This window comes from Manis pentadactyla, chromosome 7 (genome assembly GCF_030020395.1).
Source record: "Manis pentadactyla isolate mManPen7 chromosome 7, mManPen7.hap1, whole genome shotgun sequence".
Classification (NCBI taxonomy): Eukaryota; Metazoa; Chordata; class Mammalia; order Pholidota; family Manidae; genus Manis; species Manis pentadactyla.
In genome coordinates, this window is record NC_080025.1 from 103,966,139 (window position 1) to 104,108,585 (window position 142,447).

Below are 142,447 nucleotides of genomic sequence, written 5' to 3' on the forward strand. Positions count from 1 at the left end.
TGTGAGGAAGAAGGCTGCCTTCAGAGGCAGAGCCAGGTTTTGGAAAACAGCAAGGAACCAAAAACGGCAGATGCTTGGGACTTCTTTCTCTTTTTGAGCTTCTGTTCCATCTCTCCTCTGTGTGAATCTCTGCGTGGCTGTCTCTCTTCTGGTGCTGTCCTTCTCTGTGTTTCTCAGTCTCTATCGCTTTTTACTTCTGTCTCTGTTTCTGTCTCTCTCTCTCTGTCTCCTGTCTCTTTATGGGGCCCCAGCTTCCAGCTGTGGGAAGTGACAGAACAGCCCCTGGGGCTGCTGGCCTGTCTCGGTGATCTTAGACATCTGGGTCCTAGGGCTGGCGAGAGGTGGCTGGAGCTTTTCACTGCATCCAGATGGCCAGCTTCCCCATCTGTCAGAATTCTCCTCTAGTTCCCTCTGCCCATCCCCCACAGCCATGTGTGTCTCTCTCTTTTTCCTCCCTGTCTTCCCCCCAGACCATTCTAACCCATGCTTCTCTTCCAGAGACAGGGTGCTGTGTGTGTGTGTGTGTGTGTGTGCATGGGGGTGGGGGTGGGGAACAACAGGTGGGATGACATAACCCAAGGTCACAGAACCTGCGGCATCCCCAGCATCGGATCAGATGGATGGGTGGTGGGGATGGAGTTGATGGGAAGGCCATTTCCCTGCCTCAGCAGCATCACAGAAGCAGCTGCAGCCTTGGGCACATTCCCATGGTTACGGGGCTGGGAAAGGCTGGCAGTGGTGCCATCACCATGGCACCGGAGTGGCCAGAGCCCAGCTGGGCGTGGTGCTGGCACAGAGCAGCTCCGAGCTCTCACTGGACAGATCTCCTACAGGCAGGGCCCTTCCTGGCAAACACCCCCGGGCCAGCCTCTGAGGAAGACTGAAGGGCCCCCTCAGCCTCTCATCCCATTGGCCCTGAGCTCCATAGGGTGTGAGGCGGCCATGGGAGCATTTGCCTTGCACACCAGCTGGCTCAGCGCAGGCAGACCTCCAAGTCTTGGTTTTGACCCCAGGCTAAGTCCTGACCCCCATTCTGCAGACCCTTCCTCAGTCCAAACTTGGGCCCAGCTGGAGGCCTAACTGCACAGAGCTTCAGCCCTCAATCTGGGCCATGCAGAAATCTTGACCTTGAACCTGGCCTCAGCCTTAGGCTTCTGAGCTCTTGGTAGCGCTGTGCCTGCAGGTCTCTGAGAGTAGAGATCAGGAGACTGAAGCCCTGCTTTTGGGAGTGGTACACAGGCTGAGAGAGCAGGGCTGCGGGGGTTCAAATGTCAGAGGTCAGCCAAGGGTCAGAGCAGCCAGAAGGGTCCTACTGGCAGAGCCAAGGGTGTGTTGGGTCTGAAAGGAAGATGAATAGGATTTGAAGAAGGGAAAGGTCCTGGGAAGAGGAGCAGCTGACATGGAAGGTGGGGAGCCTCAGAGCACATGACCTGTTTGATTGAATTAGAACTTTCAGGAAGAGAATATCCGTGTGTGTAGAGGTTTCTCAGTTTAGCTCTGCGTTGCTCAACCACGGGAAGCGTCCCGGAGGACGGGATGGGGGAAGGTTGGCAGGGCCCAGTGAATCCCTGCCTGGGGATTCCAGGAGCCTCGAGGCCTTGCCCCAGCTTCGGCAGGAAGGTCTGCACGCCGGGCACCTGCGAGACTCACACCCCCGTGCTCCCCCCTACCCCAGCCCCACACCTGCCTCCCCCACAGCTCTCAGGGCTGTCCAGGGGCATGCCCCACTTCGTGGGGCCTCAGGGCAGCCCCTCCTGCTGGTCCCCTGTGCTGTGAGTGTCAGCAGCCCCCACCCAGATCCCAGGGGGTTTCTGGAATCTCTATTAGGAGTTCTGAAGACTCAGCATCACTTCCCTTGTGTGGCCCCCGGGGCCCCTGGGACAGACCCCTGGCTGCTGTCCTGTGGGCCCTTACAGGCTGTGGCCCCACCAGAGCACTGCCCCTTCCCAGTGAGCAGGGAGAAGGCTGCTTTCTGGTGCCTGCGAGGTCCAGTGGGGCCCCGACCAGCCCGCCTCCCCAGCCTCCCCGGTCCCCCAGGCTCTGTGCAGGACACACCTGCCTCGCAGGGACCCCAGACCCCTGAGCTTGTGCTCATTGCAGCACAACTTCTGCCTGGGACACTCTTTCCCCAGTATCCCCATGACCGCTGGCTGCCACTGGGTCCCCATTCAGCACCAGGGATGCCACCTGAGAGGCCCATCCTGACCACCTAGTAACATCACTCACCATCGTATGCCTTTCCCTCCTTTTCTTTTCTTCATGGCAAGTGTAATTAGAGTTGATTCTCACTGCATGTGGTTACATTCTACAAAGTTGCCATAAGCACTGAGTGAGCAAATGCAGAGCTGTAGGTCCTGTGAGAAGCATGGGGTGGGTTCGTGTAAGCCACGAGTTAAGTTTTTGTCAACTGATTGACAAAGAACCTTGCTTTATGTGGATTCCTGTTTACAGACACCCTGCTTAACACATATTGTTGATTCAGTAACATTGAATGCATGATCATCAGCACAGAACTCACAACTGAAAGCTTATCTAGCCTGTGTGCTTCCTCCACGAGGCACGTCACAGCCTTCCCGCACTCAGGGACACTGGCAGTGTGTGGGGGCCATTCTAAACAGCAAATTCACCAAAGAAGCACAAAAATGTGAAAAACATGGCATTAAACAGACTGTGAGAAGGACACTTGTTTACAGCACGAGAGCTGAACCCAGCAGGCAGGTGTCACCTTGTTCAGCCCATGCTGGGGACAAGTGCATCCGGCCACTCCGGCCCCGTGCATGTCCGACACTGATGGCAGCCCTGGGTGTGACAGCGCTGGGTGCACATAATGCTAGCTAGCAGGCAAATGCACAATTGTAGGGTCTGCACGTAATGAGGGCAGCTCTATGTTGTTCATGTGCTTTCATGTTTATGGTCTTGTTCGCCGCTGTATCTGCAGCACCAAACAGGACCAAGATTCACAGTAGTCATCTAATAACTTTATTGACCTACTGACCTGCTTCACACTCACACCCCCACGCTACACCTACACACTCACATGCACTCACACAGAGGCCTTGGGGGTCTCAAAGCAGCAAATATGGGGCAACCTTTTTCTGGTGCTCCTCCTCGGGCACCACAGGCAAGGGGGAGAAGGAACAGGGGATAGGTGAGTCCTTGTGTAAAGCCTTCCCTCTCCCCACCGTCCTTCCCTCTCCCCGTCCTCCTGTCTTGCCTGTCCCACCATCCCTTGCAGGGAAGGCTGTGTGTGTGCAAGTACAGTGTAGACCCCCTCCTATAGGAGTCGACGTGGGCACATGCAGGACCCGGTGCCTGGCTGAGGTCCCCTGGTTTTCTGGGCCTGGAAGAACAGTGCTTGTGCACACGTGTGAGTGGGCACGTGTGTGAGCATGTGCTCCAGCCCTGCCCTGACGAGGCCTGCTGGCTTCCCTGCAGCTGCTGCTCTTGCTACACTGACAGGCCTGTAATCACAGGAAATTACCCAGCTCAGAACTAAAATTAAGGCCGTTACTGCTGACATAAGACCTGCTTGCAAAGCCAAGCACCCAGAAGAGCCTCGGAGGAGGCCGTGCTGGGAGTTGGGATTCTGGGGAGGGCAGGGGTGGGGTCTGGGCAGAGGGGCCACAGAGAGAGGAGGAAAGCCTCTTGTACTGGTCACACACCAAGAAGAGTCAAGCCCTGTGAGAGCTAATTCCGTGCTTCGCTTTATCTAATCCTCACAGAGGCCCTGCAAGGTAGGTATGGTCCTGACGGCACTGGTGCCGGACCGGGCCTCCCAGAGGCTGAAGAATGAGCTTCAGGTCACAAAGCTTATAACCAGCAGAGCTGGGGTTAGAACGCAGGGCAGTTTGACGCCAGGGTCAGGACCTTGGGCCGGGCAAGAGGAGACCTGTGTGCTAAGTGGGAATAGGTCCCACAAGAGGTTTGAGTCTCTGGTTTTTAGTATTTGGTTGAGAAACACAGGGAAGAAGCCCCTGCATCTATAAATAGTGCCTCTCACCTGTCATGTGGTCTGTAGCATTCCCATGAACACTTTAGGGTGAAGGTGGCTCTGTGGGACCCACATATCCCTCCAGGGAGAACACAGTGAATTGAGCACACTAATAGCAAGCCTTTGGGAGCCTGTTCCGGGGCAGGGTGGCCCATCCCCCCTGCACAGCCCCTGACATCAGGGGTGCCAGTCTACCCCCTGTTCTTGTGGGGGGCTGGAGCAAGGGCAGTGCAAAACTGCAGGCTCAGACTTGGATTCCCACTGAGGACCTTCTCTTGCACCCTGTGGCCCCACGCAGGCCCCTGGTCCCAGACGTATCCATCTGCCATCCTGAGAACTTGCCTCCACCTCCCCAGACCAGTGAGCAGATTACTGGTGAAGAATGGGTGGTGTCTATGGTGTCTATGGAGGGGCCCGGGAGGGGCCTGGCTGAGTTTGCATAGCAGGGGTCTCCTTCCGAGAGGGCAGGGGCAGGGTGCACAACAGTGCCTGCTGCCTGGGCTGGGCAGCACCCCCACCCCCACTGTCTCGAGGAGAACCCAGCTCACTGTGTGGGGTCCATGCAGGAGAAGCTTGAACCAGAGGCTGCATGTGGTATGTGTTGGCACACAGCTGGGCTGACCTCCAGCCACTGAACAATAAAAATAATAATAATGCCAAGGACTGTTCTAGGTCACTTACACATATACTTGTGTGCACACACACACCCACACCCACACCCACACCCACACACACTCCATGAAGAACCCTTTGAGGAACTGTCATCCCCATTTTATAGATGACAACATTGAGGTACAGAGAAGTTAAGTGTTTGGCCCACAGCTGTGTAATTTGGAGGACATGGAGACAGGATTGGACCCAGGCAGCCAGGTAGCAAACACAAAGACTTTGTGCTAACCATCATGCTCTACTGCCTATGCTGGGACCCAAGTCCTGGTCCTTCCCAGGCCAGAGACCCACTGTGCAGGCTGTCTGGTGTGCAGTGCTCCTGTCTGTGCCCCAACAGGCCCCTGAGGACAGCTCACCTGGCAGAAGGACCTCCTGGGGGGTCGGAGCAGCCTCTCAGAGCACCTGTCTCCTGCGTGTGCTCGCCCGGCCTCCCAGCGGCCCTTTGGGGACCTGAAGAGGACAGTCACATGGCTATGGACATGCTCCCCACAGGCTGATAGTGAGTCTGACTAAGTGCCAGACCCTGGACTGACATTTTGCACTAGCTCCTTAATCATTTTTGTGTTGGGGCTGTGATGAGCCCTCTGTTTTTAATGAAATGGAAGAGAATAGAAAATAGAGTACATCATGTCTAGTGAGGGTAAGTACTGTTTCATGAAACTTTCATTTCCACTTTTCATACATATTAATGTTTATGCTGAATCACAACAAAAATGTGCTTCTCACTGTGGATGAGGTCAAAGAAATTTGAGGAACAACCCTACAGGTGGCCTCACTTTTTGTGTCCCGTGTAGATTCCTGCATCAACCGCAGCCAGTCCAGGATCTCCTGCCAGGCTGAACCCGGAAGTCCCCTGCCCCCTCCCTGATGAGCCAAGCCCAGCTCGGAGGCACAGGCAGAGAGAGAAGTCACCTTACTGGCTGAGCCATGACGAAAGGGACCACTGTGTAATGTATGCTCGTCGTGTGCCAGGCTCTGTGTGAAGCACCTGCATCATTTTTTAAGCCTCATGAAGTAAGTAGCATATTCTCTCCATTCCACAGATGAGGAAACCGAGGCTCAGGGAGCTTCATCTGCTGGCTCAAAGTAGTGCAGCTCATACCCCTCATAAGTGGGTTCAAATCCAGGCCTGCATGACCCTCTCCACACCTGCTTGCAGCACTGCCTCTGCGCCCTGGGGACCCAGGCAGGCAGCCATCAGAATGTGCCCTGAGCTCCATCCCCACTTCTGTGGTCCCCTCCTCCTCCCTGTATACCCCAAGTGGTGGCTGCTGCCAAGATACTCTGAGACTCCCCCTCTCCCGAGGGCCTGTGTGATTCTGTGGACCTAATTGGAAGCAGCTTTGTACTCCTGTGACCCCGCGGCAGGGTGACTTGGGGAGGCTTGCTGGGGGTGTGGGGCGGGGACCAGACCAGGGAGCGCCTGGACCTGACTCTGCTGACCCTGTTGAGCAATCGTGGGCCTGCACAACTGCCCCTCCCAGGCTTTCATTTCCTTTCTCCTTTTCCCCACATAATCCACAGCTGGCGCTCTGGGGGCAGACTCTGCATTCCCTGTGCTGCGGAGTGCAAGTCACATGGAGGCCCGGCCCTTCACGGAGCTGCTTACAGCTCCCGGCCCAGGGCTCTGCCCTCGAAGCTGACAGCTTCCACGTGCTGCTTCTCCTTCTCAGAGGTGTGGGGAGAGAGAGGGCACCGAGTGTGGACTTAGCTGGACTTGGGTCCCTGCCAGGGTTGGAGTCAGAGGATAGGGTGCTCTTCTCCCCCATCTTCCCATCCCTTCAGAGCTCTGTGATTTAGAAAAAAACCCTCTCACTCGCCAAACCCTCAAACCCTCGGAGCTCCCTGTTTCCTCAGGTAAAATGCTGAGAGCCTCACAGTGGCCTACACAGAGCTACAAAGGCCTAGATATTCTGCTTCTTTGAACTACTTCCTTTTTTCTTTCCTTTGCGCATGTGGCTGCAGCCTTACCAGCCTCCTGGTGGGTTCCTGCCCCAGGGCCTTTGCGCTTGTTATTCCCGCCACCTGAAGCAGTTTCCCCTCACAGCTGTGAGGCTCACCTCTTTCTCTCAGTGGGCCCCAGACTACAGGGCACTCTTCAACCCCAGCTGCAGCCACAGCACATCTACCGCCTCCTCACTTCACAGTCTTCTCTGTGGCACCCACTACTATACACGGTGACCTGTTTCTCCATGCCGTTAATCACTCTCTCCCCGTCGGAATGTAAGCGCCACGAAGGTGGGTTCTTTGTTTAATTTGCTTAGCAGTGTCTACCCCAGAAGAGGTAGGCATCAGAAAAATGTTGATGGAAAAGAATTGAAATAGAATTAAAATATGTGTAAAGAGGTCCAGAATTCTGCTTTCTCCCATGACTTCTTTGAAGCGTCCATATCAGATTCTTGAACCCAAAGTCATTAAAGAGATCATTCTTTGATGTTCCTGCTTGGCTCTAGGCTTTTCTCTGGGCAGGATCTAGCTTTGGTTCAGGGCCTGGCTCCGCCATGGCCCTGCTGCGTTCCAGCGCTGTGCTGGGCACTGTAAATACCAGGGTGAACCAGCCTGCCCTTCCGCTGCTCAGAGCTGGGTGGGGGGCTGATAAGGTCAGCCTTGATGCGAGTATGACAGGGAGGTGCCAGGGGCTGCAGGTACCCACAGGAAGGGAGAGTGCTCCAGACAGACAGAATGGCCTGAGGAGGAGACTGCCCAGGTCCCAGGAGTGTCACTTAACTCCTTAGAGCCTGTTTTCTCATGATGACATTGAATTTGCAGGTCAACTTGCAGAACAAATGAAATGATGAACTGGGGTTGCCCAGTACTGAAAAGTGACACACAGATATAGGGTTTTATTTTTTGCTGTTCACAAATAGGCAAGAAGGGGTCAGTGGGGTGGGGGGGGGCACAGAGACTAATAAACCCATTTTACAGATTCTCCATGTTTACCTTTCCTGTGTATCATGTTCTTCCCCTTCCCTCAGTGTCACATTGAGAGCTCCTGAAGGGTGGGGTCCTGCCTGCTCAGTCTTGTTTCCTTCTGCCCCATCTTGGCAGAGCCCTGATGTGTATAGTATATTAGGTATATATAGGTATATTAAGACATGGGGACTCAGAGAGGGAGAGTGACTTGCCCACAGTTACACAGAGAGTCAGAGTTTGGGTAGGGATAGAACCCAGGCCTCCGCACCCCAGCTCCAGGCCCGCCCACTGCCAGATGTGTGTTGTTTGGAGCCCCTCCTCTGGCTGGTTCCCCTGGAGGGTGCTATGGCCCCTGACCCTGCTAAGCCTTCATCCATTCCTCCAGCACCCTTGGGGCCTCTGGCTGGAGGCGTGGGAGTCCGGGCAAAGTCAGTTCTCACTGAGGCCTTTGCACGCCTCCGCCAGGGCTCCCCCTGGCCTCTCTTCCCCTCCTCCCTCTGCACAGCAGCTCTGAGGGGTCCACAGCCCACACTCTCTCCCAATGCTCAAGAATACTGATCTGCAGGCCATAGGAACTGTCATGAAATTCAAGGTCATACCTCTTCCTGCCATACTGTAGAGAGGACACTGAGGCCCAGGGAAGGTGAGAGGCTGCCTAAGCCCCAGGGTGCCAAGGAGTCAGAGTTCTCTGTCACTACTGAGTGTGAGAATATCTGCTCTCTCAGAGCCTCTGGTATGTTCCCTCTGGGCAGCAACCTGGACTCTGTGTCCAGCTAACCTTGCATGCCTCCAATGTCAGGGGACTCACTAGCAATCTGTGCTTTTTCTTCATCTCTTTCCATTTCTATTCTCTTGACCTCTGGGCCCAGGCATCAGAGGCTGGGTCCCTGCTTTTGAGCCTTCTTGCCTTTCCAGCTACCGCTCCTAAGGACCCTCATGTGCTTCCTGTCTATCCCTGTTCACACAGGGGGCTTCTGTCCTCCTGGTATACTCCTGCTCTGCAGCATACCAGGGCCTGAGGCAAGGTTTGTTCACCCTTGTCATTCATTTATTCAAAAATTTTTATTGAACGTATGTACCAGGCACTGTCCTAGGTACTGTGGATACACTAACAAAAACCAGCAAAAATATCAGACCACAAAGGGTCTTGACCAGTCTCTGACTTAGGCCCTCCTTCTCCACTGCAGAGTCTCATGCAGATGTCAGCCCCACAGCCAGAACGGCAGACTATTGGCAGTAAAGACACAGACACATAGGGAAAGTATTCAGAATGCAAGTGTGATGAGGAATATGGAAAGTTTAGAAACCACTGACCCCATGGTTAGCTCTGGTTCCTCCGCCAGGAAATTACAAGGCTGCCCTTTGACCCTCTTCTGGACTTGGAGGCCCAGGAGTGCTTGGGAACATCTGGAGCATCTGTTTGTTGTCCTCTTCCACCAAGGGAGACTAGGCCAGGGGTGAGGCCAGGGAGGACAAGTAGGTCCAGCAGGAGGCCTCACAGGCCTCTCTCTGCTCCCGAACCCAAACTTCCAGAGCTGGGGTGGCCTCACCACAACACCCTCTCCTCCTGCAGCCACCTCTGGCCTCTCAGAGTGGGCCAAGTCTAGCCAGTGTACTCCCTCGGCAGGCCCACGGGGATGGCTGCACCCCTGAGGGAAGCGCAGGCTGACAGACAGGGACGGGGGATTGGCTGAGCCATGGCAGCCCAGTATCTGGGGACAGTCAGGGAACAAGAGTGTGGAAGACAGAGACAGGAAGGTAGACATGGGCTGGAGCAGGGAAAGAGGCCTCCTCTGCAGGACAGGTCATGTCTGAGAGGAGCTAGAAGAGTAAGGGCAAGGGAGGGGATGTTTGAGGTGGTGAGAAGAGTGGGCAGCTCGCACCACAGACCGAGTGAATTGACACTTGCCCCTCACCTCTGCTGTTGGGTTGAAACTTGGGGACAGGAAGTGTTATGGGCTGAATCATGTTCCCATAAATTCACACATTGAAGTCCTAGCCCCCAGTAACTCAGGATGTGACTGTACTTGGAGATACAGTCACTGGAGAGAGAATTAGGTTAAAATGAGGCCATTAGGGTGACCCTAACCTGTGGGATACAGTAAACCTCACATATGACCCTAAGGTGTGTATTTGTCTCTTTCCTGGTAGAGCATTTGGACACAGGATCTCCATGGGAATGGAAACTGCCGGTGCTAAAGGCAAAATGGTGCCATACTCAAATAGCTTTCCATCTGTATCAGTCTTCTGGGGCTGATGTAACAAGTATCACAGACTGGGCAATAAATAGCTGAAATTTATTTCTCCACAAGTCTGGAGACCTCCAACTGGGGCAGCTGGAAAGGTGGAGACATCGTAGAGACAAGACGGGAAGTCAGCTCATGGTGGTGAGTTGCATTTGCATTTGAAAATGTAGGAGAAAACCAGGCACTGTTCTACACACCCCCAAGCCAGTTCAGCCCTGGATTGGCATGTAGTGGGCCAACAGGCAGTAAGTGTGTATATGTGCCACTCACTGACCTGGATCAGGAGTCTCAGGACCATCTCATTATACCTAATTGTCTGGTGGCCATTTTACTTCCTGGGGCCCTGGTTTTAACCCCCACAATGGGGATAACAACCCAGGACCCCCAGTTCACACTCAGGGCTGTTAGATTTGGGAGTTTGCAGGGAATAACTTGCGTTCTCTGGTTAATCAGCAGCTGATTTCTGTCTCCCCTTGAAATAATGCCAGCAAACGCTGACTCCTTCCAGAGAAACGTAGGAAAAGGGAAGCAAGAAACTGTCTGTTAGGGAGAAAGGAGGGATGCAGCCAGAAGAGACCCATTTGGCTGCAGAGTCTTTCCTTCTGGTGATCGGCACAGATAGGATGGAGGCTTGCATGTTTTCCCAACGTAGGCTGGACCACGTGTCTCCTGAGGCACTGTTTGGAATGGAAGGCATGACGCCCACCTCCAGGGAGCTGACGGGAAGGACGTGCCTTGTTTCCCGCCAAGGACTGGGATTTGCTTTGTCAGGGCAGCAGTGCTGGCCAAGTGAAGGTAGACAGTGGCCAGAAACAACGGATACACACGTGCTCTTGTTCCCTAGGCTGCTCTGGAATCTGCACCCAAATAAACACCTAGCAAAGCTAGGGTGCATTCATGCATTTCATATTTAATACATTTAAATGAAGTAATGTGCAAAACTGAAAAAAAAAGGTGTGGGGAGTGACAATTATTTGACTAGGGTCTGTGTTGTGCCCTTAACAATTATCACTTGGGGACACATGTGCCCCTGCATTCCTGTGTTGCCCTTCAGGGAAGGAGGCTGGCTTAGGGAAGGCTGATTTGTGTGTATTTACTGGCTGGTCTGGAAGGGGAGAGCAGAGGCAGTGAGGCAGCTGCAGAAGCTTTAGGGAAAGGAGATGAGGGCCTGGACTAGGCAAGGGGGGGCTGATGGCAGGAGGGGGGAGGGGATTAATGAGGGGACATGGTGAAGCCTAGTTCTTGGGGGGTGTGGTGGCTGACTGGCTGTGAGGAGCCTTGTTTCCCCCTCATCTACCACACCTGGCCAAGGGCTTCCTCTTCTTGGAGGATTCTGGGAAATGTTGCCCCTCCTGGTCTCTGGTCCTCAGGGCTTGGGGTCAGGCCAGTCTCAGGAGCCCAGTTTTCCCACCCCGCACCAAGGCAGGGCCTGTCTCCAGGAAAACGATGGCCCTCCTGTGTCCGAGTCCTCATTTCACTTGCAGCTGGGCGTTAATCCAATTGCTGGCTCTAACCTAATTCTCCATTGATGGTTGAGTCCTTTGCCTGCCGATATTAAAACTCTTTTCATTTAATTGTGCAGAAGATAGATCCTCCTCAGCCATCAGGTGGTAAATGTAGAATAGCTGATGTGCAGCTCTAATTTCTTCCCTGGCAGGCCTCCCGCAGCTCTGAGTAATTGGGGACCAAAATGTTCTGGAAGGAGGGTAACAGGAAGGAGGGAAAAGGGAAGCAGGCAGGGGGCTGGGATGATGCCACGGTCAAGAGATTATAGATCAAAAGGAGTTGGGCCTGTGTTCCTGATTTGGTCAGTAGGTCTGTCTCTATATGGCTACTTCTCTCCTGAACTTCTCACACTACCTAGTGACTGGCGGCCTGAGGTGATGTGTGAGAATCAAGTGTTTCTGAACCAAGGGTGACCAAGGAGGGGGGCGCTGCCCTGATGTAAAGAGTATGAGGGGTCATGGGACACCCCCTGGAATTGGAAGCAGGGAGGGGTGGTTCCTATAAGGCCCCCTGACATTGTTCACTAGAGAGGGGCTGCTCCAGCCTTTACTCACAGTCACCAAGGAGCCCCACAGAGTCATGGCTTTGATGCACCAGGACGCTTTGAGACAGTTGTCTGCAGCCCCCTTTTTTGCTGACACACCTGGTCTCCCAGCAAGGCAATGAAGAGTTGATGTCAGAGGGCAGGCCTGTTGATTTCCAGGTCAGTAAGGATTATAGTGGTCAATGTGCGTTCCCATGGAAGGGAGGGCTGCATGTGTTCCAACCTCTGTTAGAACAGGGCTAGGACCTCTTCTAGACACCCAGCACGGGCCACCTGAAGTCAATTCTGCCCATCCACGCTGCTTCCTCCAGCCCTTCAGGGAAATGCAAGACAGACGTAGAGACCACATGGTGCAAGCAGAGGGACCAGGGCAGGGCCACTGCCTGTCACTGACCTTGCACCTGGCCCCAAAGAAGCAGGAAGCATTCTAGCAAGAACCACTAGTACCCAGGTACTGACCTCTCTGGCAGCCCCTCCCCAACTGTGGCCCCCCAGGAGTTCACAGCTTCTGGGGCTCCCTCAGGCTCTGGAGGACATGGCACCCACTCCATCTCCTAGGGAGGATGGCTGCTTCCTCTTGGCCACCTGCTGGGCTCAGCACCCTGGGCTTTTCTCATACTTGATCATTGGTGAGCCTGAGATATCCAGACAGCCCTGCTTGTCCTGTAAGAAGCTTCCCTGCACCTTAGCTCCTTGAATCCCTCCCTTCAACCACCCCTTGCCATAGTTGAGGGGAACTTCACATGGCCCTTGCCTCTCTTCATTTCTTTCCTGCCTCAGAGCAGGATTTCCTGAGGGCTCCTCTCTGCTGAACACCCAGGGGATTCTTGGAGCTCTGTCCCCTGCTGGGCCAGCCACCCCAGACACCTCTGGCTAAGCCTGTGCTCTGACTGCATCCCAGATCCCCACTCCAAGACCTGCTCCTCCCCTCCCTGCTCTGCCCCTGACCCCCTACCCTCTGCCCCCTACCCTTTCTTCACCAGCTGAGCCAAAAGGCCCTTGGCCAAGGGGAGGGCACCTTGCCCTCCTGAAGAAGGTGACCAGGGTGGTTTCCAAGACCCCAGCCCCAAACACCATCGCTGTCCTTTTCTTTGGGGCCAAACCTGCTGACTGGCTGACCTATAGTTCAGTCTCCTCCATGGCATTTACAGAGCAACACCAGTAGGCCATGTGACCACTGGGAACACAGGCCCAGATGGTCCAGTCACAGGGTCCATGCACTCCAGGGCTAGAACAGCCAGCACAGTGGCCCAGCTCCTGTGTTCAGATGTGTTTGCCCAGGTTCATGCAATGATGCCATCCTGAGATCCTGGCTTCCTGACTCCAGTCTGGACTCTAGACATTTTTGCTGGTGGAGTCAGAAGGATGGGGCGCTTCTAAGCAGGGGGGTCAGGATGACAGAGTTCCAGCTCCACCCTCTTCCAGCTGTGTGAGCTCCAGCAAGTCACCCAACCTCTCTGGACATCAGTTTCCTCATCTCTAAAATGTGGGTGACATTGGCACCTACCTCATGGGGTGGCATGAGAATGCACTGAGACTGTCTGCCCAAGGCCCCAGCATGAGTAAGTGATGATCAGCTATCACACAACACGCAGCTCCACTGGATCACAAACGTCCTTAAAACCGGCGTGAACCATAATGAGCATGAACTATTCATGCAACAAGCAGGCATTTAACTTAACTCCCTCAGAAAATGGAAGGGTTTTGTATCAGAGGACTGTTTGGATAGCTTTTCCAGAAAGAGCAGTTTGCACAGATGTCTTTTTCCTTCCATAGAAGTTTTCCAGCACAGAGCAGGGGCAATAGTCATTCCACTCATCTTGAGGCCACCCCCAGGAAGCATAGGGGAGCACCAAAGTCAGGGTGTTGGGGACGCTCTCCAGAAAGCCAGGGCTGCCCTGACCTATAGCCCACCTCTCCTGAGCAGTACCTGGTGCTGTGCATCAGAGGAGGCTGCAGAGCAATGATTTTGCCCCACGGTTCAGGCCCTGGCAGGGCCAGAACTAAGGAGAAGACAGTGCAGCACTCACCCACAATGCAAATTTAAGAGTCACCCCAAACTTGATAATAAATATCAAAATATTTTCATGTAATGTTTTAAAACATTACAATTAATCTTAACTCAGCTTATTGTAGTCATTTTACCATATACACATGTATCAAATCAATATGTTGTGTACTTAAAATTAATACAATGTTATAGTCAAATCCATTTCCCAATAAAAAAATTCTTAAAAATTAATTTAAAAACCCATGATAAATAAAATAGCACACATTGAAATAAAGACAGGATCTGGGCCTAGCCCTGCAGAGTGTCTTATTTGCCTCACCCTAGTGCCAACCTTGAAGCTCAGGTCCCTTCCCAGACCAGTGGAGTCAGACCGTCTGGGAGGCGGGGGTCAGGTGGGGCCCAGTGGGGAGGGACCCCAGACAGAGATACTCTACTGTTCCAGGGAAGTTCTGCAGGTAATCCTGCTGTGCAGAGGGCTGAGTATCCACGCTCTCAAAGAAGTAACAAATGCAGGTCTGAGGGTTGCAGAAGGGACTGAAGGGACGGAATGGACCGGAGGAGATGCTATGTGATCCCTTAATAAGGGACTGAGCTGTCCACGTGCAAATAGATCCTCAGAGCCCCATCTGCCAGTGGCTCTGAAACTCTGCTTTTCTAACTATGTCCCTTTGGGGCATTCTCTGTGGGCTCTCCTTTAGAATTCAACAACTCTTAGAATGATTAAGCAATACAATAAATCAACTTGTTCAGTCTTTGAGGACCCTCTGCTGCACTGTCTCCGCTCCAGATAACCGGGTCCTTCCTTTTGCTCATTCGAAGCCCCTGCGGCCCTCAGCCCTGGTTCTTCTCCCTCTGCCAGGACACACGCTTGACCCCTTCAGTTCTAGCATCTCTCCTTCTATTTGGTCCCCAGGCGTACATTTGAGAACCATTTGCTAGGTGCCAGGCTGGATCATGGAGATACAAGGGTTGAATAAAAAACATTGTACTTGGGGACTCAAAATAATACCAGCACAGAATGAAGGTTAAATTGTACTGGAAGGTGCAGAATGCAAAGCAGCAATCTCTGGTCTGCCTTTCTCCAAGTTCAGTATCACTGCTAGGCTCTAATCACCCCTCATTCTGTTGGGTGTTTCATCTAATATTTGGCCTCATTTTTCTAAATATATGCATACTCACTGTTCTTTGATTTCTCAGTTTTGCACATTAGCTCCTGGCTTCCTGCTATGGTAAATAAAGACTTGAATCTGCCATCTCCCTCCTGCTTCCTTTCCTCTAGGGTACTCTTTATCTTGAAGCTGAGATATACCTTTGCTGCACTTCAGTATTTTCAGGTACCTACTACGAATTCTTTCCAAACTCTCCAACAAGCCCTAAAATCGCTCTCAATGCTGTCATTCTACGTCTTCAGGTAATCTATAAATACCAAGTGTTTCTTCTTTTCTTGAGCCGTGCCATTTTGGAGTCTCCTGTTTCCACCTAGAGGGGCTGCTTGTCACGCATCTCCCCATGCTGTCATTCCAGAGCGGTCCTTCCCTGCCTTTCTGAGGCTTTCCCTCTCTCTCCGTGCTGACACCGTGCACCCTCTCGCGTGGTGGCTAACTTCCTTGTTTGGGTGTAGTGCATTCTCTCATAATTTCTTGGGAAATGCACACAGGAGGTAAATGTGGTGCATCCTTGCATGTCTGAACATGTATTTATTTATTTTACCTTTTATTTACTCTTTAAATGACCTATTGATGGGTAGTTTGCCTTGGTATGGAATTCTACTTTGCAAATTAATTTCTCTCAAAGATGTTGACATCTCAAAAGACTTGATTTCTCAGTCGTTTTCTATTTTCCAGTTTTGTTGTCTGATGCCATCCTAAGTCTTTATCCTTTATATGTGCCCTGTCCTTGCCTTTTGCCTAAAATTTTCAGGTTTTTTCTTTGTCTCTGAATCTGATGATAATGTGTCTTACTGTGGACTGACTATGATTCATCGCCACTGGGTGCTCATGAATGCTTTCAAAGTAGAGACTCATGTCCTTCCGTTCTGGAAAAACCCTTTTGTTTCATCTCTGAAAAATTTCTCCCCTCTATTCTCTCTGCTTGCATTTTCTGGAACTCCTATTAGCAAAGATGTTAGACCTTATGATTTGAATCTCCAATTTTTATTTTTTCTCTTTTATTTTTAACTTGTCCTTTTGTTCTATTTTCTAAAAGATGTTTTCAAGTTACCTTTCAGCCCTTCGACTGAATTTTTAAATTTCAGCTATAATTTTTTCTTTATTTTCCAAGTTCTTTGCTTATCCTTTGAATGTTCCTTTAAAAAATAACATTCTGTTAATTTCCCCCCAGGTATGCAGCATATTTTATTAATTTTCTGAGGATATTAGCTATGCTTTTAGTTTGTCTCTCCTTATTTGTCTGTGTCCTAAGTTCCTTGCTCTGGTTCTGAAGCCCTTTCCTGCTTCCCCCTCCCTCTTGCATCTTTCATGTTGGAGATGTTTCTAAAATGTCTGGGGACTCTTGGCAAGAGTTCTTATTTAAGACAGAGGCACCAACGATATGATAGGAAGCTTTGTGTGCACAGACAGGACTTGTCCTCAGATAGGCTTCCCTGGAGGTGAGCAGGTGGGAGCCCCAATGCCACTCTCTCTAGGTGTCCCCTCTTGAGCCGGGTTCTTTTTCCAGAGAGGAGACTGCTCATTTCCTTCCAGGGGTCTTTAGCCTTCTCAAGTGGAGTAGGAGATGGGGACGGGAGAGCCACCATTCCGCACACAATCCCCCATTTTGGTGTGGTGCCTCATCCCCACCGTCCTTCACAGTCCCAGCCTCACCAAGCTTTGACCTCCGAGAGTACACGTTCCATCCCCAGCTAGGTGGGAAGGGAGGCTGTGGAAGACAGGCAGAGGTGCAGGCCTGCTTTCCGAGGGATCCAGCAGCCCTTGCTGCCTGCTCCTTGCTGCCTGCCCTGCCACACTCAGGTTTCTGCTTTCTCAACGCTACCTACACAGTTACTACTCCACTCGATTTCCCTTTTCCAAAATGCTGTTGTATCATCTTGTCCCCTCTTTGGCTGTCTTTCTTTTTTTCTGTCATTTTAATGGGGCTTTGCTGTAGTGGGGGAAAGGGGATGTAAGTGGGTGGGGTCGATCCACAGGGCTCACTTTTGAAGGCCTCATGACAGGGCTGGATTGACCTCCTACATGTCTCCCAGGTGATCCCTGATTGGGCTCTCTCCCCTGAGCCCACCCAAGCCCATAATCCAGCCGTGTCCTGGACACCCCCTTATGTGGCCCACAGGACCCTCAGACTTAGCATACCTCAACCCAAACTCTTCATTGCTCCCACCAAACCCGCTCCTCCTCCTGTCTTTGCAACAGTGAGGACCCCACCATTCACCTGGTGGCCCAGGGAACAGGTTCTTGTGCTTCCCGCTGTGACAGGGACCCTCCCCATCTGAGGTGCACACCTAAGGCTAAGCCATGCTGAATGGCTTGCTCCCTGGGAAGACTTCCACTTCCAGCCTTATCCATCACATTTACTTCAGTGTCAGTGGCATCCTGACTCCTTCCGAAGTTGGCTTTTAATAACCGGAGTTGGGGATGTAGGAGATGGAGCCTGGGGATTCAAGCACCAGAGAGGGGTGCCTTTGTCTGATGTCACACAGTGTGGGCCAGGCAGAGGTAGGGAGCCTGGGCTCCATCTGAACCTACAACCCAGGGCCGCAGCTGGTCCTCTGGGCCCCTGCGCCTCTGCCCCTGTCCTCTGCCTGCCGCACAGGAATGGAGGCAGACTAGATGGACACTGCTAGACTGGAAGCAACTACTAGCTCATCACATGACTGGTCCTCTTACTTGACTTCCCAGAACACAAATCCAGAGAAGCTGCTGGGACAGATGCAAGCTGTGAGTATTTAGAAAACAGGAAAATGAAAAATCCCTTCAGGCCATTGCCACCCCACCCCTCTCTGCCTCGGGCTGCTTGCAAGAGTCCCAGTTCCCAGCTCTGCACTTCTTCCGCGGGCCATGGGAGAAGGCTAGACCCCCCCAACCACATGCCCTCCTCACGGCTGCCCTGATGCCTGGCCATTGCCCGGCTTGCTCTTGATGAGGGGGGAGCTTTTGTTGTTGTTTCTGCAGTGTTTTTGGCATAGAGGGTGAACTCTAGTTGTCATGGCAACTCCAGCTGAGGAAAGGAGGGAGAGGACCTGAGGGGGCTGAATTTATTCCACTGTCAGCTGGTTCTCCAAGTGAGGATCCGCAGAGGATGAAGACAAAGGGTCCAGAAAGGGGCCCGGCCCAGGAAGGCCCTGTGGACCCCACATCTCTCTACCCAGCCTGGCTCCCAGCTGGCTTCTGCGCCATGCGAGCCTTCTTCCTTTCGGGGGAGACATGGGCTTCCCCTGCTGCTACATGAGGTTCTGGGTCTGGAGAAGGATGTCTTAGTGTGGGTGAAGAAAGGGGAAGGAAAGCCCCCAGAGAAACATCCAGGGCTGGGGACTTGTGCTGACCCTTCAGTCCTGATGGGGCAGTGGCCAGAGACTGGGTCAGGGCCAGGGAGCATTCTGGGTGGCCTGAGAACACAAACCCAACTGCTAGAAGCCTCACACTGGGAAGTCAAATAAGAGGACCAGGCATTTGATGGTTAAACATCTTTCCAAGGAAATCATCTCCCTTTATAATTTTCTTAAAAAACATGTCTCTCCAGTTCAATTTTCCATTTTTAACTCTGACACAGTGACAAAGACATAGTTTTCTACTAAAACAACAGCACATGCTCAGTAGTAAATAGCACCTGGCATTAGGAATGGGAGGCAATAGGGAGTGGTGGGTACTGTGGCCAAATGGAGAGCTTCATTTCTGGATGATGGGCACTACTCCAACCCACTCCAGTTGATTTTTGCATGTGGACATGCTATCTCAGCTGCTCAGGAGAAGCCAAAAATGCACATTATGTGAAATTTCCTGAATTTTACCTTTTTCCTCACTATAGTACTGTACCCACCTAGAACTAGGACTTCTCAAGGTCATGGACAAGGGTACCCCTGCTCTCACCAAAACAGTTGAGATGGGCCATGCCTTTAGAAATGATCTTATTTGACTTGTCCTGCTATAGGTAGGGAGACTGGGGCCCAGATAGGGCAGAGACCAAACTGGCCAAAGGCACTGAATTGGGTCAGTGGCAGGGCTGCAGTTGGAGATACTCAGGGCAGGTAAACAGAAAGCCCAAGAATGCATGTGCTGCTGGGACCCCATGACGGTCACCTTGCCCCAGCAAGATCAGGTGGGACTGAGAGGGCCTGGAGATGACAATCATTTTAGCTCGCATTATTGGGACAGGCACCAGTCCTGGTGCTTTACATATATATGTCTAATAAGCAGGGCCTGTGTGTATTGAAAACACAATTTTATTTTTGTATCCCAGAGCCCCTTGAAAATGCCTTATTGGGGAAACTCTTCTCCTGCTTTATTAGATGAAAACTCAGGCTGGTCCCATGTCTTTTCTGCTCACTCTTAGGCCACAGAGAAGATGTTAATCCAAACTCTGAAAATGATTTAACAGCACTTTCCCCCTTACTTAGCTCAGGTCTGTGGTGGGAGTGGGGCATGGCTGGCTTCTTTGCTCTAGTGCTTCTCCCTTCCTTCCTTCCGGTGCTTGCTAGCCGGTTTCTGACCCCTCCTGCGTGTGGGTGGGTAGGAGGGAGGGTTGGCCAGGGAGCAGGAGTCTTGCTGGAGCTGACTCCATCAGGAGCTGCCTTCCTGCTCTGGGCTGGGCAGGGGGTAAAGCCGCTCTTCCTCTGCAATGCCAGGGTGGAGGCCATCCCTGTTCCCATGGTCTGGGGAGGAGATGGTCCTGGAATCTCCCCTTGACACCTCTGTGCTGACTCCCAGAGAACAACTCCATTGCCTGGCCTCCCGTGGCCTCCGTGCTAATGCCTCTGGTACAGACCTTCACGCCCTGAGGCAATGGTCACTGTGCCCACCCCTTCCTTTGAGGCCCAGGGTGCTTTTCACTTCTGGATCCCAGTGCCGGCCTACTGAAGTGAGTTTCCTTAGTCTATGGGCTCCCAGGGGGCCCCCAATCCAATGAACACCTGGGGCATGCTGCCCAGAGCCATCAGGCTCATGCCCTCAGTCCATAGGACCAGGGGGTTGGTGGTGAAGGAGTAGAGCGGGGTGTGTATGAGGGATCACACTGCCTGGGTACAAATGCCTGCCAGCTGCTCACTAAACGTCTCTGCGGGCCAGTTGCTTAAATGCTCCCTATAGGAGTGTGCACACCTGTGAACTGGGATAATGACAGGACCATTTCAAGGTGGTGTTATGAGGTTTGAATGAGGTTTGAATGAGCCCTGAGCCTGGGACACCATAAGGTCTCCTTGAATATGCGCTGTTGCTCCTTGGGGCTCTCTGTAGGGATGCGCGGACAACAGGCAGTTAACTTCGGCACACCTGCGTTCTTACTCTCTGCAAGGGAGAGAATGACCCCGGCTCAGCCTGCCTGCCAAGGGGTAAGAGAAGCCGAGCTGATGCAGAAGAGGAACAGCAATAGTTCACAATTCCTGGCCTCCTCCCTGGCAGTTAAAAAATATGTCTAATCTTCATGTGATCCTTTGTGGAAGATATTAATGCTTATTGTACAGGTGAGGAGAGCAAGGCTTGGGGAGGCTTGCTCAGGGTCACATGCCCAGCTGGGACTCCCTGCCCAGGAAGGGCTCCCCCCGATTCAGGTTCTGGGGACGGGTCAGGGGATGCCCAGGGGTGGGGAGGAGGAGGGAGGGCTCCTGCTCAGTCCATCCTGCAGCCCTCAGGATTTGCCCCACATACTGCTCCTTGCTGATTCTGAGCAGATACCAGATCCTAATGCCACAATCACCCATCTGTTTGAGGAGAAAATTGGACTAAAATGGCCTGGAGCTTTCAGCCTACAGTTCAGGAGAAGGGAGGGCAATGAGCAGTGAAATGGGCTGGAGGAAGGAGAGCTCTTCTGAATCTGAGGGTGTTCACGCCGTTAAGGCCTAGAAAGCAGGCTTCCCAGGCCCAAGTCAATGTCTGGGAAGGTGGTAAATGCCAGACACCAGGGTCCTGACCCATGTCTCCCCCATGGGAGATGCAGGCTCCTTGTGGATAAAATGAGGGTTCCTGTGGCCAGGATTCTCACCTGGCCCTGGTTGACTAGCTCACTGCACACCTGTGGGCAATACATGGCTGTTGACTCTATAAAAAGAGCTCTGCCCAGTGCTCTGGGCATGACACCATGGCAGGGCTGCAAGGCTGCAGGAGAGGAGAGCAGAGGCTGGAGTGGTGGCAGCACCGAGGACAGAGACCCAGAGGACTGCTATGTGGGACGGCTGTGCAGGCAGAGAGACCCAGAGGACGACTGTGTGGACAGAGGGGTCCAGAGGACGGCTGTGCTGGCAGAGGGGCCCAGAGGCAGAGACCAGCTTGCTGCATGAAGACTCGCTCTGGCTGAACAGGATTCTAGTGACTGAGCCACCTGGAAATAAAGTTGGATATAAACCTTTCACCCCAAGAATGTTTTGCTGTCAATTTCTTTGGTCACATTGAATCCATAGTGAACTTACCCGGGGCTGAAACCCATTGGCAAGACACTCCTAAACCCCTCCCTCCAAGAAGACATGACACAAAACCCACCCTGGTCAACTGGGCTCTGAGAGTTTTTCCTCTGAGAAAAATAAAAGTAGTTGCTCAGTCCAGGTAAGAGTGATGGCCTGAGGGTTCCCTCCAGATATTGGAGGAGGCTCTGCTCTGTGCACCCTCCCCATGTTTCAGTCTGCACTTGCTTGGCCTACTGGAAAGACTGGGATGGAAGACCTGCCCATGGGATGCCCCTGGCTGTGGGGAGGAGACCAGTCTCACCTGCAGGTAAGGAGATGAGCAGAGAAAAACCCAGCTGAGGGGAGAGCAGGGCTCGAGGGTGGGGCTCAGCTGACTGGGCCAGTGGGGCTCACTCAGAGGTGGGTGGGGGCTGAGGCAGTTGGGGAGGCTCCTGTAGGAGGGTGGAGGGAGCTGGTCCTTCAGGACCGAGACATGGTGATTGAGGAAGAGGAGCCCTCAGGTGGAGGTATTATCTTGCCCAGATAGGGCAGAGTTAGAAATTAAGACAAGATGGTGGTGAGGGAAAACTCCTCCTGGTTAGATCAGGGGAGGGTGAAGAAGTGGAGAGCAAGTTGGGAAAGAAAAAACATAGACCTAGAAGTCAATTGCAGAAAGAATTAGGCTGAGGGTATTAGACATGATGCAATGGGAAATAGGGAGCCATTGAAGATTTTAGAGCAAGGGAATGGCTTGGTCAGATTAGCAGATGGCAAAACTCACTCTACTTCTGGCTGGAGAGTGAGTAAGGGTAGAGGCTTGCTGACCAGTTGGGAGGTTATTGCTGGTATCTGGTGGCTTGGGTCTAAATACCCTTCAAATGTAGATGAGGAATAGGCTGGGGCAGACTAGATGGGGATGGGAGTGATCTATGCAGCAGAGCCAATTCCCAGCTAGGTTTCTGATTTACGCTGTCAGCAAGAAGGTGGTACCATTTACAAAGACCATGATTGCAATGATGACCCTGATTCAGGACTGGCTGAACCAAAGGTTCAATGTGGAGAAGCCCAGGAGACAGTTGGATAGATAGGAATGGGACTCAAATGAAGGATTCAGGCCTACTGCTAAATAGATGGTAGATAGAGAATGGTGCTCAACTGAATGGCCGTGAGGGGGTGGTGGTGGTGGTACAGAACCTGTGGGGACCTCTCTACCCTTTCCCACAGACATTGCCATCTTGGAGTTTCTGCTAAGAATGAGCAAAGGGCCAGGATCCAAGCCCTGGAGAACACATCATTTCAGTGGCAGCATAGGAGAAGTGGAAATGGTTGGGGTCAAGGAAGCTGAGCGGCATGTCCATCGGTGTTAGGTGTTGCAGAGGGAAAATGTGGTGAGGCATGAGGCTGGCAGGAGGTCATAGGGTGGCCTGTGAAGCTGTCAGCTGATAGAAAAGCCCAGAGCCCAGAAGTTAAGTCAGGTCTGCTGTTGCTGGTACTCACGGTGTAGGCAGGGGTCTGTAGGCTGCCCTGAAAGAAACACGGGGTACACTCCTTGGGGCTCCTGAAGCCTCAGGGAGACCATCCATGTTGTGCTCATGGGATGGGCACCCTCTCCAGCCTATCTGCCCTGGGTTGTGGCCATGTGTTCTCTTGGCCCTCCTACCTGTTTCCTCTCTTCCTCCCACCTTCCGAGCCGCAGGACCAGACCACCACAGGCCTCAGTGTGTTACTAGTCCCTGCACCCCACTCCCATGACCCAAGACTCTCCCTTTCCAGGGCGCAGGAGTTCCCTACACACTGAAGCTAAATTTTATGCTGCAGTGTCAATCTCCTATCACATAGCTGGGCTTGGGAGTTAGACTTTTGGGGGAGGCTCAGGCTGGGACCAGACTTTGAGGTGACAAAGTACACCAGCACATTGACCACACGACACTGCCTGGGAGAGGGAATGGCTCTGGGCCACCCATCCTGCCACAGTGATCAAAGATGAGCGCCCCCACAGCCATGCTGATGACCAAGAGAGGCAGTCAGCACCTGGGTGTTGGGGAACTGATGGTACAGCTTCGGAGGTCCACATCGGGCCACCAGGTGGTCTGGGAGGCCGCTGAATCATCCCCAAAGCCACGGTGGCTGGAACAGCCAGTCCCTGCTGGTGGACAGGAGCTTATCTGGGCCATGGCCTTCCCGCCTGTGTCTGATGTGATGTTCTCGAGGAGACAGTGTCCTCAGGACTTGCTTGCAGCACAGAGGCCCTGTGGAGCTGGGCTCAGGAAAGTAAGGGGCCCCTGAAATCCAAGGCTCCTGGACAGGCACAGGGTGAGCTGCTGTCTAAAAAAGAGAAGGGACCCCAGTTTCTGTTTTAGCAACCCCCGTGGGTGTGAGCACCTGAACAGCAGCTGCCACCCTAGGGGCACCCGTATCTCACCCCCTGGGATCAAATGTCCTGTGAGATCAGGAATGCCTGGCTATGCCCAGAACAGAGGCTTTTGATGAGGGCAGCTGGGCCAGCAACATGCAGAGGAAGAGAGCTTTACACCTGGGAAGACCTAGAGAATGTCTTCTCTGGTGGTGTTCTTTCAGACGTTTTTAGCAGACGCTCAGTAACTAAAATACGTGAACGTAGTCATTCTGATTGCAGTGGGGGGGGGGGGGAGTGGGCTCAGGCTCACCTTTTGACCCCTAGCCTCCATGTCCACCCACAGCAGCCTCTGGGGTGTCCCTAAGTAACCCCCTGGGCTCTGGGTGGCACAGTGTGAAAACTGTCAACCGTCTTCAATCTGTGCATGATATTGTACCTGTTTTCAGCCTACATGTTTTAGAGATAGGTACACTGAGGCCTAAGAAGGAGGAGCAGTTGACAGAAGGTTGTTTGTGGCACAGTCAGGAATGTGAGCCCAGGTTCCTGCATCCCAGCCAGGGGCCTCCCAACTGTCTGGTAGAGGTCCATCTTCTTCACTGCTGATTGGATTCCAACAGCTCTGTTTTAAAGAATAATTGTGTTGTCCTAATTATGCATCTCAATATTCTAAACCACCTTACATCTGCTTTGGAAGCTGGCAGAGAAGAGTTGTAAATGCATATGTAAAATCATGATGCTCCCTTTTTGTTCAGCTCTGGTCTGCTCCCCTGGGGGAGGAAGTAAAGGAGGAGGAATCTGGCCCCTGGCCTTGGTGAGCTCACCATCAGGGTGGGGCGTGGGAGAGGGGGTGGTGGACTCTGCCATGCTCAGGAGCTGCAGGCAGGCTGGGGGGGAGAGCTGGCAGCCTCGTGGTATGCCACGCAGTGGGTGGGGAGGGGGCAGACACAGCATGGAAGATGCCCCCAGGGCACCATTCTGGCTAGCTGCAGGGCAGAGGCACGTGATTTCCTTGTCTCGGCCTGAAAGTTATTAAGAATATGGACTCTGTCACTTAATAGCTGTGACCTTAGGTGAATTGTTAACCTCTCTGTGCCTCAGTTTCCTCCCTTGCAATGTGGAGATTATAAGTTACAGACCTTAAAGAGTCATTGTGAAATTTATCAACATCAATATGCAGAACACTTAGCACTGCACCTGGTATATGGTAAATGCCCCTTAGCAGTCAGCCAGTGGTAATGCGGCTCTGACTGGACTGAAATGGGCCCAGGCGGGCTGTTCACTCTAGGAGGGGAGGCTGTGATGTGAGCTCTCCCAGGGGCAGTGCTTCTTGTTGGGGTTGGCCACTGGAACCAGGTTGAATGGAGTAACCTACTGCAGGAGAAAGAGCCCCGGGCCCAGAACAAGAGGCTTGGAACTCAGAAGGTTGCTTTGCCACCAAGGACCTGGGACAGGGCTGTATGTCTCTGAGCTTCAGTTTTTGCATCTGTAAACACACCGTGCTGCTGTGTTAGATCAGATCAATGTCTAAATTGCTTATCACTTTACCTGGTGGGCTGGAGGCAGTCAGAGAATGTTAGTTCCCCTCCCAGAGAGGAGGGCAGGAGAGCCCTGGGTAAAGTATCACACAAGGGTCCACCTTAGAGTGTGGAGAGCAGATGGAAGTTGGAGCGCCAGCAGCTAACATAGATGGAAGCAGGTAGAGAAGCCAGGCTAGGAGAGAGGAAACTTCCATTTTCATTTGCTCATCATGTTTCTCAGGCATTGACCATGTCTGGTCCCTGGGCTGGGTCCTGAGCAGGCAGACATGGCAGACATAATCCCCACCCACAAGAGCACCTAGGCTGGGGGAGCGGGGTGAAGATGTACACCCTGATGAACCATGCCAGGTGGAAGGACAAGGCTGGCCTGGGGGCTGAGGGCCCTTCAAGCCAGGGAGGGTTGGGGTTGGTTCGGTTTGGTTTGGCTGGTGTTTGGCTATAATAGAAGAAATTTAGGTGTGCCAGATAAGTTGGACGGCATCCCAGGGGTAGGGAACCTATGGGCAAGCAGGGGGGCAGGGCAAGAGAGGTGTTTGGTAGACTGAGGGAAGACCTAAGTTGTGATTTCTTTTCTTCCTGAATGGAAGCAAGCTACATCTGACACTTGGCTGCACCCCTTCCTCTGATCTAGGTCACCCCATTCAAGCAGGAACAGTATTCTTTCTGGAGGAGTTAGCAAGTCTTCTTTCTCATTTCCAACTCTTGCCCTTTTCAGAATCCCTCCAAAACAACACACAGTACACCCATCATCTGCTTTTGAAGCACAGACCAAAGATCTATGGCTATCCAGGGAAATATTAACTGAAAACTCACTTCAGGCCTGGGAGGCCTGGGCCTTCAGTAAGCCTGGGCATGGTGACCTAGGCCAGGAAGGCTTCTTGGTGGAGGTGATGTTAGCAGAGGCCTGCCCAGGTGCTTGGAGAAAGCCAGGCTAAGAAAGCTGCACACGTTCATTCACTTCCTATTGCAGATCAAGGCTGGGAGTTTTCCTCGGATTACTTCTCACTAATAAGACAGGCCTCTTCTCAGGCAGGGCTGCTGACATGTTTTGTTTTCCCCAGATGGGGATAATCAGCCTGTTTGGGAGTTGGGCTGACAGCTCAGGCAGCAGGCGGGGGCTGGGGGTGGGAGGCCCCGGGGCTGCAGGCAGCTCGCAGGGAGCAGACGCTGCCTGGGCGACAACCTCGAGCAGGTGGGGATTTCCGTTTGTGCCACAGAGGAGAGGGCTGTGAGGCAATTTAGCTCAGTTATGTGAATCCTGAGAGCCTGCCTGGCTGTATTCCCACTTAATTCATGCCTGAATGCCAGTGCTGAAAGCGTCCAGCCATCCCCCTGCTCCACGAGAAGAGACCCATCAAGATCCAAGTGTGCTTGGAACTGCGCTGTGTATTTCCAGACCTCCCACAGGAGGGGGCCTAGCTGTCCCCTCTGCCTCCTCTTCTTTCAAGCCGTCCCCATCCCTTCCTGATGGCCCCATCACCACCAGCCCCACAACACTGACAGGCCCAGCCGCAGACTCCAGCCTGGGCTAGGTATTGCTCTTCACCAGCCCATGAACAGGGAGGTGGAGGGAGGCACCCACCGGCCTTGGGGGCTCGCTAGGCAGGCCATGGGTGTGCTCCCCTTATGCTCAAGGGTTAGCATCCAGGCTCTTGTCCTGCTCAGCATTTCTAAGCACTTGGCTGGAAGGCTTGTATACTGCACACAGCAGGGTCAAGGAATGGCTCTTTCAGAATCACCTTTGGCAAAACAGCCATGTCCCCCTTGAGAATAACACCCCAATCCCTCAGAGTCTCTGGAGGTCTGAGGGAGGCCTTTCACCTGCTTCACCCAGCTTCAGGGAGCGGAAACAGGCCAGACAGCCTTCTGAGCCACCTGCACTCTCCCTGCACCCACACACACTGATTTCCTCCTGGAAGGAGGTGGTGGGCCTTCCCAGCTGCCCCCTTCTTGGGACCCCTTTTCTGGCTCCCCAGGTGGGGCCAGTGGAAAGCTCAGTTTCCATCTCTCAGTGTTTGCTTATTCACTGCCAGTGCACCAAACCTGTGAGTTTTCCTCAGATTCTGTGGCTATACATTCCAGGTGCTACAAAGAGCAAGGATTAGTAGTGGCCTTTAACAGAGCCCAGGGTCTTTCCAGAGGGTCATGGCAGAAGCCCTGGCCACAGAGACCAATACAAGCCCTGGCCACAGAGACCAATACACTCCTTGGCTGTGTGTTCCTGGGATGCAGTTCCAGGCTCCGGGCTCTGCCCTTGGTTCTCACTGCCGACCCTCATGTGTCAGTGAGCAGGCCCTCTACTCCTCAGCACTTCAAGGGCTCTTATTGGCCTCATGGGTGTCTAGGAGACCCCAGCAAGGTGTATATGAGCCTGTGGCCTGGGGAGAGGTCCCTCTGGGACCACCAGCCATCTGGCCTTTGGCAGCCGTGTGGAGTAGCTTTCCTCCTCTGTGGTCTCCCAGGCAACGCCACATTGCCTGCCAAGTGTGCTGCGGAGACCTGGCTCCTGCACACATCTTTAGTGCCACGCAGGGATGGCTGATGGCAGGAGCCAGGGCGAGGCCCAGCCTCCTCAGCTGTCACAGGGAGCGAATCAGACAAGGGCTGAGTAGGGTCAGAAGGGGGGAGCGCTGAGGTCATGGGGGCCTGGGAAAGTAGCTCAGAGGCCCTGGCTGCCCCACCCCGGCCTCATCCTCCTCACGCTGCCCCCTCACTGACCCCTGATTTCCAGAACACTCCATTTGGAATCTTACATCTCTGGGCCTCAGTTTCCCTATATGTCAAAGGGCTGAACTCCAGCTCTCCAGAATTGCCTGAGACAGGAACCCAGCCAATATGTCAGAGGCCTATGGAATGGCCTTGAACAGTCTTTGAAAAGCTGCCCCAACTGCCTGATAGGACACTGAATGTTAGGTGCCTCTCTCAAAGGCATTCATTGGGCAAGGTCTCCAGGACTATTTTCTCCAAGATCCTGAAATTGTTCCTCACTCTGTGCTCCTGGTAAGGATCCTTCTCTGGGCTGCACTGTTCTGTCGGCCTCTGCCTGTGCCGCTTCCAGGATTTGCAGGCTCTGGTGGCTGGGTAGTTCTTTCTCAGATCATAGCTACCCATGGATTAAGGGCACAATTTTACCCCTGTCCTGAGAGGCGCAGAAGCTGGAGCTGGCCCCGGGAGATAGTGCAGAAGTGGGTGTGCAGAGAGGAGAGAGGCCAGGGACTGCTGTTTCTGCACATAAATAGCTGGGGAGGTAGGGAGATCTCACAGGATAAGGACAGGGGAGGGAGGTCCCACCTCCAGCAGATTCCCAGGTCCAGAGCACAAATCCTGGCATTCACCGTCCAGCTGGGGTCCCACGGGTGCCCAGGCAGGCCTGGGGCATCAGAAGGGAATACTGCTGAGATGGGGAGTTCCACTGGGAGTGAACAGCTGGCAGCATCAGGCAACCCTATGGCCCTTTTGTGTGAACTGGAAAAAGATGCCCTCTCTTGGCAGACATGGCCCTGCAGTGCATGGATTTCCTTCCCTCATCACGTCTGAGATTGCTGTTGTAACATAGCAGAACTTGAATTGCTGTCTGCAGCAGCCTGCCAAACAGAAACTGGAGAGGCAGCAACTCTTTGATCAACCTACTGGAGAGAATCAAAGGGAACTCCTGGCCTGGCTGCATGGGATACGGTGGGGTCGGTGGGGGTGCTGACTCTGAGCTGAGCAGAAAGCACTGGTCCTTCAACAAATACTAATTGAGAGCACCTATTCTTTGCCAGGCACTGCTCTGGATGCTGGCAGGATAGTGATGAACAGGTTAGATAAGGTCTCTGTGGTCCCAGCGTTTCTGTTTCAGAGGGAAGAAACAGACACTCATAATCTAGAAAAATATCAGGGGGCACACAGAGCCTTACACCACAGGGATGGAGAGTGAGCAAAGGGTGATGATGGACTGGGGGCTGGTGGAGATGTCTGGTAGGCTCCACTGAACCTTAAGCTGAGACCCGAATGACAAGAAGGTATCTGCAGAGTGAACGTCAAGGGGAAAGGCATAACCAGCAGAGGGAGCAGCTGGGTGGAGCCCCCATGGAAGGCATGAACGGCCTGTTCAGGAAGTGCAAGGAGACTGGGAGGACTGGCATGGGGACACTGAGGAGAGAGGAGGAGATGCACTCAGCAGGCAGGGCCAGACCTCAGGACTTGACCAACTACAGTGGCAAGCTGGGACTTTATCCCCAGTGCAGTGAGGAGCCATTAGAGGAACTTAAACAGAAGAGATTCAAGAGCAATGATTCTCTACCAGGGGGGCCTCAGGATATTTGGCTATGTCTGGAGGGTAGGGTAGGGGTGCTGCACGCATAAGTGGGTAGAGGCCAGGGGTGCTGATAACCATCCTGCGATACATAGAATGCCCCCACAACCCAGAATTATCCAGACTAAAGTGTCAACTGTTCTGAGCTTGTGAGACACTGATCTAAATGTAGGTGTGCCCCAGGGGTGCCTTTCTTTTTTAATAACTCAGGGTTACTGTACACACACCTAGCTCTCCCTATATATACTCTAGGTTAAATTTTGGGTCTGCCACTTGCCCAAAATGTTGAGACTCTCTGTTGCAGAAGAAAGGAAGCATCAAGACTGCTTTGACCTGCACCAGCCATGCAGCAGTCATTGGCCACATGGGCTTTTGAGCACTGAAATGGGACTAGTTCTAATTGAGATGTGTTGTGAGTATAAAAAACACACCAGATTTCAGACTCAGTACAATATGAATAATGTTAAGTATTCATAGTTTTATAATCATTATTTATTTTTATTTATTTATATCAATATTTATGTTATTTTAGAGATATTGCATTACATAAAATGTACCATTAAAATCAGTTCCACTTGCTTTTTTTAAAAAAATGTATCTATTAAAAGTTTTACATTGTTTATGTTTCTATGGATGGTGCTGAGTTAGACAGCAAGAATATTGATTAAACTGCCTCCTATGTGCCAAGCACTGTTCTTTGTCCTATACGACTTGATTTAATTTTGACAACCACTTCATAAAGAAGATATTATTATCCTCATATTACATATGAGGAAGCTTGGCCCAGAGAGATTAAGTAACTTGTCCAAGGCCACAGGGAATAAGTGTGGAGCTGGCTTCAGATTCTGGGTGCTTAACCACATCCCATGAGAATAATGGCTGGGTCATGGTGGTAAAGATGCAGTGGGGCAGAAGGGGGATGAGTCAGGACCCACAGGGGCTCCACAGGACTCACAGATGAGGTGGGCACAGGAAAGTGGTAGGAGAAGGGAAGGAATCAAGGATGATCAGCCGGGTTTGCTTTGAACATCAGGTGGAGGGCGATGAGGAAGCCAGAGGAAACAGGCTCAGAAGAGAAGTTCAAGCCTTTATGGCAGTCCTGCTAAGTTTGAGGTGACTGTAGACATACAACTAGGGACATCAAGAAGGCAGCTGGCTTTGCAGGGAGGTGTTGGGTGGAGGTAGACACTGTGGGGTCAGCGGCAGATAGAATTTAAAGTCACGGGCTTTGGGCGGGGGCTATGCCATCACCTAGAGAGAGTGAAGATGTTGGTTGGAGAGAAGGTTGCTCCGGACAGAGCCCTGGAGCACACCAACATTTAGAGGGTGAACCATGCAGAAGGAACCCAAACAGGAGGCTGAGAGAGGGAAGCCAGTGAAGCAAGAGAAAAATGAGGCAGGAGAGGGTATCCTAAAAATAAGGGCATGGTCAGTTTTTAGGCTCATCCGAGAGCCTGGGAGTTGGCTGGAACAAGACTGAATTCACTGGCCCAAGGTAGGACCCCTGGGTTCACATCTAGACTGGGACCCTGCAGGCTGCCCAGATTCATGCTGAGTCCTCAGAACTAGCTCCCTGATTCCCGAAAAGGGCAGAGAGAGGCCACGTTCAGTGGCCCAGCTAAAGGGAAAGAAAGGCCCTGGGGTGTGGGAAGGGTGAAGTGGGAAGCTCATTTCACTTGGTAGTCAGGAAGTCCTTCCTTATGTTTGACTATAATCCTAACTGCTTCAGAGTTCCTCTCTGTAGCTAAGCAGAACAGACCCCTCATACACATCCTCCTTACAGTTGAGGAAATGCTCTCCCAACAACCCACCAGCCACATTTTCCCCAGACTGCTCCTGCTTCCTTTGGTTAAGGGAGAAGTTTCTTCTCTGTGCAATAGCTCGCAGATTCGGTTGATGGTTTTGACAGCTTGGAATTCAGGACACACGGTGATGGATTGGTAGAGACCCTGAGTTTCTTGTGTCCTGCCTCTGGCTCTAGAAGCTTCCAGATGACCCCCCATTCCTAACTCCCACTGTCTCTCAGCTGATTGGGAAGGTTTCTGTCTCCAGGAATCTGTTCTCAACAGCACTTTGGCAGCTTGCTCCCTGCCCCCGGCTCCTGATTGCAGCCCAGCCTGGCTTCTGTTCTCAGCCTGCCCACTCTTGGCCACTCTGGGTGCCCTGCCCCCTGCCCAGGCCTGGTTTTGGCTCTCCTGCCACTTCATCAGAGTTGCCATCCCAGCACACCAGGCCCCGTGTGTTCCCGATCACTAATCTCTCCATCAGAAGCTTCTCTTCAACCGCACTGCCCACAGAACCAAGTGCTTTGTCAATGAAAAAGCCCTTTGGGGGCAAACACAGGAAATTAAAGACTCAGTGCAGTAAGAAAATCCATTCTTTTTCATGGATTTCTGCAATCCAATTGCTTCTGCTTCTGCTGACTGGCTGGGATCTTCTGATCATTGCTCACGCCCATGGGGGCTGACCAGGGGGTGATGTTAACAAGGAGGGCCTCTGTCTGAGATTCTGTTATCCACAGTTCATGCCTTTGGGGCTGCGAGACTGACCACTCGATCACCCGGGTGTCCTTGGCAGGAGGGAGTCTTTCGGGCATTGTCAGAAGATAACACCTAGGGTGGATTTGTTGATGGCCAGCTGAGAAAGAGGATGCCCTGCCAGAGGAGAGGCCAGCCTTTGGCAGGGATGAGTGGAGATGTGCCCACAGTCAGATGCTCTAGTCCCAGCAGCTTTTAGCGACTCTACTTCTCAGTCTGAAAAATGAGGGGAATTGGATTGATGGTATTTAAGGTCCCTTCTGGGTATAATTATGCAATAAACATTAGTAGAGCCAGAGCTCCATCCATGTGCTAGAACTTTCAGGAACCTCAGGACCCCGAATCAACCAGGCAGCAGCTACTTCCCCTTACCTCCCAAGGTCAGCCACTGCTGAGGCCAGGCTCACCTGCAGCCCAGTGAACAAGCTCACTGTCCTGGATCTTTGGAGACCCCTACTCCACCAGGGTACCTCAGGAACACTGAGCCCAGGTGGGCATCTTCTCTGAGAACCCCAAGACTCCACCAAGGGCACCTGAGCACCGTGGCCAGGCTCCTCACACAGAGGTGGAACCTGGGCCTCTGAGCAGGCAGGCCAGGCGCTGGGGGGAGGATGGCAGGCAATGCCCTCGCGGGAGGCAGCGGAGTGCAAGGAGCCAAGACCAGGCCCGGGCGGGAGGGTACAGCAGCCCCCCAGCTGCCTTTGGCCCGGTCTTCAGTGAAGGCCAGAGCATCTTCCTGGCTGGTGGGCAGGCAGCCCCAGCAGAGTGGCAGGGAGGGAGGTGCACCAGTTTTGCCACTCCAAGCCTGTCATATCTGAGATGACACATTCTATCAGGACAGTGATGGGGATGGCTGGGTACTTGTTAGGTGTCATTTGCTTGTTCTCCTCACCCAGCGCAACCAGGAGGTGTGAGAGCAGCAGTCAATGGGATGACCATTGGTTCTTCTCTCACTCTGCCCACCTTCCTAAGGCTCTCTCCCCTGCTCCCACAGTTTCAGTTACCATCCATATTGGTGCTTCTCACCCAGGCTGCATGTTAGAATCACCTGGGGAGCTTTTAAAAAATGCCAATGTCAGGCCCATTCCAGACCTAATAAACCAGAAGTTCCTAAATGCTCTTGTGCAGTCAGGGTTGAGAACCGCAGAGAGTCATCCTCTGCTCACACCTTCTTCCAGCTCCCATATGACTGCTAAGCTCCCCACCTGCTGTCCTTGTTTCTTCTTTGGGTGCCTCAAACTCAACTTACTCATGTTAAATTCACAATCTGTAAAAGCCCCAGCTCGCTCCACTCTGAAGTCAGGGTTCCCTGTCTTAGGGTACCTGACCACCACCATCCAGTAGTGTAAGCTAGACGCCTGGACAGCCCTGCCTCTCACGTTCATATTCTTCTTATCTAATCTATCCCTCCATGAAGATGTGGTTCAACAGCTGTACAGAGAAACCTAAAATAGCAGTGCCCATACAAAATAATTTACCTCTTTGTCACATCAAGTTTTGGGTAGGCAATTCAGGGCTGATAGGGCACCTTTATAATAACCTGGGCGGGGCTCAGCTGCGTGCCTTTGCTCTCCTTCACAAGCAGCTTACTTCTCTTTGTCCAAGGTGGCTGCTCTATTCCATGTCCCCATTCCAGCCTGTAGCAAGAGACAAGAGGAAAGGGAGGTCATGCCTTCAGGGGCATAAGCTGGTTGCGGTTCTCATCACTCCTGCTCATTTCCATTGACCTGAATTTAGTCAGGCTCACACCTGGCTGCAAGGGGATCTGGGAAATGTAGTCTTAGTGATGTCATTTCTCAGATGGTCTCCAGTTCCCTCCTTCTCTCCACCTCCTCCTCGCTTCCCTTTGACCAAACCCTATTCTCCTACCTCTTCTACTTCAATAGCCTCTTGTCTGGTCTCTCCGCATACTCCAGCCTGTGTTTTCCTTTGCATCCTGGGTGATACATGTAAATGCAAATGAGACCTGATCAACTTCTCTGCATCTTCCCACTGCTCTTAGGATAAAGCCCCAGGTCCTTGATGGTCCAAGCCTCTCATGATCTGACCCAGCCCCTGGCCTCAGATCAAACCTTTCCTTTTTGTCTGTCCTCCAGCCACACTGGTGGGAGTCCAGCAGGTTGGGTGCTGCTGGCTCCACCTATACTCGCAGCCTCTGCTCTTGTTGCTTTCTCTGCTGTGGTACCCTCTCTGAGCCTTCACCCCTACCCCATCCCACTCCTGGGCCCCTTCACTTGCCTTTCATACCTAAGATAAACTGACAGCTTTTCTAGGAAACCACCTGACCCCTTGGGTGAGATCAGGCTGCCCATTAGGTAGGCTATGGCACCTTATCCTTTTACTTAAATTTCACAGGTTGTATGATATGTTATCTGTATGATCATTGCTTAGGTTCTGTGCACCCCACCTGACTGTCAGCTCTAAGAGGGTGGGGACCATTGCAACCTCAGTGCCTGGCCCACAGGAGGTCCTTCACTAAATGCTGGTTGCCTGGGTGACCATGAGGGATAGAGAAGCATGAAGAATGACTCCCAGCTTCTGGCTCACTGAGGAGGTGAATGTGGTACCATTCGTGGAGACCAGGCACGGGGAAGAGGGTGCAGACTAGGGCAGGATCCTGCATTCAGTGTTGGAAATGCTGGGCTGGGGATGTCAAGCAGGCTGCTGGACGTACAGATCTGGGCCTCTGGGAGATGTTCTACTTGACTAAACTGGCATTAGGTTTTTGATCTGACCCAAGATTATCATGAATCAAGGCCACCAGAATGGCAGCCATTTGGGATGGGGGGGAAAAAGAGAATGCTGGCAATGTGTCTAACTATAGAGGGAGGAGTGGGGAGTGAAGTACCAGAGGAGCTCCCGACTCCATTCTCCTTACTGAGTTCGATTCTTGAAAGGTGCTGTGCAGAGCCGTTCAGACTGTCAGGGAGGCTGACGTTCTGAGTACTGAGCACAGTGGGCACGGGCGGCTGTAGTCTGTGCTCGCCCACCTGCACGGCAGCGAGCACTTCGCACCATGCTCAGCACCCGAGAGCGCTCTAGTTCAGCAAACACATATGAATGTCTGCTGATGCCAGGCCCTGTGGGGACCAATGAGGATGGCAGTGATAGCAGCAGAGAAGCAATGTAGTAACAGCTACTGCTTATAGAGCATCACTCAGACCACCCCCCCATCCTAGGCAACATGTATTTGGACACATTTAATCTTCGCAACAATCCTTTGGTGTAATAATATGCCATTATTCTTCACATTTTACAGCTGGGGAAATAAAAATTAAAAGCAAGATCACAGCTACTGGATGGCCAAAGAAGAAAGATTATAGCCCTTTTGCTTAAATGAGCTTAGAGGTGTGGGATTACCTCTTTGTAATAGTAAGGATAGCTGCTGTCATTCCCATTGGCTAGATGGGGAAGCTTAAATCCATAGGTTTTGATGAATATAACGTTTCTTAGCAGCACTAATTGCCCCCCCCCTCAATGTATCCTCAAATAGTTTTCATTTAAACTCCTTGCTTTCACTCCTATAGCCTGGGGATGGTGGTGGGATGATGTTGGTGAAACAGTTTAGAGGCCATTCCCTTAGCAAGTCCTGCATAGACAATCTCTCCAAATAGTTTTCTGGGGGTAGAGAGTGGGCAGTGTTGGAAATGCAGGGGAGTGTATTTACTGTCACAGTGACTGGGTGATGACAGTCCAGCATATAGAACTGGAGTAAGGATGCTGACTAGATGGTTTGCATTGCAAAGGACAGCCTGGCAATAAAGAGGGATCCACTGCCCTTCTTGAGATGAGTGTGGCTTGTGTGGCAGTGGCATTGGTTAGATGCAGATCTGTTAGGGACCCAGAGTAGAATGCAGCCCTTCTTACCCCCCGACAAGAGCTCTCTGCATGACATATTCCTGCTCCTCCCCAAAGTAACGTGAGTCCTAGTGGAGAGATCTTTGTGAAGCACTGGGCAGCAAAGGTTGCTGAGGGGGTCGAGGGTCCTTCCCTGTGGCCCTCACATCCTATGGTCATATGGACCAACTGAGGCTGGCCGCATGGCCGCTTGGTAGTGCAGCTGGCACAGCACCCAGAATATGGCTACGGCTCTCACTTCTCTGTCCAGGTGACTGCAGCTCTGAGAGGTCTGTGAGTCCATCTATCTTTTCTGGATAAGACTCCCTTGACTTACTGGGAGAGTGTGTGTGTGTGTGTGTGTGTGTGTGTGTGTGTGTGTGTGTGTGTGTGTGTGTGTGTGTGGTGTGTGTGTGTGTGTGTGTGGTGTGTGTGTGTGTGTGTGTGTATGTGTGTGTGTGTTTGTGTGTGGTGTGTGTGTGTGGTGTGTGTGTGTGTGTGTGTGTGTGTGTGTGTGTGGTGTGTGATGTGTCATGTGTTAAGTGCCTAAGGGGGAAGCCTCCGGTTCTGCTGTGCAGCCATGCTAATGGAAGAAGGCAGCCGTCCCTCCACCTTGGAGATGCCAAAAGGAGAAGCAGGCAATGCACAGACTCAGATTTATTTGCTATCGGGATGGGTACAGAGTTCCTCCTTGAAAAGCTCCAGCCTCATCATGGAAAAACAATGACCTATTCCAAGACACTAAAACCAGGCAGCTGGAGCCAAGACAGTGGGTGGCAGAAAGGAGAAAGCTGAGTGCAGAGAAGGAGAACCGGGAGACCCTCATGGGGTGTGTGGCTGCTGCCAGGCTTACGGATACTCATCTGCACCTCCATCTCCGCCTGTCAGAAGCGTCAAGCTCAGCTTCTCCACGGCCATCTCCACCTCCCCCCCAAGGCTACCTCCGCGATCACTCACTAACTGCCTCACCACACTCAGCTTCTCCACCTCCAACAGCGTCTTGACTGTGGGTCAGGTTAGCTCCTGGCATTCCAGCCTCCTTCCGGGTTCTCTTTCTCTTACTGGAAAGGGCTCGGGGTGGAGCAGAGCTACTTCAGGGAGGAAGAGCCTTCCAGACCAGTGAGGGGGGAGTCAGCTTGCTCTGGGCCCTGAGAGGGAGCCCAGGTCTTTGTAGCTGTGAGTTTCCAGAAGTCAGCATGTCTAAGAGGGTCGTATTTTACCATTTAAAGGAATCCTACTGGGCTTTTGGATTCTTTGAGGTAAATCTTATTTCCACACATCTGTGGGCTCATTAAGCACCATTTGGAGGATCAGGGCTTGGTTTGTGGTTAGGGTGAGGGGTTAAAGTCAGTCTGCAGCTGAGGCAGAGATTAGGATTAGAGGCTGATATGAGACAGGTCAGGTTCAGTGTCCAGCCTGGGTCCAAGATGGGACTGAGTCAGTTCTCAGGGTAGAAGTAGTGCCTGGTATCCACTCACTGAACTTCTATCTTATGTCAGAAATTTCTCACAAGGTACCATCACTTCACCCTGGGTCGATCCATTTTATTCTGGGGTTCCTACTCTCTTGCCCCCTTGCCACCATCCTCCTTTCGCCCTCACTCCCCTGGGGCTCAAGACAGCCACACTCATGCTTTGGGGAGCAGAACAAGATGGAGAACCTTCGGAATCCAAAGGCCCCTGTAGCCTGAGCCTGAAATTGGGGGAGGACATGGCCAGGCCCGCTGCGCAGCCTGCCTGGTGCTGGATGCCCGCTGTAATGGGGTCAGCGCTGGCCATGCCCGCCCCTCTGCATGCTGCCCCGAACTCCTCCCTCCCTTTCTCCACTTGCCTCCTGATCAGGATGCAGCCCTGGGCTCTGCTTACAGGGCCAGCCTCTTTGTCTTGGCCAGTGTCAGCGCCTAGCAACGCTCACAGGGGAGCCCTTTCCCACTACCGTCCTGGCCCCTTTCCCTGCCCCTCTGCTCTGAGCACTGGCACCACTGGAGTTTCTATCGCTGCAAAGAAGCCAGTGAAGCAGAGCCAGCTGGGCTCACCAGATTCTCCCAATGACCCAATCCCAAGAGTTTCTTCTGAAAGTCTAGGCTTCCTTTCCAAGAGTCCTAGATTTTATCAGCAATTCTCAGATTATATTCTGAGATTCCAGAGTTCTATTCTGAAATCCCTGAAGTCCTGGAGTCTATTCTAGGAATCCATGAATTCTAGAATTCCAGGATTTTAGTACAGGGGTCTCAGACTATATAATGGTATTTTGGAATTTGGTTTTTGTGTTATGAGGGGGTCTGTGGTTCCAGAAATGGAGTCTGTGGTCATGATTCAGGGTGGCAGAGCTTAGAAGATGATGAGGGCACAGAAGCTGCATTTTTCTTCCCCTGAAGTTAGAACTTCTGCAGAGTGCAGAGAGCAGTGAGACCACTGCCCAGGAAGAGGGAAATGAGACTCACTCATTGTTCAACAAACAGCGTCCAACCCCTTTATGCAGCTTCCATTCTCTTAGGGGAGATAAATATTGAATGGCAAAATGCAACATGTCAGATAGTGATAAGTGCTATAAAGAAAAAAATATCAAACAAAGGAACAATCGATACTTTACTGTACTTTGTACTCGACACTGTTCTAATGCTTTACATATATTAACTTATTTAAATTTTATAATAATGTTAAAAAGTAAGTGCTATTGTTTAGTCCCACTATACAGAGGAGGGACTGAAGCACAGCAGGTTAAACAACTTGTCCAAGTGGCGGAGGCAGGATTTGAACCCAGTAGTCTGGCTCCAAAATCTACATTTAACCACTGTGTTATAATGCAGGGTCAGGAGGTAGAGAGGGATGGGATGAGGGTGCTCTCACACAGGGACTGCAGGAACATTTGACCAGAGGCTTACAGAAGATGAGAGGGTAATGCATGTGAGTATCTGGGGAAAGAGCTCCCAGGTCCCATCTCCCAATGTGGAGGATCTGTGTTCTCTGGGCTCCAGGGCTGGAAAATGCTTTCCCATGGGGATGTGGTGGGAGCAGGCAGGCTCAGAGATGCTCATAGAGGACCTCTTTGCCTACACTGGTCAGGTGTCCTATGTCCTCTCCTCCCCAGTCATGCAGATGGGTCCCCTCCTTTCCAGAGATGTGTCCTTAGAATGCAAAGGAAGGAGCTCCGAGAGACAATCCCCTTGTGACAGGACTAATCAGGCTGGCTAATTATGGTAATTAGGAACCCACTCCCCCACTGCCTGGTCAGGCCCTGGGTAGCCCAGTGTGAAATAGATTGATGACTTACTCCTCCTGGGAAGGAAGGCGGAGTGGTGGGCAGAGGCATGGGGGAAGGTGGCCAAGCTTCCTTCACCACCCCTGCACACCTGGTCCCCTGATGTGGCTCTCAGTCTGTCTTGCCTGCAGACAAGCAATGAGTTATAGACAAGGGGGTGCTGGGGACACCGGGATCAAGCAGAATGAGCTTGAGTCCTGGCTTTGTGACTGTGCCAGCAGCATCTTTGGACAAGCTATTTCTCCTCCCTGAGACTTGCTCCCTTCAACTGTGAATCTGGGGTAATCATAATCCATATAGCTTCATGGCAATTCACGGAGCTACTGAAATAACTGAGCGTGTGCCTGACATACAGCAAGTGCTCCATGAATGGCAGTACATATTTATTGTTGCTTCACCTTCGTCATCTATAGCTTTGGATGACTGGAAACAACTCTTTCTTTCTCTGGGCCCTGGTTTCCCATTATATGATGGTATACAAGGAGTTGGTGACTTGCTTCTTCAATCAGTAAATTTTTCATAAGTACTGACTTCATGCCAAGCACAAGATGGAACCAGACTGCCCCAGGCTCTGACCCTAGGCAGCTTTGGTAAATGGGTTGCTCCCACTTCATCCTTCACATTCCAGTCACTATGTGATAGGGGCTGGAGTAGACAGAATTGTAAGGTCCCTGAGAGTCCTGGCCTCCTGGAGTACAAGCCCACACAAGCCCTTCCTCTTGAATGTGGGCAGAACCTGTAAATATAATGGGACTTTACTTTCCCATTTTGCAGATGTTGTTCAAGTCTCTGAGTTGACTTCAGATTTATCAGAATGGAGGTTATCCTGTGAGGGCTCAAGCTAATCAAATGAGTTCGTTTGAAGAGGGTCAAGAAGTCAGGGGTGGATAGGCAGCAGTCTCTCTCCTGCTGGCCTTGAGGAACAGAACTGCCATGTTGTGGCAGGGATGGTGGGAGCCCTCTAGAAGTGCGGGCGCCACCCCACAGCCATGAGGAATAGACTCTGCCAACAACTTCAGATGAGACCCTAGGCCTGGCTACACTTTGATGGCCATCTTGTGACACCCCGAGCAGGGGACCCCTCCTGCACTCCTGCCCCAGGGACACTGAGTGCTGTTTTAATCAACGGGTGTTCTTTTAAACTGCTAAGTATGTGGTAGCTTGTTGCACAGCAATAGAAACCTGGTACATAATCCCTGCCCCTGAATCCTATGAAGGCCGTGGGTCATCCACATCCTGCCAGTTCCAACTATCCTCCTAGTTCCTGCCCCTGTGTCCTGGTTGATTCCTTACAGACAACGCTCCCATCAGCAGCCACAAAGGATTGTTTCATCAGCTGCCAACCTGCCCCCAAAGTTGGTTGTCAAAGAACATTTTATTTCCCTACTTTTAATGTAATTTTCAGCATCATTTGCATGATACCAAGTCAGGGCTCAACCTGTCACAGTCCCCCTGTTATCCTGAGTTGCTTTTCTGGGAAAGGCTGTATCCATGCTTCATGCTTGCTGCCTCCTCCCACACGAATTATCTGTAATTTCCGCACCTCCGTGCTTGCTGAGGCCGTGTGTTAAAGCCGGGACTTAGATTGGGCCAGGTGCACTGTAATTTTCAAGGCAGCCAAGTCAGGCTCTGAGGAAACCAGAACAACAGCAAGTGGGACCTGACTCGACTGTGGGACCTGCAAGGGGAGGGGAGGGCAGGCAGAGCCGGTGGTGGCTGCCACCCCAACAGGAGCTGGAGTTAGACTGAGGGCAGTGTACAAGCCCCTAGGAGTCACAGGGTAGGGCATGTGCAAGATGGCCCATTGTAAGATGCCCAAAGGGGGGCCTTTCTGCAGAAGAAGAATACTACACACCAACTCCAGAGTGTGCCAAAGATGGAAGAGGGCATGGAGGTGGAGATAGAAAAGAAAGCCCTGTGGGTAGAGAAGAGCTGGAGTTGTGGATGGCAACAGTTCATTCTCCTTCAGTCAGGGTCCCTGGCAGAGTATTCAGCTCCCATGGTTAAAGAGCTGAGTCCCTGGGGAGGGCACTATGGAAGGTGAATGGGAAATGTCACTGTCTGATGAAACCTACCTAACAGTGATGAAGCTATGCTTTTGCAGAGAGGCCCGCTGCCTGCCTGCCTGCAATTCTGCAGGGGAGAAAGCATCTCTGTCTTGGTAGGGAATATGTTTTCATACTGCAGATCTGAGGAAGGTGCCCGTGTGTGTGTGTGTGCACATGCGTGGACCCTATGTGAGTGTACCTCTGGGGGTAGGTATTGGGTGGAAATGCACATGCATGTGCCTGCAGAGTGTGCTCATGTGCAACAGTAAGTGTGTGTACTTGGGCATGTCCCTATCTGGGCATGAGGCTGCATTTGAGAATTTATGTACATGGGGAAAGGAGACTAAGGGCATTTGGCTCTTCACATGTATCTCTCACTTTTACTCTGGGCTTCAAGGGATTTCCTCTATTGCCACCCTGCTTCCAATACACCCACACTTTTCAACTCCCTAGAAGTATCTTCCCTTCTAAGAGTTATTATGGTTCATGGGAAATAATAAAGGACTAAAAGTCCAGAGACCTTGCATGTGACCCCAGCTCTGCCACTAGTTAACCTCATAACTTCGAGCCAATCATTTCTATTCTCTGAGCCTCATTTGCTTCATCTGTGAAATGGGATGCTAACCAAGTAAGTATGCACTTAGAATTTAGGGTTCCCGGTCCCTGCCCATGGTCCTGTCTCCCCCGACTCCAGACAGTCCTCCTGTTGCTCATCCTTATTTGTTGCCATTCCCTGTGGGAGGCAGGACAGAGAAGACTCAGGACTCCTCAGCTCTGAGGAGCTCCCAGGCAGACCTCGAGATGAATCTCCCTTCCTCCTGTACTCTGGGCTTTGGGTGAGGCAGCTTCAAGGAGTTCTAGAGCTCCTGGAACACAGTCTGGAAACCATGGATGGAGGCAGCCTAATGTTCACTGCCTTGGTTTCTGAGACAACCCCAGGGCCCTGAGGACCAGTGTCCATGGAGTAACACCAGGCTCTAGGTGGCAGTGGTGTATCTGACGAGGATGCTACTTTCTAGAAGAGAGGCAGGGGTAAGAGTGCACCTACCTGTGCGGGCCTGCTTCTGGAATGGGTGCTTTCCCAGGGGAGCCTAGGCCCTGCCACCTGGATGTCCCTGTGGCCTGTGTATTTGGGGGAGAGGGGACCTTTATGGGGCAATAGGCATCACTTACACACTTTCATGGGACTCCCTGCTGCTTGCCCCATTGGGTTTCCAGGCCCTCCTGTGGGTGTTCCTGAGGCTCCTGGGGGTTCTCAGCATCTCCCTGGCCCTCTGACTCCAGCACAGATGCTGAGGGCCTTCGGAATCAAACTCTCCCCAGGGTTGCACAATCTAGGCTTCTGGTTCTCCCAGGATTGAGTGTGAAGTGAACCAGGATCAGCATTTTGCCCCTCCAAAGAAAACAACACTACTTAATTGCCTGGCATCACAGCTATGACATTCCCCAAATATGAATTAATGGGCTAATGGGTTGATGCATGTAAGGCAGTTAGTTCCCATCCTTTTCACGTCCTGGAGCATGTAGAAAGCAAAACCATATAACTCCTGAGGAAAATGGAACAGGATTCTTATGGCTGCCCAGGGGACTGAGGGGCAGTATCTCAGTACCCCTAACCAGTTCTGGACATACAAGCATGCTGCCTTGGGATGCTCACATGCAGAGCATTCAGCAGAGGGCCTGTGACTGTGGTTCTGAATCTTGCCTGCACATTAGAATCCCCTGGGGAGCTCTAAAAAAAATACTTTTGCCCAGGCCTCACCACAGACCAATTGTCTAATGATCTTGGCTGGTAAGGCCTGGGCATGGGTATATATTTAAAGCTCCCCAGGGATTCTGTAGCACCAGGAATGTTGAGAAGCAGGGGCCAAGACAAGGTGAGCATTCAACAAATGTCAGCTATCTACAATAAAAACGCCTTGGTATCCTTGAAGGTTCTGTCCTTGTCTGAGGGGCTGGAGTGCATTGGGGTGGGAGGCTGGGAGTCAGGGAGGGAACTGCTGCTCAGGAGAGATGAATGCTGGGTAGGGCAGCCTGGCATCCATCTCCCTCAGACACGTCTCAGAAAATTGAATTAAAACCCATGTTTTTCAGCTGCTGCCCGCCTGACTGGCTGGCTTGTGGAAAGGAGCTGAGGCAGTGAGCACCTCAGGGTAGAGAAAAGCCTACCCTGCCTGCCTCCATGGGGGAGAGAAAGCAGCTCCAGGGCTTCTCTGGGAGAAGACCATTCCGAAGGGTGGTCCCTGGCCTCCAGGCTCCCTGAAGCTAGTCAGGTAGCATGAAAATGGGCTGGTTGGCTTGGAAGAAAAAGGAGGCTGTGGCCCTGTCCCTGGAGAGGCCCCGTCTGGGGGAAGAGAATTAGTGTAGCCTTTGCCCAAGGGAAACCAAGATTGTCTGGAGAGACCAGAGCCATATGCTGGGCTGGGCAGAGAATAATTCAGACATGAAAGGCCAGCCAGGGCCTCTGGCATGAGGGGGACAGCCCGCCAGGTAAAGCACTAAGTTGGGGACCAGGACTCACAGTGTAGCCCCCATTCTGATGAAGAAGTTGCCTGTGTGTCCTTGGACTCGTCCTGTGGACCCCCTGGGCTGAGGCACTTCGTTCATTGAGAAGCAGCTAGACAACCCTCCAGATCCCAGCACTGATGTTCATTTCCATGCCTCCCCCAGGTGATGCTAACTAGGTAGGGCTCAGATTAGGATCCATCCACAAGGACTGCTAGCCCATAAAGTACCTTTGAGAGAATCAGACAGGTGCCCCTTCTAGGACCAACTAGAAAAAGTGCCCCTTCCCCATGGCCTCGGCTTGCTCAGCTTGGTGCAAAGTGGGTAGAGCAGGAGCCGGGTTCCGCCTCCACTCACCCTTTGGCTGTGTTCCTTTGTGCAGGGCACACACTGCACAGGGATACCTGGAGCTCTGACAGACCCCTAGCTATGGTCAGCAGAGGGCTTACCCTCTGGCGAGGGGCCTCGTAGCAAAAGGGCACAAGTGGAACAATGGTGTAATCAGAGGATGGCTGGACTCCTCCCCTATTGCCCAGGAGAGAGGAAAAGTTGCCCAAATTGTGCACCATGCTAGCCTGCTCACTGCCACACCATGCTGTATATCTGGGGACACAGACCAAGTTGCCGGGAATCCAGAACCCACAATGGGACCTGGAGAACTGAGAGTCTGGAGCTATATGCAGAACCTCAGAGCCAAGGGTACCCGACATTGACATTTTCAGGGTGAACTGTCTTGCATAGGTGACTCGGATTGCTTCCTCACACTCCTGGGCCACCAGCGTCCTCTCACTCCGGGCTTCCCTCCTGACTCTGAGACTTCTGGCAGCCTTTCCTTCCCTCTCACCATGTGTCACAGTTTACAGAGCACTTTCACACACATCATCCCATTTGATCTTTGCAATAACTGGAGGCAGGTGAAGGAAGCAGACTCCCAGGGCAATAAGCTGGGAAGGGGTGCAGCCAGTCCCAGAGGGAAGTCCTGTCTGTCTGATTGATTCTAGCACAACTCCTAGCCCTTTTCTCTCCAGAGGGGTCACATTCTTTATTGATACAGAGGACTGACATTCTCCTCCAGGAAGCTTTCCTGGACTGAAAGGAATTTGAGTCATGCAGACCAATAGTGTGGTGTACCAGTGGGGGCCAGTGTTTGCTGTGCAGTAAACAGAAACCATCAACTTGCTGTGTGGACCTAGGGACTGTCTCATACCATTGTGGGGCCTCAGATACCTCCTTCAAGCTTTCATATGGACTCCTGCTCCATTCTCTGGTCCTCTTCTCAGCTGGATGAGAATCCCCAAGGGAAGGCTCAGGACTCTTTCTCCCACTTTAGGCTTCTCTTCCTTAACAAGGTGGCCATACCCAAGACCTGGGTCTACAGGGAGGCTGGACAATACCTTAGTTTAATGGGGGAGACAGAGCTTGGTAGCAAAACTGTGGATGGAGGTGTGGAGGGAGCTCTTGGGATGTTGACTCCTGGGGTAGTGACCAGAAACAGAGCAGGGGCAACTGGCAGTAGTGGAATTGCTGGTCGGGGTGGGCAGAGGGTAAGTACTTGACCTGGGGGTGGAGAAAACTGTTCTCAGTTAGGCTTTGGGTCCACCACCGACTGGTTACATGACCTTTACCTGTTTAGTTCCCCCCATTAAGCTTCGATTTACCCATCCATTTAACCTAGGAGGAGGTTGAGCAAGACCACAATAACAGTCACAAGAGTAATGTATTCATCAGTGAATAAATAAAATGAGTGAAAACCTACTATGGGTGCTGTGTCCCATTCTTATTTAATTCTGCTGTCAAGACAGCTGTGGGGAGGGATAGGGTGTAGGTACTGTGATTCCCATGCACAAATGAAGAAGCTGAGGCTCAGAGACATTAAGTCACCTGTCCAAGCTCACAGAGCTGGCCCTGGCACAGCAGACTGGAAACCCAGGTAGTATGAGTCCAGACAGTACTACTTTAAGCTTTTGTGGCTGCCACTTGCCCACTTTTCTAGCCTTGGAGGCGTTCTCCAGAGGGTCACATTTGAGGACATCTAGGCAGGCATCCCAAAGCTAGTTGAACTTCTCAGGCTCGGGATGTGATGGCAAAGAGGAAGCCAAGGAGAGTCTGGGACTTGCCTGCATGGAAGGCTTCCTGGAGGAGGAAGTATGGGCTCTAACAGGAAATCGTGACTACGTGGGAGGGAGAAAGAAAGGGACTTTCTCGCTCTTGGGTATCTTGGGAAGTGTGGAAATGACGACGGTAAACCCAGGGGAAAGCCCGACTCCGAGCCCCGGAAGGCCAGCAAAAGAGTGAGGGTCGTCGCCTCGGCTTCCTCTCCCCGGGGGCCTCTGCTCTGCAGCTCCTGCCGCCGTCCGCGGAGAGGCGGGGTCTCGCCCCCAACCCCTCCCCCGGGCGCCCATTGGCCTGCACCCCATCCCCAGCCAGCGAAGTGCGCTGCGGGGAGGCGGTGGTCCGTAGCCTCCATCCAGCCTCAGCCTGGCTTCGCGGCGGAGGCGGCGCCTCTACCGCAGGGCAGACCCGGCAGCGTTGGCGCGCGGCGCGGGGCGGCAGAGGGCAGGCAGGGGGCGCCGCTCTCGCGGCCCGGGCGGTGACTGACAGCGGCGGCGGCGGCTCTAGGCGAGCGCGGTCCCCGCGTGCGCACACATTCGAGCCGCCACGCAGGGACCCACCGACACCGGCCGCCGCGGACGCGGACACCCGGGCTCGGCGCGCGCTCCTCGGCGCACACGCTCCGCATCCCCGGGTGGCGCGGGCCGCGGACTTGCAGCAGCGCTTCCTCCCCGCGGAGTGTGCCCCGGGCCAACCCGCAGCCCGCAGCCCGGTGGCGAGGCCCCGCTGTGAGCAGGTAAGGGCCGCCCCGCCGCCACTGCCTGTTCACGCCCCGCCCGCCCGCCCCAGACTCCAGAACCTTAGCCCCTGGGGTCCGCAGACCCCCTCCTCCCAGTCGGCGGTCTCCGCAAGCCGCGTCCTCCGCCGACGGAGAGCCAGCCGGCCAGCTCGGGGGCAACCTCCGGAATCCGACATGAAGCCCCTCCGGCTGCTGCCCTTCTCTCGATGGCAGTCTGATCCCCGTGCCCTCCCAATATAAGGGATCGCGCTTGGGGCGACTGGTCGCTGTTGCCCCCAGGGGGTGGGGTCGGCCTAGCTTCCTCGCGCCCCTCCCCGTGCCTGAAGGGAGGACCCGGGGCAGGAAGGCACTGCGACCGGAGGGAGCCAGAGGAACGCGCCTACGCGGATCGGGAAGGCGGCGCTGGAGGGTCCCCGGGGGCTGGGTACTGCAGTCTTCTCGGGGTTTGAGCAGAGAACAAGCGATGCTGGGTAGGGGGTTGGGTAGGGGTCAGCGTAGAATGCCCCGCTCCATAGTGACACATTTGGGATGATTGAAAAGAGCGTCTTCACTCTTGTTTCCCGCTCTACAGCGGGGCTGGGGTCTCGAAGTCTGGGCTTCAGAGGTCCCGCAAGGAAACGCCCTACGGGGGCCTGTGGGAGAAACGCTCCTGCCTCCCTGGGCTGCAGTGGGCCGGTCCGAGACCCCTGCTGCCGCCTTAAAGGCGCAGGCTCATGCTGCGGCTGCGGGAGGTGGGGGCCACATCTGGGGCCAGACCTTGGCGGGTTGCGGGGGTGAGGGGCTGGTGGCGGCGGGATAGTCAGAAGCTGCCAGAGCGCCAGTGAATGGAGGTGGACGCTCTGGAGGGAGCCCAGCCAGAAGCGATTGTATTTCACGTGGAGCCGGGGAGTGGGGCCTTACCCCTGGAAGGAGCTCAGGCCCCCTTTGAAAGCTGCCGGGGGAGGGGGTGGTGGACCCCTGCTGATTCTCCAGACTATTTCTTTGCTTTTAGTGGACGTGCGTCAATCTTCCCACCATTACCTCCCCTAGCCTTAGAGTGCCCCACAAAGCCATCCGTCCTTTCCCAAAGAAAGCACAGTATTTGGCGTTTCTGGTGAGCGGGCCTGTGGGGGCAGCTGAGGGTTGGGTGGAGGCTACAGAGTCTGTGGAGGGCCACTTGTCTTGGGACTGCTTTTGGCCGGAGGCAGAAAACTGTTAAGGTCAGCCGGGAAGCTTTTGAGTGACTGGGGCCCCTGAAAGGGCTGAAGAACTGTGTATGCGCCTGGGGTGGGAGAGCAGGAGGAACACTCAGATTTTCAGGAGGCTCCAATCTGAGTTTTGTTTTGGGTGAAGGTGCTGTTGGCAGAGCCCTCAGTCCTTAGCCGAATCTGGAGCTCTTCCTTCCCACTGACCTTGGGGAGGGTAAGCAGAGGTGCCAGTCCGGACACAGGCTAGAATCTGAACATACAAATTAGAGGCATAACACAGGCAGGCCCTGAGCTTGACCTTCCAACCAATCCATCAACAGGTGTGTGTGGAGTGACGAGGGGGGGCAGACCCAGTCCCTTCCTCCCCCACCATAAGTAACTCATCTGTAGGTCTGTATCTGGGCCAAGGCCGGTGGAGTCTGTTTGCCCTTATATGCAGGGAGGGCAGGTGTCTGTGGAGTCTCTTGAAGAACCCTTTCCTGCATTCTGAGGACTAATCAAGCTAAAGGATGCAGTAAGGTCCTATTTTGGGTAAGCTTCAGGCTGGTAGGGGGTTGATTGGAGAAATGCTTTGGGACCCATCCTCTGCCATGTGGCCATCCCTCTCTGCCATGGGACACTCTCTCACTTTGCGTTGAATAAGCAAGCACACCAAATGGGTGTTTATAGGTCAGTGTGTGTACTAAGAGGCAAGGAGAGACAATTGCTAAAGCCACAAGGTCTTCCTGGGGATATGGCCTTAGGTTGAGTGTCCCAGGTCTCCGGCCTCCCAGGGATGAAGATTTCATTGACCAAAGGCTGGCACCAGTTAAGTGGAGGACACCTTGTGCTGTCTGCCAGAGGGCAGAACCACGGTGTGCCAAGCACAGAGCACAAGCCCAGCTCAGTGCCAGGGAGGCCTGCCTCCTCTGAGAGCACCCAGGATGGAGCTGACACATGGGGTGACATTGGGTTTCTTGTGTAGGAAGTATGTGGGCAGAGGTCTGATGCCCCAGACCAGGGCTGCCTGGTACGTCTAGAGGCCCTGGAAGCCTGGACTACCTCTGAATGGAGGAACCTAACAGTCCGAGGTCTAACATTGCTGGGCCTAGTGGTCCAGCTGCTTGGCAACATGCAGCTGGAAACTCCTCAACTGTAATGTGTTTGTATCGAGCCTTGGATGCCGTCAGAGGCACATAGTGACAGCCACCCCCACAGTGACACACGAGAGCGAGTGACACACTGTTGTGGAGGCACATAAGCTTGCTATGATACCTACCAGATTGCTGGGGGTAAAAAATTCAGTAACAGAAAGGCAAACCGGACATTGGGACACACCCTCTCACTCAAATCTAGACACATCTGGGGATTCAGACTTTTGCCGAAGAAAGATCACAAAAGTCTTCCTTAATGAAGTACAAATTCACATTTAATGGAGTGGAGACTAGAGCATGAGACTAGAGTGAATGTTAGCAAACTTTTTCTGTGAAGGGCTGGACAGTAAATATTTTAGGCTTTGATGACCATACACTCTGTAACAGCCACTTAATTCTTCTATTGTACTGTAAAAGCAACCTCAGGCAATACATAAGCAAATGAGCATGGCTATGTTGTGATGAACTTTCTTAAGGACGCTGTAATTTGAATTTCATGTGTCATGAAATAAGAGTCTTTCAATTATTTCTTGACCATTTAAAAATGTAAAATCCATTCTTGCCTCACTGGCTGTACAAAAATAGGTGACAGGCTGGATGTGCCCTGCCGGAAGGGTGTACCAACCCCTGGGCTGTAATGTTAGAGAAGAGAAGTGTTATAAAATGTTGAGAAAGGGAGGGGCTTAGTCCTGGGAGCCTGAGCTGCTTCTGAGGACCCTTGGATATGACTCTCAATTCTGCCTGGAGATCAGCGTGCCCATCGGTTTAATGGATCAGTGTCAGGAAAGGCTCCCTGCCTGGCCTCAGTGCCCCACCCCAGACAGGCCTCTGCTGGGCCCATGTGATAAATTTCCCACTCTAAGGACACCTGGAGACAGCATTTACACTGAAAATGAAATGACATCGCATCACTTAAGCTCACCCAACAGGTCCTGAGCTCCCTTTCCCATTCAGCCTCTGTGCCCAGGTCCATGCCCACATCCACCAGGAGGGAGGTCTAGGGTTGGTGGTTCTCAAGAGGATGGTCAGGTCAGTGGAGGTGGGTGCAGCCAGGGTGGGATTCCTGGAGGTGGTGGTGGCAGGTCAGGTTGGCCTTGAGGAATACCTAGATGCCCTTATCTTACGTCCATGCATTGCATTAGTGGCCCTCCCCCTTCCTCCTGGCTAATGGGCACTGCAGAAGGTTGGCCGAGAGAAGTAAATACAGAGCTCCTTTGCAGGTACCTCTGAATTTCCCAGCTTCTGATTTAAGGCTATGTCGTGAACCAGGCTCTGTGTTCAGTTTCTTCCTATCTCTTCCTGCCATTTCCCTGGCAGTGGGCCAAATTTTCCTCTCCCATTTGCCCAAGTTCCTGGATTCTGTCCCCTTCTTTCCATTCCAGCTGTCCTTCCCCATCCAGGCCCCTATCACTTCTACCCTGAATCCAGAAAACAGCCTCAGTGTGCATTTTCTGCTTACATTTTTCCCCCTTCCACTCAGCTCATTGGTCTTGTGAGGAATATTCCCTAAATGCAAAGCTTATCCCTTCACCCCCCTGCTTAAAACTCTTCTGAGCTCTCAGCCCTCTCCCTTGGCAAGAGGCTGTGGTGCCCCTGGCAACTGCACTCTGACACCAGCCTGCCACCCTCTTGTCCACCCCCACTTCTTGATATTCTGCTATGGCCCTCAGCATCCCCAAGCCACTTCCCAAACCCATCCACTAGGAACTCTGAGTATTCTGTGCTTGTGCCAGGCACTGGGACACATGGAAATCAGAGCTGGCTCTCCCTGCCAGGGGCTCTTAACCCCTCAGGAGGGACTGCTGATTAATTAGGGTTGGGCAGGTGGAGCAGATAGAGAGGTGCTCTCAGTTTCACCTCTTTAGGGGCCACCCCCTGCCTGGGGGTTGCTCAGTAAACTATCAAGGACCAAGTGCCTGGTCTTGGCTTCCTGTCCGCTGACTTGGCACCTCTCCCCCCACACCTCCCCTGGCCTTCGGCACTTCCCGACCCTCTTACTCTTCCCTCTTTTATCTTCCTCCTTGCCCTTCCTCTCCCCACTTCTCCTGTCTGCCCCAGCGGGGCTTGCCCTGGCAGAGAGCTCTCAGGACCCCTCCAGGGCAGGAGATTGCCTTCACTATCCAGTGTGGAAGGGATTTGCAGCCTGACCTCAGGAAAGTCTTCTGGTTTCTTGGGGCCTCAAACCCTCACAAGGGAAATGAGAGTAACACTACCCATGTGCACTTGTGCCCTCTGGCCCAGCCCTTCCCTGCCCTGAGCCCAGGTTCCCCATGTGTAAGGTACAGGGTTTGGGTGAAGTCACTGGGGTCCCTTCTGGGGACCTGTCTTCTGTCACCTGCTGTGCACAGTATCAGGATCTGCGAGGGAAAGGTTTGAACCCCAGAGAGGAGCCTCAGCATTAAGGGTTAATCTCAGAATTGCCAGGATGCCCCTCACCCAGGCACTGGGCTGTGTCCTTATCAACTCTGACCTTATTGAACAGCAAAGAGGCTCTAGAGGTTCCCCTTTCCTTCCTGGAAGCAAGCGCAGTGCCCTCCCTTTGAGGGGTGAGCTGGGGATGGAGCAGTGTCTCATTTTCAGCCTTCCCTGCCTAGTTCCCTGCACTGGGAGGGAGAGGAGGAATCCGGCGGCGGGTCCTGCTCGGGTTTCATTAGTAAAGGGAGCATGTAGTGAGGGGGGGGTGGGAGACCAGTGATCCATTTCTCCTGGAGCTTCCATGTCCAGGTTACCCACTGCTGGGCAATGGGGGTGCTGAGCAGCCAGAGAAGTCCAAAAGGAGGTGTTCCAGAGAGCACTAAGCCTGTGAGGGAAGAAGAGGGACTCATGGCTCACTCGGCTCAGTGGAGAGGCGCTGAGGGTGCTGCCTTTCCACTATGAGTGCTTCCACAAGGCCAGGGATGGCCCCAGAGGATGTGGTGGTAGAAAGACTAAGAGCGTTTCCCCCTCAGGGCGCCAGAACAACTGCTGGACAGGGGTGAGTGCCCCATCCTAGGAGCTAGGCCATCCTTAGCCTGCTGCTGCAGCAAGGGCCCTGTGGGGATGTGGGGCAGTGGGGACAGAGCTGGAGGGTCTCTGAGTTCCCTCCCACTCCTGCGGAAAGCTGGAGCCCCTGAGTCGCCACTGGCTCTGGGGTGTTGCTGACGATGCTGCCTTCCTGTGTCTGGCTCAGAGGCTCACCAGAAGACACAGCTGCTTTGGTCGGCTTCTGCTCCAGGTTGGTCACTGGGCTGAAGGCGCCTGAGGTGGGCAGGCCCTCTCAAGTCTAAAAAGGAGAGCAGATTCCCTTCCAGTCCAGGTATCTGTCACACATCCGTTTCTGCCAGGCAGGACTCCAGGACTCTCTACTGTGTGACCTTGGGAAGTGTCCTCCATCTCTGGCCTCAGTTTCCCTGCAGGTAACAGTACCACAGAGAGGTAGCCTTTAAAGTCTATTTCAGGCCTGAAATGTTGTGTCTATAATGAACTCTTCCTAAGGAGGTGCTTCAGATATAGCAATCTGGGCAGTGGATAGTTGGAGGCCTGACTAGTCCCTAGGGATGTGAGAAGGATCTGTAATGGGGTACCAGTGGGTTCTGAGCTTGATTTTTCCTTTGGCCAATAACAGAGTGGCAGGAGCATACGGATGGAGTGCACAGCTGTGGAGCCCGGCTGCTTGCTTGGGTTCACTTCTCAGCTCTACCACATACTTGCTGTGTGATCTTGGGGAAGTCACTCAGCCTTTCTGTGCCTCAGTTACCTCAGCTATAGAATGAATGTAATACTAGTAACTACCTCACAGGTTTTCAGCAGGTGACATGAGTTAATGCATATTTATTGCTTGGAAGAGTACCTCGCACATATTGAGCTGGTTTAATAAATGTTAGTCATTAGCAAATGAAGCTGCAGCAGGCCTGCTGTTCCCATTTTGAATGTGACACAGGGCTGTTGAGGTAGAGGTGACAGCAAGAGGCTACAAAAACCTGAACGCAAATGGTAAGGTGATGGTTAACGGTTAAAACACATATAGCTCTTACTGGGAGCCAAGGTACACCATATACTCTGTAGTTTAGTTCTGTACATTTGTGGATGCGTCCCAGTAATGCACATGACATAAAATTAGCAGTGTTCCCATTTTGCAGATAATCATATTGAGGTACAGAAAAACTGAGTGGCTCGTCTGAGGCCCTAAGGCTAAAAACTAGCAAAATGATTCCCAGGTTCACCCTAATAAATGTCAGAAGATAGAGTTTGTCTTCCGAGCAGTTGCAAAAGCCAGTTGCCCCAGCAGAGGCTGGACCCAAGAAAGGGAGCCTAGGAATATTTGTGACCAGGTCATCCTATAGCCACTTATGTAGCTACAGGGGACAGTGCAGTGTCCATCCTTAGGGAAGGGAGAGTTCAACCCCAGGCTGCAGTGGCCAGGTCTGGCCTTGTCCTGGAGAAGGTCACTGGCAGCGTGGGAGAGTCCCCAGGAGGGAGGCAGCCAGGAGAGGAGGAGGAGCAGCTGAGGGCTGTGAGTGGCAGATGCAGGGGACGCATCTTAGAGGGCAGAGGGACCATGCTTGCGGCCCAGAGCAGTACCAGGGCTGGGGCAGAGGGCCTGAGGTGGGACACTTTGAGCGCTGTCCAGCAAGGGTGGTGCAGGGTGCCCTTGGGGGCGGGGGTAAGGTTGGGGGTAGGGCAGCAGTGCCAGGCTGGCTGGAGAGATTATCATATGGAGAGGCTGGAGAAGTCCATCCGGAAGTCGCCATCTGAGTTGGAGGAGAGGGCAGGCCAAGGCCTGGGGACTTCCAGGTTTTCTGTCACTGGTGAGTGTCTGTCTCCACTTGGGCATGGAGGGCACTGTAGTAGGGGGAGAGTGAACAAGGGAGGACAATAGAAGAAACAAAAAGAGTAGGCAAAAAATTCTGTAACTGTGTACGGTGACAATGTTAACTAGACTTACTGTGGTGATCATTTTGCAATATATATAAATACCAAGTCATGTACTTTTGAAACTAATATAATGCTGTATGTCAATTATATCTCAGTAAAAAGAGAGAGGACAACAGTGGGAGTCAGGAACCCTGGACCTAGTTCCAGAGGAGGCCCATGGTGAGTGTACCCCAACCCCAGCACCCTGTGACTCCGGCCTGGGGCCACACCTCTGTCCTGGCTCACACCACTGCCTAAGCAGCCTAGTGACACAGCGGAGAGCTGGGCTGGTTGGGCTGGGGCCTTTGCTCCAGCTTGTGTTTAGTCCAGTGGCCTAGAGCAGGGGTGGCATCCTGCAAGTCTGGCATCCCAATGAGCATGTGTGTGCATACCTGTGCCTGCACCTGAATCCAAACACACCTGACTCTGTAGATCTGAGTGCCTTTGCAGGAGGAGTGTGTGTGCTGTTTCATGTATCAGTAGTCTGGTAAGCGTGTCTGAGTACCTAATTACTGTGTGATTGCATCTGCACCCATCTTTGCTGTGTGTCCTGTGAGCGCACTTCTGCATTTCTGGAAGGAGTTTGTGTGTGTGCATGTGTGGAGTTGTCTGTCAGTTCCTGAGATAATCTGCACCTTTGTGTATTCCACACATGCCTTCAAGTTGGCGCTCTGGGGACAAATGTCTCTCTTTATCTCTGTGGGGTCAACATGTCTTTAAATTCTCTGTGGACCTATTTCTGTGTATTTGTGTGTGTGTGTGTGTGTGTGTGTGAGAGAGAGAGAGAGAGAGAGAGAGAGAGAGAGAGAGAGAGAGAGAGAGAGAAGAAAATTAGAAATCCACCAGTTGGGCAGGGTATTTTTCCAGGGTGCTCAGTGGTTCTGACAGGCAGTCCAGGTTGAGCACCAGACAGGTCAGAGTGCATCTTGGGAGCAGGGCCAGGGCTTGGGAGAGGAGTTGCAAGTGTCCATTTGTGGGGCCCGGTCCTGAAGTAAGGGGGTAGAGTTGTTGCCCTCTCTGGGTGCTGCCGAGAGCTGGAGCTCTGCCTTCGCCTCTGAATGCTCTTCCCTTCTCCCAGGCTGCCTCTCCCAGGGGACTTGCAGGGCAGAGGTGACAGAAACAGGGGCTGGCTGATGTGTTTAGTGGCACCTGTCTGGGAGGAGAAGGAGGATGGCCCCTCAGGAAGAAGCACAGTGTGTGACCTGGTGGCACAGGTGCACACGCATTGCCCTCCTCACTCTCGTCTGCACCCCGCTGACTGTGAGGCAGGCCAAGTAGAGGGCCGAGTTGAGGAGTCACCTTCTTGACTAAGAAAGCTGAGACCCACAGAAAGAGTCTAGATTGTGGTTGGGTGCTGGGGCCAGGTCCCAGGCTACAGGCTGACGCTGCGGACACCCCTGGCAGAGAGGGCTGACAGGTGCTGGAGGTGCCTGCCGTCCTGGTGGGGGCACTCTGCCTTCACTTCTCAGCATCTCCCCAGCCTTTGGCTGACGTTATCATGGGAGTGGGAGAGTCAGCTGCCGATCCCGGAGGCCTCCTGCCTTGTCCTAGCTTCTCTAAGCCCTCTGCTGGCCGAGAGACAGCCTCCAGCATCTGCCGAGGGGCCGTGCGCCAGGCATTCCTCTGTCTAGCCAGGCGGCTCAGGAGTGTCAGCTCTCTGCAAGACAGGGCTTCAGGCCCCCACGGATGTAGCAGAGGTGACTGAGCCTCCTGGGGATCTCCAGGGCCCGGTCATGCCAGAGGCAGCCTATGACCACCAGGGTTGTGTGGGCTCTGGGGGGGGATCTGGGGGTCCATCACAGCTAGTGCCTCGGTGGGGCCTGGGATGCTGTGGTCAGTGCTTCCCCAGCCTACCCAGTCCCTCCTGACCTAGCGGGGAGGCTGGGCCAGCATCCCAACAGCCCCTGGGTTTCTTGGAGCGTCCCCTGGGGATACCCAAGGCCTCTCCAGCACCTCTCAGTGGGCCCTGAGCTGGCAGGGCAGTGGGTGGGTGTGTTGGGGCCCCCTTTTGTTGAGCCTGTGGCTGGTTTTCTTTCTCCTTTTGGGATGCTTGCTTGTCACCATATTGAGCTTGGAGAGGCCAAGGGGAGCTTTGGGAGACCGGAGGAAAGGAGGGAGGCATGGGCAGGCCGAGGGCCAGGTACATGAAGGAGCTGAAGTGAAGGCAGCTGTGCCTACTGGGGGGGGAGTATGCAGCTTCCATGGCCCCCTGAATCAGGAATCTAGGGGTTAGTGGGGCCCTGACACAGGCCTACTTAATCTTTTCAATAATAATTTAATTGTAATGAAAATAATAATTTTTAAATTACTGTGTAGTATTCTGTTGTATGGCTGTGCTGGGGCCTATTAGCCATGCCTGCTTGATAGATGCTTTTTTGCCCCATTTTTTGCTATCGATGCTATTTTAAATGATGCTGCAGCGAATATCCTGGCATATGCTTCTTTTTGTACAAGTGCAAATGTTTCTCTATAGATGCCCAGATGTGGAATTGTTAGTTTCAAGGGAAAATGCATTCAATGATCCATTTTAGAAGCAGACCAGCCTCTTCCCCTAGGAATCGGCTGGGGCTCCCACATCTTCCTCACTCTGCCCTTGAACCCTGTCTGGGCCCCACTAGTGGCCTCCGGCCTCGGACCTCTGCTTGGTGCTCTGCTGCTCTGAGTCCGGAGTGCGCTCTGCAGCAGTCACTTTGTTTTGTGTATCTTGGTGGTAAAGGCTTTATCCTGGATGCCAAGTGGGCTGAGGTGGGGGAAAAGGGGCTATGCTTGTTAGCAGACCCCTCTCAGTAGCTAGCACAGAGTGGCCCTTTGTGAGTGAGCAGGTTAGCTCGAGGTGCAGTTCTTTCTCAAGTAGCAGTGTGGGGCCAGGTAGGCCCTTCAGACAGGTGGGGTGGCTTGTCATCACGAGCTCACTCAGTCATCTGGCTGCTTCTGGAGTGTTGCTCCCCACGCCTCAGGTGCTGTCCTTGCTGCACCATCAGAACTGGGTGGGGCATTTGGGGAGGGAGAAAGAGCATGCAATGCCTCATGTCAAGTGATGCAGAAGCACCATGTGTCCCTGGTGCCCACATTCCATAGGTGGGGACTTCATCACATGCCTGCACCTGAGAGCAAGGGACCAGGAAGTGTCCTGTCCAGGTGGGCGTGCATGTGCCAGCTGAAACTGTCACTGTGGAGGAGACTGGGGGAGAGAGTCTCTGCTGCAGAGGAGAAAGTTTTCCAAACCATTCTCGCCCTCGGACTGGGGCCTGAGCCAGCGTGTTCTCCTCTGTGTCCTGGTGCCCAGCACTGATAAGGGCTCAGCGGATGTTTGTTTGGTAGAAGGGGAGAAGGATGGAGGGGATTACCCTTGGAGGCTGAGAGCCTTGCTGCAGGAAGGCTGGGGGTCAGGAGGAAGGGCCGGTCATCCCAGTCCCTCCTCTACCCCTGGACCAACAGGATTCATGCCTTCTCTTTCCTTCTAGCTGCGAACACCTTGGGGCTGACTAGTGGCTGCTCTGAGTGGGAGGCAGGCAGTGCTGTCCTTCTGGGCTGACTGGAGTCATGGCCAGCATCATGCAGGCCTCCCTGGCTGCTCTCCTTCTGCTGCCTATGGTAAGGGCCCAGGAACTTCCCCTCCATGATCAGTTGGAGTCCCAGGCTCACCTGAGTCCCCACCCCAGATTAACTTTGTCTTTTGTGTGCCCTCAGCCAAGCTCAGTCCACCTGGCTGGTGTCTCTGCCAGTAGCCACACTGAACCATCCAGCGCCTCTCTGTGAATTAGAAAGGGTGTCCCCTCCTCAAGACCCTGTAATGACTTCACTAGATATTGGTACATAATTTGCAAATCTGTTATGGTGACCTTTAGAGTTGTGCAGTACACAACCTGTTCAACTGTATGCAAGGGCCCCAGTGGGAGCCACAGAAGGCTCTTTTGATTTATCCCCAGCCCACAAGTCTTTGCCATGTGAGAGCTCAGAAACCTGCTCTCTGCTCATTTCTCTCCCCAAACAAAGAGGAGTAGTGGGGAGGGTTCACAGGCACTGGTCCTGCCCCTCAACCTTGGAATCCAGACCAACCATGGTGGATCGGCTTCAGAGCCCTGAATACTGTCCTGCCTCTACCCTGCCTTACTTTGTGACCACAGGCAAGCCTCTCCCTCTCCCTGGCAGCTGCCTGCATACCCGTGAACAGTCAGAGCGAGACTGGATCCCTGAACACTGCCCTCGGCAGCTGGGATGCCTTGTGCCCACCTCCGTGCTTGTGACATCCCCTTATGGAACCATTCCTGTGCTGGAGTTCTGAATTAAAGTGACACCATTAGGCGTGAGCTTTGAAGTTACTTGGTCCTGCACTTAAACCCAGTGTCTGCCACTGACCAGCTGTGTGACCCTGGGCAGGAGTTTGTTAACTTCTCTGAGTCTCAGCTTCCCCTTTTGTAAGATGGAGCAATTGAAAATGAGAGCAGCTAGTAGCCTCCACTGAATGCTGCCACTGCTCCTTTACCTGCAGCTCCTGGGGCTGCACCTCTTTCCTCAATCCCTAGGGCAGAGAAAGGATAGCTCTCTCAGCCACTCCTCTCTCTCACCTTCTCATTTCTCCCCTGAAGTGCAGGAGTAGCCTTGTGGTCTCTGGAATCAGACTGCCTGGGTTTGAATCCCTGGTGTACAGTCTACTAAACTGTGTGACTTTGAGCAAGTTACTTAATGTTTCTGTACTTAAGTTTCACATTTGTAAAATGCGAAATGGTAAAACAGTACCTACTTTGTAGTGCTCTGGACACACACACACACACACACACTCACCAGAATAATGCATGTATGTAGTAAAGTGCTATGTATGCATTTGGTAGTAGTATTATAAGACATGCAGCTGAGACCCAGGGACAGGTGGGAGCCACCCAAGGCCACACGGTGAGTTGGTGAAGAAGAGCCCTCACGGTATCTGTGACAAAGTGGGTGTCAGAGCCCCTGTGGGCCCTGAAATCTCCCTGTTGCTCTCCTCTTGTAGATGAACCTTCCTACTCCCTCCCATGTGTTCCCACAGGCCACCACCATGCACTCTGACTGCATGTTCAAGAAGGAGCAAGCCATGTGCCTGGAGAAGATTCAGAGGGCAAATGACCTGATGGGCCTGAACGACTCCTCCCCAGGTGAGTGGGGCGATGCAGAGGAAAGGGCATTCCCAGCACATCCAGGCCAGCCCGTCTTGGAACTGGTGTCCCTGCCTCCACCACCTTGCAGACAGGGCTGGAGGAAATGGGTCCCTGGGTCCCTCAGAAAGCCCTACGGGGCAATAGAGTCTGGATGGTGGCACTGGGGTTGCCCTCCTTGGGGATGGCCTGGCCCGGATGCCTCCTCCTGGGGCTGGGGATGGAGCTGGTGTCTGGGCTGGGCAGTAGCTGTTATGGAACTTGTTAGCAGGCAGCCTGGGCCTGGTGGCAGCAGGAACACAGCTGTTGCCGGTGGCTGAGCTGGAGAGCACCTGTCAACCTGGGGCAGGAGGTGTGGGGTCATTTCCCACCTTCTGCGCCAACCCCGTCAGAAGCCAGGGAGCAGGGCAGCGGCAGGAACCCCAGGCCTGAGCCTGTCAGGCTCAGTGCTTCTCCTGGGGCTGCAGAGAGCGTCGGGAAGGGATGCTGGTCCCTGGTGCTGGATGGGGCCACTTGCTGCAGGACATCAGAGGCCTTAGCTCTCCCTGTTAGATGCTCCTAGCACCCCCTGGTCTCAATGACAACCAGAAGGCCTGAGGGTATGGCGTGGCCCCTGGCTGACACCCAGTGGCCCTGTGTACCCTCTCCTCCTCCCTTCGCCTCTGCACAGATGAGATGCTGCGGCCCACCCTCAGCGTCCCAACTGCCGGAGGGGCCAGGGAGAGGATCTGTGTGAGCAGTGGGGGATTTGGGAGTGGGGGCTTCATGGGGTCCTTGCCAGCCTCACTTGTGCCTCTTGTCATTAGAGGGTGGGGCTCTCTGCCTAGATTAGAGGGATCCACTTTTCCCTCTGGATCCTCCCCGTTTACAGGGAACTCTTCCGAGCACCATCTATTTAAATCCTTGATTAATCGGCAGCCCAGTTAAATGTAACAGTCCCTCTGGGCCAAGCTCCCTGGCCAGTCAGTGAACATTAACCAGTAATGGAGCCGCTCCCGGCCTTGCCTGCCTTTTCCTCCAGCCGAGCTCTTGCTCAGCCCTCACTGAAGCTGAAAGTGGATTCTAGGCTTCAGGGAAACCAGACAGGGGGACCGAGGCAGGGAGCCCAGGTGGGCACACACACTGGCAGGAGAGCAGAAGAACCCCTGGTCTGAGCCTTTTGTCTAGGGGTGGGAAAATGGAGCCCTGAGGGCAGTGACTTTTTAGACCACAGTGGTGGAGGTGGGTGTCAGGCTGAGGTGGGCCTGGGGCCCCGATGTTCTGCCTGCCAGCCCGGGGCCATTGTTGCTGCACCATCGCATTTGGGGTGGAGCAGTAATAAACATGCAAGGGAAGAGTTCAGTGGAGGTGGGTGGGGTGGGGCCTGCAGGTGAGCTGTGAGCTATGCGAAGGTTGATCGCAGAGCCATTTGTGGGACAGGACTAGGGCCCGCCCACAGGGGCATCCTGGCAGAAGCATGTGGGAGACAGATGTAGGATGGACACTCTCCCAGGAGCAGCAGGCCAGTGCTGGGGCCAGGGTGGGGGGTGGGGTGGGGGAATCTAACTCCCAGGCATGCTGGGGAGAGGAAGAAAGGAGTTCTCTATGGGAAAGGTGGGGACAATTCATAGAGCAGGTGGTATTTAAACTAGATCCTTGGTTTTCAAACCTGACTGCACATCAGAGTCACCAGAGCTCTTTGAAAAATGTACCCAAGTCACAGTCCAAACCAATTAAATCAGAACTTTGGTCAGTTATAGTTTATATTTTTGAAGGCATCACAGGTGATTCTGATGAGAAGCTAGGCTGAGAACCCCTGAGCTAGGCCCTAGGGATGAGCAGGCACTTGACTGAAGGAAAGAGCTGACGGATGGATGAATGGGGAGAACATTCTAGGCTGAGGGAACCGCAGCAGCAAGGGGCAGGGGGTGAGGGAGTAACTGCCTGTATCTGGAGCCCTGAACTGGAGTGGGTGGGGTGGGCATGAGAGAGGGCAGGCCAGGGGCCCCAGCAGCAGCCTCTGTGTGTGCCATGCCTCTTCTATTAAGATGATGGGGTAGTACGGATCACGTCAATAGCCAGTCCTCACGTAGACTTGCCATGTGCCAGGCACTGCGCTAGTGCTGTTTCTCCCTTCGCAGCAACCCAGCAGGTCTGTCATTACCCTATTTTATATATGAGGAGACTGAGGCACAGGGAGGTTCTATGCCTTGCTTATAGGCTATGTAGTGAGAGGCAGAGGAGGAACTTGTATTTCAGGCAGCCTGGGCCTAAATCACTGGGATACACTGCCTCAGAGAATGATGTGAAACACTCTGAGCCCCGGCCCCCTGTCACCAGCCTTCTGACCTTGACACCTTCACTCTCTTCTGCAAAACTGAGGGAAAGCAGTATCTACCACACAGGATTATTATGTTAAAGGACAACTGTGGGAAGTGCGAAGGGTGGTGTGTGGCATTTGCTAAGTACTCAGCAAGGGCACTGTAGTATTTAGAGCTACATCTTATAGTGTTGAGTGCCTCTAAGGTTTCATGTCTCCTGCTATATCCAGATTCTTCTGGGGAAGTGTGGAGATCTCTCTAGAAAACTGGTCAGTGCTGTTTGGAACAATCTGAAAGGGCTTTCTGGAAGAGCAGAGGAAGAGCTGGGGAGCGGATCCGGACTTCAGAGGGTAGATGGAGAAGCATGAGAAGGCAGGGTAGAAAGCTCCAGGTGGCATGTGCCCCAAGTAAAGGTGCGCAGCAGACAGTGAGTGTGGTGGGCAGGAACTGCAGAGCTCGCACTTAAATACCAGGAACCCACCTCTAAATCTCTGCACATGCAGTGACGCAGTATAGCTCATTTAAACCTCTCCAACCTATGGGTTTGGTAGAGGTTTCCTTTCACTTCACAGATAAGGCAGGCTCCCGGAGGTTAGGTTGCTAGCCCGTTTCCTAGGAAGTCCCGCAGCCAGGACGCGTGCAGCCTGGATGTGCATCTGATGGTTCCAGAGCTCTTGCCCTTAACCACCCACACTGTGGCTCAGAGGACCCTCCACCTGAACCTGGCCCTGTGTTGTAGTGAAGGTTATAATAGAGCAGAGGAGGTTGCAAGGAGGCTGGAGAGAGGAGTTGGGAGAGAGGGACCCTAAATGTGCACCCAGAGGTCAGCACTTTTCTTGGCTATGAAAAGGCCAAAGGGTGTTTGTGTTTCCGAGGGTCAGGGCACCTTGAGGTCTCAGCCTCTAGAGACCTGCTTGGCCCCGTCCCCCAGGCCCCAGCTCCAGTGTGGTGGAAGGAGAGGGGGCAGGGCGGTGGAAGGCCCAGGAGCGTCCAGCTTGGCTCCCTTTAGGCCTGTGGTCTGCAGAAGCTTTTCTTTGCAAGCTGAAGTTGGAGAAGCCCCTCCTCAAGGGGGTTTCAGGGCCTCCGGACACCTTTCCAGCTGAAGTTCTGGGAGAGTGTTGACCTGTTGTCAGCTGCCAGGAGAGGGTTTGCTAGGGCCTTACTTTTCCCAGTGTGCTTCACACAAGCCTCAGGCTGGGTCCCTGGGGCATCCTTGTCATTGCAGCTGAGCTGGACGTCTTGGCTTCAGATTAAACATGCTTGTGAAATATAGGCAGCAATCCATCTCATTGCTCTGTGCAGAGCATCAGCACTCCAGGGACCATTTAAAGATGTTGATGTCCAGGCCCTCCTCAAATCATCGTGATTAGCTTTTGGGCATGGGGCTAGGGTGCTTGCTGAGGGTGTGTTTAAACCCTCTAAATGATTCTAAAGTCTATCCAAGTTTGAGAACCACTGGTGTGGCCAGAGGGTCACATCACCAGGGTACTCATGCCATCTTGGGCCATAGAGTGGCCTCCTCGGGCACAAGGAAATCATTCCTAGCCACGAGTCAAACTGAGTGTAACAGAGAATTGGCAGTTGTGCATTATGTTATCACTCTGTGCTTGGGTGAGTTAAGAGAGGCCAGCCCTCCCACTATACCCCTTCTGTCCTGAAGCACACACACCGTGCACACCAGGCCAGAGGTCAGCCAGTGCTCCTGAAATGAACTTGAAAATGAAAAAGAAAATCTTGTCAGCTTGTTCTAGTGACTGAGTGTGAACTCACAGCTTATCTATCTATCTATCTATCTATCTATCTATCTATCTATCTATCTATCTATCTATCTATCTATCTATCTATCTATCCATCTATCTATCTATCTATGTATCTATCTATATTTGTGTATTTCAATATATTTTGTTTATCTCCCCATAATCTTAAATCCAATAAAGTGAGTGCATTGGAATGATCTGATAGAGGTGAGGTGTGTCCCTGGCACTGTGTTTGGGGGCTGCAGGGACTCCCAGGAGGGTACCTGTATCCCCTCAAATCCTTGCACTTCACTTGTCTTGGGACCTTCACCTCAAAGAGAACATGGGATGGCAATGCATATAGTGGCCTTCAGAGCAGAAGCCAAGTGACAGAGGCATGCTCAGGGAGGCCCTGCAGCTCAGTAGACAGCTGAAGGGTGCAACAAACACCAGGAAGGCGATGGAGAGTGAAAGCAAGCTTTCTGACTGGGTGGTTTTGTCTGTGACATCCTTGACATGTTTTAAAGATGATTATTGGGACCATTATTGAAGAGATACATTTAACGGTTTTATCCCTTATTCCAAACCCCAAATGCTAAGTGGGACTTGAGACAACACCTAGTTCGGCTCTGTCTTGGGATGCATGGTGAGGCTGAGGCCAGAGGTGGCAGTCACTGGCCGTGTCACACTGAGGGCTGGAGCCAGCTCTGGGACAGAGCCCAGGTCTGTTGTTCCAGCCAGGGGTGCCTTTTGTGCTGTCATGCTCTTGTGCCCAGAGAGAGGAAGGAAGGACTCCTGTGCGTGGGAACTGGCATCTTGGCGCCCTGTGCAGGGTATGGGTACTGCCCCCCCTGGGCTGGCTGTTTTGTTCTCTCTGCACAGCCTAGGCAGCCTGCCTGTGCAGGGGAAGTACAGCCAGCACCTCCTCTTTGCAGGGCTTCAGGCTTCATCGGCCTGGAGGCCTTCACTGCATTGGGGCAGGGCCGGTCTGGTGTGGTCCTCCTTGGGGTTCCCTGTACTCTGGAGAAAGTGAAACAGGGAGGCCAGCAACAGCCTTGGCTAGGGCAGGAGGGGAGGAGGTTTGGAGGGAAGGTGAGAAAGCCTGCTTATTGCTATTCTGACCCAGCCTCTGAGGACTGGACGGGGTGCAAAGTGCCCTGCCCCAGCCCCACCTCCAGACTCCCCAGAGGGGGAGAGGCACTGCGGGCCTGGGCCCAGGCTCGCCCCCCGGGGAGCAGCATCAGCCTCCTGCCTGTTCCCCCCCAGCTGTTTTGAGATGGAGCAGACATCAGCGTGGGCAGGCATGGGGTCTGCAGGGACCCCAACTCTGAGGAACTCACTCCCTGGATCTGATGAAGGGTTTTCCTTCTGTCCAAACCAATTTTCCTTTAGTCGTGTAGTTCTCAGACTCGAGCCTGCATCAGAACCTCCTGGAAGCCCTGTTAAAACACAGTTTCTGACTCAGTGGGTCTGGGTGGGACCTGAGCATCTGCATCTCTGGCAGGTCCCCAGTGGTGCTCCTGGTCTGGTGTCCCTGGTCTGCCAGCCTCTGACTTCCAGAGGGGCCGGTGGCACCTTTCATCTCCCCTGCTCCCAGCACTGAGCTTGCAGCTGGTCCTCATTTTATGGATCAGAATCATTGGCTGTCAATTTCTGTAAATGGAATCATTTTTTCACCCTTGAATTGTATGCTAAAATGAGGGGCTTGTTCTAATAATGTTCCAAGCAGCCGCAGGCGCTTCTCAAAGGCACGACTGTGCCTTTGTCTGAGTTCCTCTGGTGCCCTGGGTCTCGTGGGCTTTGAGCACTGTGTGAAACTGGACAAAATCATCACCATGACAACCTGAGAGGAGCTCCTTGTTTTGTTCCCATCGAGGCATATGGCTCTTGTGTTCTTTCTCCATTCAACCTGCCCAAGTGGACTTTTTCCCTCCCGCTGTGACAAGGCACTGCCGCCCTTGACCACTTCCAGTACAGTGTCTTAGCGGAGCAACCCCAGTGTGTGCACAGCATTCTCCCACCGAGCAGCAAGGCCCCTCCGCACCACCCCCTGCCCCCCAAGCCTCTGACCAAGGTCCTGGAGGCTTTCAGGGGAACACACTGAGCTTAGTGTAGCTCTGGGGTGCATGGGGAGAAGTGAATAAGGGAGGCTTGGGGGTGTCACAGTGGAGAGTTCTGCCAGGGAATAGGACCGGTTCTGTTTTTTGACCTCCTCTGCAGGGGGGAGAAGAGGAGGGGAACTTTCTCAGACTCTCCACAGTGTTTGGTGCTGCACATGACCATCTTCTGGAGGCACACTTTCCTGGCTGTTGTGTCCCTAACCTCTCCTGGTTTTCCTGTGTTCCTGGCCACCCCTCCTCTTGGCCAGCTCCCTGCCTGAATGTGGCCAAGCTTTCTTCTGCTGGGGCCAGGCTTTTGTCTTGTCTCTTTTCTTCAGAAACCTCTGCTTTCTCACTAGACATGGCATCTAAGTCCATGGCCCCACGTAGCATCCATGTGGACCACCCCCCATTCTGACTCCCCCCAGGGACTCCAGACTCCTACCTAACTGTCTTCTTGCAATCCAGCTCCACTTGGCGCTTGCTACCATCTCAAACTGAACCTACTCCAAACTAAACCCTGGAGTTCCAGCTTGCCTGATTCCCTCCATTTGCTTCTCATCCAGTCCTCACACTGTTGCGAATGGCTCATCCACCTCTCCAAGCACGCATGCCAGAAAGCCAGGTGCTGTCCTTGGTAACCCCTCTCCCCTTGGCTGCATTCGTCAGGCAGCCTGCACCATGCTGCAGTGACAAACGAGCCTTACAATCTCAGGGACTTGGCACAGCACCATTTACTGCCTGCATGTGTCGCAGGTCAGTGTGGTCAGCAGAGGCGGAAGGTGGAATTCCACTCTTTACTGTCATTCAGAGACCAGGCTCCTTTCATCCTGGAGCACTGTCACCCACCACATGTGACCCCCAGGGACACTGTAGAGAGGGGAGAGAGAGAAAGGGTGTGGAGCCTATGAGGAATGTTTTTAAGACCAGTTCCTCACTTCCAGCCACTTACCATTGGTGAGAATGCAGTCACGTGAGGTGGATGGGCACCAATAGTCCCTAGCACATGCGCCAGCTGTGCCCAGCCGGTGTGTCACCAAGCCCTGGTGCCTCCAGACTCTCCTACCCAGAACTGCTTTCCACGTTGCCTGCCGTGGCTCCAAATCGAGCCCCTCACCCTGCCATGGACTGCTGCTGTGTCTTAACAGACATGTCCCCCCCACAACTGCTTTTATGCTCTTGAAATGTCTTACCTTCCCACATACCTGAATCAAATCATGTGACTCTTTGTCTCAAAACCCATCTGTGGGAGGCAGAATACTGCCTCCCACCAAAGGTGTCCACATCCTAATCCCTAAAGCCTGTGAATGTGTTACCTTACTTGGCAGGTGTAATTCAGGTAAAGATCTTGAGATGGGGACCTTAGCTGATGTACCTACAATTTAATTCAGTTCTGACGCTCTCTGGAATTAGCACAGCTCCTACAGGTTAAGGGCTCAGTCTCACAAGACTGCCCCCCTCCTTCAGACCCCCATCACATGTTGTGAGTCCCCAGGTTACCCACGCTTCTGTCTGACTTGCTACAAATTGAGGATTCCCATGACCTCCTTCCTCAGGTTCAATGATTTGCTATAGTGGCCCACAGAACCCAGGGAAACACGTTTACCTGTTTACTATAAAGGATATTGTAAAGGATATAAATGAACAGCCAGATGAAGAGGTACATAGGGTGAGGTCTAGAAAGATCCTGAATGCAGGAGCTTCTGTCCTGGTGGAGTTTGGGGTGTGTGCCGCCCTCTGAGCATGTGGATGTGTCCAGTAACCCAGGCATGCTCCCAAACTCTAATCCCATGGTTAGTTCCCCTGGAAATCAGCCCCAACTTGCAAGAGTCACCCCACAAACTCGGCTGTGGTTGAAAGACACTTCTGATCAACAAAAGATGCTCCCCTTGCCCTTGTCACTCAGGAAGCTTCCAGGGTTTAGGAGCTGTGTGCCAGGATCCTGGGATGAAGACCACATAGCTGAGTCTCATCACATCACAGTGTCACGGTCCCTGAAGCCCAGACCTTGTGAGTGGGCCCTGGAGTTAGGGCTGCTAAGTTTAGGCTTCCCACCAGTCCTGATGCTGCAGACCCTTAGTCTCTGGAGGGCACGCAGGCTGGGAACCTACGGAGGGACCAGGAGGGCTTCAAGAATGTGGCAGGCCATGGGGGTGGGGGTGGGGGCCCTGGCAGATGCCTCTTGGGAGATGTTGTCCTGGTAGTGGGGCCCCGGAAGGCAGCCCCAGCATCCTTAGCCATCTTCCTGGGCACCAGCAGGTCTGAGTGAATCTCTGTTCCAGGTTTGCGCTCTGGTCACTCTGAGTTGGGAGCACCCTCAGACACACCCATCTTTGCTGTATATACAGGGAAACTGAGTCCTGGCGGAAAGAGGAGAGGCTTATCAGTGTTTTGCCGCCAGCCTTGGCGGAAGCCCACCAAACTCAAGTCTTGTGGCTGTTGGGCAGGTGCCCCTTGAGGGGACACCCTGCCTGTCCTTCTCCTCTCTCTGCCCTCAAATGCAAACTTCTCAACTTTATTTTCTGCATCCCTAGAGCCCTGGTCCTGAAGGACCCAGGCACATGGTAGGTGTTCAGTAAATAGTTAAGAGGATGAATTCTCTGCCTTGCCTCTGTGCGTCTGGCCCCCATCCTGGGAGACCCCATCTCCCCTTGTGACATTGTACCCGAGCCCTGCATCCCTCCCTGCCGCCCGCCTTTGTGACTATGCCCCCTCCATGTAAAGTGCCTGGGGACCTCAGGAGCGTCTCCTGGCAGCACGCTGTCTGTGCTAGGGCCTAATGTTCCACATTAAGGGAACATCTGTTGGCTGGGGCTCCCAGGGCATGGGCCATACACAGCCAAGCTCCCTGGCTGTGCAGCGGTCAGCACCGGCCATGGCAGCTAAAGATTTCCTGCTGGGTCCCTTTCATGGACATGATGTCATAACAGTCATGTGCTGGCTGGACATCCTGTGGGGCCACAATGGACAGACAGAATCATGGACAACAGATCTGTTGCATGAGACCTGGGACCCAGCTCTCCTGGGACCCACCCCAGTGTCCTCGCTGTCTTGGTTTGTTGTCCTCAGCGCTTTCTGTGGTGTGTCTGGCTCCCAAACTTGGTCATTCCAGGAGCAGGACACTATAGGCTGATGTGATGGGGTGTGAATTCCAAAATAACCTGTACTGAATTCTGAGAGATGGGGTTCTCTGCCCCTGGAAGCTCTGGGTGCCTTCTGGACAGCACTCGGAAGTCAGTCAAGGACCCTGACTGGAGGCTGTGAGCTCATGAGGCCGCCCCAGGCCCTGTCCCCTGTCTGGAGCCTGCCCGGGTTTCCTCTGTGGTCTGTCAGCTTCTCACCTTGCAGGGTTCTGTTTCACCTCCCTGCCTGGGCCTCTCCCTGGGGAATGATTCTTGGGGACACCTAATTGCAATAATGGAAATGGATAGTGATAACAATAGCGAACACCCAGTGAGTGGGCTGGGTGTTCTGAGAGCTGTACATGCATGAATTCTAATCCTCAGCAGCCCTGTGAGGTGGGGCCCTCGCGGTCACCTGCCGGCGGTCCCTCACCTGGCAGAGAAGCCCTCCCCAGCCCTTCCTCATAGACCCCTCAGCAGGATGTGGGGCCCGCTGCTGAAACTCTGTGCTCTGCTGTCGGACCCTCCACGCTGCTGCCTCCTGCTCCGCCTCAGCCCCTCCGTCGCGGTTGCATGGCTGCGTGTGCTTCCTCTGGGCCATGATAAATGCAGGGCTCCCTGGGGTTCCCTCCTCCGTGCACTTCTCACTTCACATCCTTTTCCTGGGCAAACCCATCGGTGGCCTTACCCGTTCCCCAGGTGCTGGAGTGAAAAGTAAGGGCCAGGCCTTCAGGATCAGTTAAGGAATGGAGGTGATAGGTCCCCCGAGGGTGTCCTGGTAGTGATGGACTGTGACCTGGCCAGGGCTTCCTTCAGAAAAGATCATGGTCACAGCTGTGTGGGGCTGAGGCAGAAGGCCACTGGGGGGCTGTGACCATGGTCCCAGTGTAAGGCAGTGGGCCCTTGGTGAGGTGGGGAGGGAGTGGAGAGGAGGGCATGGATTCCACAAACACTTTGCAGTGAAACCAGCAGGACTTGGTGGCCGATGGGGCATGGAGTGTGACGGAAAAGGAGACAGAGCAGGGGACACCATGTGTGTAGTTGGGGCTGAGACAGGAACTTGGGTTTTAGTAGGAGATGCTGAGCTGAGCCTTGGACACACTGCGTTCGGATTGTCTTTGGCTTTTCAAGGCGGGGTTATCCAGTGGGCAGCCAGCCGTGGGAGGCAGTCCTCAGGGAGCGCAGGAGGTGGCACTGGGAGCTGTCTGTGGGTCCTTCTGTCCTTCAGGCCATGAGCCGGTTAATCTTGTCCAAGGGGAGTGGGGCCGGGAGCCATAATGGGGCAGCTGCCAGCACCTGCCTTCAGTCTGGGTAGGCAGGGCATGGTCCAGTTAGTAGGGGGAAGAGAAGAGGTTGTTGGTGGCCCAGGCGAGAGGCATGAAGGGCAGTGGAGGCAGCAACAGGGGTGGGGTGTAGAGAATGCCAGGGAGAGGCTGGCAGGGGCTGGAAGGAGAGAGAGTACATGGGCCCAGGGGTAGCAGGGTCCACTGAGCCCCCAAATCCGAGAAGCTGGCCATCGTGCCTGCCATCTTTCTCTAGCTCAGAGCAGCTCATATCAAATGGGACACCACGTGTCCATGGTTCCTAAGTACTGGTCAGTGTGCCCCTGCTCCCTTCCCAGCCCTCGACATTTGCTTGATCTGAGCCAGCGTCCCTGTGGTGGCCTCTGCAGTGGCAGCTGTCTGCCTCTGTCTCTCCATACTCTGAGTCCTTTCATGATTCTGGGCCTTGGCCATACGGGCCTCTGCCTGGCTGGCTTTCCTTTCTTCCCATATATCCAATTTGTGCCCCTTCCTTAGGTCTCAGCTCCACCCCATCTCTGGCTCCAGGCCTGCCCTGGAAGGCAGCTGGGGCCCTGGAGCAGCACCCTCAGGCCAGCCAGTTCCTGGGGAGGTCGAGCTGAAGCTGGACCCCATAGTGCTGGTGAAGGCTGGGAGGCCATTGAGGAGCCAGTGCGGGGTGGTAGGGGTGCCACAGAGACCCCCGCATGTCTTGTTCTTAGTGATTCTGCCCAGGCCTGGTGTTGGGCCTGCTTTTCCCTTCCCCACAATCCCGCCAGGCCTGCAGGGCTATATAGGTGTGTTCCGGTAAACTCAGATGAGAGCTCCTTCCCTACCTCAGGAGCTCCTGAAACTTCTCAGCTCCTCTTTTTGAGGGATCTCTCGCAGGGACAGGGGTGAGCCTGCCTCAGGCAGTGAGCCTCCCCTTCCCTCCCCTACACTGCTCACTCCCCAGCATGGGCCTGGCTCACCACTGCCTGTGCTCACATACATGTGTGGCACACATGCACACATCTGCATGTGTGTATGGCGTGTATGTGTGAGTGTGGGGGTGCAGGATGCCCCTCACATGGTTCTTTTCCACACAGGCTGCCCAGGGATGTGGGACAACATCACATGTTGGAAGCCTGCCCACGTGGGTGAGATGGTCCTTGTCAGCTGCCCTGAACTCTTCCGAATCTTCAACCCAGACCAGGGTGAGTTGTGCCAGAGGCCTTGTCAGGTCTAGCCTGCTCCCCATCCTCAGGCCCTAGGCCTTCCTGGAAGATAAGCAGCAAGGCCATGGGCTCTGTGCAAGCAGGTGGTCCCTGCCTAAGGTCACATGCTGGTGAGAGGGTGGAACCACAGACCCCTGTGCATGCTGGGATGCAGAAGCACCCCTCAGTCGTGGCTCCCTGGTCCACATGGAGAAGTTCATTGTGTGTGGAGCAAGGCTGTGTGCTCAGACATGGCTTGAACACTTACCCAGCTGGAGACCTTGAGCAAGGCTGTTTGCTCCTGTGTCCACCCCCTGAGCCCAACTGTGTTCCCTAGTCTGTGAAAAGGAATGTGGTGTGGTGACTGGGGAACCAAGTGGAGTGACGTATGTGGAGATCATGTAGCCCAGACTTGGCCCATTTTAATAGTCAGTAGTGTTAGCTGATGTTATTGTCATTATCATTCAGACAGAGATGCTGAGAGGCCCAGAGAGGCACACACAGACATATGCACGTGACAAGGTGCCCTCGGGCAGCTGCGCATAAGACACTTGCCTGCATCTGCACTTACACACTGCTGACTGCTGAGCCCTGGGTTGGGGCCTGGTTTCAAGGAGGATGGGCGGTGGGGGCTCCTGAGGGGATTAGAGGGGTCTGAGTCATGTGTGGCCGTGGACCTGGCCCTCATCTTCCTCCTTCACCTACCCAAGGCTTAGGCTAATGTCCTTCTAGAAGTGGGGAGTTTCTGAGCTCCGCTCCACTGTGGAGTCCTGCCCGCTGTCCTTCCATACTGTCTGTGAAAGGCAAAGGAAAGTTCTCTTTTACACCTGAACTCCACCCGCCTAGAGGGGACGGTGCTTGCGGAGGTGGCAGAGGGAGATGGTGGCAGTATGTTGGGGTACCAGGCCCCTGTCTCTGGTTCCCATCCCAAGAGCAGAGAAGGCAGGGTTTGGCTACAATGCACCCCACTTTACCTGTCCACACTGCCCCTTCTGGGGCCTGTCAGCACACCTCTCATCTCCATACCTCCTGCCAGCCCAGAAGGAAGGTAGCAGTTAAACCCTCCCACCCTGATAGCTTGGGGCCTGGGTGTGATCCAGCACAGGTCCGGAAGTGAACTTTGAAAGAGGAGGCATACGAGGGCGGTGCTGAAGGTACTGTGTGGACAGCGGGATGTCAGGCAGGGGGGCAGCCCCATGAGTCAGCCTCAGCTCTAATTCATTCCTATAGAAACCAATGCAATCACTTCCTCCATTCATGGCCTTCTGTCATTCATTTATTTAGAACATCTACTCTGGATCAAGTACCATGGGAAGACTGCTTCTTTTCACCAACAAAAAAGGCAAAATGAATCAGCAGTAAAATAAGATTTTCTTAAGATAAACTTTCCTTATCCTTCACTCTGGCAACTGCACAATGAATGTGTTATTTACACCTCATTCTTAATGGTTCATTAAGGCAGGGCCTTTTAGCAAATCTATTCACAAAGCTGGATTATTGAGACTTGCCTTAAATACTTAGAAGGTTGAGAATGGCATTTGTCATTTTATTCCTGGGTTCCCAGAGCTGGATCTTGAGGTCATTGTAGTCATGTTTTGTAGGCTATTGGAGATGTGGGGGCACTGAGCGATCTCCTGCTCTCAGATCCCTCTGCTCATTTCTCTTTAACTGTCTTGTTCTGGAGGAAGAGGTAGAAGTCTCCAGTTTGTAGTCCATACCTAGCTTGTGGTCCTTGTGCCCCTGGGCCCCTAGCAGAGCTGCTGTCCAGAATTTGGGAGTGGGGGTGGGGAGAGAGGGAGGAAATCACCAGCAGGTCCTAGTGAGAGCAAACCCTGCCTCCAGCCCCTTTGCTCACCTCTGTGTTCTCTCTTTCTCTGTTTCAGTCTGGGAGACAGAAACCATCGGTAAGAGGAACCTTGGAGGGGACAAACTGCTGATCATCTGTCCATCCGTCCATCCAGAGGGAGCCCAGCTCTGATTGCTGGGAACGGGTGGGGGTGGAATGAGAGGCTTCTCTCTGCACCCTGACCCTCAGCCTTCATGGAGGTGGGGGGACACAGGAAGATGGGAAGTCACAGCCCTTGGCCTCAGGGTGCTCATGGGCTTGTTTGAGAGGATGAGACCCATGGAGGGGTTAGAAAGCAAGCCCAACCGTGTGCAGAGGTGCATGCATGGGCACACATGCAGGCCTGACTGGTGTGAGCCCACACAGGTACTGACATCAGTGGCTGCAAAGTTGGAATGGACAAAAGACACAATGCAGCATGCAGGCAGAATAATGAGATTGGAGAGGCTTCCTGGAAGAGGTGGCATGTCAGCTGGGAAGTGGGAGTTCACTGCTAGCTGGGGATTTGGCATAAGAAAAGGGTGGAGGTGGGAATAAGTCAGGAGAGAAAGAGAAGACAGGTCTGAGGAAGACGTCTTTAGAATACTGGGTTCCCTTCCGTGAAAACTGTTTGGGGGTTGAGATGGAGGGTCAAGTTCCAAAGAAGAAAACCGAGCCCAGGATGCACGTTGCTATTCCTCATCCTTCTCTTAAAAAGGCCCAATCATTCTTTTCCATTCCTCTCCCTCTCTGGAAGCCCTCCATCCTGTTGACAATGTTCCATTTGTACTTCCTGTGGTCCAGGAGGCAGAACTGAGTCACGGGCCATCATTAACATCTAGAAATACAAAGTAAATGACATTGGTGCCAGGAGGTGCAGCATGTTGGAAAGGTGTGTGATGCTGTGTCCCAGGCAGCCTCTTGGCTGACACCCATCCCCTGTCTTCCAGACCAGGGGCAGTCTTGACCTTCCAGGGTGAGAGTAAATGGGGGCTAGCTCTGGCAAGCTGATGGCCCAGTGTTCTGACTCATACCCATGTCTGTGTTTTGCAGGAGAGTTTGAGTTCACCGACAGTAACTCCTTGGATCTCTCAGGTAAGGCGACCAGGTGGGGTAGACCATGGGCTCTCCTGGAGGGAGAGCATCTGCTGACATGTGAGCCTGGGGACCCTTCTTCCAGGCTGAGCTGTGCCTCTCTGTGGCTGTGTGATCTTTGGCCAGTCGCTTTTCTTCTCTGAGAAAGCTGTGGATTTCCTCCCTAGAAACTTGCACTCAAGTGCTCAGACGAAACATTGTATATACAATCTCAGGGGAGCGCACATCTCTTGACGCCTCATCATGGACTCCAGTAAAAAGCCCCTGGATAGACGGTCCCTGATAGTTTGGAACTCCCACAGGTAGAAGAGTAGTTCTCAAACTCTGTGATCACAGTCTTCTAGTGAGCTTGTTAAAACTCAGATTCCTGAGACCCACCTGAGAGTCTCTGATTTAATAGGCCTGGTGGGGCCTGAGAATGTGCATTTCTAGCCAGTCTCCCAGGTGACGCTGATGGGCTGGTCTGGGGAGGGCACCTGCTCTGAGAACCACCATCCTGAGGTTCTGTGCTCCTATGAAGTTGCTGGGGCAGGACAGCCTAGCGAAGTAGGTGCAGTCACTGCAGGGTTTTGACGATCTGGAGAGTACTCCATCTTCCAGAGATTTCTATCAGAACAATAGAGTGGTGAATTCATGGAATAGTTCTGAACAAAAAGATTTATACGTTACTGAGCCCACACTGTGTTATAAAAAGAAAGAGAATGAAGGAAAATAAAAGAAAGGAAATGGCTTCTACCTCTAAGACACTTAAAAAAATTCCTTTAAAAGCAGCTTCCCTTTCCTCTTCCTACCACCCTGATGTGGGCAAAGCAGACAGGAGAGAGGCCCAGGGAGGGGAAGACTTCGCCAAAGGCATCATTCCCAGGAGTGCAGACTTGGTGAAAGAAGCAATCAGAGGGACTTGGAAAGAGGTTTCCAGTAGCAGCCTGGGACGGATTTGCTAGAAGAAGGAATAGTTTGGCATCAAACGTGGGACAGAAGTGACTCCTGCTCTCCCTGGGCCTGCCAGGCGTCCTGCTTTTCCTGTGTTGTAGGACTCAGAACCCCAGAAGCCCTGGAGACCAGTCTCTGGTTCTGGGCAGAGCTCTTTTATGGCAGGGTCAGCCACCTTCTGCTGCTTCTCAAAGTCCTGCTTCCCAGGAAGCGTGTTTTTACTCTCTCAGCCAAAAAGAACTGGCCTTAGATCTTTCAGCTCAACCAGCAAGGACACAGGGTTGGAAAAGCAGAGAGGTCCCCTGTATTTGCCTCTGCCTCGCCTCCTTCCTGAGCTCTCCAGAGGTGCCCTTGGCCACGGGGTGGGGGGGGCGGATTCTTCCTAAAACACGGATGCTGGACCCTCTTTTCTGCAATTGCCTCTTGTGTACAGTTGCCTGGGTCCCGAATCCCGTGAAAGGAAGAACCATCCCCATGTGTCCTAATGTACCAGGTGAGCTCCCAGGAAGCCAGTTTGGGAGCAGGGGTCAGTGGGGGGCCTCTCAGGTGCTGGGCTGGAGGCAGAGGGGCTGCTTGCCTTCTCCCTTCCCCTGGACATCTGTGGTCCACACTTATAAACCACCAGGAGAGGTGGTCCAAGTGATCATTAAAGGCTGAAAGGCCCCAGGCAGAGTGAGAGTCTGGACTCGACTCTCCAGCCAGCAAGACTCCTGCCCACTCTGGTGTCCTACAAAATGGCCTTCAGAGTTGTTAAAAAGAACATTAAAGTACATTAGTGACAGGAAACCAGATCTCTGAACCTGGAAAGGCAAATATTTTTTTAAAACCTAAATAAATATATCAATAAAATCTGGTGCTAGGTTAAGGGCGGTCTGGTCCTTGTAGATTAAGCAAGCTGTGTGTCCAGTTGGTAAGGAATACTGAGCTGCTGGAAGGCCCAGCCCTCCCAGGGAAAACATCACCTGGAGCTGTTTCAGCAGGTGTGATGGGAGCTCCTTCTCCACAGTCACCTGTGAATCCTGACCGGAATCTCCTGGGGGAGGTGGGGAAGGTTGGGCCTGGAATCTGCGTTTGTAGTTCTAGGCCATCCTGCTCACTGAAGTTTGACAAGTGATGACCCAGGGCCTAGGGGAGGGGCTCAGTCGTGTCCTTGGTGAGGTTCTGCCAGTTCCAGAGGCGAGGGAGGAGGGATTCAGCCTGGCTTGGTCTCCTCACCCGTGTTAGGAGATCAGCTGCTGCTTGTCCCCAGTCCCTTACCCATGCCCTTTGTGTAAAGGCTATGCCTCAGGTCATCAGCAATCAGCTCTTTTCTCTAATTGCCTTCTCCCCAGGGGACGATTGCGTGCACCTTCAGTCACCAGTGCTTCCCAGATGGGCATATGAATTTCCAGGAATTCCCACTTAGGAAGTAATTTTTGAGTAAGAATACCAGGGCCCTTTTAAATCACTTTTGTGCCTCACCGAGTTTTGTTCTGCTGCAGACATGAGGGTGGTGAGCCGGAACTGCACGGAGGATGGATGGTCAGAGCCGTTCCCTCATTACTTTGATGCTTGTGGGTTTGATGAGTATGAATCTGAGACCGGGGACCAGGTGAGTGTCTGCCTCACACCTGGAGGTGGTAGGGTGGGGCTGAGGAGGCAGGTGGAAGGGAGTTCCCACCAGGGGCCTTGATTCCTGATGGGACCACAGGAAGCTCAGGTCCTAGGCAGCACATGAGCACCTGCTATATATCCAAGCCAGATGCAGGGAGGGCAAGACTTCCGTTCATGTATTCTGGGTTGAGAAGCAGCTGGTCTGCTCCTTGAGCTCCTGCAGCTCTGCCACAGGTCACCCTCCTCCCTGGCTATTCTTCCGTCAAGGGAAGGGTTAATGCTGGGCTCAGCAGGGGGCCTCCGGTCCTCCTCCAGCTAAGGCTGGTGCCTGTTCTGATTGGTCAGGCTGCTGCATGCAGCAAGCACGCATGGAGCATCTGCAAAGTGTAGACACTGTGCAGAGGGAAGTAAGCGGCTCAGCGGGGGATGGGAATCCGGGGGGGATCAGGTGGTGGAGGCCCTGATGATGGAGTAGCAGAGGTGAGATCAGCAAGGGAAGACGAAAGGAAGGGGGAGCTGAGCGGCGGGCCTGGCTTGGGAGACTGGGCACAGCGCCGAGGTGGGCTGCAGCAGGCCCCAAGGGGAGCTCTGCATGTCCTGTGCCTGCTCCAGGATTATTACTACCTGTCAGTGAAGGCCCTGTACACCGTTGGCTACAGCACGTCCCTCGTCACCCTCACCACTGCCATGGTTATCCTGTGTCGCTTCCGGTGAGACCCCAGCTCAGAGCCCTTGCTCCGCCCCTCCCACCCCACTCCTTTCCCTGGACGCCAGCCGTGGGGCTCCCTTGGGAGGCATTTGCACCACCCTAAGGATGACAGATGGGAAACTTGACCTCAGAGAGGGCAACTGACTTGTCCAGGGCCACTCAGCTGGGTGGACCCGGGGCAGGGATGCGTAGTCCTCACTGTTGTCTTCCGGGTCTAGATGTAGAGAAGTCACAGGAGGGAGAAGTCTGGCCCCTTGGAGTCGTGAGGCCAGGCAACAGGGGCTTAGAAGTGAGGAGGACATAAAGAGATGGTCGAGGTGGGGACCCCGCTGAGACAGAGCAGTGGAGCTGGCCCAGAGCAGACCCCGGAGGGGAGACTGGGTGCTGTGGGTTCTGTGCCAAACGCCCCTTCCTCCCGGCACGGTGTAGGAAGCTGCATTGCACCCGCAACTTCATCCACATGAACCTGTTCGTGTCGTTCATGCTGAGGGCCATCTCCGTCTTCATCAAAGACTGGATCCTCTATGCGGAGCAGGACAGCAACCACTGCTTCATCTCCACCGTGAGTGAGCTGAGCCAGTCAGGAAGGCTCCTACACGTCCAAGACTCCCTTCCCTGCGACACCCAGCCACCTGGTGTTTCCTGCAGGTTAAGGCACTGTACTCAGCAAACAGTGGTATCCAGGAATGGCCACTAGGTCCCCAGTAGCCAGTGAGACCCTTGCGTGTCATTGCCACCTGACCTGCAGCCTGTGTGTGTACTCGGCAGAGTAGTTGAGGAAGGTAGGGTGGAAACGCCAAGTCCCACTTGATTGAGGAAGATATCAGGTTCAGGTTAGGTAGAGGGCTCGCCTGACCCCTGGTCATTTAATTAGCACATGAGGGAGTCAGGAGGTTGATTGGCTGGGATTCTCCCTGGAGCACCACCGGGGCAGGTCTCATACGTTTGGAGGTAAGTAGGGAAGACAGGCTTTGATGGGCTAGAGTGAAAGAACAGCCCAGAGTGCAGGGCCTTGACATGGGAGGGTCCACTTGGAAGGGTGTGGTCTCTCTGAGATTTCTGGGGGACCAGAAGTATCCCTCTCACCTGTATGATGTCTAAAGCCTTCATTTTACCAAGGAGCCTCCTGCATGTTCCTCCTTACCCACCTCCCCTGTGAGAACTGGGGAAGGGGCAGGAAAGTGGGGGAGAAAGAGTCTGGAGATGGTAGGGTTTCTGTGCCCTTGACCCCATCGTTTTCTGACATGTGCAGAGTTGCCTCCTTGGGAAGCTTCTAACCAGACTCATAAGAAGCTGCAACTCTTAGCTCTTCAAGTCCAGGAATGTTGAGTCTTTCAGATCCCTGGGATGTTTTAAACCCAAGCATGCCAGAGTTGAAGGGCTCTGAAATTGCACCTGGTCCAGCTGGGTTGGATTTTCTGGGCTTGGTGGGACCAGCAGGGGTGGGAGGGGCTCATGCCTCCCCAGCCTTTGCTGCTTTTCCTGCAGGTGGAATGCAAGGCCGTGATGGTTTTCTTCCATTACTGCGTTGTGTCCAACTACTTCTGGCTGTTCATTGAGGGCCTGTACCTCTTCACCCTGTTGGTGGAGACCTTCTTCCCTGAGAGGAGATACTTCTACTGGTACACCATCATTGGCTGGGGTAGGTCACTGGCTGTGGCCCGGACAGGCTGAGACTCATGGCCCGGCTATGTCCTTGGTCTCACCGTCGGAATGTCTGGCAGAGGAGGCAGGCGCTGCCCTGCCCACAGCGGACGGCACACTCTGGGTCCTTGGATGCTTTCATGCGCTTCCTGCCCATAGAGGCCACCGACCTGGGAGGTGTTATGCTCAGTGGTCCTTCTGAGAGAGATGGCTCAGTGTCTGGTGGAGACATGGACCGCTAGGAGACCTGGGTGTGAGGGACAGTTAGGGTCCCCAGGCCTCCGTGTCTGAGAGGGAGATGCCCCAGGGTCAGAACCCCACATGTGAGGGGAAACTGGCCTTCAGGAGTCCCCAGTCTGAGGGGACCCTGGGCCTGCTGGTTTTCCTGTTATCATGGGGCCCCTTTTCTTGCTATTCCAGGGACCCCCACTGTGTGTGTGTCAGTGTGGGCTGTGCTGAGGCTCTACCTCGATGACACAGGGTGAGTATGCCCTTGAGGGCTCCGGTAGGTTCTTACAGATGGCGTCTTGGTGGCTGCCCTGACTTCACGTTAATGGTCCCAGACAACAGCCAACACAGGCCTGGACTACACCCTGACTTCACCCTGGTGGACCCAGGGTTTTCCTTTCCAGTATACATGCCATTTATTCCTTGGTTTTGCTTAAAATGACAGAGGCCACATTTCAGCACAGAGAATGTGCAAGGTTTCAGAGCCCCACTGTGTTTCTGGGCCCCGCTCTGAGTGTCTGTTTTCCTCTTAGGGAGGGGAGGGAGAATGTTGAGGGTGAGGGGGCATCTCCCAGAGCCCTAGGTGTGGAGGAGAGCATGGCTCCCGCCCAGGAGCCCTTTGGTGATCCTGACTGTTGGGCTCCAATCCCTGCATTGGCAGGGAAGCAGAGGGAGGGATCAAGGCACTTGAAGAACTGGGGCTGGGCTGAGGTCTGCAGCCCGCCTGAGAGCCTTCCTTCCAGCCAGCCCCTCTTCAGAGCTGCAGGGGAGGAAGAGCCATTCACAGAGCTGACCAGGCCCCAGCCCTGAGCTTAATCTTTCTTCTCTTTATCTTTCAGCTGCTGGGATATGAATGACAGCACGGCTCTGTGGTGGGTGATCAAAGGCCCTGTGGTTGGCTCTATCATGGTGAGTGTTCTTTTGGCAAGGAGGGGGGATGAGTCCGGGCCTGAGCATAAAAGAGGAGAGGAGGAAGATAAGGAGGTCCCATAAGCAAACCTGCTTTTTCATGGCTGTATTATGTTCTGTAAGCTTGGCACAAAAACCACTTAGCTATTCCATTAGTGTTGAACATTTTTATTATCCCATTTTACTCATGGAAGATGCTGCTAGGAAGAGTTCTGTGCATAATTTTGAGCATGTGTGAATATTTCTTTAGGATTAATCCCTAGAAGTGGAGTTGCTGGGTCAAAAGTATTTCCCCTTATCACTGTCTATACTTCTAATATCAATCATTTGAATTTTTGCACAGTCTTATGGCAGATAATGGTAGCTCATTGTTTTAATGTGCATTTCTCCATATTGCTAATTGAAGCAGAGCATTTTTAAAAAAAAATTTTATTTTGGTATCATTAACCTACAATTACATGAAGGACATTATGTTTACTAGGCTCCCCCCTTCACCAAGTCCCCCCCACATCCCTGTTCACAGTCACTGTCCATCAACATAGTAAGATGCTGTAAAATCACTACTTGTCTTCTCTGTGTTGCACAGCCCTCCCTGTGCCCCCCCACACTATACATGCTAATCATAATGCCCCCTTTCTTTTTTTCCCACCCTTATCCCTCCCTTCCCACCCGTCCTCCCCAGTCCCTTTCCCTTTGGTAACTATTAGTCCATTCTTGGGTTCTGTGCTTCTGCTGCTGTTTTGTTCCTTCAGTTTTCTTTTGTTCTTATACTCCACACATGAGTGAAATCATTTGGTACTTGTCTTTCTCTGCCTGGCTTATTTCACTGAGCATAATACCCTCTAGCTCCATCCATGTTGTTGTGAATGGTAGGATTTGTTTTTTTCTTATGGCTGAGTAATATTCCATTGTGTATATGTACCACATCTTCTTTATCCATTCATCTACTGATGGACATTTAGGTTGCTTCCATATCTTGGCTATTGTAAATAGTGCAGCGATAAACATAGGGGTGCATCTGTCTTTTTCAAGCTGGAGTGCTGCATTCTTGGGGTAAATTCCTAGAAGTGAAATTCCTGGGTCAAATGGTATTTCTATTTTGAGCATTTTGAGGAACCTCCATACTGCTTTCCACAATGGTTGAACTAATTTACATTCCCACCAGCAGTGTAGGAGGGTTCCCCTTTCTCCACAACCTCGCCAACATTTGTTGTTGTTTGTCTTTTGGATGGTAGCGATCCTTACTGGTGTGAGATGATATCTCATTGTGGTTTTAATTTGCATTTCTCTGATGACAAGCGATGTGGAGCATCTTTTCATGTGTCTGACGGCCATCTGAATTTCTTCTTTGGAGAACTGTCTATTCATCTCCTCTGCCCATTTTTTAATTGGGTTATTTGCTTTTTGTTTGTTGAGGTGTGTGAGCTCTTTATATATTTTGGATGTCAACCCTTTATCGGATCTGTCATTTTCGAATATATTCTCCCATACTGTAGGATACCTTTTTGTTCTATTGATGGTGTCCTTTGCTGTACAGAAGCTTTTAGCTTGATATAGTCCCATTTGTTCATTTTTGCATTTGTTTCCCTTGCCCGGGGGGATATGTTCAAGAAGAGGTCACTCATGTTTATGTCTAAGAGATTTTTGCCTATGTTTTTTTCTAAGAGTTTTATGGTTTCATGACTTACATTCAAGTCTTTGATCCATTTCGAATTTACTTTTGTGTATGGGGTTAGACAGTGATCCAGTTTCATTCTCTTACATGTAGCTATCCAGTTTTGCCAGCACCATCTGTTGAAGAGACTGTCATTTCCCCATTGTATGTCCATGGCCCCTTTATCGAATATTAGTTGACCATGTATGTTTGGGTTAATGTTTGGAGTCTCTATTCTGTTCCATTGGTCTGTGGCTCTGTTCTTGTGCCAGTACCAAATTGTCTTGATTACTGTGGCTTTGTAGTAGAGCTTGAAGTTGGGGAGTGAGATCCCCCCCACTTTATTCTTCTTTCTCAGGATTGCTTTGGCTATTTGGGGTCTTTGGTGTTTCCATATGAATTTTTGAACTATTTGTTCCAGTTCATTGAAGAATGTTGTTGGTAATTTGATAGGGATTGCATCAAATCTTTATATTGCTTTGGGTAGGATGGCCATTTTGACGATATTAATTCTTCCTAGCCAGGAGCATGGGATAAGTTTCCATTTGTTAGTGACTTCTTTAATTTCTCTTAAGAGCGTCTTATAGTTTTCAGGGTATAGGTCTTTCACTTCCTTGGTTAGGTTTATGAAGCAGAGCATTTTTTGAAACATTTATTGATGATTTGTTTTTATTACAGTTAATAACCTATTTATTTCTTTTGCTCATTTTGCTCAGTTCTCTTTCTTACTGTTTGAAAGATACTAAGACTTCATCTGTCATATGTGTTGTAAGTGTTCTAAGAATGCATAATTTTATACGGTCAAACCATCAAGCTTTCTCTTCACGAATTCTGAGCCTTATTTCTTGTTTATGGTCTTTCCCAACCTAAGATGTAAAAATATTCTTAATTCTTTTGTAACATTTTATGGATTGGATTATACATGTGTATCTTTAATATAGCTGAAATTTTATTTCTTTGTCTGATAGGAAATGATATCTAATCTTATCTAGCTGTTTTTCAATGGATAGATTTTCCACCTTTTCCATTCTTTTATTGACTAGACCATCCTTTCTCCATTATGTTGAAATGCCACTTCATCATAAACACTCAATGTACTCTGCTTGTGTTTAGTTCCAGACTTTCTATTCTATGTTACTAATGGTACTATTCTGTGTTACTAATAATACCTCACCTGCCGGTTACTGTAACCTGGTAGCATACTTTTTCTAAAACTTTTTCTTTTTACTCCTTAAAATTTTCTTGCACATGTACTTTTCAAATACTGCTTTCAAGCTGAAAAAAGAAATCTGGTTGAGATTTTTATAGGAATTGCATTGCGTTTAGAAGCTAATTTGGAGGAGAAGTGATTTATCTTAAAATATTGGGTCTCCCACTCCAAGAACATGGCCTGATTCTCCATTATTCTCATGGAGTCATTTTGTACAGTTTCTTAGTTGTCTTGTTAAATTTACCTTGAAGGTATTTTCCAGTTTGTGTTTGTATTGTGTCTCAGAATCATTCTTTCATTATATTTTCTAGTGGATTATTGTTGGTGGGTGGGGGTGTTGTGTGTTTTTATGTATTTTTTTCTTTTTCTTGGCTAGTTCCTAAACTCTCTTATTAATTCTTACCCCTTTTCAGTTGGTTCTTGTGGATTTTCTAGGTAGAAAATTATTACATACTTTTTACTTTTCCTTTCCAGTATTCATACCATTTATTCCTTGGTTTTGCTTACAATGAATGACATGTACTCTAGTTTTGGGCAGTTATCCATCACTGAATTAGGAAAGAGACTATTCCTAGATTGTTTAAGTGCGTATTTTTTAAAAATCAGGAATAGGTGTCAAATTTTACCAAATATGTTTCAGAGAGAATTATTGAAGCGATCATTCCCTTGGTGATGGATGTTTATAATATTCTAATTTGTCTTCATTATGAGCAATGATACACTGGATATATTTGTGCATATCTGAATATATGTGATTATGTCTTCAGAATAAATCTCTAGGAGTGGAATTTCTGGGACAAATGGTGTGTACATTTAACATTTTCAGAGATACTAAAATGTGCACCATGAGCAGAGAAAAAGAGTGCTCATTTCTCATGTCTCTGTTGATGTTCTGAATGCTGAATTACTCACCCATCTTATGGGGAATAATGTTAGCTTATTGTTTTTATCTGTTAATGTCCAAATATGAGATTTTTTTTTTTTGCCTTCCTGGTATGAAAACTTTATGGCCATGGTCTGTTTGATCTGTTTGATCTGTTTGTTCTTTAAATACACTGCTAAATTCTCTTTGTTAATATTTTATTGACAGTTTTTGCACTGCCCTTTGTCAGTTCTCTGATTTTGTGTGTGTGTGTGTGTGTGTGTGTGTGTGTGTGTGTGTGTGTGTGTATGTGTGTCTGTATGTGTGTATTTGTGAGTGTGCTTTCTGTCCTTGTCTGGATTTCTGTCCTTGTCTGCCTATGAGGTTGTGTTAACCTCATAAGTAATTTGGGGGGTTTTCTCTTTATTTGCTTTTAAATGATGAGTTAGTATGTAAATTATACCTTCTTTAAAGGAATTATGAAACTGGGCTGTAAAATGATCTGGGCCTATTGCCTTTTAATTGCGTATGCATCTGATTACTTTTTAGTTTCTCCTGAGGTCATTGCTCTGCTCGGATTTTCTACATTTTCTCGATGTGAATTTGTGAATTTGTGTTTTCCCATTTTGTTTGATTTTCTCTTATGATGTACAATAGTCTATACATCTGTTGTCTTCTTTCTCATCCTTAAATTTGCTCAGTTGCATTTTCTTCTTTTGGATTGACTTAACAGTTAGCAGTATTTACTGTGCTAAATTCAGGGACTGATCAGACACTGGGCCTGTAATGCAAAGAACACTGACAGAACTCTGTCCTCATACAACATGCTTTATCATTCTTATTGATCTGTGCGATAACAAATTAACAAAACAAAACCAAAAAATAAAATATATTTTCATTGATTAAGTCTACTTTATTTTAACTAACTCTTTATAATGAATTTTTATCTTTATTAATTTCCTCCTTGTATAAGCTAAATTTGTGGCATTCTTTCCCTAGCTTTTGATTTAAAATGCTTAATTATTTTATTTTCAGTATTTATTATCTTTTAGTAAGTTAGTATTGGCTGTACATGTTTTTCTCTGAGGGGTGCTTCGGCTGCATCTGGGAGGTTTTGCTGTGTAGTCCTCTCATTATTCCTTATTTCTACTTATTTGCTCCCCTGCCCTCCCCTTCTCACCATACACAAAGCTTCCCACTTGTTTAGAGAGCCTTTGTCCCTGGTCTTTATCTAAAGGCAAATTCTGTAATTGTTATTCTCAGGCAGTCCTTTAATTGATAATGTTGTTCATTCTCATTCCCATGTTCAGTGACTCTGAACTTGGAGTTTCTCCAGAGGACAGCTCTCACTTCTGCCAAAGCTTCTTTATCTGTTTGGCATTGGAGTTTTTCCATCACCCTGACCTTACTTTGCTCCTCTTCCAGAATTTCCTCATTTTCTGGCTCATGATAATCATTCCTATTTCTCAGTACTCCTATGGAATTATTTTTCTTCTGTCTCTTCTGTCATCTCAATGATATTGTGGGCGGCTGGGAAAATAAACAGGTGTTAACATGCTGCTATCTTGGATTATATGTCTAGATGGGGTCTTGGCTGGGTAGAGGAGGGCCCTGCTGAGGGACTAACAGCCTGTGCAGAGGCAGGGGAATAGAAGGCCTTTTCCCAGAGTGATCATTTCCACCCGCTTTGTCTCTGCTCCTCAGGTTAACTTTGTGCTCTTCATCGGTATCATTGTCATCCTTGTGCAGAAACTCCAGTCTCCAGACATGGGAGGCAATGAGTCCAGCATCTACTTGTGAGTACCATTGTGTGAATGCTATAGGCACTTCTGACAGCCATGGGGGCCCTGTTCTCAAGTCATAGGAGGAGAAGGCTAGGGCTGTGCTGACAGGGTAACCTACCATGGGCATTTGCAAGAAATTGCAAGATTTCTTTCTGATTAAAGTATCTTTAAAATACAGTTGCCCATATGTCTTTTAGCCAGCCCAGGTGCTCCTAATCTGCAAGGAATTACATGCAAGGGAAAAGAGAAAGAGGAAGGAAAGGATGGATCCTATGTCACATTAGGAAAATTAAGATGGAAAACACCAGATTCCCTAGAGTAGTTACGTTCTCAGTTGTTTAGAAGTCAGATTTCCTTTGTGGAAGCTGGCTGTGTGGGAGGCTCATGAGTGTCACTGGACACACTGGTGCCTTGTCCCAGTGTGTGCTAGTCACTCAGCACCATGTGTAAGGCAGGTGGACATCCCCACAGGTCTGGGCATTGGAAGGGAGGGCCTTTCTCTTCTCCACCTTCCCTTGGGGCAGCTCTGCTTCTGGGTCTGATCCTCCTACAACTCTCTCTTCCTGAGCAGAGGAACCTCTGCTATGTTTGGAATCGATGGGGTTCCCCGGCAATCTCTGACCATTGAGTGAAGGGTTTTCTCCACTTCCACGGCCATTTGGTTTGTTTCCTGCAGTGTTTTTCAGTCACCCTGCTTGTCCCTGGCTTGTTGTGTCCCATCCCTCACCCATCCCTCGACCCATTCTGAATCAAACCATGCACCTTCCATCTCACCCTTCTTGTCTTGTGATCAGGAGTATGACCAGCTGGGTATGTAGGGGGGTGCACACTTCTGATGCTGGGGAGGAAGGTTGTCCTCTGTGGTTGGCTAGAGGGACCAGATGCGCACAGAGGCCAGACTGCATGGTGAGGTCAGGGGCAGGAGGTGCGTGGGCACCCCCACCGACCTTGCTGGCAGATGGGGTGCAGCACACAGGGTAGGGCACCACCGAGCCTGGCTGGTGGAAAACAGCTGCCACCCCCAGAAGAAGAAGGGCTGGGAAGTGACCTGTTTGGGTGGGAGAAGTAGAGAGAGCCAAGGGAATGACCGCCCTCCACCATTCCCCTCTGCCTCTGGATTTAGACCACCCGGGTCCCGGCACCCAGAGAGCCTGGTGGGACATGTAACCAGCTACTAAATATAGCTCCCATTTTACAGCTGCAGGAACTAGTTATCAGGGAAGTGAGAAGGAATCCAGTAGGAAAGAGTGGACTGTACCTGCAAGCAGGCAGGCCCTTGACCCACCATCATTATAAACCAGGCTCCCTGGAAGGAGTGGCCCCAGTGGCTTCCAGCCGTATATAAAATGGTGTAAAGTGCTTTGAGGCAGTGGGTTTATGCTCTGGGGGCGGGCAGACCAGCAGGGGACAGGAAGCGGCAGGACATGGTGGTTGAGGGAGATTGCAGGGCTGTGCCTGAGTCCCCTTGCAGCACGAGTTATGTGTTGGGCTGAGACACCCCTTCAGATCTGCCCACAACAGCTTTTCAATTTTTTCCTCTGTTTCCAGAACAAATTTAAGCCTGGGAGTCCCCAAGAAAACCCGAGAGGACCCCCTGCCTGTGCCCTCAGACCAGCATTCACTCCCTTTCCTGTAGGTTGGCTCCAGCTGCTCAGATGATAAGGGTTTGTCCTCCGTAGACCAAGACGGCGCTCCTGACCCAGCCTCAGGAATTGCTGGGGGCTGGGATCCCTCCAGGGGGCAGGGGCACTGAGCTGCGCACACACTCTCACTGGCTGCTTGGGGTAGAGTGAGTGGCTGGGGTCAGGACTTGGTCAGTGGCCAGGCATGGAGTGTGGGCCTGGGTCAGGGCTCCCGCATGTGCTCAGGCTTGACTTGGCCTGGGGTAGGGGTCAGGGCTCGGCCCAAGGCTGGGGTCAGGGTTAGCCTGCTTTTCCCTGGGGATCAGAGTCTACGTCTGTGAGAAGCTAACTGGCTCATAAAGGTGAGAGTGAGGTTTCAGGGCAGACATGGATTGGCTGAGAGCATCTTGAGCATGGCCTTGCAGGGAGCTGACTTCTTTCCCAGCGGTCTTCCTGCTGCAAGGTGGGCACTGGATCTGGGGTGGGGGAGGGAAAGCCCATCTGTATCCCCTTCAGAGACCCTATAGAGTGGGTTTCCACAGCCCTTGGGGTGCAGGAAAGAGACGAGGATGGATATGGATGTGGTGGACAGCTCGGTAGCTGGTGTTGGAAAGACAACATTCACTTCTGAGGACAGGCTCGGTCATGGCTAGGCAGAAGCACAGCTGGGAAGCTTTCAGTCCAGGAGCTCAGCCCACAGCTTTCAGCTTTCCATTCACCTGGGGCTCCACCTGCCACTTCCAGAGCACAGTCTCCTCTGTCTAGGAGCACCCCATCCTCAAAACTCCTGTTAGGGATTGGTAGCAGGGAACGGTTACCCTACTTTGCAAATGGAGAAACTGAGGCCCAGACAAGGAAAGTGACATCACATAGATCAGCAAGTCAGTGGCCAGACAAAGCCTGGAGTTCAGGTGCCCTGACCCCCACGCTGGGCAGGGGGCACAGAGGGCTTGCTCATCCCAGTGGTGAGGGAGGTGGGGGTAGAAGGGGAAGCCCCCAGATCTGCTGAGCTGGGTTTCGGCGGGAGTACTAGCATGGGAGTGCTTCCCTGGGGTCTGGGCCCAGGCTTTCAGGAGGCACTTTGCATCAGGAGGGATCCCATGGAGGACGTTCGGCTTAGGCCCTGACATTCTGTGGGCCTGCCGAGGGGCCAATGCTGTGCTCGTCACCAGGACCGGGGTGAAATAGATGGGGGTGCTGCCCACAAAGGGCGCCCCCTCAGGGGTCTCTGTCTGACATCCGGCCGGGAATTTCCTGGGGCTGCAGCTCAGGCAAATGAAAGGCATTAAGCACTCATGGAGTTTGGCCTGAGACCAGCGCAGGGGCTGAAGAAACCATGTGCTGCAGCCCTGGGTTACAGACGGGAATGTCAAGACTGGGAAATTGCTGACTGTGCTGCAGACCCTCAGGCCTGGGGGCCAGGGGGGGATGTGGGCCCTGTACCTGCCCTGGAGGTCTCCAGCCTTCTGATTAGGCCCCACCCAGCACCCTTGTGTGAGTTTCTTGTCCTCCCTTAGATCCAAATCAAAACTGAACTCAACAACCAGCCTAGGTTCATCTCTTCCTCTCGATGAACTTCCTTTTCCCTTTTTTACTAATTGCAGTGACTTTTCAGAAATTATGATATCTTTCTTTCTCACACCCATCTTTGGCTTTTCTGCTACCCTCTTGTGTTTCTTTTCAATGGGTCCTTTTTCACAGAGTCATTGAGGGTTAGGGGGAAGAAGGTCCCTTACCTTTGTCCCTAGATCCTTCTGAGAACCCGCCTGGCATCAGGTCCCGTGCTTTGTTCCACTGTTCCCATCAGAGGCACACACTGGTACCAGGGGTCTGACTTCCCAGCTGACTCACCACTAACTGTCCTTGAACAGACTTTGAAGAAATCAGAGGAGTCTGTAGTTACTGTTTCCAGGGTCCAGGAAGGGCAAGGATAGTCTGGGAGCTCAAGGAGGAAAGATCTCAGAGGAGAAACAACTGAAACTTTAGAAATCAGGGTGAAGGTTAAGCCTGGCATGCAGGAGGCGACATCTGAGGTTCAGGCTCGCAGATTTCTGCGGTTCACCCAGACCAAGGACCAAGGTCAAGGGATCAGGCCACTGGCTGTAGGAGAGGATAGCAACCTTTCAATCTAGGCAAGGTAGAGAATAAATTTGAAAAGTAGAATGGCTTCCGTTCCTAAAGACCTGAATAAACTCCTTTAATTATTGAGAAAACCATGCTTCTATGTGTCCATCTGCCTCTTTGTATGTATATAAAACAGACCTTTGACATTCACTGAGGACACATGAAGAAACTTCTCAAATCCATGACTTCCTCACAACAATGCTTCTCAAGCTTTGATTTGCATGTGGACCCCCCTAGGCATCTTGTTAAAATGCAGATTCTGAGCCGGCATGTCTAGGATGGCACCTGAGACTCTGCAGTTCTAGAAAGCTCTCTGGTAGTGGTGCTGCTGGTCTGGTCCCTGATCCTGGATAGCAGAGCATCATGACACGGCTCACATCTCACATGTAAAATGGGCCCGTAGTGCCCCTTCACGGTGCAGCGTGAATAGAAGATGCTGTATATGATGTGAGAAGCCAAACTGGACTGAGGCCAGGATGCTGGGCAGATCTTGGCTTGCCCCTTCTTTGAAGTGTGTGATTCAAATTCTTGCCTCAGCAAAAGGACACATCACAACATGTCAAGGACCTTCAGACTTACTCTCAAAGAGCTGGAATCACAAACTACGAATCCTTGAATGCCAAAGGTCTGGCCTCTCCGTGTCTGTGTGTTCTCATTTGCATCAGATCCACATGGATCCCTCAGGCCGCTTCACGTACTAGGAACTCAGAGCCAGGTGACGCCTGAGGAGGATTTGTGAAGTAGACAGTTCTTTTGCAGTGTGACGAGATGGCATAGCTCTTAATCTATCGCTTACGTGTTTATCACAGGAGGAAAGGAAGTGCCCACAGCTTGTGCCAACCCAAGCATAAGCAGGACCCTGAAGGGCTAAAATTCAGAATTCAGCCTGAGGCCTGCCTGGGGAGGTGGCTACTCTGTGCTCACCCAGTGGGATGTAGAGCAAGACAGGCTCCCTGGGCCCACCTGTGGAGGCCTCCTTGAGGTGACTTGTTTCTGCAGGCAGGGGGCAGTGCCCAAAAGGTGCCCCTCTCAGCCTTCAGTTGCTTGTTGAACTTTTGTCAAGATGTCCAGCCCAGCGTTGTGCAGTGCCACTCTCAGCAGTGATGGAAATGCCTAAGCAATGTGGCTAGGGAAATGAGGAGGTGGATTTTCCATCTGATTTCATTTTAATTTAAAAAATGGCCAGAGATGCATAGTGGTGCTCATATTGCCTAATGCAGGTCTAGACTGATTAACAATCTGCCCCATCATCCTACCTCTGCTCCCCCCGTCTGCTCACACTGAGGTGACTGGGGGCTCAGAGAGAGGAAGGTGCTGGCAGAAGAGTGGGAGGCATAGAGGGGCAGACCAGTGGACTCTCAAGTCCGTCTTCACAACCAAGTCTTGAGCTGGCCCAATTCCAGGCATGGTCTGCTCAGGGCAGGCTGCATGAGGTCCATGACGTGAGTTTCCAGATGCCTATCTTGCTGAGTGACCTCTGGTAAAGCCAAGCTCTGAGCCTGGAGCTGACTGTGGAGACAGCTTCTGGCCCCCTGTATGACACCCAGCCCAGGCCCTACTGAACACACACACTTCCTTTAAACCTCCAGCCCCCAACCTGTCTGTAGTCCCCATGCGGGTTCTATGTGTGCATTTGTGTCCGTGCACACACGTGTACACAGAAGGGCATGCATTTCTATGTCAGAACTGACCATGCCCTGGTCCTCAGCCTCCTTATTCTCCTCCATTTCACCACCCTGGCCTTGTCTCCGCACCTCCACTTCTTTGCCCTCCCCTGGGCTGTGTTGTTCTAAGTCCACCTCAGTTTCTCCATTGCCCGATGCCCCAGCTGACAGAAGTGCTGATCTTGTCACACCAGCAGCTGCGTGCAGAAATGTTACTGCAAGCCACAGCGGGCTCAGCAGCACTCTTGCAAGATGTCAGAACTGTCCACCATTACTCTGTAAGTGTTCGTGGCGTGGCTGCGGCCGGGTGTCCTGGAGGGGAAACGCATGCTGCTGCCGCCTGGAGCTTGCGTCCCGCAGGGTTGGAGGAGAGCAGGGAGCAGGCCAGTGCCTCCAGCCCTGAGCCCTTTCCCGGCTGTTGCATGTCACGTCTGTGTGCCTTGTGAGTTCTCTGCAGCCTTGTGGCCATGGGGTGGGAGGGGAGATTGCGAGGATGGAGCTGCGGCCATTCTGGGAACAACTGGGGCTTGGCCAGTGCTGAGGAGGAAGCAGCTCCGAAGTCTCTGGGCTGCTCGTGAGGTGAGGTGTGGTCTTCGCCAAATCCCCACTTCTCTGGGCTTCAGTCTGCAACTGTCAGATGATTTCTAAGAGCCTCAGAACTTGAGTTCAGATGGACTGTCCCTGTGCATGGAATGGGACCTTCATCCCAGTGAACCTCACTCCCACTTCATGTGCGAGGGACTATCCCCCGACGACCCCACGAGGTGGGTCCTTGTGTTATCTTCATGTTAGAGACGAGAAAGCTGAAGTGCAGAGAGAAGTGACTCACTCAGGGGCTCATAACTGGCAGGGTGAGGACTTGAACCCAGAGAGCCTTGAGCACTAGGCCCAGGGCATCTCCGCCTGGAGTGCCGGCCTCAATCTGCACATCCCTTGAAGGGGGGACGCCCACTAATTTGGGCGGCTCTGACTGTTGGGAGCTCTTTTTGGTGTTTTTTTAGGACTCTCTGCCCATGGATGCCTCTGTGGGTCAGGAGGACAGAGATCAAGGCCCTGTGGCACTGTCACTCTGAGTTAATCAGATCATAGGGTGATTCTGTGTGTACCTCAAGGAAAGGTCCCAGGGCCCACACCTATGTCCCCATTCGAAGACCTCCAGTCTTGCTCTGAAGTACTGGGGTCCTGGAACTAGGGAACACTGAGCCCCTAGTGGGGTTTCTCATCTGCCCCCACTGCCCTGTCTACCACAGGGATCACTGGGATGCCCTGGGTCCCTGGCAGAAATCCCCAGCCAGTCCAGGGCTGCCACCGAACCATCGCAGGGCCTCAAGGGAGGGAAGGCGTTGCCCTCAGACTGTGCTGTGGGTGCCTCTGCTGCCATTCGCCACATCTGCTGGGGCTGGGCAGGCTCTGGGAGCCTGAATGGTTACTTTTTCTTGCACACTGAACCCGTCCCACACCTGCCACCTGGAGCTCTGGAGAGATTTGGCCTTCTGGTTTCCAAGGCACTTTGAGACTGGGAACAAGTCCCTGGAAATGGACCCATCTGTGGGAGAGGTGGAGGCAGGGAGGAAGGAGGGTAGGGACCACAGGCAGGTCCCAGGGCTGCCCTCCCTCCTGAGCCCCTTCAATTAAGCTGCTTGGGTAAAGCAACCCCTTCAGGCAGGGTCATGGAGGGGCCGCAGTAGGTCCACCTGTGTGCAGTCCCGGTCACTTTTCTCTTCCTTTGGACTGTCAGCTCTTCAGCCAACACACCCTGCTGCCTTCTGGTGCTGGGCACTCCCAGGTCGTGGTCAGATTTAAGGCCTCAGAGGCTGTCACATGGGGGCCGTGTAGACTGTTTATCCCTTCATGGGAAGGCACTTCTCAAGTGTGGTCCCGTGCCTGGCACTTGCTGGCACAGCAGAGACAAGTGATCTGTGCCCACTTTCAAGGAGCCTTAGTCTGGGAGAGGACAGACATGGGAGGAAGGGCAGGAGGACACAGCACTCCAGGGCTGCACCTGGGCTCGGATTGGGGGCCTGCTGGGAGAGTCAATGCCAGCAGAACAGGCTGCCTAGGAGCACGGGGAGGATGGGTGGGCACTCAGCGCTCAGGACTTCCTGCTTCCGGGGCTGAGCCTTGGTCCACCTGAAGTTCTCTCCAGGCTACTCTGGCCCCTTTGTGTTTTCTTCCTGCTTCTCTTTCTTCCAACCCCCTCCCTCCCACCTTCCTTCTCAGTAGAAACTGGGAGCAGGAGCTTCGCTCAGACCCCATGAATTAGGCTCCTCCTGAGCTCCCATGTTCAGCAGAGCATCCTCCCAGAAAGGCTGTGATGGGGGAGAGGGAGGGGCATGCAGTGTAACTGCCCCAAATCAAACGGCTGCCCCCATGCCCAGCTGCCCACCCCTGTGGGGCCAACTCTGCTGGAGAGGGTGCAGCTGTGGTGCCCCGTTCCCCCCCACTGCAGGGCAGGGCTGGCTCTTCTGGGAGGTCCAGAGGGAGCCAGTGCACTGGCGTGGGTGGGCAGGGGCTCTCTCGGAAACCCTCTGGGAGCACTCTTCCCGACAGAACAGGACCCAAGAGTGCAGGTGCTGTGCAGGCTCTTGATGTCCCTGCATGGCGTCTGTGTCCCTGCCTGCCCAGAGCAGAGCCCACCCCCCCTGGGCCACAGGGTCAGTCACAGCGGAGCCCTAGAGGAGTTGCCTCGGGTAGCATGGGGGCCCCTGTGGCCCTTCCTCCTGTCTGTCCTGTCCCTGACCCACTGTCCCAGATGGCAGGGCTCAGTTGTTGATTGTTTATGCCCAGAGTCAGTTAGTCCTTCCAAGGGTCCCTCCAATGTCTCTCCTGCTGGGGTGCACCCACCCAGCCTCCTTGTCAGCACCTCCCTTCATGAGTGTCCCTGGGGATCCCCAGACTCAGAAAAGCCAGCTGCCCCATGGCCCCGTAGGCACTGCTCTTTCAGGCCCTTGGAGCTTCCTTCTAGAGCAGGAGGGCGTTTGCTCCACTTGGGGACCTGTCATGTCGCTCAGGCCTTCTGAATTCCATCCCTGCGTTTGCCCTGATTTCACTTCTCCAAAGGATTTTGCACTTCCCTCCATGTATGTTTGTAAATCACATACTTCCGTGTTCATTTTTAGTGGTTCTTCAGGATACTGACATGGCCGAGAGGGACAGCTACCCTGCAGACTGTGGGGTGTGCCCCCAGAATTTCCATGGGGTTTTGGAAGCCTGGACCCTGTCAGTCATCATTTCTGCCAGGCTCCTATGTGCTCAGAGAGAATCCTTAGGGGCTGTGGCAGGGACCCCAGCTCTGGGGGAGAGTCAGGCGCTGGGGCTGGGCTTCTGTGCCTCCTATGGCCCTGGCCATGGGCCCCTGCAGCCCCCAGAGCACTGTCTTGCTCTCTTCTGACAGACGGCTAGCCCGGTCCACCCTGCTGCTCATCCCACTATTTGGAATCCACTACACGGTATTCGCCTTCTCCCCAGAGAACGTCAGCAAGAGAGAGAGACTCGTGTTTGAGCTGGGGCTGGGCTCCTTCCAGGTAGGCATGAAACTTATGGAGACTGCAAGTCATAGGGAGTCAGGGCCCTGACCCTGGTGGTTTCAGAAACTTCTTTCACCTAGACTTGGCCTCTGTGTTTCTGTTTCTGAAGTAAGAGAATAGAAGGGAGCTGGAAGAGCCCTTTCTGCTCTCTACCCCACTGGGCACCTGTGAGACGACACACTGATGTCTGCTGTCACTGTGTCTGGGTGTTGCTGAGCCAGGCCTGCCTTGGGTGGCAACCCTGCATCCCTCAGCATCAGCCCTGGGTATAAGCACGATGCCCTCAAGAGATCTCTGTGACTATAGCCTGACTTGAGCCTGTAGACCCTGCACGCCAGGAGTGCTGGAAATCAGTCCTACCCAAGTTGGTTCCCAGCACAGGACCTGGTCACAGATAGCTGATGAGCTGAAAAGGTGGGTGAGCCAACAGATGTATAAATAAATGGTCCTGGGAATGAGTGGATGGACTAGTGACTCTGTTCATGAAGGAATGAGCAGATGGGGTGGTAAACAAGTGAAGGAGCAAGTGAGTTGGCAAGAGGATGCATAGTGAGTAAGTGAGTCACAGGGGCCGGAGGGGTCAGGGAAGGAAGGGGGCTCCCTGGGTGTCCCCAGACTGGAGTGCCTCTCCCTAACTAAGCCATTTAAGTGAATAGGTGACCATGATGATCAAAGAGTTACTCTCTGTATCTGACTTGAATCTTTCTCTCCTTCCATTTTAATTCAAGCTATTTTACCTGTTAAGGTTCTTAACTTGGTGAAGCTAGAAGTTTTATAAACAAGGCTCCAGCCTGGGAGGCAGAGCCCAGGGTTCCTGTCTTAGTGCAGGGGTTCTACGTGCAAAGAATACATGCAAGGAATCTATGTAGAATAGCTAAACGCCTGCTCTGTGCCAAGCACTTAGGTGGTGTTTTGTGTGTGCTGTGCACTTGAGTATCTGGCTGGAGGGAAGGGAGTGGGGGTGGGGTGGGGAGAAAACACAGGTCTGTTCTGTCCTGGAGGAGTGTTCCCTTGGGGGGCCTGCAGGCTGGTTGGGGAGCCCAGAGAACATTCAGGGAAGTCTTCCTGTAGAAAGCGAGATAGAGCTGGCCCTTGGGAATGGAAAGCATTTGACCAGGGAAGGTGAGATCCAGATCAAGGCTGCAGCTGCTTGGCTCTGTGGGTGCCGCCGTCTTGGTGGAGCAGAACCTTTCCCATCTCACCCCAGAATCCCAGGCACTGGGCCCCCATTCAGGTCATCCTGGTGTCACTCCCCACTCCTGCCGCCTTCCACACACGCCACGTGAAGGCCCCTTGCTAGCATTCTCAAGTTATTTTTGCTCTCTCTCCCTAGGGCTTTGTGGTGGCTGTTCTCTACTGTTTTCTGAATGGGGAGGTAAGACCCTGGCCCTCTGGCTTCATAGCAGTGGAGGTGGGGTTTGCTGGGGAGGAGACAGGGGCAAGGCCTGCTGGCCGCACAGATTCCCTAGACCAGGGCAGTATTCCCGGCACCTAGAGGAAGGGGGAGGCAGTGGTGCCAGGGTCTCCTGACAGCCTCCACCCACCCTGTGCCAGAATCTCCCCCACCCTTGCCTGCTGTGCAGCGGAAGCCCAGCCTCTGGAGCAGAGCTCCTCTGGAAAGGCCTCGACTGCTGTGTGCAGACGTGCCTGGGAGGACTCTCACTGTAATAAAACACACCTTAGTGAAGGACTGAAGGTGAGAAAGGACAAGGCACAGGGAACAGTGCCTCCAGTTCATGGGAAGTGACGGGCAGGGGTGCTGAGTGGGGCACTGCCCCCCACAGGCCAGCCTGCCAGCCCAAGCCTGTCCCCTGCAGAGTGGGGACTGTGGGAACTTAGGAGAGACCCTGGGAAAGGCTGGAACCTTCTATAAAGCTGTATTTCCAAAGCTGTGGACTTGGGACCTCCTGCTCTAGCTGTCAGGGTGATGCTTTAGAGCAGAGTCCTAACTAGGTGCTGGGACTGAGTGGGCGGAGTCATGGCACAGTGCTTGGGGCTTGGCTGCAGGACCTCAGCATGCTCCTCCGCTTTTTGCATCTGAAAGATAAGATTGGGCTCAGAGAAGGCCAAGACTGCCTGCTGAAGGGTCAGATGAGGATTGTGGGGAGAGGCAGAGGGCCCTGCAGGGAGTGGCTGGAGAGCCGAGAAGGAGCTTGCAAGGTGTGCGGTGGAAGTGGGAGCTCGAGCCCGAGTGGTGGGTGCCGCTACTACTTCCGGCTGTGCAGTTTTTGCACTACACTAGTGCTGGGCTGGGGACGTTTGGAGGGTGAGACTGGGCTTGGCCCACACGTGCCACACCAGGCGCAGCACCCACAGGGGTGCATCCTTTAGTGGTTCTCAGCCCTGATTGCGTACTGGCATCCACTGGGAAGCTTTATAACATACCTATCTTACCCCAGAGATTGTAGTGTAATGGTTGTGGGGTGTGGTCTGGGCATCTGGATTTTTAAAGCTGTCCAGTCTTCTAATGTGTAGCCCACTGTTCATGGTCTGCAAGAGTGAGACTTCTTGCCCTGATCTGTTTGCCCTGAGGGCCTGCATTTTAAAGATTCCTGTGGGCTAGTCTCTGACTGTGGAACACTGAGGGCCAGGAGCAAAGGCCCACAGACCACAAGGAGCCCTTAGAGGGCGGGCCTTGCCCAGACAGTGACCTGGGGAAGAGACCCAAGTCAGCTCTTCAGAGGCATTCCTTTCCCAGTGGTGACCTTGGGGACTGCAACCTGTAATTTGGGAGTTGGCGGGTGCCGCTGGCGGTGGCAGTGCCAGCCTGGGCAGGGCCTCAGGGCAGGGCAGACAGGTGGATAAGCATGGAGAGGATGTCTGCCCAGAAGTGACCGCTCAAGTTGCTCCCTGCAGGTGCAGGCGGAGATCAAGCGTAAGTGGCGGAGCTGGAAGGTGAACCGGTACTTCACTGTGGATTTCAAGCACCGGCACCCGTCCCTGGCCAGCAGCGGGGTGAACGGGGGCACCCAGCTCTCCATCCTGAGCAAGAGCAGCTCCCAGATCCGGATGTCTGGCCTCCCTGCCGATAACTTGGCCACCTGAGCCCACTCCCCTTCCCCCTCTCCTCCAAACACAGGCGGGGCTGCAGGCGGCATCGACCCAGGCATGCTGTGCCTCTTTTCTCCCCTCAGGCAGCCCTGGGCTGGAAGCTGGGCTCCCTGAGGTGGGAGAAGGATGCAGAGCACAGGTGGGTATTTCCCCTCTCCGTCTGGCTCTGACCCTGCCCACTAAGGGCCTCAGAGCCCGATCCCAGACATGTAAATACTCCTCGAATTTGGAAAATCTAATCCCTACCCCTGTGCCCAGTGTCCCTGCTTACCTCCTGGCAGTGAATTGCCAAGTTGCCAGGGTGTCCTAGGGTATTGAGAGGGGAAGCCATGCCCACCTGCCTGTTAGCAGAAGCTGGTCCCAGCTCCACCCTGGCATATCTCCACCTGCCTGACCCTCTGTGTGAGGCCTTGTGTGCTGAGGCTGATGACCTTGCTTTGGGGGGATTGGGGTGGCCTGCCTGACAGCTCCCTGCAGTGAGGGCTCCTTGGGTCTGCTTGCCATTCTAGGGGACTTCCCAGTCCCCGAGGCCTGCCAGAGGTCCAGCTCGGGTGGCCAGAGCATCCTTCAGACCCAAAGCTCTCTCATGCTCACCCAACTTCTTGGTGTCCAGGTGCCCAGCTCTTGGGTGCCAGGCTAATGGTACAACTCTAGGGTTCTTCCAATCAAAGACTTCAGTTTGGGTGTGAGGCCAAGGGTCAGAGGAAGTTCTGGTGCTTTTCATTTGGCTTAAGAAAAATTGCCAAGAGCCAGAAATGTAGATATGATTGGAAAGGAGATAGAAAGAATTTGGGGGACCCCATGGAAAAAAACTTTCACAATCTTCATTATTTTACCCCTGACTCAAAGTGGGCAGGGGTTTGTCTGGTAGCCTCCCTTCTGACCCTCTTGCATTAGCTACAGAGGCGAGAGATGGATGCCTCAGAGAAACTGCTCCCCAACCGTGCCTGCCACATACAGCCCCTGAGCCCTGACCCTCCCCATTTCCCCTGAAGTCGAAGCCATGACTGGGATGAACCCGCCGCCTTCCTGTGATGCCAGTGGACCCTGAAGCACGTTACACCTCCATGTGCCCAAAGCCAGGGCTCCAGGCTCTCCCCCTTACCACCCACCTGCATGGACGATGAAGCAGCTCCTTGGGCTTAGGCTCGGCTACTGAAATCTCTGTGAGACCTCTGCGAGATTCCACCGTGTGCTCCTGGCAGTGAATCGCCAGGTCGCTGAGAGGGGAAGCCATGCCCACCTACCTGTTAGTAGAAGCTGTTGGGAGGAGCTGCTGCTCCCCAACTCCTGTCTTGGCTCCCCAGACCAAGAATTTAAGATGGGGGCGGAACAAGGTTGGGGGAAGGTGGAGGCAAGTACCGGAGTGCCATGGCCCGTGCATGGGACCCACTTCGTTCCATGTCAGCTTTTGGTGGTGTTCCTGTCCAAGTGTGTTTGCAAACTTGTTTCATGATCATGTTTTGGAATGCGGGAGTTTGGGTGGAGGGGGAACGTTGCTTAGCTTGATTTTATAACAAGGGGCCTGGGGACCTTGGAGATCTGTCTGGAGAGGCCTTCGAAGTGACTGGAGAAGGGTTTAGTTGCTTGGTTTAGAGATGAGCTCTGTGTCCTTTGCCCATGAAGCACTGTAGACCTCAGTCTTTGGCAAATCCAGAGAGAGAAAGGGAGCCACCTGCCCTTTCCTGGGCACATTTGGTACCTCGGCTGGCCATGGGTATATAGTGGCCCTTCCTGCACTTGGCCTTGTGCCCCACCTCCCCCCGTCTGACAGCCATGTGCATTACCCACGTGGGAGTCCACTGGCCACTTTGCAGTTTGGACACCATTGGGGTCCTGAGCTGCTCAGAAGGAGCCATGGACTGGAATTCAGAGACCTAGAACCTACCCCAGTCAGGCATAAGCCTGAGACTGGACTGAGAAATCTGTCCTACGCCTCAGTTTTACCATTTGTGAGATGAGACAACTTCTAAAGCTTCTCCAGGCTCTTAACTTCAGTAATTCTACAGTTCAGAACTAAGTCAGGTAAAGGGCATGCATCATTGTTACATGTATCATCTAAGGTTTTGATGTTTATGTTTGTGTATGTGTGGAGGGAGGGGGAATGCTCTTTATTTTGCCTTTCTTAGAAATGAAGCATCGGTCTCTTCCATCTGGACACCACCTTGGAAACTGGTGGGCCAGAGGGAAGGAAGGATCAGGCCCAGGACAACTGGACAGGTGCCTTGAATATTATGTGCAAATCCAGCCATGTCCCTGCCAGGGGCAGCATGCCACGACTGGTGGGTAGTGGCCACCTCTGGATCCTAGAGCAGTCGCTGAGTGCAGACCCCATTTCTTCATCCCTGCCCCCACCAGTAGGTCTGCTTCACTGGAAGACGAGGCTTTGACTTCATACATCTATCACCACAGAGTGGCCAAGACAGTCTGAATCCCGTGTGCCATTCCATCGCCTGAGCTCTGGGCCTGTGTCCTCATGGACGCTTCAGGTTCCTGTTGGTTCTTTCCAGACAAACGACTGCAGCCCTGGGAAAAGATGTGCCAGGAGGCTAGGCAGCTGACCTTCAGGGCCACGGACAGTGGGGAGACAGCAAGAGGTCTGGGTAAAAAAGACCCTTTCCTCTCTGACTCTTTGTTTTCAAATCTATAAAATGGGCAGTAAGCCTAGGTGATTTACACAGCCCATTGCATCTCTGGAATTCTTTGTCTAAACACCAGCCATCTACTGGGAATGGGTCTACAGGCAAGGGTTGTGGTGTTTGCCTGGACTGAGAAGGGTAAGAATCATGTCTAATGAGGAAGCGTTGAGGGCCTTGGGAATGGGTAGGTTGAAGGGGAGCAGAGTGCAACTCCATGTCTCTGGATGATCACTACCAGGAAGGAGACTGTTCTTCTCTGCAGTCCTAAAGGATGGATTCACCCCGGGAGGCCGAGTTCTCCTTGGGATGGAGAGATCTCTCCTCCTGTCACACTGTCCTGCCATGAACAGGCACTGTCCAGGGAGGCTCCAGCTCCGGGGAAATGGCACTCCGAGTCAGGGACGCTGCCTGTCGGGGAGCCTGTCAGGTCGGAGGGAGTGTTTTGTGGTGGGGGTTCAGTGGCCTTCAGACTCCCTGCCGGCCCAAGGCCAGGCCACATTCTCTGTCTCAGTGGGTAGCTACATGACCCTTAACTCACCTAGTGGGCTGCAGCGATTCCTTTCTAACCCCTCCCCTTCCCCAAGCTGACTTCTCCGGGGCCAGGGAGCTGGAGCTGACCCCAAAGCTGGACATACGTCCGAGTCCATCATCCCCCACCAAGGGCACTGACTGTCTTCCATCTGACCCTTTCCCTTCCTGGAAGGAAAGCTAGAAGAGGCTTCTGGTGTAATTCTGTGAGTACCCTTAACCCCTTCAAGGCCGCTCCAGAGTGAAAGCAGTGGGCACTTTGTCATCTTAAATTCTCAACTTGAGCCCAGTGGCCACGGAAGCCCCCTGGAGAAGCTTTGAGCAAGGAGTGGGGGCCTAGGCTTTTCTCAGCTTTGTCACTGACCTGCTGTTTGGCCTTCACTCCTCCCCCATGTATCTCTGGGGAGACCTGGTGCACAAAGCACTAGAGCTGGGAGGAAACTTGGAGATCTGCAGGTCAAATCTCCCCAGTGGGCTGATAAGAAAACCCAGGCTGGCTTAGCATGGTTGCCTGCACCACATTGGGATCCAGTATGCTTTACAAACCTGAATAAGGAAATGGGCCTGCCAGTATGTGCCCATCCCTGCACATGAGCCAGAGAGAGACCCTCAGTGAAGCGTTCATGCATTCAGTCTTGTGCAGGAGAGGGGTTCTGGCTGCAGAATTTAGGACTCCAGACTGCTGGAGGAGCAGTGGGGTCAGCGTGGCATAGGCGAGACCTGCCTTCTAGCCTGGGTTTCACCACATGCTCTGTGCTCCAGGGCTGAACCCCTCTGGGCCTCTGCTTCCTAATCTGAGAGGTGGGAGGGCACAGTGTGCAGTCAGCCCCTCAGGCCAGGGATGAGGTTGAAGGGAAAGTCCCTGTGTGTGAAAGGGCTTCACACTACGCAGGTGTGCGCTGGATAGTGGGGCAGTGACCCCTGAAAGGGACCCCTGCTGTTTGTCAACTGCTTTGAGCCCTCCTGGGTTAACCTTTGCCCCTCTTGTAAAACCACCAGCACTGGGGGCCGGGGAAGACCGGTGGGCTCTCATGGACACAAAATTCCAGGTTATTCTCCATCACTGATTCAGTTTGTTCTTGGGGTTCGGATGGGGAGACTCCCACGTGGGTGATTCAGTGTCTCCGTGTCACCCCCTTGGGAATCCTTCAAGGATCTGAGATACCCCTCAAGTGGGCTGTGTGCCCATTCCCTCTCCTTTCCCTGAACTCAAAGTCCTGGGATGCATCCGTGCTTAGCAATCTGTGTCTTGTGTTAGGTCTGTTTTCTGTAGCTTTGCCCCTGTCAGGGTGGAAGTGGGGCAGCCCCTAGCATCCCAGATGTGGCTCCAGACTCACTTGTGGAGCTAGGCCCATCTGGGTTTCATGTCCCTGGATAAAGATAAGCCCCCCAGACCTCACTGCTACTGCTGCCTCTGTTAATACTGTGTTCACAACCTTGTCTGGGATTTTAAGGATGTCAAACTGCTGTAGATGACTCAATAAATGTCTTATTATTTTTCCTGGTGGATGTAACTTGGCAGAAGTGGAGGGCAGGGAGGAGAGAAGGTGGAAGGGGAGGATATCTGACACCCAGAGTAATCTAGTCTATAGGATCCTGTGGCCTTTTAGATTCCAACGGAGAGTTACGAAAATGGGTCTGAATGAGCTTGGAATGGACTTGGAAAAGTAGAGTCCTGGCCTAAAAAGGACCTGCAAGGATCATGCAACTTGACTGGAATCAAGGCCTCCTGGATGTTTTGGGTTCCTAGAAATGGAAGCAACTCATCCACAGTCTTTGATGCCTCTTGGCCTTCATCTGGTTTTATGAGTGGCCACCAGATACAAAGCTTGCCTACAGTGAGTATTTCCTTGTAGGTAACCATAGGTTTATCATTGGCTTCTAGAATCCTATCCCCTAACGCTTCTGGATATTTGGTGCCATCAGCTCTGGCCAAACCAAATAACCAGTTCCTGGGAACCCCCATTCCCTCGAGGTTCTGTTCATTGCCACAACCTCTGGTGCCCTTTTTATATATTAGAATTTTTAGTTGCTAGCAACAGAAGGTATTTTGGGCTGACAAATCAGGAAAATAATTTAGAAAAAAGATGTTGGGCAGCTCATAGGATTCTTATGAGGCTGGAGAAACCAGAATAGGTGCCTCAAGCCATACCATGCCACAGATTTGATGAAGCTGTTGGCCATTGGTGCTGCCAGCCCAGTGATGTCCCTTCTGTGCCAGGGATCCAACCTCACAATTACCATTTTTGAAAGCAGATAAATTTACTGCCATTATCACCAGCAAATCGGATTCCACATACAGTCTCTTCCTTCAAGTTGCCCACTTCTTAATCAGCCTCACATTAGACCACTGGATTATCTGTGTTCTGTCTGCAAGGGAGGCTAGAATGGACTTTCCTGGGTTCTATCTTGCAGAAGTTAGATTTATAAGTCCAAAGTTTCTAAACAATAATAGTATTAAGAAGTCCTGAAATAATAGATGTCCACCACAGCAATCTTGAGGTCTACAATTGCAGAACCAGCTCCCTCCAGTGATCAGGTGGGCCACTCTGAAGAAGTCAATGAAAAGATGAATCCCAATCTATTAGCATATGAGCCCTACAACCAGCCAGATAAGGCCACTTGGCCAAATGCACCCTGATGTCTAGTGGTAGGTGTTATTCAGCTGGGAGGCTGGCTGATTCTGACTCCTGAGATTGCCTCTGATCTTTCCTCTCTAAGACCACCTCTTTTTTTTAATCCTAAAGGAGATTACAGGGCTGTGTCAAATGACCAATTTAGCAGGCATCTTGAGTTGCTTCCAAAATGGAACCTACCCTCAAAGGACAAAAATTAATCTCATATGTCATACTATGCTGACCGTGAACACAGAAGACTTTCCTAGTGTTTTGAAACATATTCTTACTGATGTGACCATTGATAAATCCAGATTCCGTATGTTTCATCCTTAGAGAGAGGTCACATTCAAGAAGCAGAGATAAAAAGCCCAGAGTAAACTGAAAGCCTTGAACTCCATACTGACCTGAGTTTCTGGGCAACTGTGAAGATCATCAAAGTACATAGTCTGTATGAGCATTTATTAAATCCTGTTTTCTCTGTTGATTCGCCACAAATAATCAACTCTTCCAGCTCTCCTTTCTCCCAAGCCCCTTAAAAGAATGCCTTCAACCCCAGTGATTCCTGATGCTACTCCTTGCTTCTGCTAGTCTGAGCAATTCCTCTGGGGTACCCCATTGTTCTCGTGCTTTAACGTGCATCAGAAGCACTTGGGTTGTTAAAACACAGATTGCTGGACCCACCCCCAGAATTTCTGATCCTGTAGGTCTAAGGCAGGATCTAATTATATGCATTTCTAAGAAGTTCCCAGGTAATACTGCTGCAGGTCTGGAGACAGTACTTTAGGAGCCACTGCTCCAGGTGTTCTGCCCATGGATGCTGGTGGGGCATCGCAAGTTCTTTGGTGAAACTTGGGGCTTCACAGTGATTAACTGCCAGGAGGGAGGGGACAACATGTACATCAGCAGCATGAACTTTAATTGACTTTTCTTCTCAGGCCACCATCTTAGGGACAGGAAGCAGGAAGGTCCAAGAAGAAATCAGCCCAAGATGCCCATTTAGTCTCAAAATAAGTGTAAGACGATCTCTGAACCGACTAGGATCGAGTTTGGTGTGCTATAAAGGAAAAACCCCAATGTAAGTGGCTTAAAGAAGATAGAAGTTTATTTCTCTCACATTCAAGAAGTCCAAAGGTAGGCACTCCAGGATTGGTGTGGTGGCTTTATGGTCTCTCTGAGGCCTCAAGCTTCTTCCTTCCTGCTCCTCCATCCTTAGCAGTGACTTCCAGTCTCAAGGTCACTTCATGATCTGAGATGGCGTCACTAGACGTGGGGAAGTGATAGAAGGCAAAAGATCCTTCTTCCTCACTTAGTCATATTCTTTTAAGAGGCCTCACTTCTGCTTACATCTCACGGGCCAACAGTTAATCACATGGGCACGCTTCACTGCAAGGCAGGCAATGTTATGCACCTTCAATGCAATTGGAAGGGCAGAATGGATACTGGCTGGCAAACAGTAGTTTGTGCCATTGTCTCATACCACCAGATCTTTAGGGGTTTAGGTGGTGGTCGCTCATCCACACCCATAAAAAGAGGCTGAGTAATCCCATTGATGTCCCTTTCTACAATATTGGAAACAAACTAGGGGATGCAGTCTCCAACTTGGACCATAGAATGACTCTGGAGTGTCCCCAGTAGGACATTACTCATGCCCACCCATAGGAGCCTGCTCTGGTATGTGGTGGAGGCGTGAGGGCATGCCTCCCTCAATTCTGGTTTTCTGCATCCTTACTCTTTCATGACTGCATTTCCTGAGTGCATTCTGCTGTCATGGCTTCTACATTATTTAATATATTTCTAACTTGGGGAATGGATCATCAGAGTAGTGATATAGTTCACTTTTTTCCCCTTTTTGGTCTTTTAAGTTTTGTTTAAAATTAAATTAATTTCTGCCCTCAAGTGAACTCAACTTCGGTGCTTCTGAGCCTCCCCCCTGTTGGATTTCCCCTGGGTCACATCCACTGCAGCTGTTGTTCTGGTCTGAACATAGAGATGGCTTCTCCCCCTGTGCTGGATGCAAGATTATGAATTTGACATGTGAAACTCAGTCATCAAGAGCTCTTCTAACTTTTAGGATGTGGTTTTGTAAATGTTCATGTAGAGTTAGTTTTTCTTGGCCTCTGAAAGAATTGTTTCCTTAATTTCTATAAAGGAGAAGCTTAGGGGTGCTAATCTTTTTAGAGGGAGGATGGTGACAATAGGGTATCTGCCTTTCATTCATTCAACAAATATTTATCAAGCATCTAACTTTTTCATTTAACAAATATTTCTTGAGTGCCTACAGTGTGCTGGGAACTACATCATAGCTACATGTCCTGCTCTCAGGAGCTTACATTCTGAGGAATGTAAAGAAGGAAAGAAATGAAGTGGCTTCAGACAGAGGAAAATGTTACAGTGAAAAAAGCTGTTGATCAGTAGAGAGTACTGGGAGTGGGGCAGACTACTCTAGATAGAGCCACCAGGGAAGGTCTGTCTAAGACACACATTTAAGCACCTGAATATTTTTCCCCATCCAGCTTCATTAGCCCGTCTCCTGTGGATCCTTGCAAACACCTAGAGAAGAGCATTTCCTGTAGACTTTTGACCAGCAAGAGTAAATGCACTGAAGTATGACAAGCACATTCTGGGAAGGGTGTACTACTCTCCTAGGGCTGCCACAACAAATTACCACAAACCGGGTGGCTTAAGACAACAGAAATTAGTCATCCCACAGTTCTGGAGGTGGAAGTCTGAAATGAAGAAGGTGTCATGAGGACAGTGCTCCCTGAGGGCTGAAGAGGAGAATCCATTCCATCCCTTTTCTCTTGGCTCCTCTGCTGCTGGCAGTTGGCATTCCTTGTCTTAGAGCTGCATCATTCCAGTCTTTTCCTCGGTCACCACATGGCCTTCTCCATATAAGTGTGTCTGTGTCTATGTATTTTCTACTCTTCTTATAAGAACTACAAGTCATACTGGATTTAGGACCTGCTGCAATCTAGTATGACCTCATATCAACTACTTACATCTGTAAAGACCCAATTTCCAAATAAGGGCACATCGACAGGTACCTGGAGTTAGTATTGAAATCTGTGTTTTTGTGGGGGACACAACGCAGCGCACAACAAAGGGCAAGAAAGTTTGAAGCTTCACTGCCTGAGCTGGCTGAGCTGGCGCATTGCTTTGACTTAGATGATTTGGAAGAGGTGCGGGTTGATGGTGGGTATGTGGGGCAAGAAGGGGTTACAGCCTCCTCTCACCTGCAGGCACCTCTTGCCTCCATCAGTGCATTTCAGTAAAAAACACGTGTCAGCCCTGACCTACCCTGGCCCTGGTTTGAACCTTATTTGAGTATTTTCTCTTGTTTTTCATACAAATTGGCTCCTAAGATTCCGTTGCCTGCCAGATCAGAACTCCACGGAAGCATCCAAATCCTTCAGGGGCGCCGTCTCAGCTGGCGGAGTAGGATGGAATTCATTCAAGCAGGCTGGACACTGACCTCCTTTTGTTGTCCAAACAACCCCAACTTTCAAAGAAACTAAGTGCCCATTTCAAAGCAGAAACAAAAGCAAACCAAAACAATATTCTGATAGCCACACATACTCATGAATGTCGAAAGACTTGTACATAACCGTCATTCACATCTATTCAACTCATATAAACTTTCACGAGGGAATTTTGGAGTGAAACCTCAGCTTTAGCTGCCTTACCCTCCATCAACTCAGTGCGAAGAGTCCTTGTTCTGGCCTCCAGGGCTGTCCCCTGGGCCACTCCCCTCTCCGTCACTCTCCCTTTCTCCCCCTTCCAGACAGCCCGGCCCTGGCCTCTTCTATCCCGGCTGCTTCCCCTCCCTCACCCCAGGTGCCTCCTCTCTGCCCTTGTTCTAGACTCAGGCATGGCTTGGTGATCAATGTTTTCCTTGAGCTGATGCCTCGGTCTTTGGGTTTCCCCAACACTTGGGAGGCATCTGTGCTTTTCTCGTCAGTCCTCTTCTCTTTAGACAGTCTTCCCATATGTAAAGGCATCCATTCCTATGCATTAACCATGGCCTCAGTTGAGAATCCCAACTTTTCATCTCTGGGCACTCATATAATTTTTTTGGTGGGGTCCTCTTTAACAAAAAAAATTCAGAGATTTGAGTTCAAAGTTAGGTACAAAGGTGAGTTTTGTTTTTGTTTATTTTTAGAATAAGAAAAGTTCACAACTATCATAAATATTACAAAATCCAGAAAAACAATATAATATTTGTATTAATTACTCTGTGATATTTTTTGCCTACTCTTTTGGGCTGTATACTCTTTGTGTATTTTTGTACAGCAATTTTATATCATTTCTATGCAGATAACTGAAATATAATTCAGTCACATGATTAATCAAAATATGTATTTTATTATTGGTAGTTTGGTCTCAGCACCAATGAAAACAGAATCCTCCACATAAAATTTTACGTACCTGATGATTGGAGTATTTTTTTTCACAGACTAGTACCTGGCTCCATAATACCAAACAGTTTCTTCACTGCTACTCACAGTGCCAGACTGTATGACATTTTCATTTTATAAGATCTCTAGCCCTCTGACTTTTTCCATAATAATATTGAGTGTAACAAATGAGTTTTCCTGGGTGGAGAGTAATAATCTAACTATTTAGTAGAGCATTTGTACACTAAATTATAACCCAAACTGAATGTGTCTCTAACTTAATTTCCAATTGGCTAGGTCCCCCAAATGCTTATGGTCATTTCAGCACTGCCAACATGTGAGATGGTGTAGGCTCAGTCTCTTATGACATATGGAATCTTGATTGAGCTTCGGGAGAAGTCTGGTAAGTAACCTTTTCCAAGAGAATTTGCTCTTGAGCAAGAGTATTTATTAATGAGCAAAAAGAATAAGAAGGGAGGAAAGAAACATTAGAAGCAAAGTAGAGTTAGCAAAGATGTCTTCACTTTTGTCTGAAAAGCTTTCCATGAGCCCAAATCTGGTTACTTGCTTCTCTGATGTTATCTCATAAAATTCTGTACTGAGTACATATTGAGTTGAGCACTCACATAAGACATATTAATGGCACATCTATTGAATTCTATGTATGTTAGATACCTGGGACAAGACCATGAGGTTAGGAAAATTTTTATTTCTTAAAGGGAACATGTTCTAATCAGGAAAGCAGAAAATACACAGGCAAATGAGTTATTAAGATAACTTTAGGTAGTGCTATTACAAAACTAGGTAATGAGGTTTTAAAGACTGTGGGGAACAGAGCAGACTTTAATATAGTGTTCAGGCCTCTCAAGAAGGCAACATTTGAGTTGAGACCTAAAGAACAAGGATGTGGTCAAAGTTCAGAAGAGCAAAGATCTGGAAAGTGCAAAGATCCTGAGGTAGGCACAAACTTGGTGTTTCTAGAAATGGAAAAAGACCAGTGTGGCTGGAATGTCTTGTTAACAAACCTTCAACTTCAAACACATAAATGCTGGATGAATTGTGACATATATATATATATATCAGAAATACAGCTGAACTAAGCCAAGAAAGGGAAGTCCCCCACCCCCAGAAACAAGGAGAGATCTGAGAGAGAAAGCAGTGAGTGTAGCAAAGGGCTTGTGGATGGATGGCCCCACCTCATCATTCATTTGCATCACAAGCAGAAAAAGACTTAAAACAGGTCAGGACGCAGCTAGTCATTTAACCTGAATAGAACAGGTGAGTCCGCAGCAAATTAAAAACAAGCCCAGGAATTGAGAACCAGTTCTTCCCCCAGCCAAAATGTCTATGGGCAAGATCCCTGATTTTCTTCCGTAGGAAAATCAGTGCATGGCTCTGCACTGCCCTCTGTGGGTCACTGGTTATCACCGAGACAGTCCGGCTCCCTTTTGGAAATTGCAGCTCTTGGCAGCACTGAGTTTTCTGCCAACCAGGTTTGTTTCCACACAATGACTCATAAATAAGATAATGAGGGGCAAGAGCAAGTTAAAATATTTACTGTGGTTCACATCAGGAGGAAAAACTTGTATCTTTAAGCTCTTGTGGAGCAAATGTGCCCTGAAGAGGGTTTTGCAGCACATCTATTCCTTTGCATGTCCTGTTGTGAAGCATACACTTACATTGTTTCCTGATCATACAGAACATGGATTTCTGAAGACCACCTAAATGTAAGACACGTATGTTTGGTGTCATTTAGGAAGTGAATAAGTGCCTAAGAATTTTCACACTTCATTGCAAACACAAATATACTCATGTGTCCATTCATTCATTCCTCAGATTTTCATTGAGATGTTTCTTATGTCCTCCATCCATGCTCTGGGGGACATGAAAGTGAGAGGTAAGGACCCTGATCTCCAGGAGCTTGTAGTTTGTAGGGAAGTTAATAAATACACTAAAATAAGGCAAATAGGGCGATGCACCCTAGCAGATGCTGTGGGTGCTTACCCAGGGCTCCTTTGCCCAACCAGCTGCTGCAGGTGTGGGTTGCTAATGGTGTATGTACATCAGTCCCCTTCTCCATGATTGCTGAGGGATGCCCCAAGGGTAACGCCAGCCTCCCTCCACACTTCCCATCTGGCATGGCCTGTGGCTGGTAACTGACTGATGCAGGGGTATGGCAGCTTGCCGCTTGCCTCTGGGTGGGATGACCTCCAGTGTAGTATACACTCCAGAGCTCCTCATGGGGCCAGGGGGAGGCTGATGCTGTTGAAATATCTTCTAGTTCCTTCTCTACAGTTTCTCTTAAGGGCAACCTTTCAATAAGTTACTTGCTCAAGAATTTTCATTTCAGGTTCGGTGTCTACAGAATCCAGACAAAAAGGTGCCATCCAAGAGGCCCAGGAATGATGATGTCCAGTTTCAGCATCAGAACAACATGCCTGGAAGGTTAGGTTAGATTTGAGCATGCTACAGAAGCTCATTCATTCCACAAACACATATTGACTGCCTTCTGTGATCTGGGCTCTATTCCAGGCCCTGGGGACACAGCAGAAAATATGACAAAGTCTTGTTATCACTGGCACTTGCATTCTAGTAGGAAGGGAAAGAAACAACAACAACAAAAGGACAATTAGATGAAGTCAGGTAAGTTCACTAATAGTGAAAATACAATAGGAAATTAATGTTGCCAGCTTTCCTTCGTATAGTTCTCCAAAAACTTGCCCGTGAGGACAGGTGATTCAGAGCAACCTTTCTCCCAGTAGTTCTAATTCTTTACATTCGGGGGTTCAGGATTCAGTCAATGTGAACTCTTGTTGAGTTCCTATTATAGATTGTTTTAAACTGTGGTATTGATGATGAAACATTTTTTAGAAACTTCCAAAGCCTGTATTCGGGGTCTTGGAACATTCTCTAGGCTTTCCACATGTAAGCATTGAAGTATTTCATTTAGTCTCTGGATTTAAAGCAGATGGTTCCTCTAGAGGACCAGAGACACTGTAAACTGGTAGGAGGCAAGTCCCTGCCATTGCTGGCAGTAAATACCTGTGATCAGACAAACTCCCATGGGCACAAGGGCAAGTGGGCCTTTCTAGGAGCCCAAGCTCCACTCATCCTGCACGGCTGTCAGTTCTATGCTGCATGCTAGTGTCCCAGAACCACACTGCCCACTGATCTAATAAGCTTCCTAAGACCAGTAGCCTTAAGAGCCAAAACTTCCTCTTTCTGAGCTGTAAGCTCTACCAGGCAGAGGCATGTTCTTCTCCTCTTCTTGTGCCCTCATGGGCACAAAACAAGTCCTACTGCAAAGGAGTTGATCAGTGACATTTGTGGAAATAAGCGAATTCCAGGGCACTTTTTAATCTCCACTTGCCTGCCTTGCTTCTATGATCCCCAGTGGCCAAGCCGTAGTCCTCCCTCCACTCGACAAGCCTCAGGCCCTTTGCAGCTATGGTGCCTTTGCTCAGCTTGTTCTCCTGCTCAGAGTCTGCCTGGGTAATTGAGAGAAACCTCCAGGCTTTTGAGAAGCCATGCCTGTATCTGAACACCAAAGTGTGGACTTGGGGCAAATGGCTCTTACAGAGAAATCTGGCCTACAGTGTCCAGCTCCTGCCTTTACTTAGTAGACACTCAATATTTTATTCTCCAGGTCCTCCACCTTCTGATTGGTCCAATTTAAGACATTCTCCTCTGTTCCCATAATCAAAAAGCATCCACCTTTCAAATTCTCTCCTCCACAAAGGCTCCCGTGATCTCTGTGATGCAGATTCACCTTCAAGCCAAAGCTTTTTCTCTTAATTTTTTCTAATTTGCATGGGGTAGGATCTTTCTAATGCAGTTGTTAATGGTACTGTGAAACTCAATATTCCTGTTTCATAACACTTTGGACAGCTCTTGGGGCTTTTCTAAATATTCTGATCCTTCTCTTTGGGCACAGAGTTGGATGGCATTCGCCCAAGGTTCTTGAAGTCAAATGTGGCATGCTACGTGACATGCACTAGCCAATGAGCTATGAACACAAGGGAGCTGGGCCACTTTGCTGTAGAGGCTCTAAAGAGCCACATGAGATTCGTCATGTTCTTGTTCCCTCTGCTGGAGCAAAGAACAATGTGGATGTGCAATGTGTGCCAGAAATAAACTTCGGTTGTTTTAAATCACAGGGATTAACACAGCTGTTAATTTCTGCATCATAATGTAGCTCATTATGACTGATGAACCCATTTTCCTCCCCTAAAATGAAATTCATAGTACACATGTGTGTGTGTATAAACATCTCTGTGTATATGCATGTTCACTTACATTTTTTTTAAAAAAAGCAATATGATGGTCTAAAAAGAGCAATATAAAGAAGAAAGAAGGAGACATTAAATTGTAGGGATATATATTCAATAAATAAATGCTCTCAGCTGACATTAGCAGACATAAAGAAGTAGATGCTTGTCTCTGTACATTTTATCACCATAAATACAACCGCTACAGATACAGATCCTAGCAGGGCCATTATTATATAAAATTAGGAACAAATCTCAGTAAAGTTACTGATGAGAGTTAAATATTCTCTTGATTAACAAAGAGGTTACTTTTGAGAAAATGCAATGTATTTTGAAACCATGGCCCCAAAGTATAAATAGGAGTTGTGTTCGGGGTCCAGGTTTCAGTGTAAACCTATACTTGGCCCAGGTTTTAAGTAAAAACCTACAGAAAGGTGCATTAGGATATTGGAAATTTGTGCAGGGTATGGGACAACTCTGCAGAGTGTGGCCCTGCTCTGTGTGTTGCTCTGTATATACTGGCCCTGCCCAGTAAATGCTAGCGGCACCCCAGCTCTAACTGGTGATGATCGAAAATGCCCCTACGAAATTTCCAAAGTGGCCTTAGAGACCCATTTTTTCCCTCCCTGAGAAGCCTGGAATCTTTCTGAAGAAGGATGCTGCTTTATACTTTTTCCAGATACCTAATACCATCCAGCACTGAGTGGTGTTAAAAATAGTTTCCTGAGTCTGTTGAGCTAATTAAAGAATTTTCTTTTAATTGAAGAGTAATCAACAAAATATTATAGTAGTTTCAGAAGTACAACCTAAGAGCTGATTTTTTACAGCTGCTTGTGTTAAGCTGATTTTTTTCTTATTGGCACTCGCTGAATGATTGCTCCTATGGTCTGGCCCTCCAGGACTCCATCTCTGATGGTGGCACCGGGACCTGCCATACAGGGCAGTTCAGTGGTGCCCAGGGGGCTTCACAGGCAGACGCCCTCCAGGCCAGCACCCTCACATGCCAGAAACATTTCCTGAGCATGCCTAACTTTTCCACATTTGGATGTTAGAGCCCATCACACAGGTCCATACCCCACTTCCTGTAACATCTAGACTTTCCACCCCATCTAAGTATTCCCAGTTTTAGAGGGCCCAGACCAGGCCCAGGAGATGGCGGTACTTAGGCTGGGCTGGCTTAGCTGAAAATAGCTGTCCTTGCGGGAACGGGAGCACATTGCAGGCTGCACATGCTCTCAGCTGCTCCTGGAAAGGCTGACGGTCCCAGATCCTTGTGGCCCTCTGTGCCCTCCTTCTCCCCCATCCCATCATTTGCCATACCTGGCTGACCTTCACCTGGAGGGATTTCCCCCATGCCTTTTTTCCAAGGCTACATTGAAGAGCAAGATTCAGTCGGATGCCTCTCTGCCAGGTACTGCTATGCTGCAGGAGCTCACTTCCTGTTGGTATTGTTTTTGGGAATGAGGAGAAGGTCTTGGGGATAAGCCTTGGGTATAAGCTCTTAGCTCACTTCAAAGATCTACCCCAGTCTGGGCACCATTCCTGGCCCTCTCCATGTGTGTGTAAGACTCATACACAGAGTGTGGCCTCACTGCTGGGAGTTACAGGAACCACCTTCCTTTCTCCCTCACACTCTGGTCTTAAGGGACCTGACTGTATTCTGAGCCTTGGCAGTCTGGGTCCCTCTTCTCTGCAGGATTATTCCTTTTTGATGCTTATTTCTTATACAGAGGGGCTTCAGGGTGCACATCTTGCCTACTCCTAGGCAAAATAAATGAATATCTCCTACCTTTTCTCTCCTACTCACACTGGACCCACACCTGTGGGTTTGGGGGTATCCAGCCTCAGGCCCAGATGGTGGTTCAGAGAGGTACCAAGGCTGGTTGTATGGGAGAAGGTGAGCCCCATTTTACAAGTTCTGGGATTCTCTAAAAGGTGGATTGCCAATCTGATTCTTGGGAACTCTGTGCTCTGCTCCCCAGGGTCAGGAGTCGTGTAGTACTGGGCCCTTGAGTGGGCGTCTCCATTACATTCCTGTCTCTTGGCAGCAGACTCTTGCTCTCTCTCAGGTTTCAGCCAGGGGGCTCCCTTCTCAACCTCTGCTCCTGAAGGTTAAACAATACATTTATGTTTTGTGGGGGACAGTTGAGCCCCTCTGTTCCCTGCCCCCCGACCCCATTTCCAGCTGGCACTCCAGGAGGGCAACAGGTATATCCGTTATAGTGGATAGCAGCCAGTGGGAAGGGATGGGGGGGTCTTAGTTCCCCCATTTCTCTGATACTTCTCTGGCCTCAATCTTATTCCTCTGCCACGTTTCACTTTCTGTCTCTGGCGTTCTGCCTCTGCCTCTGTTCTGCTTTTAGTGTGAGGCAGACATTGAGCTTTTGCAGTTCTGTAAAGTGTTTGATTGATTCCCTGATTCTTGAAGCTATTAGCTATTTTAAAAGGCTGTATATAATTTTAAGGTGTGAATGTGCTAGAGTTTAGGTCATAATTCTCCTCCCCCTTTGTAAGAAATTGTCGAACTGTTTTCCAAAGTGGTCATGCCATTTTGCTTATCCAGCAGCAACGTATAGGAGTTCTGGCTGCTCTGCATCCTTGCCAGCACCCCATGTTGTCAGTGTTTCAAAGCCTGTGTAAGAGGTGTGTGGCGATCCATTGCAGTTTTATCTGTATTTCCCTAATGAGTTATGCTGATGAACATCTTTCCATTTGTTTTGCTACTCACAGCTTTCCTCTGGTTACATGTCTGTTCATGTCTTTTACCCATTAAAAAAAATGGGTTATTCTTTTCTTATCAAGTTGTGAGAGTTGAAAAAAATACCTTATACAAGTCCTCCACAAGGTGTATTTTCTCCCACTCTGTGGCTTGTCTTCGTTTCCTTAAACAGTATCTTTAGGAGAACAGACTTTAACATTTTTTATGAAGTCCAATTAATCAATTTTAACATTTCTTCTGCTATTTTTGTTTTCAGAGACTTTTTTTCTTACGCTGTAGAAAATAAGGAGATTTTGAAAAAGTTTGAGCAGGGGAACAACTTAAAAGAGACATTGACAAAAACTTGGTTTGAGTGTAGACAATGATATAAATTGAAGTAGAAATAAATCTACAGTAAGGAGAATTGTTACAATAAATTAGGCATGAAATTCATGAGGATTTAGGTAAGTTGGTAATGACAGAAATTGTAGTTAATTAAAATTTCATCTTTGCTTAACTATAACATATTAATGATTGAATAGAGTTACTTGCGGCCAGTGTTAGATGCATCCAGAAGGAAACCAGGAGTTGTCTGCCTGGCAACAGGAGAAGACCAACATCCTTAGTTCCATGTGGCCTATCCTCAAATGTGTCCTTCATTTTTGTATCATGATTTCCTATTCAATCAGGAAATATAAATTTTCTAAGATGCAATTTAGTCATAGTGCTTATATCAGTTCGCTATTGCTGTATCACAAACCACCCCAAACTTGGATGTGAAAATAACCACCGTTTATTCAGCTCATGAATCTGCAGTCCGGCAAGTGGGCTGGCATCGGGCGGGGGTGGCTCTTCTGGTCTCCGCTGGGCCTTCTCGTGTTTGTGGAGGGCTTTGCCCACCTTGGCTGGGGTCTCTGCATGTCTCAGTGCCGGGCTGGAATGGCTTGCTCTTGCTCCACGTGTTCTTGCAGGCCCCACCAGACTCACCTGGAGCAGTTTGCCTGGCAGCTGGCAGGGTCCCAAGAGATGAATGAAGTATGCAAGGCCAAGCTTAGAATGGGCAAGTGCTTTCCAGTGCATTTTATTGGACAAACAAGTCAAACCCAACCCAGATCCAAGGAGTAAATACAGGGGAATAATTATGGCCAATTTACAAATAATGTATTTCTTGATCTGATCTAAGGTCATTTTGTGACATCCCTTGGAAAGGAAAACATCTTAGAGACCCTTCTTCCTGGAGTTGATGGTGAAGGGATTATTTTTAAGACATACTTTCAGCATATTCATAATTGCAGGATCTGGGATCCTTAAAAATGAACCAGAATTACAATCTAACATCAAAATCCCAAATCTTGTTATTTGCCTCCCACAAGGATAAGAAACAGCTACATTATTAAGTGCTGTACTTTGCTACAAATATTAACTAATGGCAATTGACCCTCCCTGGGATTTTCCATTTAGTTATTTACTGGAAGCCGTTCCTGTAATTTTCAACACTGTTGTTATCTATGAGATTATCCTTCTTTTAGCTGTGCTGGGTTTTCAGATGCATTAATACAGCTTAATATCTCTTCCTGTTGCTTCTCTAATTAAAAGCTTGTTGGATTTCCAAATAAGAAATACTATATCCAGGCACTCGTAATAAAGACTGCTAATAATCAGGAGAAAAACATCAGCAAGGAAAAACATCAACCCTACATGAGGGATCTTCGATCAGGCAAAAAAAAAAAAAAAAGGATGAGGGGTTTGGAGAGGATGTAGGGCAATGATGTGACTTTCAGAAGGCAGCCTCCAAAAAGGAGGGTCACTGCAGATGGAGGGCTGCCAGTGAGCAGCCTGCATGCAGTTCGGGTGCTCTGTTCCAAGCTGGATGTGTGACTCCTGGATCCCAGAAGACTGGCTCATGTGTGCTTTTCCCATCCTTAGCTCTGTCCTTGCCTGCTTCCCTAATTCCCCCATTCCTCCCATTCCTCCGGCTGGCTGCCTTGTGTGCCCGCTTTGGTGTTCACAGCAGGGGCAGTTTCAGTAGTTGCAAGAGACAGCCACTAGATGGCACCAGCTGTTCAGCTTTAAAGTGAGTTCCCGCACTGGCTTCATCGCTGTGGGGGAAGAAGGTAGGGTCCGACCGCAGCTTCTCTGCTCTGACACTGTCATTCTCACTACTACTCCCCATTTAAAAACTTGATTTCGTCCAGCAGCAGTTTTTGCTGAAGGCAGAGGAAACGTGTGTGTGTGTGTGTGTGTGGTGTGGAGTGATAGTGAGTGGGCAGAGGAAGAGGGAATTTGGGGGTTCCGTGAGAACTTTGGATAGCCCCTCCTACAGCACAGATAGAACTCTGGGCAAGAAGTTACAGCGACTGCTTTGTATTCCATATCCTGAGCCTTCTGGTCTCTCGAGCACCCCCTCTGGCTGATCCACGAGCACCTGTGCTATTTCAAAGACTGAACCCATTACTTCCTTCATCCTCACCCACCCGATCTCTTCTTCTCATAGTTCCTTCCTCATTTATCATGCCCTTATAGCCCAATCACTTCAGGAACCTAAAAGCCATCCTATTTTCCTACACAACTCTCTAAGGCCTATCCAACCTGCTACCAGTTAATGTTGCTCCACTTCACGTCCACCTCTTCAATCCTTCCATCTCCCTCCATTTGCACTGACTGGTATGGCTGTTTGAGCACCTGTGTGTTTGAACGTAGCGATGGTATGGACACTGGGGGTGCAATGGTAACATCTGACCTGAAATCTTAAGAATAGAGTATCCAGGCAAAGGGGGGTAAAGGCAGTCTCAGTAGAGCATGGCTTCCCAACTCGAGGAGACTTTGCCCCACAGGGGCCTTTCTGTAATATCTGTAGACATTTTTGGTGGTTACACCCTGGGGAGGAGTAGGTGGTCCTGGCATCCAGTGAGTGGAGGCCAGGTGAACGGCGTCCAGTGCAGAGGATGGCGCCCTGCCCCCAGCAGAGGATTAGTCAGCTCTCAGATGTTGATGATCTGAGGTTGAGAAATGGTCTGACAAAGGGAGCAGCAGCGGGTGGGAGAACATGGCATTCGTGAAGAATTAGAAGAGTTGTATTAAGGTGGGGAGATGTGGGGAGATGGGGCAAGATGCGCGAGTGTGTGGAGCTGTGCTTGGGGGAGTGGGCTCTGTCCTAAGGCCGGTGGAGAGCACCTGGAGCCGTTGGAGCCACTGGAGACTTTATTGCAAACGTCACCGAGAGCCACCTGGGGGAGCTACGGCATTTCGGGAATACTTAGTGAATGAACGGGCACAGTTTCATTCCCTGGTTTGAACCAGGCCTTTTTTGCAGACCTCTGCAGAAAAGATACGGGAATGCTGTGATCCTTCTGAAATAAACTAGAAGTAACCATATCCATTTATTTCATTAAGCAAATAAGTAGATTAATTAACTCATGTACCAAAGCACTTCATAAAGATTTTTACCTCTCATCCTCCCAACACTTCTATATAATAGGGATGTTTTATTTTTTGTTTTTAACTCCTTATATTTTTCAGATGAGGACACAAGCTGAGAGAGAATGTCACCTCCTAAATATCACACAGCAGGTAAGTAAGAAGGTCAAGATTTTAACCAACAGTTGCCAGATATATAGACCAGCTATTTAACCATAAGCTATGCTGTCATTATATTATTTTGCCATATATCCAAAGAACAACGGGAAGTCAATCATCCACCTTTTTAATATTTCCAGTAGCCTTGAAACTAGAACATGTATTTCAAAGTTTTCTCAGAAAACTTTGCCATGTGTATATTTATTTTTAAATAGTATAATCCAATACTATTTTGAAAGAAAAAAAAGCCCACATCCTAAATATTAAAAAATAGTGAAAAAAATGAGTTAAATGCTGAATTCAAAAGTAAAGAAAAAATAAAACAAAATTAACCCAAGAAAAGCATAGAAAAAGAATTTAAAGCAGATATTAATAAATTGGAAAACAGGAACATTTATAGCAACTCTAAATAGTATAATCCAATAATGTAGTCCAATAATATTTTGAGAGAATTAGGAAAAAATCTCACATTCACTGATCATTTATATGGTCATAAACAAATAATGAAAACAAATTAAGCATTGTTTCAAAAGTTAGATGAAAACAAAATAAATCCAATAAAAGCAGGAAAAAAGAAAAGCAGAAATTAATAAATTGGGAAACAGAAATTTATAGAAATTTGAAATAAATCCATGAGTTTGTTTGAGACATTAGAGAAATAAACTACTACATGATCTAAATTTTTTAAAAGGAATACATAAAATTACATGTTAGAAATGATAAGATAGAACTAATTGCAAAGCCAGAGGAAATTAAAAGAATCAGAAAAATACTACTTTTGCTCAAAAATACTTATACAAATACATTTGAGCAGTTACATGAAATTGGTTGATAATTTAAGAAAATATGAAGTAACAAAACCAATCCTAAAAGAGCTAGGGAATATGCAGACCAAATACTATAAAAGAGAGAAGTTTTCCAAAGAGCTACTGTCAGTTCCCACAAAAACATCAGGCCCAGATGGTTTTATAGAAATATTTTACTGTATCTTTGATTAACTTGGAACTCCAATGCTGCTTAAACTCCTAGAGCACAGAATAGGGGTAAAAAGGGAATCTTGCATGTTTATGATGTGAAAAACATGTTAATATCAAGCCTAACAAAGAGAAAAGAGAAAATCATAGACCAATCTTTATTTTGTATATTGATGTAGGAAATAGTAAACAGAATTGATGCAAATAATATTCCACAACTAATAATGTTTATTCTAACAATTTGGAATCTGTTTATTCTAATAATGTTAGGATTTTTCACTAACAGGAAGTGTGATAATTAATTTTGTATGTCAACTTGGCTGGACCACACACAGTGCCCAGACCATTGGTTATAAGGTATGTGTAGGTGAAGCTATAGGAGATATTGTGATATAATCTTCCACAGTGGCTGGCTGCACAACTTTACCTTGGACCAGCAGTATAGGAAATTTAAAATTGCTTTATTTCCTCATCAACACTTAGTATTATCAATCTTTTAAATTTTAGTTATTCTTGAGGTATGTAACAGTATATTACATTATAGTTTTCATCCCTCTGTCAAATAATGACACTGAGCATCTGTTTATATTTTTACTTGAACATTTGGATATTCTCTTTTGTGAAGTGTATGCTCATATATCTTGTCTATTTTTCTATTGAGATGAGAATCTATTTTTGTATTGATTTGGAGGCATTTTAGAAATATTTTCTGGATACAAATCTCTTGAGAGTCATACATATATTTGATAATATCTTCTCCCAAAATATGACTTCCAGTGTTACTCTCAGTGTAATCGTTTGATGAACAGAAGTTCTTAATGTAGTCCAGCTTATTAATCTTGCAGAAAGAAACTTTAGCTTTCTCTTTTAGTTAGTACCGTTGGGGTTCTATTTCAAAAATCTTAATATATGTCGAGTTCGTGAAAATGCTCCACTATGTAATCTTTTTGATGTTCTTTCAAAAATCATTCACATTAAAATTTTTTATTCATCTCAAGTTTAGATATGTGTATAATGCACAGCCAAGACCAGTGTTCATATGGCTATTCAGTTGTTGCAGCACCACTTACTGACAAGACCCTCCTTTTCCCAGTGTTCCACAGTGCCAGCTTATTAGTTTCCTATGGTCGCTGTAACAATTTCCACAAACTTGGTGACTTAAGGCACCAAAAGGGAAATTTTTTCTCTCACAGGTCTGGAGGCCAGAAATCCAAAATCAGTCACTGGGCTGAAGTCAAACTCCTTGATTAGAAAAGCAGTATGATGTTAATGCCAAGCTGACCTCTTTGTAAATTCTCTCTCTCCGGTATCTTGTTCCTCCAAGCCCATGCTGCCTTTTGAAGTTCTCCAGTATCTTCAAATACATAGTAAAAAAAAAAATTCCCAAGCATTTCTAGTTCATTTCTTTGGGAGAGCTGGTCTGAAACCAGCTACTCTGTCATAATGAGAAGCATAAACCTCTGATTACTAATTTTTAAAATATATATAATTTCCCTGAAGGAGCTTTTTACAAGAGATTTCTGTAGAAGAATAGTAAAGCCTCCATAGGAAGCTAGGTAAAGTTTTTCTTATGATCCAGAGTTTGGTAATAAGTTCATTTAACTTTTTACTTTTATTAAGGTATCATTGATATACACTCTTATAAAGATTTCACATGAAAAACAATGTGGTTACTGCATTCACCCATATTATCAAGTTGCTCCCCAAACCCCATGCAGTCACTGTCCATCAGTGTAGTAAGATGCCACAGAGTCACTACTTGTCTTCTCTGTGCTACACTCTTCCCCATGACCCCTCCCCAAAACCATGTGTACTAATCATAATACCCCTCAATCCCCTTCTCCCTCCCTCCCCACCTACCCTTCCCCACCTATCCCCTTTGGTAACCACTAGTCCCTTCTTAGAGACTGTGAGTTTGCTGCTGTTTTGGTCCTTCAGTTTTGCTTCGTCATTAATACTCCAGAAATGAGGGAAATTATTTGATACTTGTCTTTCTCCACCTGGCTTATTTCACTGAACATAATACCCTCTAGCTCCATCCATGTTGTTGCAAACGGTAGGATTTCTTTCTTCCTTATGGCTGAATAGTATTCCATTGTGTATATGTACCACTTCTTCTTTATCCATTCATCTACTGATGGACACTTAGGTTGCTTCCATATCCTGGCTATTGTAAATAGTGCTGTGATAAACATAGGGGTGCATATGTCTTTTTGAATCTGTGAACTTGTTTTCTTTGGGTAAATTCCTAAGAGTAGAATTCCTGGGTCAAATGGTATTTCTGTTTTTAGTTTTTTGAGGAACTTCCATATTGCTTTCCATAATGGTTGAACTAGTTTACATTCCCACCAGCAGTGTAGGAGGGTTCCCCTTTCTCCACATCCTCGCCAGCATTTGTTCCTAGTCTTTTCCATGTTGGCCATCCTAACTGGTGTGAAGTGGTATCTCATTATGGTTTTAATTTGCCTTTCCCTTATAATTAGCAATGTGGAGCATCTTTTCATGTGCCTGTTGGCTATCTAAATTTCTTCTTTAGAGAATTGTTCATATCCTCTGCCCACTTTTTAATCGGGTTATTTGCTTTTTGTTTGTTGAGGCATGTGAGTTCTTTATATATATTAGATGTTAACCCCTTGTCGGATATGTCATTTACAGATATATACTCCCATACTGTAGGATGTCTTTTTGTTCTGCTGATGGTGTCCTTTGCTGTACAGAAGCTTTTTAGCTTGATGTATTCCCATGTGTTCATTTTTGCTTTTGTTTCCCTTGCCTGAGGAGACGCATTCAGGAAAAAGTTGCTCATGTTTATATTCATGAGACTTTTGCCTATGTTTTCTTCTAAGAATTTTATAGTTTCATGACTTACATTCAGGTCTTTGATCCATTTTGAGTTTACTTTTGTGTATGGGGTTAGACAATAATCCAGTTTCATTCTCTTGCATGTAGCTGTCCAGTTTTGCCAACATCAGTTATTGAAGAGGCTGTCATTTCCCCATTGTATGTCCATGGCTCCTTTATCATATATTAATTGACTATGTATGCTTGGCTTTATATCTGGGCTCTCTATTCTGTTCCATTGATCTATGGTTCTGTTCTTGTGCCAGTACCAAGTTGTCTTGATTACTGTGGCTCTGTAGTAGAGCTTGAAGTTGAGGAGTATAATCCCCCCTGCTTTAATCTTCCTTCTCAGGATTGCTTTGGCTATTCAGGGTCTTTTGTGGTTGCATATGAATTTTAGAACTATTTGTTACAGTTCCTTGAAGAATGCTGTTGGTATTTTGATAGGGGTTGCATTGAATCTGTATTTTGCTTTAGGCAGGATGGCCATTTTGACAATATTAATTCTTCCTACCCAAGAGCATGGGATGAATTTCCATTTAGCAGTGTCTTCTTTAATTTCTCTCAAGAGTATCTTGTAGTTTTCAGGGTATAGGTCTTACACTTCCTTGGTTAGGTTTATTCCTAGGTATTTTATTCTTTTTGATGCAATTGTCAATGGATTTGTTTTCCTGATTTCTCTTTCTGCTAGTTCATCATTAGTGTATAGTAATGCAACAGATTTCTGTGTATTAATTTTGTATCCTGCAATTTTGCTGAATTCAGGTATTAGTTCTAATGGTTTTGGAGTGGATTCTTTAGGGTTTTTTATGTACAATATCATGTCATCTGCAAACTGACAGTTTAACTTCTTCCTTACCAATCTGGATGCCTTTAATTTCTTTGTTTTGTATGATTGCCATGGCTAGGACCTCCAGAACTATGGTGAAGAAAAGTGGGGATAGTGGGCATTCTTGTCTTGTTCCTGATCTTAAAGGGAAAGCTTTCAGCTTCTCGCTGTTCAGTATGATGTTGACTGTGGGTTTATCATATATGGTCTTTATTATGTTGAGGGACTTGCCCTCTATACCCATTTTGTTGAGAGTTTTTATCATGAATGGATGTTGAATTTTTTGAATGCTTTTTCAGCATCTATGGAGATGATCATATGGTTTTTGTCCTTCTTTTTGTTGATGTGGTGGATAATGTTGATGGATTTTTCAAACGTTGTACCATCCTTGCATCCCTGGAATAAATCCTACTTGATCATGTTGGATGATCTTTTTTATATATTTTTGAATTTGGTTTGCTCATATTTTGTTGAGGATTTTTGCATCTTTGTTAATCTGGAATATTGGTCTGCAATTTTCTTTTTTTGTGGTGTCTTTGCCTGGTTTTGGTATTAGAGTGCTGCTGGCTTCATAGAATGAGTTTGGAAGTATTCCCACCTCTTCTACTTTTTGGAAAACTTTAAGGAGGATAGGTATTAGGTTTTCCCTAAATGTTTGATAAAATTCAGCAGTGCAGCCATCTGGTCCAGGAGTTTTATTCTTAAGATAGTTTTTTGATTTTCAGTTCAATTTCATTGCTAGCAATTGGTCTGTTCAGATTTTCTGTTTCTTCCTGGGTCAGCCTTGGAAGGTTGTATTTTTCTAGAAAGTTGTCCATTTCTTCTAGGTTATCCAGTTTGTTAGCATATAATTTTTCATAGTATTCTCTAATAATTATTTGTATTTATGTGGTGTCTGTAGTGATTTTTCCTTTCTCATTTCTGATTCTGTTTATGTGTGTAGACTCTCAGTTTCTTGATAAGTCTGGCTAGGGGTTTATTTTGTTTATTTTCTCAAAGAACTAACTCCTGCTTTCATCGATTCTTTCTATTGTTTTATTCTTCTCAATTTTATTTATTTCTGCTTTAATATTTTTTATGTCACTCCTTCTACTGACTTTGGGCCTCATTTGTTCTTCTTTTTCTAGTTTTGTTAATTGTGAGTTTAGACTGTTCATATGGGATTGTTCTTCTTTCCTGAGAGAGGCCTGTACTGGAATATACCTCCCTGTTAGCATGGCCTTCACTGTGTCCTACAGATCTTGCTGTGTTGAACTATTGTTGTCATTTGTTTCCATATATTACTTGGTCTCTGTTTTTATTTGGTCATTGATCCTTTGATTAACTAGGAGCATGTTGTTAAGCTTCCATGTGTTTGTCGGCTTTTAAATTTTCTTTGTGTAGTTTATTTCTAGTTTCATACCTTTGTGGTCTGAGAAGCTGGTTGGTACAATTTTAACTGTTTTGAATTTACTGAGGCTCTTTTTGAGGCCTAGTATGCGATCTATTCTTGAAAATGTTCCATGTGCACTTGAGAAGAACATGTATCCTGGTGTTTTTGGATGGAGTGTTCTGCAGATGTCTGTTAGGTCCATCTGTTCTAATGTGTTATTCAGTGCCTCTGTCTCTTTACTTATTTTCTGTCTGGTTGATCTGTCCTTTGGAGTGAGTGGAGTGTTGAAGTCTCCTAAAATGAAGGCATTGCATCCTATTTCTCCCTTTAATTCTGTTTGTATTTGTTTCACATATTTACATACTCTTGTGTTGGGTGCAAAGATATTTATAATGGTTATATCCTCTTGTTGGATTGACCCCTTTATCATGATGTAATATCCTTCTTTGTCTCTTGTTACTTTCTTTGTTTTGAAGTCTATTTTGTCTGATACAAGTACTGCAACTCCTGCTTTTTTCTCCCTTTTAGTTGCATGAATATCTTTTTCCATCCATTCACTTTTAGTCTGTGTATGTCTTTGTGTTTGAAATGAGTCTCTTGTAGGCAGCATATAGATGGGTCTTGTTTTTTTATCCAGTCAGTGACTCTATGTCTTTTGATTGGTGCATTCAGACCATTTACATTTAGGGTGCTTATTGGTGGGTATTTACTTATTGCCATTGGAGGCTTTAGATTTGTGGTTATCAAACATTCAAGGGTAACTTCCTTACTATCTAAGAGTCTAATTTAACTCACTTAGTATGCTATTACAAACACAATCTAAAGGTTCTTTTTTTTTTTCTCCTTTTTCTTCCTTCTCCATTCTTTATATATTAGCTATCATATTCTGTACTCTTTGCCTATCCCTTGACTGACTTTGGGGGTAGTTGATTTGATTTTACATTTGCTTAGTAATTAATTTTTCTACTTTTTTTACTGTGGTTTTATTTCTTCTGGTGACAGCTATTTCACCTTAGGAACACTTCCATCTATAGCAGTCCCTTCAAAATACACTGTAGAGATGGTTTGTAGTAGCTAAATTCTCTCAGGTTTTGCTTATCTGGAAATTGTTTAATTCCTCCTTCAAATTTAAATGATAATCTTGCTGGATAGAGTATTCTTGATTCAAGGCCCTTCTGCTTCATTGCATTAAATATATCATACCACTCCCTTCTGGCCTGTGAGGTTTCTGTTGAAAAGTGTGATGATAGCCTGATGGGTTTTCCTTTGTATGTGATCTTTTTTCTCTCTCTAGCTGCTTTTAAAAGTCTGTCCTTATCCTTGATCTTTGCCATTTTAATTATTATATGTCTTGGTGTTGTCTTCCTTGGGTCCCTTGTGTTAGGAGATCTGTGCACCTCCATGGCCTGAGAGACTGTCTCCTTCCCCAGATTTGGGAAGTTTTTAGCAATTATCTCCTCAAAGACACTTTCTATCCCTTTTTCTCTGTCTTCTTCTTCTGGTACTCCAACAATGTGAATATTGTTCTGTTTGGATTGGTCATACAGTTCTCTCAATATTACTTCATTCCTAGAGATCCTTTTTTCTCTCTGTGCATCAGCTTCTTTGTATTTCTCTTCTGTAATTTCTTTTCTATTAACCCTCTCCTCCACTTCATCTAATCTGCTTTTAAATACCTCCATTGTATGTTTCATTTCAGATACTGTATCCTTTAATGATTGAATCTCATTTCTGAATTCTTCCCTGAGTTCTTGAATATTTTTCTATAGCTCCTTGAGCATTTTTATGATTTTTATTTTGAAATCTCTTTCAGGAAGATTGATGAATTCAGTTTCACTTGGCCCTTTTTCTGGTGTTCATGACATTTTGGTTTGAACCAGGTTCCTTTGATGTTTCATATTTGTAGATGGCTCCTTCTAGTGCCCAGAAACTCTATGCTCTGGAGCTGCTCAGCCCTGGATCGATGGTGGGGGTCACAGACGAGCAGCGCTGATGCCTATGGAAGGAAAGAGCTGTTTCCTACTTCCTGGCTGCAGTGCCTGTCTCCACTGCCATGATCAATGGGCCAAGTGCGCAGGTAGAAGCCTCTATGCTTTGCATTTGTAGCTGCTGTAGATGGGGCCTCCCTCTGGCTGGCCTGGCACAATGGTGGTGGCAGCCGGTTTTCAAGCTGTTGCTGGCCTGGAGAAAGGTGCGGCACAGTGTGTATCATGGTGGGGGTTTCAGAGCTGCATAGACAGCCAGGGGCATGGAACACCTGAAGCTCCTGAAAGTTCCCAAGCTTCTGGGCAGACTGCACCCAGACAATTTTGTCCACCTGTCCTTTCTCCTGAGCAGCAAGCTCTGTGCAATTCTTGCCCCTTTAGCAGCCTTCTCACTGTTAGGAAGTCTCTCAGACTGCCCACCTTTTTTTGTCTCAGAGCAGCCAGCTGTAGATCCCTGTTTTCCACAAGTGGCTGGAATCTCAGTCTCTCCAAGTATTCCACCTGTCTCAGCTTTCCAACCCTAATAATCTCCAGAGCACCATATAATATAGGTTCATGCTCCCAGAGCAGATCTCCAGGGCTGGGTGTTCAGCAGTCCCAGGCTTCCACCCCCTCCTTGCTCCCTTTCTCTTCCTCCTGCCAGTAAGCTGGGGTTGGGGAAGGGCTTGGTTACTGCCAAAACACTGCTTTGGTACTTTACCCTGTTCTGTGAGGTCTGTTCTTTTCTCCAGGTGTATGCAGTCTGGCGCAGCCTTCTTTCCTGTTGCTTTTTCAGGATTAGTTGAATTAACTATATTTTCATATTATATGTGGTTGTGGAACAAGGTTCTATCTCACCTCTCACACTGCCATCTTTAATCCTCTCCCAAGTTCATTTAACTTTGATTTCTTTTCTATGAACTGGATAGGAATGTGTGGGATTTTTCTTTTTCCTCATTGCTATGAAGAAAATGTTTATGGTTTCTGTGTTTATATTTCCCCTCCTTTTTACTTTACAAAAAGTTCTAGGGAATTGAAGGGAAAAATGCTAACTTCATAATGCTATCTTCAAATTGAAAGTCTAATCTCATTTTCATTTTCAATATATCACTCTAGCTATTGTCCAGATCATTATTTCAAATAGCAAAGATTGGAATGAACCTAAATGGACATGAATATGGGATGGCTAAATAACTTATGATAAATTCATATAATAAAACATCATAACCATTAAAAATAATTAGGTAGCTTTCTGTGTAATGACATGGAACTATTGCAAGAGGTGTTGAATGAGGAAAGTAAGGTGTGGAACAATGTGTGTCCTATTCCTGCTACCATTTGTGTTTTTAATAATTAGGTGTACATATTTTTATAAGTGTGTGAACTGCCTTTGAAATGACATACAAAAACTAGTAAAAATCACTACTTTCTAGAAATGTTACTCCCAGGGACTTGAACAAGATCACTGGGGAACTGATCAAAGGTGGACATTAACTTTTCAGTGCATATCCTTCTGTTCTTTTTGATGCTGCCCTATGGGCATGTGTTACCTACTCAAAAATGTAAATGAAATATTTTTTTAAAAACGTGCATTTTACTATACTCTGTAGTGAAAAATTTTCATTTGTGGGCATTACTAAACTATTTCCTTCCATTATTTGTCTATTAACATACATATTTAATATAATTATAATCAGAGAATTAATTTTTCTTAATATGATAATTTTTCATATCTTTATAACATTCAAAATATCATTTAAAAATTTTGCCTACATCTTGTTTAGTTCATGCACTATAATTTACTTATCCTTTCTCCAATGTTGGTCAACTACATATCTACACATTTCCTTATTATGTGTAACATGATGATGAATATTTTTGTGAATGAATGTTTATTTGGTCTCTGTAATTAACTCTAAAATTTTATGATTATTTGGTAGGGCTGAATAAAAATAAAAAGCACTATATGGAGTAGGAAAAAGGTCATAAATGATTATAGATGATCTTCTGAGTTACCCATGATAAGCATGGTGATTTTCATTTATTCTAACATTTGTCTATGTGGATAAAACAAACAGAATTGTTGCTCTTTAAATATACATACAGTGAAAATTGAGCTCATAGGAAATAATGCACTTAAAGAATCATTAATTATTACCTAATTACTTGCACCACTGTGGCATGGACAGAAAAGTGCTCTGTGATGATGAAGTTGTCAATTATAGTTGATAATTAAGGGGCCAGGTGCATGTTTAACTTAACAAGATAAATATCTGCCCAGATGTTGTTTGTCTGCTGCTTCATTACCAGGTAGGTTAGATTTTCATAAACTAGAAAGACTATTAAATGCATAACCTTGCTACATCAAGAAATCTTTAACAAATCTGTTACTTTAGCCAATAGTCATATAAGAAGACTGTTCATCAAACTTCCTAGAGAGCTGAAGAAGTAAGTATGTGTATGTAATTCCATATTTGTGGATTCTCAGTGAAATTGGCTATTTGAATATAAAATAAGGCAAAAATATGACAGCACTGAAAACTAGAGAAGATGCCACCCCAAGTCAGAACCATGTAGGAATTTTATGCAAGACTTAAAATGCCAGATTGAAAGAAGTTAACAAAGAACCAGTCTATGTTTGGGCCATTCCAGGTAACCCAAGATCCTTAGATATAAGAGATGTAGATAGTATGATATCCTAAATAGAAGGGGAGAGACTGGGAAGAAAGGACTCACTGCAGGAAAAAAAGGGGAGTTAGATCATATTACTCCTTGTATTAGTTTGTTATACTTGCCATACAAAAAATATTACAGACTAGATGGCCCAAATAACAGAAATTAATTTTCTCAGAATTATGGAGACTGGAAGTTCAAGATTAAGGTGCTGGCAGGATTGGTTTCTCCTGAGACCTTTCTCTTCGGCTTGCAGATGGCTGCTGCTTGCCATCTCTTCTTCCCTAGAAATTTTCAATATATCTGCAAAGTAATCATAATCCAGAAACCCAGGTAATAATAGCCACCATTTATTAAGCATTTATGATTTAAATGACCTCAGGTCTGGAGATTTCACAGACTGAAAGGTCATTTATTTATTACAAGATGTTTACAAGGCAAGTAGTGTTACTTCTGTTTTATAGCTGAACACATAGAAGCAGATGGTTAACTACAGATGACCACATATTAAGAAGTGAAAAAGGATTTGAAGTCAAGTCTGTCTGAATCCAAGTCCTCCTCTCTCCGCTACAGAGCAGAGTATTTGGAAAATGCAAGTTCACAGTCTGTATAAAATGCCTGAAGGTCTAAGTGATTCACATGGGCCAGTTCGTACTGGTTGAAGAGAACTGTTTTCTGAAGCACCATCTTTGTGTGGCACAGCCATTCCCTCAGTGCCCAGTTCTATGGGTATGAGAAAAGAAAACCTTTCTTTCCCAGGGAGATTCCTGTATGAACGATTTCCATGTGGCTTGGCCTTCCAGGAAATCCCTGCTTTGCCCCTTCTGAGGCAGGCCTGGGCTTTCCCTTCTCAGTATCTGACATCTGCAGGCTCTTTGTGTGGCAGGATCCTCACCAGGGTGTTGGAGCCCAGCACACAGGGGGCTCAAGTAATGGTGCATATTGGGGATGGTGCTTGAGTCCATGGTATGACCTCTGGGAGAATGAAGTTGGCTTCGGAAAAGTGTGTCTTTGTTTTTGGGATCAGCATTTCACCTCTAATCTTCCTTGTATTTTTAAAATCAATTTCATTAAGGATTAATTTGTATTCTTCCTTATATTTTGGTAGGCCCCTTTTCTCTCCTTCTTTGCTGATTCTTATCATGGTACATAGTTATTGTAAAAGTGCAGATAATACAAAGTATGTACAGAAAGTAAAAGTTTCTTTCATTTAAAAAATCACAATTTTGGGGGTGCTTACCATGTCCCATGTACATTATATACATACTGTCATTCATGTCTTGCAACAACGCTATGAATGGGCATTATTATTCCTATTTTGCAGATAATGAAAATGAGACACACAGATTCTGGAAGCACACATCTTTCCAGAAGGCCTACCAGGTAACAAAACCCATTTTCTTAATCATTGCACTGGACTGCACTGAATTCTTGTTTAGCTGACTTATAAGCTTTCCCATTTTGGCTCTGTCCATTTTGGTCTTTTCTCCATGTGACCTTCATTACAATTTTTTCCTCTTCTCTCTGAGTTCGATTCTATTTTGGATATGACATGTGCTGTGTGGAACTTACTAGCTGATAAACTTTTTAAGAGGAAGGAGTAGTTATGTTTACAGCTGAAGTGCCTGTAGCAAAGGACCTGACATGGAGTTGCTAGGCAGTAAATCCTCAGAGAATCAGTAAATGAATGAATGAATGGCGTTTTAACCAACAGGCCCTTTGTACACATTATCTCATTTTGCCCTGTTAAAGTAACATAAAGTTGATTCAAAAGGGACAATGTATACTGTTCCACTGCTGAATTCAAGCCATGAATGCATGCTGCCTATTGCTTACACAAAGAGTTAATAAGAATAATAACACTGCGTTTAGGAGTTTTTAATGTGTTCTCTGAAGATGCCAAAGGTTCTTTTTTTATATACTAATGTTGTTTCTTTTTTTTCTATCCTACTCTGCTTTTCCCATTTCATGTGGGCACTTTTTCTTTGCCCAAATTAAAGCCCTCTTGCTCCATTCAGAAGCATCCTGATGCCACTTTGTCCTCATTTCTCTCTGGATGCACTCTGCCTCATGCCAGGAGTCATCACTGTAAAATGCACCCTGAAAATCCAGCCCAGCTGGCCGCTTCCCCAGCTTTCTTTCTCTTCCAGAGGCAAAACTTTCTGGGAAGGAGACATGAAAACACCGCCTGAATGCACTTGTTTCCTTCGTAGGCCCCCTAGGGCTGTACCCCAGTTTCTCTGGGTACGATAAGTACCAGAAAGAATCATAGAGTTTCAGATGTTTGTGTAGCTGACTTGCCTGCAGAGGTATGGAGGCTGTTTTCTGTTTACTGTGAAATCGTGCTAAGTGGGAAAAGATTGGCTTTCAGGTGGGAAAAGGCTGTTGTGGCTTTCAGGTGCTATGGGAGCTTTTCCTTCACCAGTGGCTATGCACCTGCTGTCAGAGGGCAGCCATTTTCATCCCTTGAGGGTCTTCACATAAGCCCCCTCTGTGCCTCCCATAGATCTCCACCAGCTTGTAGGGGGGTCACACTCACCACACCTGGGCTCCTCTCTGGCTCAGCCACAGTTACAGAGGCAGCCTGACTTCAAATCTCCCACTGGTTTGCAGTTTGACCTTGGAGAATTTGGTAGTCCTTCCTCGACCATGTGGGAAATGGAACTTCCTTCAGAGAAAGAACAGTGAACTGCGAGCTGTGAAAGCAGAGGTCTTAAAAAGACCAGCAGCTAAAAGTGATAATTATGCTAGTGTTTCTCCACTCATTTTGTTGATGAAAGAGCTTCTAAATCATTACCTGTCAATCTGACCCTTCAGATAAAAGATTCTCTCTTTCAAAACAGTCATCATATGACAATCTGAGAGCCAGTATCAATATTTATTAGAGGACACGTCCCCCCACCTCCTGTCTTGCTGTATCATGGATTTATAGTACAACCAGTTACCCTGGGCTCCCTAAGCTCTTTCAAGAACTGTGCTAAAATTAAACCTGTCGGCTACTCCTTGGGATAATCACAAAGTTTCAGACATTTGTGCAGCTGACTCGCTTGCAGAAGTATGAAAGCAGATTACAAAAAAAAAATCTCTACTTGTGAAAATATTTCTTCTTTCACTTCCCCTGTCCCTGTGGTTGCTAGTGATTCGTATCTGAAGTCCAAGTGCCTCTGGGAGTGGCTGACATGTTCTGCAACAACAGAGGTTAAAAGGGGGGAAGAGGTGTGTGCTGACCACCAAGTGGAAGAGTAACCAAAAGATTAATCACTGGAAGCTGAGCCAGAAGGAACAGGAAACTTACAACTGTGAGAAGAAAAAAAAACTCTGCCTTTTCTTAAAGTTAATTTTGGAGAAAGGTTAGGTCAATCAGGAAAGTTAGAAAAGCTCCATGTCCAAAGTGAGGAGCAGCAAATGATCCAATGGGCCATGCGAGCTGAAATTAGGGCCACAACAGATTCAAAAACAACTAGCACAGCTTTTCCCTAAAGGGACATAAAATAATCCATCAACAGTCAAGTGGGCGAGCTGTGTACTACATACAGTTCCCATTTTTAAATCTCCAAGAATGTTCTAGGAATAAGAATAGAAGGTGCTGTTTGTTGAATGAGTTTTGGGGAATGAATGAAAGAAGTGAGCAGAACGAGGGTGATGATACTCTGTCCCTGGCCTGCTTGGATTGTGCCTTGACTGGTGCCCTCCACTCAAAGGCCCACTGAGATGGTGACAGCGAAAACCATGGTCGATGAGGAATTTTGAAAGAAATGGAAAGTTAGCTTTCGAGAGGGGACATTTAAAGCTGTGGAAGTACCTCATAGCTGCTTCCAAGTGTTTAAAGCCTTAATGAATTAAATTAAAAACTGAGCAGCAACTTGGGGCCAGGCGCTGTTCTTGAATCCCAGGATGTGTAGAAGATGAGTACGGACATATCATGTCTTCTGGACACTTCTCATGTGGAAGGAAAAGGAGACTGATTCTGTACGTTTCTCATAAGCAAACCAGGAATAGTTGTGATAGCTTTAGGACAGGAAGATTCCAGTCTAATAAAAGGAAAAGGGTCCTTATAAACAGACCTGTCCCAGGTCAGAAGGGGCTGCTTGTGAGAGAGCAAGGCTTCCTGCTGTGGAGACTCATGATAGGTTTAGCGTGACGAGGGATCGTAGATGTCCTCCAGGAAGTATTGCCGTAGAAGCAGGATGGCTACTATTTGGGCTATCCTTGGACTGGGGTCACTGTTCCCTTCCACCTCCCATGTATCTGTGTGTTTCTGAATCATTAGATTTGGAAGAAGAAAGAGGGTAGAATAGCCAAGTAACAAAGGGAGTGTAGTTTGAGTTAGAAAATTGCAAACTGTTCTTGAGGGTTTGTAAAGTGCTTGGCAGTGTCAGGCGGTCCCTTACCGTGAAGTAGTACTGCTACTTTCTTTCCACACCTGAGAAAAAAGCTAAAGTAACTTGCCCAAAGTGCCCCAGCAGGTCACTGACTCTCATGTTCCGACCTCCAGGCTGGGCTGCTTCACTTCCTCACACATCCTGTCATTTCTTAACTCAAACCTGCACTTGGTGTGCCTGCCAGGAGTGACACCTGTAAGGATTCTGGGGAATGCGTTTCACTCACCACAACTCGCTTAGGCTCACATGAATACACACCAAACCTTTGACACTGTGGGAATGTGAAGAACTGTGGGAACTTATCTGAAGAAGGGTTTTAAGTGAGATATATATCTATGTCTGTGTGAGCACGTGCCACTTTATAAAGAAATCCTTTAATTATGCAGCTATAATTATGTTCTCAAAGGGATAACCCATTACCTCACAAAAGTTTAAGGAATACTGATTTAAGGCCTTCTACAGCTACTATGCACAGATGCTAGCCTGCCCAGATGCAAACTTTCATTCACAAACAGGAATCAGTGAGCTTAAAAAAGAAAACAGAACAAGAGCCCAGCGATCGAAGTTATTAAACCAATTCATTCTGACTATAGGAACCATCTAGATGCAACCTTTGGGATTCACTTTACTAGGTGTTTCAGACTCTGGAAGGAAGCATTGAATGGATGTTTCTTTTTCCCTAAAGGAAGTTGAGAATGCAAGAAGAGCCCAGGAATAGACATGCATGGGGACATGAGGATTACTCACTGGATTTTCTTAAGCACTCCTGCCATAGGGTTTTGCAATATTCAACAGTGGAGTCTCTGGATGATCATTTTGTTGGAAAAATGAGCTAAACTTCTTTTTTTCCGCCTTTGATCCTTGCCTACTATCAAGCATTGCTCAGCAGTAGAAACACAGGCAACAAGATGGAAACCATAAGATCAAAGCAGTCACAGCAAGTAAAGACATTCATCTCTGTTTCTGAGCATCCGAAGTCACTCTTGTCATTCTTGCTGAATGCTTTTAATGCCAGATAACTGCAGGAGAATTAGTCTCCTTGCATAATAACCACATGCAAGGTGTGCTATGTGTTGAGGTTGTTCTTTGGCAGAAAACCTATGCAAAAGCTATTGAGAGAAGAGAGAGTTTGGTTTTATTAACTAGTCTTATATTAAGCATTTAATTATTACACTTCCATATTTCTATGAACACTACATGGAATACCAATGCCATTTTGTCTTGTTATTAACACTCTACTCTTTTGCAGGAGTGACCCAGAAATAAAGAAGTAAAATCAAATACTTCCAACTAATGAAAAAGGTCACTTTTATGTTGACTCAGCTTCTTTTTTCGTTGCTTCATTCCTACATCCACTTTGGAAGAATGGCCCCTTTGCCTAAGTGTCCCTCACCACAACATTAACTTGCTGAAATCTCCCTTCTGGAAACTGCTCTGGGCTTCCAAGTATAGCTTTTGCAAACATCTTAGTTGTTTTCAACAATAATTCTTGATTCGTTAGCCATGAGGCTGTCGATCAGTAGATATTGAATTTGTTGATTACATCAAGGTGTTGACAAGGCAGATTAATATAACTGATATATGAACAGTTTATTACAGTCTATAAACTACTTTCATATTCAGATCTCTTCTAATTTTAATGAAACGTGTTTGCTCAGGAAAAAATCTTATTTTCCCAGCAAAATATTGCATTATGTGATTGTCTCTGGAGAACCCTAATATATTATTTCCCCCTCTCTTTTTGGGATTGCAACTCCTTTGCTATTAGTGCAGTAAAGTAGCTGGGACCTCTTTTGCATCGAGAAGAGACTCGTACACTCATTGGACACTGGGGGACCTCCACTTGACCCTACTCTATTTCCTATGAGCCAGAGGCTTGTCTTGTCTCCTCAGCACTTATTTCTTGACTTTCTTTGGTGGTGTCAGTTTTATAGCTAAGTAATCATACTCATTAAATGTGGGCCTAACTCATTTGATGGGGAGGCAGGGGAGGGAAAAGCCTGCGGTTTTCTCTCTGGGCCAAGAACGCTAACAACACCGGGAAGCACATGAGCCACTGCTCTCACAGTATTAACAATTACTTTTAAAAAATCCAATTTATTTTTAATAGATTTTATCTTTTAAACAGTTTTAGATTTATGGAAAACTTGATGACATAGTACAGAGCTTTCCCATATACCCCACTCACAGTTTCCCCTATTACTAACTCTTACATCAGTATGGTGTATTTGTTATAATTTATGAACCAATATTGGTATGTTATTATTAACTGAAGTCTATAGTTTATTCAGATTTCCTTAGTTTTTACCTAATGTCCTCTTTTTATTCCAGAATGCTCTATTCCATTGCATTTTCATGTCTCCTTAGGTCCTCTTTGTTGTGACAATTTCTTACTTTCCTGTTTTCAAGGACCTTGACCATTTTGAAGAGTAGTGGTCAGGTATCTCACAATTGGGATTAGTCCAATGTTTTTCTCATGATTAGACTGGGGTTGCAGGTTTTGGGAAAGAAGAGCACATAGGTAAAATGCCGTTTTCATCACATCATTTCAAAGATACCTGCTATCAACTTGATTTATGACTGTTGATGTTGACCTCAATCACCTGGATGATGGAGTGTTTGCCAGATTTGACCCACTGTGAAGTTGGTATTCTTCCTAAGTTCACTATGCATAGCCCACACCTAAGGAATGGGGAGCTGTGCTTCCCCTCCTGGAGGGCAGAGTCTCTACATAAATTATTTGGAATTCTTCTGTATGGGTAAGATGTCTCTTCCCTGTCAGAAATCACTTTTCAAAAGTTATTAAACACAAAACAATGAAAGTTTTTAAGAGGAAGCTGTAATACCATTTCTCTACAACATTACTAATCTGTCCATCTGAGTCATATGTTTTGAATCATTTACTCCATAAACCTTAAGTTCCATTATGGCTACAGATATGCCAGGAACTGTGCAGAAAGCTGAAGGATAAACAGTATTTGTAGTTCTCAATCAGTGGAGAACTGTTAGAAGAATCCCTGGGAAAATTCCTAAATGGGACTTGAAACCTCTGGGAGCATAAATGGGACCTAAAATAGGCACAAAGGGCATAAACAGATAATCACATACACTGTGATAAACACTGATAATACCAGTGCATATCTGAGTCTCCTCTGTGCCCTAAGAGGAGAAGGGGGGACTTCCCCCGGGGCACATGAAAGGACATTTCAAGTGGCCCAAAGTGGAAGGAAACATCAGGCAGGGATGGTCGACCTGAAGTGCTTTTAGAAAGACCAAGTTCATCCAAATGAGAAGGAGGGAGGGAGAGGAATGGTGATGCCCAGAGAGGAAAGAGTTTGTGACAAATTGCCCACCCCTCACTCTGCCCTTTGTCTCTTAGCTTTGCTGTCTCTCGTGGCAAGGGTGTGAGGCAAGGACCACAGGTGAAGAGCTGACCATCATACTCGTCAGTCCATGGCAGTGAGCATCACTGATCCATCCAAGACATCTCTTTTGTTTGATTTTACTTTATTTTTCCACCCACCCATTGTTCCCCATTCCATCTCCTTACCCAGTCTGCATCACTCAGGTATATTCAAACTGTATCCTTTCAGCCTATCCTCCCAGTATTCTTAAGGAATATGCAGTGTTGCTTTGAGTTTGTCACTACAAAATTCCTATAATAATAGTATCATGCTATAGATTTTCCTAATTCTTACTTTTTTTTTTTGAGAGGGCATCTCTCATATTGATTGATCAAATGGTTGTTAACAACAATAAAATTCTGTATAGGGGACTCAATGCACAATCATTAATCCACCCCAAGCCTAATTCTCATCAGTCTCCGATCTTCTGAAGCATAATGAACAAGTTCTTACATGGTGAACAAATTCTTACATAGTGAATAAGTTCTTACATGGTGAACAGTACAAGGGCAGTCATCACAGAAACTTTCAGTTTTGATCATGCATTATGAACTATAAACAATCAGGTCAAATATGAATATTCATTTGATTTTTATACTTGATTTATATGTGAATCCCACATTTCTCCCTTATTATTATTATTATTATTTTTAATAAAATGCTGAAGTGGTAGGTGGATGCAAGATAAAGGTAGAAAACATAGTTTAGTGCTGTAAGAGGGCAAATGTAGATGATCAGGTGTGTGCCTATAGACTAAGTATTAATCCAAGCTAGACAAGGGCAACAAAACATCCACGGATGCAGAAGATTTCTCTCAAAACAGGGGGGGGCTGAGGTTCTAAGCCTCACCTCTGTTGATCCCCAATTTCTCACCTGATGGCCCCCCTGCGACTGTGCCTGTCTTAGGTTGTTCCTCCCTTGAGGAATCTTACCCGTCTCTGGCTAACCAGTCATCTTCCGGGGCCATACAGGGAAATGTTAAGTTGGTAAGTGAGAGAGAAGCCTTATTGTTTGAAAAGGTTAGCTTTTTACTTCTTTGCATATTTATGCCCTGTGGCTTCTCTGCCCAGCATTTGTCTTGAGGTATCTTTACCACTTGGAAGAATTATGGTACTCGGTAAATTCGATATGAGGCACGTAATTCTTACTTTTAAAACTTCTTTTCTCACCTTTATTTTCACTCAGCTTTATTTAAAAGTCTATCTAAATTGCTACCCATAATTCAGTCCATTATTTCTGACTGCTGTATTGTATTCATCCCATTCATCATCCTTTTATTTACCCACTTTCCCATTGTTAGACCTTGAAGAGATTTTGAATTCCTTGTTCCCATAAGCTTTTCTACAATGGAAATCCTAATAAATGTCCCCATGTGACTATGAGAGCGATTTTCTGGGTTATATGCATACAAATGGCATGCCTGAGGTGTACTGTGTGCATTCACCTCATTTCATTAAGTTTACCACTTTGTCATCAAGATCACTGAAGATGGTGTTGCGGAATTCACGTCACTTCTCAGTCCTCTTCCTAAGCAACCTCTGGTTCGCATTTGTCAGAACTTTCATTGCCTCCATTTTGAATTCTTTTTCACTTTGGTTCCATTAAAGCAGGTGGTTCCCCCTCTTCTTCACTGGCCCCCTCTTCCCATTCTTTTTTGCTCTTTGCTGAGCTCTAAATAGGGGGAGGTGCCCCAGAGATCTGCCCTGAACTGGAGGAGCCCTTCTCTTCACTGTCATATGCAGGACTGTGGGTGCTCACATGCATTCTCCTGACTTTTCATACCATCTACGTGTTAATGCCCTCAGATATAAAGGCACAGCCCTGACCTTTACTCCAAACACCAGATTCCTAGCTAACTGCCAACTCAGCATGTCCATTTGAATATCTAGCATCTCACACTTACCCTGCCGACAATTAAACTCTTAATTTCCTCCACAACCTGCTCATCCCCTTTGCTCCTCTATCTGGTAAACACCACCACCTTTCCAGGTGTTCATGCCAAAACCTCTGAGCATCTTCAGTTCCCTTCCCTCTGTTCTCACACTCTACAATCAATTAGCAAATCCTGTTAGCTCCTCTCTCAAAGTATGTCCCGTCTTGCCCTTCTCCCCATCTCATGGCACCATCCTAACAGTCACCATCACTTCTTTCCAGAGCTATTGCAGCATCTCTAATGCCTCTTTGCTTTCCCTCATCCCCTTCCAATCCATTGCCCACCCACACAACAGAGTGTTTCTGTGAAATGAAAGTCAGGTAATGTGACTCCTCTGCTCAAAACTTACCTGGGTTGAGAGATTAGGGGTAGAAGAATACAACAGAGTATCCAAGGCCTTGAGAAGATGCAGGGGTGAGACTCACAGGAAATGAGGACATTGAAAAGCAACAGTAAATATGAGGAAATTGGGGGGAAAGCACACACATGGACCAGGGAAGACACATCCCCAGAAAATGCCTGGAGGAATGGAGAAAGGGAGAAAGGGAGGGAGGAAGGGAGGAAGAAAGAAAAGAAAGAAAGGGAAGGAATAGAGGAAGGGAGGGAGGAAGGAAGGAAGAAGGGTTATTAATTCTGTTCCAGGAAGGTTCTTTATTGAATGCCCATAAGCTAGGACATTAAGTCTATAGGAAATATAATTCAAACACTCAATGTGGGGAGCTGTAAGCAATATTTAAATTTAAAGAAAATATATTGATTTAAAATTTTAAGAGTCACTTTATGGACAAAGAATGGATGACTTATTCATAGTTGCAGAAATTAATGTAAGTGTAATGAAATTAGCAATGGTTAATTGCAAGTTATATGGTGGAAGGTGAAATGGGAGAGTGTTAGTCGGAAGGAGTGGGAAGCATGCTACTCTCCTCTTTGTATTTAGAAGGGAATTAAGAAACTGATTTATGTTATGATGTTGGATGGCAGCCGAGTTATTCTTTCCCCTCGTTCTGAGGCCTCACTGACATGGTAAAATAGGAATAATCCCATAATAGCCAAGAGATAAAAGAGAGATTAACAGCAAATAGTGCTTTCAATAACTTTGTGGATAATGAAAAGTGGAGGCCCTTTGATAGTTTTAATTGAGCAGGGATGCTATAGCCTAGAATATCCAGAAGGGGGCGCAGAATCCTGGGAGCATCAGTCTGCAGGACAGAGACTGGAAGGCCATCAGGATCAGAGGGAGGAGCAAGTGAAGGAGCTGGAGTGGGTGACAAAGAAAGCTGAGAATGGTGCTGGGGAGAGGAGGGCATTTAATTAAAAGTCTGTCTGGTGCTTTCTCAGTGGAGGCACTATTGGCATTTTGTGCTGGACAAACTTCATTAAATGGGACAGAGTGTTATGGATCATTTGGCATCTCTCACCCCTCCCATTAAATGCTGGTACCAATGATTCCTTATTTATTATGACAAATAAAAATGCCCCTATTTGTTTTTAAATAGAAGGGGTACTGCCTCCATTTAAGAGGCACCAGAAGGAGTAACTTTATGGTTCCTTACCCTATTTTCTCTTCAGCACAGATGAAAAGTAGCCTAGGTTTTTGCTCCCTCTCCTTCCCTGGGCTACACATCAGCTATCTAAAGAAATTGGGTAAGTGGGTGGGGAGGGAGAGAGAAGGGGATTGAGGGGCATTATAATTAGCACACATAATATAGGTAGGTCACGGGGAAGGCAGTATAGCACAGAGAAGACAAGTAATGACTGTAGCATCTTACTCTGCTGATGGACAGTGACTGCAATGGGGTGTGTGGGGGGACTTGATGATATAGGTGAATGTTGAAACCACAGTGTTACTCATATGAAACCCTCATAAGACTATATATCAATGATACCTTACTAAAAAAAAAAGAAATTGGGTAAGGTCTCTGGGGGAGAATTAAAGCTAAAATGTGGATGCCAATGCCAGCTTGTAACCTTCTGTGGATAAAGTGAAGGTTCCTGTGGCCAGGATTCTCACCTGGCCCTGGTTGGCTAGCTCACTACACATGTGTGGGCAATATGTTGTTATTGACTCTATATAAAGAGCTCTACCCAGTGCTCTGGGTGACACAGTGGCATGGCTGTAAGGCTGCAGGAGAGCAGAGATGAGACTGGAGTGGTGGCAGCACCGAGGACAGAGACTGAGATGGCTGCGCGTGCAGAGAGGCCCAGAGGCAGAGACCGGCTTGGTGCATGCAGACTCGCTCTGAGTAGATGGGATTCTAACCTGCCACCATGGAGAAAAGTTGGGTATAACCTTTTCACCTCAAGAACGTTCCACTGTCATTTCTTTGGTCATATTGAATCCATAGTGAACCTCTCTGGGGCTGAAACCCATTGGAAAGACACCTTCTCATGGAAGTAGAATTCTACCAGCAACAAGCCCCACCCATATACTTAAAACTGGGCAAATTTTCTTCTGTTCTTGGAAAAGGACCAGTGATGGGGAAATGGAAAGAGAGATGTCTGTATACAACAGCAAAAATGTATCACTAGCAACAAGGAAAAGTCAACCCAGTTGTACCAATAGCTATCACTGGAGCTAAAAAAAACCAGCAACATAAAAATAAATTTCATGATAGATCAAATACAAAAACTCTCCTTGAAGAAAATGGTTAAATCAGGAACATGAGAAAAAAATTTTTTAAATTATTGAATATCCTTGGAGAGATTCAAGAAGATTTTGGATCCATAAAATAAGAACATTATGCTATGAAAAAGGGGACCAACTGCAGAATAATAAAGAGCTATTGGAAATTAATTATGTCTCAAAACTAAAGTTTCAAAAGAAGTATTAAAATATAAAGTTGAAGAAATTTTTCCCAGCATGAAAATACAGGGCAAAGAGATAGAAAACAAGTTAAAGATACTCATTCTGAGAAGTACAATATCTGACTAATACAACTTCCATAAAGTGTTTCTATAAGTGTCTTTTTGATAGAGACAAGTGATTTAAGTCTGTATGGAAATGAATTCTTGTGTGTTTGTTCTGAATTTGGATGGATTCTGCTCTCATCTGCATAGAACAGGTTTTGGGATCTCTGATTTACTCTTTTCCCTTTGTTGTTTTGAGCTCCTCAAACGGATTCATCTTAACCACCATCTCAGCCTAAGCACTTTTGAGATGCAGACTGGGAATCTTCACAGTGAGGAGACTGTGAGGAGCACTGCACCTGCTTGCTGGGCGGGGTGCTACGAGACCTGGAGCCGACCTGGAGCCGCCTTCAGCTCCCCTCTCTGGGCCTCAGCAATCAGGCCCTACCTTCCCAGAAAATTCTACAGCTTCACTTGTCTGTTCTTTTGGATCTTTCCTCCCTTCAGACAGATCTCTGCTCAGATACCGTCTCCTGAAAGAAGCCTTCCTGATCATCTGAACAAAAATAGGCCTCTCCTATGCCACCATTCTGACTGCTTAGCCAGCTTTACATTTCTTCACATGACTGCCTGGCATGATTGTATGTGTTTTTGGTCTTCCCCACAGGAATGCACGCTCCATGAGGCCAAGGGCTTTGTCTATTTGTCGTTTTCCTAGTACTTGGTATACCATACGTGGTCAATAAATGCTATAATTTGGCAGAGCTATGCAAGGATACCACAAGAGAACTTCCATTGAATTTTTATATTTCAGGGAGCCTTCTTTTCTGTCTTGCACTTATGTGTTTAGCTACTTTCACTGTGGGAACCAGAATGGCTGGGGAGGGCAGCAGAAATGCCGACAGAAGGGCAGGAATGTCCTGACTGTGACTGTGGGACTCTTTTAGCCCCGAATGCTTTTCTGATGGAAAGTCTTACCCTTAGCCCTCCAACATGTTCAAACCACGTGGCTGTGTAAAGTGCCAGAGTTCAAGCTCTTGGGAGTAAGAAGTCTTTGAAGCTAGGAGAAAAATTTATAGAATTTGAATCATATGCTTTTGTTCAGCTTCAGTTACAAATGAGTTAGCAAAACAGAGTTTAAAGTTCCCAACTGAGCATTTAAAATAAAAATAGAATTTTGCAGGGAGCGCAGCACCTTTCACTGCAAGAAGAGATAAGCAAGCAATGAGCCTTTTCTGAAAAATGACATGACAGAAATCCAAGGGGGTTGTCCAAGGTGACTGGAAATTTGTGTGGGAAATTAGAAAATTCTAGCTACCATAATCTCCTTGCTCTTGCA

The 142,447-nt window shown here is 49.4% G+C and overlaps 1 protein-coding gene across 7 annotated transcripts; it reads left to right on the forward strand.

Moving 5' to 3' along the window:
* The first annotated feature begins 46,252 nt into the window (after positions 1-46,252).
* ADCYAP1R1 (ADCYAP receptor type I) lies at positions 46,253-101,833 on the forward strand. 7 transcript variants are annotated; one of them, XM_057504637.1, is made up of 18 exons: positions 46,254-46,653; positions 53,986-54,049; positions 56,827-57,007; positions 57,334-57,463; positions 58,896-59,001; positions 70,627-70,734; positions 73,613-73,654; positions 76,069-76,178; positions 76,793-76,890; positions 77,319-77,451; positions 78,378-78,531; positions 78,954-79,014; positions 79,601-79,670; positions 85,101-85,192; positions 90,785-90,868; positions 93,985-94,114; positions 95,451-95,492; positions 96,974-101,833. In XM_057504637.1, exons 4-18 carry the CDS (start codon positions 57,413-57,415, stop codon positions 97,160-97,162), a joined length of 1,470 nt encoding a protein of 489 aa, XP_057360620.1. In that variant the 5' UTR covers positions 46,254-46,653; positions 53,986-54,049; positions 56,827-57,007; positions 57,334-57,412; the 3' UTR covers positions 97,163-101,833. The 7 variants fall into 7 exon arrangements, with proteins under 7 accessions (XP_057360619.1, XP_057360623.1, XP_057360620.1 ...); XM_057504639.1 differs by lacking the exon at positions 46,254-46,653 and adding an exon at positions 53,635-53,763; XM_057504636.1 differs by lacking the exons at positions 56,827-57,007; positions 90,785-90,868 and adding an exon at positions 86,729-86,812 and having other exon boundaries at positions 46,253-46,653.
* Positions 101,834-142,447: the final 40,614 nt, after the last annotated feature.

Bases quoted from the DNA above. Each gene is read 5' to 3' on its own strand.
- ADCYAP1R1 (XM_057504636.1), top strand. From the start codon at position 57,413: ATGGCCAGCATCATGCAGGCCTCCCTGGCTGCTCTCCTTCTGCTGCCT. The intron at 57,464-58,895 runs GTAAGGGCCCAG...GTGTTCCCACAG, and splicing joins CTCTCCTTCTGCTGCCTATG to GCCACCACCATGCACTCTGA. The intron at 86,813-93,984 runs GTAGGTTGGCTC...CTCTTCTGACAG, and splicing joins CAGCATTCACTCCCTTTCCT to ACGGCTAGCCCGGTCCACCC.